This window comes from Trematomus bernacchii, unplaced genomic scaffold (assembly GCF_902827165.1).
Source record: "Trematomus bernacchii unplaced genomic scaffold, fTreBer1.1, whole genome shotgun sequence".
Taxonomy (NCBI): domain Eukaryota; kingdom Metazoa; phylum Chordata; class Actinopteri; order Perciformes; family Nototheniidae; genus Trematomus; species Trematomus bernacchii.
Genome location: NW_022987720.1, coordinates 24,584,897 through 24,728,391, shown reverse-complemented (window position 1 = coordinate 24,728,391; position 143,495 = coordinate 24,584,897). Strand labels below are relative to the sequence as shown.

At 40.2% G+C, this 143,495-nt stretch overlaps 10 protein-coding genes and 1 long non-coding RNA gene across 12 annotated transcripts in view; 7 read left to right on the top strand and 4 right to left on the bottom strand.

Moving 5' to 3' along the window:
* Positions 1-28,915: 28,915 nt before the first annotated feature.
* On the top strand, positions 28,916-39,316 carry pecam1 (platelet/endothelial cell adhesion molecule 1). The gene is made up of 15 exons (XM_034143042.1): positions 28,916-29,036; positions 29,143-29,166; positions 31,517-31,810; positions 32,700-32,996; positions 33,085-33,345; positions 33,464-33,745; positions 34,506-34,802; positions 35,353-35,634; positions 36,347-36,485; positions 36,631-36,698; positions 36,866-36,919; positions 37,423-37,515; positions 37,599-37,655; positions 38,276-38,298; positions 38,973-39,316. Exons 1-15 carry the CDS (start codon positions 28,976-28,978, stop codon positions 39,150-39,152), a joined length of 2,412 nt encoding a protein of 803 aa, XP_033998933.1. The 5' UTR covers positions 28,916-28,975; the 3' UTR covers positions 39,153-39,316.
* A 15,098-nt stretch (positions 39,317-54,414) lies between these two features.
* On the top strand, positions 54,415-56,997 carry LOC117492652 (protein phosphatase 1 regulatory subunit 27). The gene is made up of 3 exons (XM_034143041.1): positions 54,415-55,139; positions 55,305-55,455; positions 56,237-56,997. Exons 1-3 carry the CDS (start codon positions 54,707-54,709, stop codon positions 56,355-56,357), a joined length of 705 nt encoding a protein of 234 aa, XP_033998932.1. The 5' UTR covers positions 54,415-54,706; the 3' UTR covers positions 56,358-56,997.
* Positions 56,998-57,719: 722 nt separating this feature from the next.
* Positions 57,720-61,658, top strand: mcrip1 (MAPK regulated corepressor interacting protein 1). Its single transcript, XM_034143040.1, has 5 exons — positions 57,720-57,815; positions 58,836-58,927; positions 59,139-59,257; positions 60,255-60,359; positions 60,899-61,658. The coding sequence occupies exons 2-5, from the start codon at positions 58,920-58,922 to the stop codon at positions 60,961-60,963; spliced, it is 297 nt and encodes a 98-aa protein (XP_033998931.1). The 5' UTR covers positions 57,720-57,815; positions 58,836-58,919; the 3' UTR covers positions 60,964-61,658.
* A 623-nt stretch (positions 61,659-62,281) lies between these two features.
* On the top strand, positions 62,282-65,226 carry alyref (Aly/REF export factor). The gene is made up of 6 exons (XM_034143039.1): positions 62,282-62,649; positions 63,977-64,135; positions 64,216-64,363; positions 64,510-64,573; positions 64,650-64,836; positions 64,928-65,226. Exons 1-6 carry the CDS (start codon positions 62,386-62,388, stop codon positions 64,940-64,942), a joined length of 837 nt encoding a protein of 278 aa, XP_033998930.1. The 5' UTR covers positions 62,282-62,385; the 3' UTR covers positions 64,943-65,226.
* A 1,615-nt stretch (positions 65,227-66,841) lies between these two features.
* On the top strand, positions 66,842-80,519 carry arhgdia (Rho GDP dissociation inhibitor (GDI) alpha). 2 transcript variants are annotated; one of them, XM_034143037.1, is made up of 6 exons: positions 66,842-66,944; positions 73,867-74,062; positions 76,609-76,692; positions 77,912-77,988; positions 78,117-78,180; positions 78,964-80,519. In XM_034143037.1, exons 2-6 carry the CDS (start codon positions 73,873-73,875, stop codon positions 79,164-79,166), a joined length of 618 nt encoding a protein of 205 aa, XP_033998928.1. In that variant the 5' UTR covers positions 66,842-66,944; positions 73,867-73,872; the 3' UTR covers positions 79,167-80,519. The 2 variants fall into 2 exon arrangements, with proteins under 2 accessions (XP_033998928.1, XP_033998929.1); XM_034143038.1 differs by lacking the exon at positions 66,842-66,944 and adding an exon at positions 72,116-72,215.
* Positions 80,520-81,332: 813 nt separating this feature from the next.
* On the bottom strand, positions 81,333-93,652 carry cdr2l (cerebellar degeneration-related protein 2-like). Its single transcript, XM_034143036.1, has 5 exons — positions 93,284-93,652; positions 87,769-87,881; positions 85,339-85,487; positions 83,897-84,061; positions 81,333-82,943 (listed from the first exon to the last, which is right to left on the bottom strand). Exons 1-5 carry the CDS (start codon positions 93,360-93,362, stop codon positions 82,019-82,021), a joined length of 1,431 nt encoding a protein of 476 aa, XP_033998927.1. The 5' UTR covers positions 93,363-93,652; the 3' UTR covers positions 81,333-82,018.
* Positions 93,653-94,765: 1,113 nt separating this feature from the next.
* Positions 94,766-125,044, bottom strand: recql5 (RecQ helicase-like 5). The gene is made up of 23 exons (XM_034143431.1): positions 124,832-125,044; positions 124,515-124,636; positions 121,629-122,150; positions 120,889-120,985; positions 120,688-120,799; positions 114,565-114,727; positions 114,397-114,479; positions 109,167-109,385; positions 108,990-109,092; positions 107,700-107,736; positions 107,552-107,610; positions 107,179-107,249; positions 107,008-107,098; positions 106,791-106,934; positions 103,306-103,835; positions 102,340-102,385; positions 101,933-101,991; positions 100,116-100,161; positions 99,950-100,020; positions 97,347-97,392; positions 96,889-97,098; positions 96,181-96,253; positions 94,766-96,099 (listed from the first exon to the last, which is right to left on the bottom strand). The coding sequence occupies exons 1-23, from the start codon at positions 124,926-124,928 to the stop codon at positions 96,002-96,004; spliced, it is 3,099 nt and encodes a 1,032-aa protein (XP_033999322.1). The 5' UTR covers positions 124,929-125,044; the 3' UTR covers positions 94,766-96,001.
* On the top strand, positions 110,495-114,370 carry LOC117493049. Its single transcript, XR_004556927.1, has 4 exons — positions 110,495-110,921; positions 111,013-111,054; positions 113,282-113,400; positions 113,491-114,370. It is a non-coding gene; the product is annotated as an uncharacterized LOC117493049 (long non-coding RNA).
* Positions 125,045-125,562: 518 nt separating the features above from the next.
* On the bottom strand, positions 125,563-130,848 carry si:ch211-120g10.1. The gene is made up of 10 exons (XM_034144083.1): positions 130,714-130,848; positions 128,968-129,037; positions 128,458-128,556; positions 127,718-127,819; positions 127,505-127,639; positions 127,284-127,421; positions 127,142-127,193; positions 127,028-127,054; positions 126,558-126,584; positions 125,563-126,467 (listed from the first exon to the last, which is right to left on the bottom strand). The coding sequence occupies exons 2-10, from the start codon at positions 129,025-129,027 to the stop codon at positions 125,908-125,910; spliced, it is 1,200 nt and encodes a 399-aa protein (XP_033999974.1). The 5' UTR covers positions 129,028-129,037; positions 130,714-130,848; the 3' UTR covers positions 125,563-125,907.
* Positions 130,849-133,245: 2,397 nt separating this feature from the next.
* si:ch73-364h19.1 lies at positions 133,246-140,806 on the bottom strand. Its single transcript, XM_034143491.1, has 5 exons — positions 140,502-140,806; positions 139,922-140,031; positions 137,580-137,672; positions 136,048-136,218; positions 133,246-134,416 (listed from the first exon to the last, which is right to left on the bottom strand). Exons 1-5 carry the CDS (start codon positions 140,650-140,652, stop codon positions 134,255-134,257), a joined length of 687 nt encoding a protein of 228 aa, XP_033999382.1. The 5' UTR covers positions 140,653-140,806; the 3' UTR covers positions 133,246-134,254.
* Positions 140,807-143,177: 2,371 nt separating this feature from the next.
* Positions 143,178-143,495, top strand: part of xylt2 (xylosyltransferase II) — a 17,405-nt gene continuing 17,087 nt past the window's right edge. Inside the window, exon 1 of the mRNA XM_034142210.1 lies at positions 143,178-143,326. Coding sequence (XP_033998101.1) covers positions 143,195-143,326 — 132 coding nt within the window. The 5' untranslated portion in view covers positions 143,178-143,194. The remainder of the gene's footprint in view (positions 143,327-143,495) is intronic.

Genomic DNA, 143,495 nt, shown 5'->3' with positions numbered 1-143,495 from the left:
TCAAATGTAAAAGTGCTAGTGAAGGTCACTCCAAGGTTCATGACAGAGGGGAGGATGTTTTAATTGAGAGCCCAGAATATCAACTGGAGAGGCTGGAGGTTGGGGTCCAAAAAAGATGACCTCGGTCTTGCTCTCATTGAGGGTGAGGAAGTTTTTGCTCAGCCAGGAGCATATATATATAAATATATGCTTAAAGTTTGTGCAAAACATTGATATTTTCAGAAATACACTTCTTACATTGCGTGACAACAGTTGGATATGATGATATCCCTCTTATAAATGTCAAGTGAATAAGATAAGATAAGATGGACCTTTATTAATCCCCGTGGGGAAATGTAGCAGTTTAACAGCAACAGGGTTAGATAGAAAAACAGGACAGCACAGATTCACACAGATTAATACAATTAAAGATCAAATCAAATAAGAAATGAATTAAAATGAACATATATACATATTTGGTCATGTGTACATATTATTTACGTGTGTGCGTGCGTGCGTGCGTGCGTGAAAACAGTGTGTATTTTATGTTGAGTAATTGTGTCACATTGTTGCCCCCTTGTTGTGCAGCCTGATGGCTTCAGGCACAAAGGATTGTCCGAGGCGCTTGGTGCTGTGTCGTGGAGGATATAAGAATAGGAGAATATATATATATATATATCTACCATTCCTCAGATAATAGATCTGTTAACTCGATTCGGAACCTTTTCAGGGTACAAGCTAAACTGTTCCAAGAGTGAGTGCTTCCCTGTAAATGACCTGGCCCTTCAGATCCCCGATAGACTCATCACCTTTAAGATATCTAGGAGTAATTTTAAGTACTTAGGTGTGAATATAAGTGGAAAACTCTCAGACCTTTACAAAAACAACGTCCCACCACTAATTGACAAACTCAAATCTGATTTGGAAAGGTGGAATAATTTACATTTAACTATCGCTGGGAGGGTAAACTGTATCAAAATGAACGTTCTCCCTCGCTTCCTGTACCTCTTTCAATGTCTGCCAGTCTTCCTACCCAAATCACTTTTTCGTAAAATAGACACACTAATCTCCTCTTTTTTATGGCAAGGGAAGACTCCTAGAATTAGGAAAGAGCTTTTACAAAGGCACAGATCTACAGGAAGATTGGCGCTTCCAAACATAAGACACTACTATTGGGCAGCCAATATCCACAAAACAATTGTATGGATTAAGGAACCAACATTGAGTTGGTGAGCTTGAAGCCAAATCCTGTCCTAATACCTAACGTTTGGCTTTGCTTACATCTACACTACCCAGCCAGCCGACTCAATATTCGAATAACCCGATTGTTGTTTCCACCCTAAGAATATGGTCCCAATTTAGAAAGGCTTGTGGACTTTGTGGATCCTCTATTCATAGTCCCATTCGCAACAACCATCTCTTTCTCCCCCCTCACACTGATGGGGCCTTCTCTTTGTGGCAGAGATTAGGTCTTATCAGAGTAAGAGACCTTTACATCAACAATGTTTTCGGTAGCTTTAGCCAACTCTCTGACAAATGTTGCCTCCCAGGCACTCATCTATTTCGCTACTTCCAGGTCCGAAACTGGGTTAAACTGAATAAGCCTTCCTTCCCCAATATCCCTCCGGATTCTATAATTGACTCAATTCTGGACACTTTAACAACCAAAAAAGGTTTGATTTCAAGAATTTACAATTCCATCTCCCGTCTCACAGAAACATCTCTTGGTCAAATCAAACAAGATTGGGAAGAGGAACTAGTCCAAGCAATAGATGATGAGGTCTGGGATGGCGCATTAGCGAGAGTGAACAATAGTACGTCCTGTTCCAGGCTCAATCTTATACAACTAAAAGTTGTCCACCGTATCTATTACACCAACTCTAAACTCTCCAAAATATAGCCTAATGTCACGGATACCTGTAACAGATGTCACACGTCACCAGCAAACATGACTCATATGTTTTGGTCTTGTCCTCGCCTACAAGGATACTGGACAAGCATTTTCAAACACCTCACTGAGGCCTTGGACGTGGTACTGACACCATGTGCAGAAACTGCCATTTTTGGAGTACTACCTGGCCACCGAATGATGAGGAGGAAAACTAAGGACAGTATAGCCTTTGCATCTATTTTAGCACGTAGAAGAATAGTCCTAGAATGGAAATCTTCGATACCACCTAAAGCATCTCTATGGCTCAAAGATCTAATGATGTACCTGAACTTGGAGAAGATTAAATATAACCTGAGGGGCTCTTCAGAACTATTTGAATCTGTCTGGGGCTCTGTGATAGCCTACATAGCTGAACTTAAGACACTAAATTAAGAAGAAAGGGGGGAACTATGAATGTATGTTTTTTTTTGTTTTTTTTGTCTTTATATACATGTATGTATGTACGTGTATGTATGTGTATGTGTATATGTGTGTAGGTATGTAGGTATGTACATATATATATGTGTATGTGTATATGTGGGTATACATATGTGAATATATGGGTACATGTATTATTGTTATTATTCTTTATTTCCTTATCTATTAATTTTCTTTTAATATTATCTTTTACATTACTTTATTTTTACCTATATATGTGTCTATTTATTTATTCATTTACTTTACTAGCTAGGACCGGGAGGGGAGGGGGGGAAAGGGAAAAATATTGACTGTATAAATGTAAATTCATTTATAAAAAAATTTAAAAAATTTAAAAAAGAATAGGAGAATAAGAAATTAACAATCCTGCAAACAAGAAATATAACTTCCGGCAGAATTTGATGAGTGGTCTCCAAAACAATGGTGAGCCTTCTCCCTCTCTCTTTCCAGTTGTTTATGCTAAGCTAAGCTAACTCTCCTCTTGCTGCATCTTTACATTTAACGCATATAATAGATCTAAGAGTGTTATTGATCTTCTCATCCAACTCTTTTCCCAGTATTGACAGCTCACAGCTCAGAGGGCTTGACTAAAATGCCATTTTTAATACCCAAGTGTTGAATATTTTGTTAATTTCACACTTCACTGGTGTTGAAACAAATCAAGCTTAAAAATGTGATAATATTCCAACCAACACAGGCGTGCAGACTTAAAATAAAATTGTATTTTCTACATTGATTCTGTTCAGGTTATGTTACATTTTTAAACAGCTGAGTGAGACGTTCTTTTAGGTTTTGGATTAGTTGAAATAGGTATTTTTTGAGGATTTGTTACTTTGATGTGAGTATTAGAGGAAGGTGATGGCGGAGTCAAGTGTTAACTACAGTGCAGAGACCCCATTATTCCCATGCAACCTCTCTTGCTAGCGTTATGAAAATGGGTCTTTACTTGTCATTCTATTTCCCTTGTTATTACATTTAGCTATTGCATTATGCATGCCGGGGAATATTACTGCAGTCTGTATTCGATTGTTAAAGAGCTTGCAGTTGCTCTGGATTGCCCGAAGGTTTTTTCCCTTCAGTCAGTGAGCCAGTTAACCACGTCGTCGCACAATAACTCAGGCCTGTGGCTTTAACATCTCAGGATGTGTTTCCAGTATAACTCCCTGCAGCCCTCTCCTCACAGTTACCATTAATGACTCTTTCAAGCCACCGGGCAATTTCTCAGGAACTCACATCCATAGTTGTAGTAGCAGACCCTGCTTTAGCTGCGAGTAAAGGGTTCTGTATTATACAATTAGTACACACTACACTACGTAGTAGAATAAATGGTTTCATATTTGACACCATTTTCTACAGTTATTAGCATTTCCGGTTTCTAAAGGTGATTGTTTCTGTCGAACACTCCACCATTTTGGTGTTTTCTAGAACTCACAGCCCAGGAACATAAATGGATGAATTAAAGGGAGATTTGAGGAGCCGAGGAGGAGTTGGTGGGGAAGAAAAGGTCTGCAGGGTATAATTGAAGGGGTTGTTGGTAGATGAAGACAAGGCTTTTTTTAGTTGATCTGGTGTGAGTGCTTTAGAGGTTTGGCAGATGGGTTCTGGAATAGTTTGAGACTATTAATGGTGCTGGGTGTTTGAGTGTGTTGCAATTAAAGAAGAAATTAAGGTGCAGATCCGTGCTCTTGCGAAGGTCATAGGAGGATATGTCGATGTGGAAAAATAAGGGGTCACGGATGATGCTTGTGAAATTTCTCAACAGCTAATGGATGGTTTTCCATGACAGAAATGTTCTCCCTTGGGGATAAACCCTACAGACTTTAGTGTTGGTACCTCTACTGTCACCAGCAGGTCAAACTGTTGACGTAGGCTGTGAAATAGCTACATCTTCGTGATGGACAGCAGAACAGTACATTTTGCTCAGATATTCACATTGCTCAGAGGATGATCCCTTGACTTTTCCTCTTTGTGGTTTCGAGTCAAATGTCTCAAGACCCATTGGATTGATAATAAGAAATCTGGTAAAGCTACATATTCTGATTCCCCTCAGGATGAATGTCATTATCCTCTAACTCTATCTGGCCTTAAAATCAGATAACAATTTCAATTTGTCCACTAAGTTTATATATGACCAAATTCTTACAAATCTAATAACACTCCCATTAGCCTCAGTGTTTTTATGTTTAGTGCTTATTAGCAAATCTAGCATGTAACCACCCTTAATCGAGATGGTTAACTGGAAATGTGTGATACTGATTATGTAGAAGCACATTTCAGTTGAACTACTTTCACAAACTATAAGACTGAAACATGCACTTCAACTTTAAAGGTGGGGTAGGTACGTTTGAGAAACCGGCTCGAGATACACTTTTTGTTATATTCCATGGAATGCTCTTAACATCCCGATAGCAATGAATATCTTAAGTGCTTTGACAAAAAATCCATAAAAAAATGTCATCTGTGGAAGCCGTAGTACTGTAAAAAGCACGACCAATCATTTTAGCCGGCCCGGCTAAAATAACTGGATGGCCTACCTGCCTGTCAGCCTTCCATCTGTGCACAAACTTATCTCGTGCCCTCATTGGTTATGTGCGCGTTCGTGTGTGTTGGAGGAGGGGCTCTGTAAGGAAGTGGCAGATTTTCTCCGGTTGTGTATTTTCAAATTCTAGCGATCTCGAGCTGGTTTCTCCGAAGTTACCTACCCCACCTTTAAACCGTGCTATCGTGTTTGGCCTCTGGCTTGCCCATTTACCAGTGATGTTACTCCTGAGTCTCACAAAAATATGAAATAGGGTACATTTGTTGCAGTTTAAAGCACCTTTCTGTAATTGTTTTGAATCTTTTGAACCATTGGGTGTGCCGCTTTGAGCTTCAGGCGCCTCACTTTCATTCACCCAGCATGCATGGCAAACTCTGGAGAAATGCCTGCAGCACCCAGAGTTATAAAACTGTTTAACTCTGAGGACAAAATATGTGTCTTCCTCTGTCCCACATAAGTCTTTCATGGGTTTTAAACAATAAATAAATGGACATTGGTAAGGCAAGCTTTGTGGCATGCAGGCTGCTCCATATAAAACCCAATTATGTCATGCTCGATCAAGTCCAAAATGGTGTAATGATTATGCCTGAAGATAATATTCTACATTTATTATACAGTGAAATTAGTGCTAAAAGCATCTTAGAAATGTTAGACTGCATTATATAACCACAACACTTTTCATCTTAAATACAATATTGTTTCCTCTAACCACAATTTAACTGTAATATATTCATGTTGAATAAGAGATGAATAGTTCTTGTATGCACTTTTTACTTTGCTCTTATGGGATTCAGCCCTAAAGCTTCACACCGAATTCCCTGATTGGTCTTATTGAGCCGTTGCATCTTGTTGTAGAAGAAGAGAGCAGAGGTTTCTGCTGGAGAGACATTATTGGATGTGGAGAGTCATGAAGTCTGACTCGTCTCCTATCCCAAGGACATGTTCATGTTCAAAAACTCCCACAGCCACTGAACCCAGACTGCTTTTATGAGCTTGCCTTGTTGTTTTCAGGTACTGCATCAACTGTTTGTGTAGTTTTGATTGGTTGTTAACTGTAATGAGAGCCATCTATTTGCATCTTTTGGCCTTGATTACAGGAAAGAGAAATCTGAAGAGGTTCATGTGTTATTGATCCTTCATGTATCTGACTCTGCAGGCAACACGACCTTCGATGTTATGTAACCAATACAAATCCTTGAGGAGTCTCAAAGCTGCCGACTTCCACAGTTACAGACACTTGAACCTCAAAGCCCAGGCTTGTTTAACCATGCCTGCAGTGCTGGATGGCATGGAGCCGCAGCGGTGGAGCGAGTCCCTCCCCGGAGTGTGAAGTGTTTAGATATTCAACACATACAGACCGGTAGCCTTTGAGCCATATGTTTCTGTCCTTGTCAGCCAGAGCGGAGCAGAGTTACATGTTGATGATCCGCTGATCATTTCTCTCATTTCTTCATTCTGTTTTATCCCTTGTTACATCAGACTAAGCAATCCATAAACCATTATCACTGATCTTGATATTTCAGGTTTAAGGCATGACTCATTATGTTTTTGGCTAGAGTCACCACATTATGTTAATCAGCCTCAGTTTGGCTGTGAACAGTGTGATACTGCGATTGTGTGTAATCTTTTAATAATGCAGCTGCTTCTGCCTTTTTTAAATGACAGTTAAACTTTTTTGTTAAATTCCCCTTTTTTTGCTTTCCATTTACACAAATACCTTTTTGCAACCAAATGTAGCACAACCTTTCTCACTTAAAGGTCACCTCAGAGATGGAGTACTCGAGTCCTGGACTCTGACTCGAGTCGGACTCGAGTGCCGATTTTCGGGACTCGTGACTAGACTCGGACTCCCGCACTGATTGACGCGACTCGGACTTGGACTCGTGAATTCTCGCACACGATGACTTGGACTCTGACTCGGACTCGTGAATTATCGCGTACGCTGACTTGGACTCGGACTCGGACTCGTGAATTTTTCCCCCCACGATGGCTCGGACTCGACTTGTACATTGACGCTCCGACTTGGACTCGGACTCGGACTGGAGCAAGTTTTCTATGGAGTCTGATGTCCTCTATCCTGGCGTGTGCACCGGCTGCTAGGCGAGTTCACGTACTGGGCCCCGCTATTCCAGTCTAAAGATGTCTAGAGACACACCCCGCATCGTGCTGTATGCTTTCACACATTCTGCTTCCACATTGGAAAAGAGCAGCGCAAAATGCTCTATGTGGAAACAATATTGAAGAGAAGGCTCCGTAACACATTACTCTAAACATCGAGTTCAGACATATAGGCTGTCTTGAACACTATCATCAGAGTAACGTGATCTAATCAATAAATAAAGATTCAGCCGATAACACGAAAGCATATGGCTACTTAACATGCAGAATGACGTCATTTTGCATGCTAAGTAGCCATGTGCTTTCTGGGGCTAAATCTTTATCAGTAAACCGATTTAACCGGTAAAAGTTCCTTCAAAATAAGAGTCCCGATCTTATTACTATCAAAATAAAAGTGCAAAACGAAAACTTTACCATAGGAAAATATTGGCATACAAATATAATCACTTCTCTAAAAGGTAACTCATTTTAAACATAGTTTATTTATATATAATAATAATAATATTAATATTAGTAATAAGCTTTATATTTGTATAGCACCTATTACAAGAATTGTAGCCAAACTCGCTTCACAGCAGTTCAATAGACAGATTAGTATAACATGACAGGATAAAAGCAATGTAGAGGAGCAGCTACATTTCAACACATATATCCACGAAGATTAATACATGAAGACTTGTGACTCGGACTTGACTTGGACTCTTCTTAGGTGACTCGGACTTGGACTCGGACTCGAACACAGGTAATGATGACTCGGACTCGACTCGGACACTCCTTGGGTGACTCGGACTTGGACTCGGACTCGAACACAGGTAATGATGACTCGGACTCGACTCGGACACTCCTTGGGTGACTCGGACTTGGACTCGGACTCGAACACAGGTAATGATGACTCGGACTCGGACTCGACTCGGACACTCCTTGGGTGACTCGGACTTGGACTCGGACTCGACTACGACTCTCCCTTGGTGACTCGGACTTGGACTCGGACTCGAAGAGTGGTGACTCGAGAGTGACTTGGACTCGTGAATTGGTGACTTGACTACAACACTGAGTATACAAAATCCACTTTTTCATGTCCTTTCTACATCAACATGTGTCCGCTCTGTGTAAAGAGATTCTGAAAGTTTCAGTAAAAAAGATTCTCTCACTTTTGGTCCTGATCCATTTTTATAAAAACCTGTCTGAAAATGAGCTGATCAGATTTTGGCCATTTTATGATGTCATAACGATTTTTTGGCTTGTGTAACCATTAGCCAATCACCAACCAAGGTAACCCCCCCCCACCTTATCACCTAAATCTCCTCCTAGAGCACCATTGTGTTCTTTTTAACCAAATATCTCTCAGAGGGGCGTTGGGAGTGGCTCCTTATTTTCATCTAAAGTAACACTTTTGAAACAGGGCTGAAACAGAGGGGGTTATGGGATGCTACAATGCATGATCTGTTTGGTATTTGGAGCCAAACACTTCAGAGACATGTTTTGTATATATCTGAGACCTATAATATATTGATGAAAAAGAGTATAATAGGGGACCTTTAAGACAAAACCAGATGTTAGTTGGTGTTGGTGCAGTGGGGAAGGGGCTTTAGATGAGTCTACTCTTCTATTTGCCCTGTTTCCAATGTTTGTTCTTAGCAAGGCTAGCTTCATATTTACAGAAGCTTGTATTACTGTTATACCGCAATAATTCCCAAACAAACCAAACGATGATATGTCGTATTCGCACATCCTTTGGTTGACAGATCTGAGCTCCCGGCATTTTATTGTTTCACTTTTTTGTTTCCTCTCTCTTTGTATTTCTCACCTGTCCTCAGTTCACACCAAACCCCTGACCTTATGTAACCTCAGATACGTCCTGACTGTTTCCTGAGCTGGCAGCTGAATGTGTTCACATGCACACATACACACAAACACACAAACACACACAAACACACACACATACACACACACAAACACATACACATACACATACACATACACATACACATACACATACACATACACACCTATCCGTAGGCACAGAGCTGCATGGACTTTCAAAATCATGCCTGTTTTCCTGCGTCACACTGAGTAGAACGTGGCACACTTCACAGCTTTCAAAATTGAAGAATGATTGTTTAGAGAAGCACTACTTTCTCCTACGGCGAGAGTTTGTCGTCCCATTGAGCATTCACCAAATTATTATTGAGTGGCTGTACCCACTCAGCTTCTCTTTCATGAATTTTATATTTCAAGTGCCTGCCATTTTACCAAGCACCTTCCTCCTGCTCCTAACCTCCCATATGACTTCAGAGAGGGTGTGAGATGAGCAGCGGGAGGACAGGATTGGATATCTCCCCAGGGTTTGCACTCGAGAGACTCGGCACAAAGGTCCCATATTGTATCGTGATGGGGACGTCTCTGCCACTTTCAAGTTGAAATGGCGCGAAGAGAGCAGTTGATCTGTAGATCTATGGCTGCAATGGCACTTCAATCCATTGTCGTTCTATATGTGACACTAAAGCAAAGTAGTGTGCTTGATGCAACAGGTGGATGTCACCAGTGTTGAGGTCTCTAATCTGACACGCCTTTAGCTGTGCTGGTTGTTCCAGCAGGCTCATTGGCAGGTTGACAGCAGGACCTGTGGGAATTAAGCCGATTGTATCTGCTGATATGTCCTGATGTGCCTCAAAGAGAGCTCTTTTATTTGTATCACCAGTTACTGATCGTTTTGTTCCAACCAAGGGAAGAGGAAACGCTCTCCTTCTTTTCTAAAAGTGTTGTTTCAAATAGGAGACTTGACTTTAGGCAAAAGAGAAGAAAGTAAACACAACGTTGAAAGTCTTGTTTGATGGGAGTCCTGTCAGGGCGTCCCAGAGGAAGGTGCACATCAGGGCGATGGTTGCCACTCTGGCTCCATGCCTGCTTGCACTGGACTGACAAAAGGATGTCCTGTGCCTTTCAAAGAGTTGTCGAGTACGTGCCAGAACAGACTGTTTCCTTTTCAAATCACATCTGAGCCGGGGGCCGGTGGGGGGCTGGCCTGCTGCCGGTGGAGTAACACGCTCCTCATTTCAGTTCCTGGCTGGAGTCATGGCACACAGGTGAGGTGTGATGGGAGTAAGGGAACAAACATTCACCTCTATTCTTGTTTCACATTGACTGACTTCACCATGTGCATTTTAAGTTTGGGATCAGAGAGAGGAAAAACACGAGACTGTTTACAGAATTCTCTCACATACTTAAGTAAATCCTCTTCAAAGTAAAGCGGAATTATCACTGACAGCACATACATCTTGACTCTGTTAGGAGAAGAGAGCAAAGTGAGAGTTAATGTCAGTGCAGCTACCAAAGGGCTTCAGAGTTTGGAAGGCTTTCCAAGGGGATGATAATAATATTAGAGTTATTACACTTTTATGACTTCTCAACATCCCACAACTCCCTGTTGGTATGAAAGTAACAAATTCACACATGTTGAAAAACAATAATTTCCTTGGAAAGGTACAGAAGTCCAAAGATTATATGAATACCTGCAGAAAAAATGCTTGGTTGTACTTCACACAGTATATTACACTTGATACCTAGATATGAGATAAATCAGCAGGGGACCGTAGCAAAGCTGACACAGAAGTGAAAGGGAGATGCTGCTTTGAAGCCTTGCTTTATCTCGGGATTGTGTGCGACTGATGTGAACTTTTTGATGTTGATATCGGCTCTGGCTTAGGTTTCCAGCAAACTATAACTCACATCGGTTTTTCTATCCTGTTTGTCAAAAGGGACCAGTTCAAGGCAGTTTCTATAAAGAAAACAGAAAGCTACTCACAAAAACTATAGAAAATGTTTTGTCTTCTGTAAGAAAACAGTAATCTCAATGCAGACAAATGTTCCTTTAGGAGTTGGATCAGTTTTCAAAATCACTTTTCTCAAGCTTCAATGTTTCCAAAATCACAAGCCCAGTATCCACAGAAATTGGATCCTTATTGGTCGATTCGGCAGCTCATGATGGAGGTCCAATGTTAAAATCAAAGGTGGATTTTGGGCCACCGTATAACTCAGCCCATGTACTGGGGTTTAGTCCCAATGCCGGGGTATCGTATCTGGCCTGGGACCATACCCGCTCTGTCTCCCACTGTCACTTCAATAAAGGCACTGGTGGTTCGAAGAAATCTTTAAAAAATAAAGGAGCAATCTGTAGTACAGAGCCACCTGCTCTAAAGAAATGGGAGTTTTTTTACCTCTATACTTGATCCACACAATCGTCATCAGTTTAAAAGAAAAGCAGGGTGTAATTGAGTAACAGCAGCAGGAGAAAGTTTGCAGCCCCCCCGGGAGCAGACCCTCGGTGCTGTGGCTGAATACAAGCTAGGTAAACAAATGAAGGTCGATCAGTCTCCTGGGGCGGCCGATCCCTCTTCTCTCCATGTGCTATTACAACCCAATATGGGCAGGGGCTAGTCAGTTAGCATGCTAATGTCAGTAGAGATATCTGCAACACAATACAGAGATATCTTTGAAATGTTTTAACTGAATTTATTGCCATATTTTACAGGAACTTAGTCATCTTTATTTAGAGATTTGGAAAATAATGGCAGGATGATGCGTGAAAAAAGTATTTCATATTTGTTGTTTACATTGTTGGAAGGTTAAAGCTTGGTAACCTAACCACCAAACATGGCGTCAACTTGAAAAGCTGTCCGTCGTAGCCATAACCACAATGTTTCCCTAACCGCTCCATAGTTGCCATGCATATTTAGTGTAAAAAACGTTATTGAAAAGGTTGAAAATGCATGTTAGAAATAATCATAAACGTATGATTTTTAAAATGTTCTGATATTGATGTTCTTCCCAATAGGGTTGAAGTGACACACCCAAACTCAGATCCTGTTCCTCCTGAAATAAATCAAATCAATGTCTCTTCTTCGATGCACTTGAATCCGCAGAGCAGCAGCAGGAATAGGGATACTGCCTTTCCTTAAAGTACTACTTTACAGCATCATAATATGTGGAAGAACATTTTTAAGCACAATGAGAGGGGATCCATTTCCCCATTGACTGAGTCTAATGGTGCATTACAAAGCCGGTCTGAGATATGAGAGTTACAGTTGAACAAAGTAGTGCAGTTAGGGTTTTTCAGGGCCCTAGTAACTCAGAGGACCCCCTGCTGGGCACAGATCCCTGTTCTTTGGAAGTAAAGCACTTAATATTAATAATTCAGCACAGGCGGCACTTTATTATCAGAGGCAGTGCTTTGTCCTCTCAGAGAGTGTGAACCACTGCCTGAAACTTCAATCCTTCTTCTCAAATAGCCAATCGGGGACAGAGAACTCTATTAGGGGGTGAGGAAGTGGAGGCAAAGTTTTAGCAGGTGTCAGTCACTTCATTAAAGCCCACTCCTGTGCGCCTCTGTTCAACATAATTTAGTCCTCTGCACTGTATGTGAACCTGAATTACTTTTCCCATCCATCCAATGAATTGAAAAATTGGGGGCCAGATTTAATAAGGCTGAGTGTATGCAATACCCTTTCTCCTATTGCTATGCATTTAAGGTAAGAACACGCGAATAGGAGGGAGGTTGATTATTATTATTCTGGATTTACTGAAAGCACGCGTTTCTGTAAACAGACCTCAGGAAAAGAAGCACATTAAAAATAGGTTTGTATTTAACTAAAACCTGATTATTATAAAGAAAAGTAAATCCCTTTATTAATGAAATATTGGATTATAATGTAGTAAAGGTGTCATGGTTTGGCAAGAGGTTGGACCCAAAAGCAGTATAGAGAGGGAGACAGGTAACAAAAAGTGAACTTTTAATGAACCAAAGCCGATAACAAAAACTGTTTAACACAGAAACATAGGGGCACAGGATGAAAAATTGGCGGTGACGAATGATTTTAAATTGCATTGGCTGCATTTGTTTCAGCATTTACATCCATCTCTCTCTCTTTCTCCCTTCACAAGTGTTGTCTGCTAAAGTTCGTAGGTAGTAATCAACATCCCCCTATTATATGTTTAGTGTTCTCACCTATGAACTCTCTTTCACTGGCAGATTGTGTCAGGTTCAGTAACAGGAGGTGCATACCAGTAGACTGCCTAATGAGCCACAAACAACAATTTACTCTTGAATCTGGTCCTGAGTGAGGTCTGTTTTGTGTCAAACTGTTATAGAACCAACAGATGTCTCCTCATTACATGTTCTTATATTTTAGAAGAGTAAATGCAAGTGTATATATCCCTAAAAGAAAGCCAAATGTGCAAATAATGTGTTGGGCCTATTGTGTTTTCTCTTGTATTTCATGAGTCATTTTTCAATAGCTACAAGCACAATCAGATATCTGCTGTGATTAAAACACACTGAAATTCAGGCTGTGAAATACTTGGAAAGCCTTAAAAAAAAGACCTATGAAATACCCATAAAAGCCTGCCGTAATAATACAACGATAACCTCAAGCAGAGGACACACATCAAAGGACACGGAAATGTGCACATGATAAAAGTACACAGCAATTGTTCCGGCCTCTTTGTTACTTTGCATATATTTTCCCTTGAGTCATTCTATATACATGTATTTGGCTTGATACCCCACTACAGCAGACATGAATACAGTGTGCTTTGCTGCTGCTATAATTAAATCCCATAATTGAAACCTGAGGGATTATATGTTTTGTTCTGTGCTCTAATCACCATGCGCTGCTATACGTCACCCATATGAGTACTGCTGTTGTGCTCTTTTCATTATGCAGAGTGTAAAGCTGTGCTAATGTCATTTACTCTGTGGGTAAATGCCAAAGTCTTGCTTTGTCCTCGGCCCCTCAGCTGCAGCCTGGGTGGGGGGTTTGGTCCATGCACGCCTCGTACTGTAGCTCAAACAGTTATTACCAGCATGCACAGCCAGAGGTTTGTTCTCCTTTAACATTTTAGAAACTCCCATGTCAGCATGTCTTCTCTCAGCTTTCAGTGTTTTTTATGTTTTTTCATCTACTTTTTACTCCATGAAGCAACGCAAATAATCTGGAAACAGCCTATAAAGTTATTACAGTCATGCATCAGTCAGGAGGTCATTTTCTCACCCCAACACCCAAAGAGCCTTTTCAGCCTCCAGTCATCAAAGCTGTTGTCAGCTCTGTCTGTGGCAGGTGTGCTTTCTGATCACACACACACACGCCTACATGCAGCTGTTTATTGTTTTCTCTCAGGTCAGGCAGAGGGCAGGTAAATAAAAGTTGTGTGTTTCTCAGCTCTGCATACTGATTGTTTACCATAACACATTAAGAAACGTCATTTGATGGAAAGCAGCTGCCTTTTAGCCCCGTATGTCTCATCCTCCTCACTTTAATGGCAACCTTCCTTTATTGCGTGTAACTTCGAGCCATTATTCCTTTGCATATGTGCACTACACGTGTACCACACCTACGCTATATTGATAAGAAGCAGTGAGTGTAGTCCTAGCAGCAACTGCCATTTTGGAAAAGGGAAGGCAATGCAGGTGGGGTAGGTAAGTTTGAGAAACCAGCTCGAGATACACTTTTTGTTATATTCCGTGGAATGCTCTTAACATCCCGATAGCAATGAATATCTTAAGTGCTTTGACAAAAAATCCATAAAACAATGTCATCTGTGGAAGCCGTAGTACTGTAAAAAGCACGACCAATCATTTTAGCCGGCTCGGCTAAAATAACTGGATGGCCTACCTGCCTGTCAGCTTTCCATCTGTGCACAAACTTATCTCGTGCCCTCATTGGTCATGTGCGCGTTCGTGTGTGTTGGAGGAGGGGCTCTGTAAGGAAGTGGCAGATTTGTTCCGGCTGTGTATTTTCAAATTCTAGCGATCTCGAGCTGGTTTCTCCAAAATTACCTACCCCACCTTTAAGTGCCTTGAACCTGCATTCTTTCAAATGGACAGCAGGGGGGGAGTCGCAAGAAAAAGTCTGATTGTATAGAAGTCTATGAGTAAAATGACTGATGTAATTTATAACCTCAGTGACAGAAAACATTAAACTAATTAGTTTATAGTCTCAATTGTATTTGTCTCGAGAGCTTGTTTACTGTTGCAGCGCGGGGGGGGGACCACCGTGGTCCAGGATGAGTTGGGTTTGAACTACAAGGACTTCCTGTGTGTCTTCACTTCACTGCAAATACTTAGTCTGTCTCAGTCACTGGTGATGATAAGCATGAGCGACAAGACTGCTGCATTGCATCACTGGAATATAGTTGCTTACATACTAAAAGAAAGTCATGCTTTTTGTCTTTCTTTGAAAGCTAAAATTAGATCAGCTCAGAGAGGATAATCACTTTGGTTTCTTCTCACCTCAGCTACTGCAGTGTTTGTTTACATGCCTTTATAAAAAAAGAGGTGAAACTAGGACACTAGGAGCTCTCCTATTATCTGTGATGGATGTGAGGTATTTTAAAGGTGCCTTTTAAGGTTGAACTTTTACATTTGCATTGCCTGGCCCAGAGCGTCTCTGAACTACAGATGCCTCACGAGTCTGTTTGCAAAACACTGAGATCCAGAGACCTCCTCTTTTCTGTATCACAAAAACACTTTTAGATCTTGTAACCTTGTGTTAATAAGACATGTATCTTTTGTTAGAAACATGTGAATATTTGTCAAAAAATATGTTTCCTTTTTGTTTATTCCACTACATCTTAGACACAAGTTTTGTTTTTACTCTACCATATATATTTGAGAACTTTGGTTACTAGATTATTAATTATAAATCACCTTTGTTGTGTTATTATAAATCAAGCTACCAACATCATTTAAAGTTAAATGAGTTTCACCTTCCAGCAATCAATCATTACAGTCCAATACAATACAATAGACTGTAGATTATTCTGAGATGGGCCATTTTGCATAATTACTTCAGAGTATTTGTACCTTTTAAATGCTAATACTTTTAACTTTTGTATTTTTTTCCAGGAACAACTCATGAGGAAAATGTTTTCTATTCTTGTTCTCTGATACCTATGAGGTAATATTACCTGAAGATTCATTCATATTCCTAGTCTGCTCCCTAGAACCTCATTGTCCGCTATACATTTAAATCAGAGTTACTCGGGAATTTCTGGATTAATTACGATTAATAATCAATAATCGTTCATTTACTGTGTACCGCATTTTGAAGTATTACCAAGGTCAATTTCAGTTGTTCAGCAAAACAATTAGCACCAGAAAGATTATTAAAACCTCATGTAAACCTCACCAAACCTGGATTTAATGGTCATTTCCTAAATGATCTGCAGCTAATGCACTATAGACGACAATTTGTGTGCTCGACCAGAGCGTAGAGAGGGTATTAAAGTATGGCTATCAGAGTGTGACTCAGACACACCCTCAGACATCTGATATAAAAAGACTAAGATGAAACAATAATGTGTGTGTGGGGTGTTTTGGGATGTTATGGGGGGTGGTGTCAGCGATATAAAGCAATGGGATGTTCAGGAGTTAATTGGAACCTGACGCAGCGAGCCTGCCTTGTTCTGCCTCACACACACACTGTGTCCCTCACACACACACACACTGTCACCGGGCCGCTCTGTGCTGCTGCAGTTAAAAGACCCTGAGTGAAGTCTTTTCCCTGGACCCCTGAGGGAGGTTAGCATGAGTTTTCACACAGAGAAGGAAACATTTATTTCACCCAAATTTCTTCTTACATTTCCCTTCCTGCTTTCATTGTGCCCCAGGGCTAAGTACTTCAAAATACACCAAAAGGGCCTTTAAGTTAACATAGCTCATTAGTATATTTACATCTGCAAATTGGGGAATTTCAAAATGTCATATTCTTACACTTGAAGTCTTTGTCTTATTTACACAAAGCAAATATAATATTAATCAAAAACAGCTGGTAAATGCATTTAACAGGAAAGGTGGCAGACATTAAGACATATATCATAATATGACCATACACATCTTGGTCTAAATTTACTCATACAGCTATAACATAACCTCTCTGCTTATTATATAAGTGTTTATAATAGCCCAGGTTAGCTCTAAAGGGAGACTGTTTTAGACCTGCTTTGTTAACAATTGATCCTGTTGCAATGTACAAGTAATGGATGTACTGTTTCGTTGTTGAGTGCAATGCACCAGTCATTTGTTATCTGTGTTGTCTGCAGGTGTGCACGGCTGGTTTTTATTTGATCTGTCAGAGATAATGTTCCTATATCAGCAAGGGCAAACCAAACTTTTTATTTACACATTTCAGCCTAACGAAGTAAGCCCGTTGCAGTCCACTTTATGGTGTTAATATTGCTGTAACGCAGTTTGGCGAGTGGTGTCTCAACATACCAATAGAAATAATATAGAATAAACCATTTTTTGATGATTTTGAATATATATTATCATATCGCCCAGCCATATTTATATTGACCATGAATGCTACTGTAGGGGACCACACTGATGGGACACAGGGAAATAATTACATTCTTATTGACCATGACGCTGCACTTACTGACTGTGAGCAAACTTCCTCAAACTAAAAGTTGTCACTTTAACAGAAACTGAATCTGTGCAGATAGATTCAACCAGAGGGGGCAGAGCCTGTTTCTGTGGAGGCGATGCCCCATAATGCACCTGTAACACAACAAAGCTCCATCCTCTTTCAGCGGTTGGTCCCATTAAACCGGTGAAATCAAAGGATTCCCATCTTTTCATCCCGCTGTTGTTCACACACAAAGGTAGACCTTCTGACGGCTCCCTCGTTATTAGCAGAGCCGTTCGTTGCTATGGTTACAGTTTCACTACATTCCGGTCCAAATGTTTCTCTAATCGTTCTTAAACAAAAAAATCTACAGAATAGAGTCTGTGCTCGAGATACGACATAAAGCACCAAGGTCACTGCGTTGTTTGGGTTTGTTTTTTCTTTACCGTAAATATCCCTGCTGAAAGGACATTAATAGAATAGTCTGGAAAAAAGTTTGAAAAACCAATAGGTGACATTATGAAGGTTGGTATTGTTGATGTTTCTTTTATGTAGTTGTTATGTCAGGAGTCAGGTCTGAAAGAAATGTCCCTGCTTTTCTAATCCAGGGGTGTCCAAACTACGGCCAGGGGGCCATTTTGAATCAGCCCTCAGCAAATAAAAATTAAACTTGTGCTTGTCTTATATTGTACTTTTTAAATATATACACTCAAATATATTACACAGTATTCATGTGTTAGTAAGCACAGTTGTTAAAGTTGAAAACATGTTCTAACAAATTTAAGTTGATAAGAAAAAAGCCCAATAACTTATTTACATATCAAGCTTGAAATAGACCCTTCATATTTCCTCTTATTATAAGCAATCTGAGGCTTCTGTTTTAAGGAATGAGCTGCTAACAAAATAACCCTCTGGAGAGCTGTAATGTAGGCTTTTTTTTCTTAAAGCATTTTCAAGTATCAAGCCCACATTTGATTGATTTTGCTAACTTATAACTTAAAGGGGACCTATCATGCAAAATGCACTTTTGTACGTCTTTTATACATGAATATGTGTCCCCGGTGTTCCAGGGAACTCACCAAGTGTCAGAAAACACAACCCTCTCTATTTTCCTCCATACCCAAATCTCTAAAAAAGGGGCTGCAACGGATCTGATCAAAACTGATCCAGATTTGAACACTGTCCTGACGTCAGGACAGTGGCGCTACGGCTATTGGGCCAACTCCACCAATCAGGAGGAGACAACCACGGCATTGCCGTTCGAAAGCGCTGGAGACGCTGTAGTACATATGCCAGGCCAGTAGATGGTGCTGTTCTCACTGAATCAGCCCTTGCTAAAACAGAGCTAGAAATTGTCAAATTGAGCAAAATGAGGCATGGCTAAAATGCATGATCTGTTTGGTATTTTGAAAAAAAAAAAGTATAAATATGCCTTATATAGGTATGGTCCTACACTATATTATTCAAATATAGCATGATAGGTCCACTTTAACTTAGAGGCGATAAACCTCACCTCACCTAGTTGAAAAAAGTTTGGACACCCCTGGTCTGATCTCATGTCTGCCTCCCTTGTAGTGTCACTTTTCCAAGTTTCTCCCCCTGTTGCAATCATTCTGCTCAGAATCAACATGCAGTCAAGTGAAGTTCATGTGTTGCCTGTCACCTTGACTATGCTTTCTTTTTTACCCCTATACGTGTATTCCTTCCTCCTATCTATTATGTATTTATTTCAACAAGGACCATGCATACAAATACATTAATCTCAGAAAAGAGAAGAGATTAATTATGCCAGATTATAGCTCATAGCTAATTTCCATCTGCAGTCCTTAGGCAGGTACATAACAATCAACAAACACTAAAAACATTGCATAATCTCTATCACACAAACAATTATAAAACATGATTTAAGTGTAGGTCAATACAATAATACAAGGTACAGTTAAAATATAATATTACAATGCAGTTAAAATTGAAAAACTCATCACATTAGTCAGCCTTTTCAGTATTGATGATTAATTTATAGGCTCTGCAGTAGGGCTGCAAAGTAATCAAAATATAATCAATGGATACGGACAAGTACAATATTCAAATCCCAGGAAACCAAATGTTTTTGAATGCTAAATATGTGTTAAAATTACATTTTGAAAGAAAAATGCAGAGATATGCAGCGATATCCCAGTCTTCCGATTTGTAGAGTTAATAAAACGTATTTGTTTGGTATAAATCATCTTAAAGAATCAGACCATAATCAATTTATCATTCCTTCCAATCTCGTCAATTATATCTCAATATCAGTGAAAATATCCGCAATTAGCTATTTTTACCAACAAATGCAGCCCTACTCTGCAGCCACAGAATTGAAATGTTTAACTGTGTATATATTCGTTATCTACTGAATTAAGATAAATGTTTTTTCTGAGTGTGTGTGTGGTGAATGCAGATGAGCTTTAGTTCCTTATCCTGAATGTGGATTTTGAGCACATGCACTTTTATATACAGATGATGAAATAAGAAGTAAAAATGATGAAATTAAACAAATTTCTCAACACAGGTATCCAGAGAAAGAGCCGACTGTTAAATCAAATGTAATATCTGCAGGGCTTCCCTTTGCAAGGTGCTGCTGCAAAGGGCTTTATCAAGTTATCAGAAAATCTACTTAAGAGATAGAGATCAGTAGTGGAAGTAGGAACAACTGCTGTGCACTAGCTTTATGTTCAAGATAATGCTGTACTTCCTATGCACAAAGCAGATTACTGGTAAAAGTTTTGTAAAATATAAAGCAATAACAAACAGTTTATGACCACTTTTAAGGCCTATTTAGGTATTTTACTTCAAGTGGACCTATCATGCTATATTTTTAGGCAATAGCATAGGTCTCAGATATATAAAAATATATAAAAAACATGTCTATGAAGTGTTTTGCTCAAAATACCAAACAGATCACCCATTCTAGCCATGCCTCATATCCCTCTATTTCACTTCCTGTTTCAAAAGTGCTGATTTGGGGTATAAAGCTTAAAAAAAAGGAGGGGGCTGAGCTCATGCGGAAGATTCTACCGTCAGATACTGCCGTGATGAAACGCCATATCATGGATTATCAAGGATTACTTCTGAAACAGTATGGAGCTCAAAGGCTTTCTCTCTTGCCGGTTATACCACAAGGTGAGTTCCTTTTTATTTCCTGCTTCTTCACACACATGCTCTGTGCAGTACAGGTTAGCTCTGAGTGTTAGCGATGCTAATGTAAACATGCACCGACCATGTTACGTCCAAAACAGTCGGGCATTGTTTCTGATAGCAACGTTTCTGATAGCGCCGTGGGTGTAAAGCCAGCCTACATTTCCGATATTACGTCATATCGGACGCAAATCTGGATCAGCTCCGTTGTAGCCCCGTTTTTAGAGATGTGGGTACGGAGGAAAAGAGAGAGGGTTTTATTTTCTGACGCTGCGTGAGTTCCCCGACACACCGGGGACACATATTTATGTATGAAAGATATCAAAAAGTGCATTTTGCATGATAGGTCCCCTTTAATGTTTGTGGGTTTAAGGTGTTGTATCACTTTGAGAATATCCGTTAGCAGCTTTAAATGCTTTTCTAAACCTTGGAAAACGCAAACAACAACGTTTTAATCATTTCCAGGTATAAAAAACAACTCTATCGACTCTAGGATGTTTAAAAAGAACTATATATAGACTTTTCCTTTCCTTTGCACACAGTGACATTACACTTAGAATGTTTACATCTACTCTCAAGACCTTAATTATTCATGGTGCTGCAGATATTGAGCATTTAATTGCCCTCCTGAAGTCGCTCCTGGGTCCATGTGACAGGAAATAAGGAAATAAGGCTTTGTTTTTCGCCTTTTCCTCCATACTTGATTGACTTGTTTTCTGATAAGACTAAAAAACTCAGTGCTCTATAATGCATGCCCCACTGAGATAAATGCATTCACCTAAAAACCCTGATGTAATTGAGTTTGCCAAGAGGTGGCAGAGGGCGAATCCAAGCCTCGAACATCCATTTTAACTTAATTTCATCCCAGTTTCTTTTCTTTTCCAGCTAATTAGTGTTCCCCCCAAATGAGACACATTGTTCTGCTAGGCCAACGCAGGGAGTTATGCAACGCTCGGCGCTAACTCACTGTAATAAATGACTTTCCCTCCAAATTCCCCTCTGCTTTTAAAGCACTTCTCTCCAACTGCTGCTCTCCTGTGTGCTGGTATTTTCCTTTTATTAAATGGGCCGTTATTGACATTTAAGAAAATAAGCAAAAATGTCAAGCCTTATGCTTCCAAAAGTATTCCTATATGTATTTGCATATATGTATATGAGTGTTTTCATAGTTTAACTGGGAAAGAAAAACACGTTTGCATTCTGAGACATTGCAGTATTCCTGGTGCATCGAGTGGCAGGCAGGCAGTAACACTTTAGAAAACCCTCTGTCACTCTGACACATGTTGTGACACACATACACACACACACACACACACACACACACACACACACACACACACACATTTACTGTTTCTATAACTCTAAATGAGTCCTGAGCAGAGCCGCTACATTTACATAATGCTCATATTGATTGTGACTGGGTTCTGCCAGATGTCCTTGCTCTGTGAGGAGACCTCTGGGTTTAAACTGAGCTAAACACTGAGGTTAAATGTATGCATTAATCACAAGCAGCAAGATTAACCGAGGTCTACCTGCGCTCTTTCGGGAGAAGTTCCCTGGCTAATGCTGCATAATGTCCATGTTTTGTAATACTTACAGAAGGAGATACAATCCATATATTTTTGAAAACAGGATGCAAAACTACGATCTTCTGTGAGTATCTGAGGAGGGAGCGTTGATGGAGCTCAGACAATAGGCCTGCATAAAAGATCATGATGCTCTCTCTGCCTCCCCTTATAGATGTGCAGAATCTTCTCCTGACTTTATTGTGTCAGCACTTTACTTTGAAGAAGAACCAGCATCCATCCCATGATGTACGAGAACCCAAAGAAAGACTCTCCTCTCTGGGGAGCCTCTTGTTCTGTGGAGGCTATTTAGAGATGTTTGCCCCACCAACTCTCACAGCAGTGCTACCTGCGGCTCCTCGCCTCTGTTCTCCTGTCTGATTCTACCTATGGATTCCTCACGGATATCCCAATGTTTGAGTCAAACAACACTGTTGAAGTTTTGTTTTTTGTTGTGATACTTTTAGTACAAAAGGGCATGTGGATGTGAGTGAATATTGACTTGTTTTTATAAAACCTATAGCCTTGACTTTAACAAGAAAACTTCTGCGTATTTGTAAAGTACGTTACTTTTTTAAGGATGTTCTACCTCTTTTAGTGTACATGTCTTCAGGCCTCTTATCATCCATGTGACACTTGGAGCATGTTGGGGTTTGTATGGTCAAGTTATCTTAACTTCCTGTTAAGCCACAACAAGGCGTTGGATGGAGAGTAACACTTTTGATCTTTAAATTCTTAAGATGGCACTGGCCAAATCGGATGAAAACTGTGGTAGAAGTTTGTTCAAATGAGCCACGGTAAAAGTGCCAAAAGTGCACAGAAAAATCTGAATGGCCGACTTCCTGTTGGGTTTGTGGTTTGCCTCCAAAAGGCTTTTTTGTGCTATATATGTCTATGTTTTGCTTGCACTGATAACAAGACCCTAAAACACTACATTTATCATCATAAATCAACCGACCAACTCCTTATATTTGTGTAACACAGTGTTACACTAGTGAATGAAAACACACAGTAATTAGCATTTTCTTTTGCAGATTTCCTGGAATGTTGTTAAAATGTGTGCTACATTTGTGCAGCAACTTCAAAGACTTGCTCTTTTTTAGATTTTGAGTCCCAACAAATGTGATCGGCTCTTTGCCTCGCCAGGATCTGCCGCAGAGGAGCCTGGAGTGAATTGCTAAAGGACACTTCAGCAGAGTGGATTTGTAAAGGGCCTGACAGTTTTAAAAAAGGGCTGAGATTGAGAAAGAATTAGGCTCATGTCTGAACCGGCGTGTGAACAGAGTCGTCCTTGAATCCAGGTTTCTGTGGGGAGTGAGCTCACAGCGGGCTTCTCAGAGCAATAGCCCCCTGTGGAGTTATAGATGGAGCTCATTCTGCACGCCATGGATACATGTGCGGCATCGAGGAGGTTTGAATGCCGTGATGCTCACATCCGTGAAAGCTCGCTGTTAATGACCTGCTGTACGGAACAATGAGCATGACTTTTCTTTTGTGTCCCCTCTGCTTCATATTCCTACTGTAAAGCTGTGCCAGAGACCTGGAGCGTGGTCTGATTCTCCTCAGTAACCCTGAGAGAGTCGATGCAGAGAGCCTGTCACAGCCAAGCCTCTCAGATCATGTATTATTGATTCAACAGAAATGAGGTGGTTGGAGCGAGGGGGGACAGGAGGAGACAGAAAGCGGGAGAAAGTCAGACATAAGACCTATTTATACAGAAGAAGAGTTGAGAGAAAACATTTCGGGAAAGGAGCGAGAGTGAGGAAGAGAAAGAGGGGGAATTTAAAGTCCTGTCGGTTGGATTAGTGAAACAGAACAGTGATGAAAGTTGAGCAGACAGACAGCTCGTGGAAGAAAGGAGGAGTTGAGGTTGGCGTGAGGTTTTTTGGGTCTCGTAGCCTCAAAGCATTGACTTGTAGCAACACGCTCCATCCTTCCTGCAGGCGGTTGTGCCAGAGGCAGAAACACCTCCATGTCGTCCTTCATCCACTGTGTTTCTAGTCTTGGGTCAACCGGCCGCGATGTGAGGCCCAGGGACTCTCTGGGGAGGAAGCTGGTTGCACTCTGTCAAAACACACCATGTCAGGGAGGAGAAGATGGAGAGTGGCTTTGTGAAGTAAGCATTAGTAAGTCAAATAGATCTGCAGACTGCAAACACTCTAAAGTCTTACATATATATAGTGCCATTTACTATTTCACATAGTCACATTTTGAAATTGCTGTGGAAAGTCGCAAATAAAGTTTTAGGACACTCTCCTTTCAGCCAGTACCGCAAACAACTATTCGTTTATGTCCAACGTCCTAAGGCGAGGGACCTTAAATATTTGTTTATTATTGTCACCATGATGGCGAACTCACCAAGCTTAAAGCAGCAGTTGTTGATCACTTTTTGTCGTACTGTTTTCAACATTGTTCTCTGAAACCTCCTTTTGCTTACCACCAATAATGACAGTTATTGAGTATTGAGTAAGTATAGGCAGTCATAATGCGTTATAAGCCCCATCAGACAATCTCTATCTAAGACACTAATCATTCAAAATATGTCACATCTTTATGACTTTTGATGTTGTGCATCAGAAAGCACAGTGTGTGTAAATGAGTGTAGTCATGAGGCATATTACAGACATTATAATTCTCTAAGAAAGCCCCTTTTAAACACTTAAGATGTCGTTTTCATAGAAAGTGTTACCATTAATTATATAAAGAGTGATTTGCGCTCCTCTCCCACATACAATTCCTATCTTGTCGTATTAAACAATTTGTTCCAATATATGTCCCCTAAAACTCTAACAGCACAGGCTGCATCTTCTACAAAGCCCGAGCTGAGTGCTTGTAATTAGGCCCTGAAGATTTTTTGCCTTGAAGCAGAATCATATTTCCCATCTCATGTCGTTCAATTAAGTTTTTTATTATCCATCCCCATTTCCCATCGACCTAAATGAAGTCCAAATGTGTTTTATACTTATCTCTTCCGACATGTGTTGGATGTCTTTGTGTAATTCACAGAGACAACAGCACCGTTCATTTAATACGCAACACATTCAGGAAGCTGTTTCTCATGTTGTCTCTGGCTTCATCTGATGTTTTGTGTTGATATGGATCATTGCAGTGGTTGACTCTCAACACGCGGGGATCCATATTACAGTGTGCAGCGGAGCCAGAACCTGTTGGGCTGGCAGGATGGCGCCCAGGGCGAAGACATCAATCACCGCTCTGGACCCTAAGAGAACTGACGGTGTCAATGGAACCAGCGTGGCCACCATCCATCACTCCCTTCACTGCAACACCCTCTTTACAGTCATGAAAACACAAGGGCTGTCCCGACAAAAACTGACAAAGTCGAATCTGATTGTTCAAGTCCTGCCTATCGCTGATTCATGTTTTCTTGGGGTTTTGCTCATTGATCCTTATCTTTTTAAGAATGATGCATCTATAGAGAAATATTAAAACAACAACATCTTTGGCCTTGATACATGTGGCTATTGCTAAGCTGTTGTTTCAGAACAATGGACATCAATGGTGTTGGTGCGGCACTTTCCATAGCCTAGTACTAAAATATGGCAGAGGGGATTGACTCATAGACAGACAGACTGACAGAACAGATTTCTAGCTTACTTGCTTTTTGTGGTTGTAAAACTTAATCTTCCCCTCATTGTAGCATTTTACAAACAATAGATAAACATCTGCAAGCCCTTAACAGGTGTTTCTATGCGACTCCCCTTGCAAATCTTAACAGAAAAACATTCATAAATTCAAAATGAATTATACATTGTGCTTATTTGAGTTTGAAACAGTAGCCAAAGGCTGTTCCGAAAGATGCAGCAAATATGCATATTTTAATGATTTTACATAGTGATTTAATGATGCTTAATAAGGCGTGTGATGGAAAGCATATGAGTTATTTTTGAAATTTGTATAAGTAGTATTATACGATAGCTCATGTCTGAAATTTGACTTACATCATAGCAGCTCCATGTGTAACATCAACATAGACAAATATCAAGACACAATACATGAAAAACAAACATTTAACATAACATCACAATCACTGAGAGAAAACATGCTCAAAGTCCCTTTAGCGTGCATTTGATCTGGGATTTATTGTTAAAAAACAAGTCATTGTATGTATTGTGAGACATTCAGCCACCATATAGCTCGAACAGAATGATCCTTTGTTTCAGAAAACCAATTTCCCACTGCTGCAATGATTAAACTGCGAGGTTGGGAGTCAAATTAGTCTCCTTGAATCAAATTGTCTTAAAAGTCAAATATTCTGGATCGCCCTTAGAAAATGCAGTAAACACATGCAGGTAATATCATCCAGCCTGATGAGTCAGTTGGATGAGTGAGGTGTATTTTGAAGCAGGAGAAATCAAGCTGATGTGTCAGGAAGACAAAATAATTGCAGGTCATAATGTCAAGTTATCACATCATTACCATTATCCAGCCCTAACAGAGACACAACCAGCCGCAAAACTCTGCTCCACCGCTGAGTGTGTATCCCACTGATGTACAATTAAACTCTCACCCTCTCTAGGGATCAGTCAAAAATGCAAATTCAGTGGAAATGAAGAGGTGAGCAGATTAGGGTACAAGCAGAGCTGTATGAGGGGCTGCAATGGGCCATTTGTATCAAAAACAATCACATTTCTAACGACCCCTGTCCTGCTAGTGTAGGACAGCGACCTGTTGGCATGGTCAGCACCCTACTACTGACCAGGTAAACACAACTTTCAAAGTAGACTGTGTATTGGATTTCTGAATAATATTAAGAGGAACACTGAAATGGTGGAAGATGTTTGGCAAAGTACTGTTATGATTACTAATGCAGACCTAGATTTGAAAATGAGCTTTGAGAGGACTCAAGAATATATAATGAATGTCTCAATGAAAACAACTTTACCTAATTGGATAAAGATGGCAAGCTGACACATTATTTGAACGTCCTACTTTATGCTCTTTTAGTGTTTTAAATGTTTATTGGAGGCGGTATTTGCCAATTGCACCATCTGCTTGATTGCTTTGATTACCTAGATCTTCTTGAAACACACGCTTCAGGAAACAGCCTGATTCTTTACTGTGTCAGACTGGTACCATTCATAGTTATTAGCATTAGTCAAATAGTACAGTTTCTGTTGGAAAAACATGGCGGTCTCCCATCAAGGTCACTTCTGCTGCAGCTCTGTAGAAGATAAAAAGCTCTTGCGTACTGCCTGAAGACATTTGTTGTTTATAAAATGTGGCACAAATGAAAGCGACTGGGAGTATTCTCCAGATAAAGCCGCAGAGCAGACCTTCTTCCTGTTAGACTTCAGCAGCTCTTAGTGGTCACAGTTGAGGACTGCAAGATGCTGCTCAGCACTGCATCCTTACATCTGGAGTTTAAAAGCAAATGCAACCACAATCCCAGCATTAAAATATGTATGTGATTGTGACAAAAAAAGTATTAATTCCTACCAGTATGTGATATAATTGGAAATATACTCTGTTGAGAATAGTTTCCTAGAGAAATCCAATAGCATAAGGCTTTTAATTTGACGGGGAAACATCCGTGACAACTACAATATCTGTTAAAAGATTAATCTACACCTGTTTTACAATAATGCCTGCCTATTCACGGCTAATTTTCTCATTGACTGAATAGTAGATTAAGTGCATGACTGATATCTCAAGATGAAGCTATAATTAATCTGACATTCCCTTATGTTGTGTATTTCTCCCCATATTGCCCAAACACTTGATCATGTTTAAATCATCTCTCATCTCTGAGTTTGTATCCTATTAATGATTCATTGGCTCACAGCTTCATCTCACAGCTTTAACAGGAGCACTGGATGAGGAGAGGATTAAGTATGTGGTGGTGTATATATCAAAACGCTGAATGTTTGGATATATTTTCATCAGAGATTTGGATCATGACTCGGTAGTATTAGCTGCTGTTCAGCGGAAAAATCAGCAGACATTAAGAATTTAAGAGGTTTTAAGAGATTGTGGGCATAGCAGAGCCGTTATGGTTTTATATAATTCCTGATGTTTGTTGTTTTAAAGCCTGGAGAGCAACAATCCAGTCTCTGATGTTACCAAATGTTTCCGGCCTAGCTCAAAATGGTTATTATCCTCATTAAAAGAATACTTCAATCCCAAAATGATAATTTGCTTAAAGAAAACACGGACAAGTAATCCAAAAATGGAAAGTCTTGATGAATGGAAGTACATTTGGGGATTGTCATAAACAGTTAAACTAAATGAAAACATCTGTTTATTTACCCTCACACAACTCATGCAGTATTATCAAAGTCTGATTCTTTTGCAGTATGCTCACTTCATCCCAAACACATGTATTGTGGTTAAAAACATAAACAAACATTGCATCTTGATCAAGCTATCGTGCTCTTAAATTCTGTTTATTCGCTTTAAAAAAATAACTTTTAGGCATTAAGCATATCTAAGTTTTCTTCATGCATTCAAAGTAACACAGGAGGAGATATTGAGATTATCAAATGATAACTTGGGGGTAAAGAACACCTTTTAATTATGGATCTATTTAAGAAATACCCTGACTGATCCATGTTGAGGAAAAACTGAGAAAGGCAGCAAATGCTAGATTCCTGAGCAAGTAGCTCATTTCCTGGTCAGTCAAGCAGCAGTGTGTATGATAAGACGAGGAACACCCCCCCCCCACCACCATCACCGCCGGAAACACTACGAGTTGTTCCTCCGCCTCTCCCTTCCTACGGCACTCCCTCGTCCCCCGTCCCTGCCCTCCTGGCCTCTGTCCGGCGGCCCTCTGAGGCTGGGTTTTAATCTCCCAGCACCATCACTCAGGATGGACTCCAGACCCCCCAACCTGATGCTGCTGCTGCTTCTCACCTGCCTCCTGCACTCCTGTAAGGACCCACTTCTGTGCTGCAAAGGATAAAGGATGTTCCCCTCAGTTAAACCTCATCTGGTGATTCTCACTTCTGTATTTTCTGTCTTTTTCTCCTCACACAGGGCAGTGTGCCAGAGGACAGTCGTGTAAGTAGAACTTCATTGGACTGTATATTATTTGTAACTATTGTTTAATAATTGGTCTAGGGGGTTGAAGAGACAGTTTCAGGTTATCCAGTCCTTTCTGTATTAAATGAGAAAGTTATTTTTACCTGGCACAGTTATTTTTTGCAGGAAGTGGGCATTGTAGCATGCACTGCTGGCCTCCTTGATATTTTCAAGTATTTTGTAAGATCTATTGAAGCTATTTTTAGCAGTTAGAGGTGAAGCTGGGTAATCTTTCAAATCAGCATGAGTTTGAATGAACCTCTCGATTTTTAAATAGCTTTCAAACTGCATTTGTCTCAATGCTTCTTGTTTTTTTGTTGTGTCAGTGTTTATCTGGAGCTCCTAGGTGACTATAAAGGCAGTCACTTTTATAAGGAAATAATTGGACATTTTGGGGAAAAACACTTTGTTAGATTAGCATATTGAAACCACTCATGTGCGCCCGCTCAATGTGACACTTCAGCCAGCAATTGGTTAGTTTAGCTTAGCATGAAAACTGGAAAGAGGGGAAAAGCACCTCTAAAGCTCAAATAGCAAATTGTAATTGTTATACTTATAGGTGTATTGCAGAGATTGAACAAAATAGGACTTACATATAGTTGGTGAGCCTTAAATGTGCTGGTAGAATGTTTTTAAGCTAGTTGTTTCACCCTCTTTCCACTCTTTATGCTAAGCTACGCTCACAAGTTACTGGCTGCTGATCTAACTCTGCAAGAGGACAAATAACTATTCCTTTAAAAGAGCAATACCTTTATGTGTCTTTTACATTAAAGGTAGGGTAGGTAATTTTTGGGAAACCGGCTCGAGATCGCTAGAATTTGAAAATACACAGCCGGAACAAATCTGCCACTTCCTTACAGAGCCCCTCCTCCAACACACATGAACGCGCACATGACCAATGAGGGCACGAGATAAGTTTGTGCACAGATGGAAGGCTGACAGGCAGGTAGGCCATCCAGTTATTTTAGCCGGGCCGGCTAAAATGATTGGTCGTACTTTTTACAGTACTACAGCTTCCACAGATGACATTTTTTTATGGATTTTTTGTCAAAGCACTTAATATATTCATTGCTATCGGGATGTTAAGAGCATTCCATGGTATATAACAAAAAGTGTATCTCGAGCCGGTTTCTCAAACTTACCTACCCCACCTTTAATAATCTAACAGTCTAAAGCAGGGGTGTCAAACTCAAGGCCCGGGGGCCAAATCCGGCCCGTGACTTCATTTTCTGTGGCCCCACAAGAGCTTGCAAAGAATTTTATATGTTTATTATACGGTTACATGCCGATTTACAGAAGCACGTTGCCCATAAACTACATGTCCCACAATGCATCTCAAATTAGACTTTTTTCTCAGAATTTGACTTTTTTTCTTCTAAATATGCCTTTTTTCTTAGAATGTGCCATTTTCTCAGAATTTGACTCTTTTTTTTAAATGTCACTTCCTTTTTTTAAATGTCACTTCCTTTTTTTGACTTTTTTTCCAGCTTTTCTTTTTAAATCATTTTGTGACATTCTCACTGAAGAGACATGAAATGATTTGCCCCAGACTTCTGCTTTCAGACGTAGTTAATTATGAAGTTATTACCCTATCCAATAATAATCCAATACAGAGGCAATAATGTAATATAATACATTATTTTATATATATATATTTATATATAAGTTACAACCGGCCCTTTGAGTGCAGCCATAATGCTGATGTGGCCTGCGATTAAATTGAGTTTGACACCCCTGGTCTAAAGCTTTTATTCCACAGCTTTGAAGGAAGGAACTGTCTCTCTACATTTGTACTATTTCTACAGAAAGCATGAAACTGTTTGATTTGAAATAACACTCTTGTCCAGATTTTCCAGACGCAACCCCAGATTTAATCTAACTCATTAAACTGGAAATGATGGAGTAAACAAAGTCGTTCACTGCCTCAGTTGCTCTACTCTACATCAGTTAGCCCAAACTAACAACAGTACTTTCAGGATGTGGACTTTTAAGTGATTGTTTGGTTCCTGTAGAGGCAGGGTACGCTGTTATTGCTAAAGGAGAGCAAAAGCTGGGATAAATCAACACTGCTCTCCCAGGGGTGATGAGAGGGTCAGACGCTGTTTGTTGAAGCTTTTTCCTTCCTTCAGCCGCTCCTGCTTACTGTGCAGTAGACGGGGCCGGGGAGCGCCTTCCTTCACCTTTATTGTGGAGAGAATAATAGACCCAGACTGTTGTATTGTATTATTATCAGCCCCTGATGTTGGTTTAATAAACGAGACATGCAGTCTTTATTATTATTTATTGTGCATGTTTCTGTCTCTATTTACGTGTGTATTTGTACTCGCAGCATACACTATAGACACCGTCGGCCTTACAATCCTACCCAGCAGCACCGTTCAGAGCGGGACACCGGTGACCCTGCACTGCCAGGTCAGAGTCAGCCATGACAACATCCCTCACCTGAGACACACTTTCCAGCTCAGCCGAGACGACATCCCCATCAACTCCTCCACCACCACAGAGGACTCACTCGTGTATGAGCTGAACCCGGCCCGGGCAGCTGACTCTGGGAGTTATGAGTGTCGCGTCACAGTGAAGGACAAGAGCAGAGCCAGCTATAGCCAAAAACTCGACGTCATAGGTAGAGCTCAAACTAGGGTTTATTTATCTTTAATTGGTTGGATTTGTTTTATGTTATTGCTTGCGTCTGGGTAATGTGATAATGTAGCTGAAATTGACCCATATATCAGCACGTTTATGGAGAGTTTAAAAAAAGTTAGGCATACATACCCAATGTTTTCTTTGTTCACAATTGATGAATAATGTATTCTAATGCCAGCCATGACAGAAGTCTTCAGATGTCCTGCCTTCTGCAGGAAGCATATACAAGCATATTGTTTAGTTAATATCTATCACAGTGAACTTTCTTGCGGCGTTATTATTTTGTAAAGTTATTCCTTGAAGAACGCTATGATTCTTTAAATGTGCTCTTAGTTTTGTTCTAGTAAACTCTAATGTTGGACAATTGGTAGGAGCTATAGGAAGAAAATAAGCAACCATTGTACTGTATATGCTGCGGAAATGAAGATGTGAAGTTATTTTTAATGCGTTAAAAATAATTCAAGCTGTTGGTATTCAAATCTTGGACGGTATAATTGATTTGTAAGGGTATCTATTATCAGAAAAGGAATATAATACTCAGAAATATGCTTCATTAATGTATAATCATCTGAAAATAAGACTGGACATTTAACATACAATCATGTTTTTTTAAAAAAGGTATTTTGTCTTAGAAAAACAAACCATGTAAAGGATAATGTTGAACTTAATTATTCACATTATTTCGATATTGGGCTATAACACACAATTATGCGTATGACACTTCAGATCCTCATTGTTGGTGGTAATTTGAGAAAGTTCAGATAATACAGAATATCACACACCTCATTCCCAGGCAGTTCAAACTATTATATCTGAACCAACAGTTTGACTTTACTTTAACTCTGCTATTGACTTTTTCCTCTCCTCAGGCCTGCAGACCCCCATCCTGTATTTGAATAAGACTTCGCCCTATGGGAGTGAGGAGTTCACCGCCTCCTGCAGCGCTCCGGAGGAAAAAGGATCCCTCATCTTCCGTTTTTTCCAGAAATTAAGGAATGGAAACATTCAAAAGATAAAGCAGCCAGCGCCCACCGGGAACTCAGCAGTGACCACGCTGGTCCTGAGGGTGATTGGAGACAGCCATCTGTACTGTGACTATGAGGTCAACTTAGTTTCTGGGGTCAGACTCTCCAACAGCAGCGATGAGATTCCAGTGATAGTCAGAGGTGATTGTCTGCTATGTCTCCACAAAGAAAATCTGATTGATAAAAGAAATGTGTGTGATTGACCTACATGCGTTGTTGTGTCTTGCAGAACTCTATATTTCCCCGATCATGAACGTGCTGCCCTCCCTTGAGGTCTATGAGGGTGAGATCATAGAGGTGGTCTGCCAAGTGGTGAATCCACCCAAGAACGTTGAGGTTTTCCTGACAAGAGACAGGAGGATCCTCAAGCAGGCCCCAGTTAGCCTCAGTCATCGATTCACCGCACAAGAAGGCGACTCTGGGGAGCTTGTGTGCAAGGCGGAGTGGGGCAATGTGCACAAAGAAACCTATAAAACCATCAAAGTCAAAGGCAAGGACTGCATAACAGTTAGTTGTGAGATAACTTATATGACATTAAGTTATTTAAATCTATCAACTCCTAAACACGTTTAAGTATAATGCTTTTTTTTACTCTCCCTCTCCAACAGAGCTGTTTTCAAAGCCACAGCTGAGAGTGGAGCCCGTCGACATTTTTGAGGGAGACCACCTTCAGCTGACCTGCTCTGTCACCATTTATGTTCCCGAGAAGTTCAGCAACGAAAGCATCAAGTTCTCCATCTACAAACATAACAAAAAAATCATCTCTTCAGACACTTACACGACTGTGGCGCGGCCTTCTAAAAACGGCAACTACACCTGCAAAGCCCAAGCCGCTACCCTCACACACAGCTTTATAAAAGAAAGCCAGACAGTTGTTGTTAAAGCAAAAGGTGAGTCATCACGTGCAGGAAGTTGAGCATACTGCTGGTTTGGACTTAGAGCAAGTGGACATTTTAATACAATGTGCAGATAATATTTTTATTTGATTCTTGCCTTTGTTTAAGTTTTGGATGAAGCATCTACAAAAATGTATCATCATTGATATTTAAGTAAGGAGATAGATAGATAGATAGATAGATAGATAGATAGATAGATAGATAGATAGATAGATAGATAGATAGATGTTGCAGTAGTAATATAAGTAGTTGTGGTAGTAGCAGTAGTAGTAGTGGTAGTAGCAGTAGAAGTTGTAGTAGTGGTAGTAGCAGTAGTAATATAAGTAGTAGTAGTAGCTTTAGTAGCTTCAGCAGCTGTAGTAGTAGTAGTAGTAGTAGTAGTAGTAGTAGTAGTAGTAGTAGTAGTAGTAGTAGTAGTAGTAGTAGTAGTAATAATAGTAGTAGTAGTAGTAGTAGTAGTAGTAGTAGTAGTAGTAGAGTAGTAGTAATATAAGTAGTAGTATAGTAGTAGTATTCTTCTAGTGCTTTTGACATTATGTGTCTTTGCATGGAAAAGAAGCAACACTACAATTTGCTGTTAACTTTCGTTGTGTTTTATATGAAGCAATACAACCTTATTTTCTATGCTAACATTAGCGTTTATAGCTCCTAAGTATCTCCTCACAGTGCTGCAGGCCCGGCTCCTAACTCTTGTTTATCTGTGTCGTGTTCCTTTCTGTTGCTCTGACTAACTGGCTAATTATCTTGTCCCCAGTTCCTGTTTCCAAGCCCATGCTGAGTGTGGTGGGGGGGACGCTGGTATTGGGAAAGCGCTTCCAGCTGCTCTGCCACAGCGACAACGGCACCCTGCCCATCACCTACACCCTGCTCACCCCCGAGAGCCTGGCCACGGTCGTCGTGGTGAACAAGCCGGGGGAGCATGCCATCTTTAACTCCTCAGCCATCTACAAGACTTCGGTCCTCAACGACTTCATCTGCCACGCAAAAAACAGCCAAAAAAGACCTCCAGAGGTGGGGTTAGTGCAGCAGCTGCTCCGCTCACACATCATAGGTGAGTGGAGTGACGCCTTATTCAAACAAGTTGATGTTAACATTGGAGACTGTAGAACCAGTAGTGGAAAAGAAAAGTACATTTGTTTAGGTACTTGTACTTCACTTGAATATATATTCATGTTATGCTACTTTATACATTAGCTTTACTACATTTTGGTGGCAATTCTTTACTTTTTTTTACAAATTCAGTTAATAACTACTTTCCAGGTATGGATTGATAATACAGAATATAAATGAAACGATAAAGCATTATGTGTTATTAGATGTTAAACTACCCAGCAGTATATCAAGTCATTTAAATAATCCCAACATTTCAAAGGGCAACATTGACATTAATGCATTAATAATAATGATAACACAAACATTTATTATTTTGAAATCTGATAGGGGTGATACTGGAAAAACATTACTTTTACTGTACTTTTATCTTATTACAATTTAGAATGCAGGACTTTTACATTGTAGTAATTCTACTTTTACTCAAGTAAAAGATCTGAGTAGTTCTTCCACCTCTGTGTAGGACTAACTTTACATTTAATCTCGTGCAGAGCCTGTCTCAAGACCAGTGTTGACCACGCTGCCCGGCGCGGGGGACATCTCCGAGGGACAGGACGTGACTCTCCTCTGCTCCGTCCAGAGAGGCTCGCTCCCCGTCAACTACACCTGGTACCACACTGAGACGGAGGGCGCGCTCGCCTCCCAAACCTCCAACAACCTGGAAGGATCCCACACTATCGGCAATGTCCGAGCAGAGCAGCGGGGGGGATACTACTGTGTGAGCAACAACCCGGCCAACGAAACCAAACAGAGCCTCACTGTCACCATCGCAGGTGTGTTCTAACTTGAGATAGTAGAGATGTTAGCAGACATAATGGTCAAGGGTGTGATTCATGTTTGTCTATGTCTCTGAACCAAAATGGGATTAAGAGTGTCATGGTTTTATCACACCAAACACAAAGCCAGAAATAAAAGCCTTATTTAGGAAATTATGCCATTTTAAAGTTACACAGTATGTCGATATCTATGTCTATAAATAATAATGTTGGTGCTGCTATTTTTATGCCAAATTTAGATTAGGTTATTTTGAGCATTGGCAAAGAAGCTACTATTTGCTAGACCCTGATTGATTTTTATTTCAATTCAGAAAATGCATTTTGTTGGCTTGTTGTCAGACTTTTTACAAATCATCTTCACGGTGTTGGATTTCAGTAACCTTGTTTTTTTATCAGACTTATTTGATTAATAACAGGGATATTTTTGGGTTAATATCACATATTATTTACAAAATACTAAACTAAATAATAACTACTTCGGCAATGTAAAGTAGGTGCTGGAATTTGAATTATTTTACATTGTTGATTGCTTCACTCTCATCTCAGGGATGATCAGGGATTGAAATGATTAAACATACATAGCCAGACTTGAAAAGTAAACTATATTAAGAGGAAATGTTTGAGGTTCTGTGACAAAGATTTATTTGCAGTGTTTAATGATCAAATATAAATCCAATTAATATCCTTGCCATTCAAATGTGTTCTGCAGTGAAGATGGCTGGCTGGAAGAAGGGTCTCGTCGCTGTCGTCATCATCTGCATCCTGCTCATACTGGCGCTGATCCTCATCGTGGTCTTTAAAAGACGTCTGCTTCTGTTCAAGAGGAGAAGAACCGGCGAGCTGTCAGTGTGAGTAACATTGCTCATGTTCTTATCAAAAATCTGTGTTTTTAAGGGCAAGACATTTCCAAAGCAAGGACTAGGTGGTCAGGTGACACCCGTACAGTTTCCTGTTATAAAAATCTGATTGTGTTTTGCGTCCACTTCTTCTCAGGAAGTCAGCCAGCACCAAGGCGGAGCGGCTGAGCCTCACCCAGGCCGAGGCCAATGACGCTGCTAATGGTAAAGTCTGCTGATACAAATACTGAGCTGCAAAACTCAAGATCAAATGATGGACTTGAAAAACAAATTTAAAATGTTTTTTGTAGTTTTTTTATTGTTAAAAGAATGAAAGAAGTTGCTCTAGATTCGTAATAACTATTGAGACTGTTGTGTTTTGTCTCTGTTAGTCACCCCAGGCATGATAGGAAAGAGTGTTTGGAGCGAACCTGCATCAGGCTCAGGTGAGTGTGTTGAAACATGTTTCAACATGTCAACAAATCCCACAAAAAGAGGAAGTGTTTGCTCTGTCTTTCAATCATTTCTGACTTCTCTACACTGCATGTGATACTCAGCATGTGCGTTGTTCCATTTTTTTTTTTATGTTTATTCATTTCATAGCAAATGATACTCAAAAGGGAGTCAATAATGTATTTGTCGGGAATATTTTCAGCTGCACATGTATACAGTGCTCCAGTGAGTATTTACAGATGCAAGACAATGTATTAGTGATTAAATACCCAATGCACGTTTTACCCTGCTACTTCGATCCTGTAATGTCAAACAATATATAAGGTTCTGTTTGCGTTGCTTCACAAAGAAAAAATAAATTGAACACTACACTCAAATAATACAATATTAACAGCATTTTTCTTGCCAAATAACCTAATTTGAATGCAAAAATATTTGATTTGATTTAAAATACTATGATATGTAACTTTTAACTTGATACTGTGTTGTACTGCAGAGTCCGAGGACCAGAGTAGTGTGACCGCTCCAGAAAAGCCACAAGAACCTCGATACACTGAGGTGCAGCCGATACAGGCAGACCCCAACAGAGGTGAGACCCCCTCTGAATTTCAATATTATGTGTGGAATAATTAAAAAACAATGCCAAAATAATAATGTGTTTGTTGTTGCCAGCTCCAGTGAAAAAGGGCACGGAGACGGTGTACAGCGAAGTGAGGAAGTCCAAACAAGGTACGATCAACATCCTGCTCTCCGTTCAAATCCCACTTACGTTACGCTGTGAGAGAAACAAGGCCACTCACCAACATTTGAAGAAAAAAAAAAAACGCCAGGAAACAGGATCAGCCCTAACTGTAAACATCTGCATTGTTAGTGAAAGAATGTCCCATTAAAACAGAAGGCCCAGTCTCCAGGTGTCCACTTCCTGCTTTCGTCAAAGACAACTTCCTGTTCTAACAATCAAAGCCAAACAGTGTGTACATCCGTTCAGACGGAGGGAGCAACACGCTCCATTGTTCCACGCTCATGGGGAAACTCTCGTCCATTGTTTAGTCATTGGCTCCTAATAACTCCTAACGGTTTAAATGTCAGCTGTAGGGACGCAAACAATGATGCAGCACAAGTGAAGGGGAAACAACATAATAGGCTGTTTTCTGCTTAAAGATGGGACTTAATTGTCGATAAAGACTGTGCATGTTAGTGTGAATGTGTGCCACATGATAAGCTTACGGTTTCCTGGGATGTTGGAGCTGTTCAGGGGAGTGATGGGAGTGTTAATGACTATACAAGCCGCCTTTAATCCCCACACTACTTTTGTTTCCTGAACTCGTCCTCTGCCTTTGTTTCTGCAGGTGCTCCAGAGCAGGCTGATGGTGTAAGTACACACACACGTCACACACACCTACAGTGCATGCACACACTACAAAAAAAATCAGATGCACACTCATGAATTAGTTGTGCACAGTTTTTATTGTGTGTAGAGAGGAAACTGAACATTCAAATACAATTAATTATGTATGTTATTGCTTTGTACCTTTTTGATAATTCCTTTATAATGACACAAATGTTCTGGAAATAACTATACAATTTGTGAAATACTTTATTATTATTTATGTATTAATAATTTATTTTGAATATTTTTTGTATTATATTTTCAATTTCAATCATTATTATTTTCAAATGATTTTCTCAGGTAAATCTTATTTCTTATCTTCTTATTTATTTCTTATTGTATTCTTCTTCTTCCTGTTTCTGCTTAACACCTTAATTTCCCTACGGGGATCAATAAGGGTTTATCCTGTCTTATCTTATTTTCTAATTATTTCAAACTTTAAAAAAAAAAAATGTGTTTCTGTCTCACCATCAAATATGAGTGCAAAGCTGATTTTCTTAAAGCCCTGAAATTGGGTTTTTGTTTATCTGTATATTCTCACTTGTTAATCTGTTTAAGACAAACTAGTACGCATACAAACACAAGATTTACCTTAAACACAGACATCTCACAGCCAGCAGCAGTTTGGTGATCCAGCTCTCTGTCACTCCTCTCAGGGGTCGTTGGAGTATGCAGAGCTGAATCACGACACACATCACAGTCACAGTGAGGACCAGGGTAACCATGGTGACCACCACACTGTCCAGGAAGACTACATAGACGAGATTGACGACAACGTTCAAATCCCCATTCCTGACCACGGGGAAGGAAACCCAGACCCAACGCCAGACTGCTAACTGAGCGGCAAGAATATTTATTCCCTTTTTCTTAGGAGTCTTTTATTCTGAAAGACCTCAAACAGTGCTTCATGTACTTATTGTAACGCTTTGCAAGGAACATCCCACGCTGTAAATTCACTTGCTTTGTCTTTCATGAGCAAAATAAATAGTTTTTGTTAAGTGAAGTGTTTGTCTCTCATTCTCCGGTAGTTTTGTCTAACCCGAGACAGAGAACGGAAGTGTGTTGTGTCCACAAAGGAAAAGACCATCAAGTCTGTATCCTTCCACTGGTGGCAGCGCTGACACAATCTGAATACAGAGAGATGTCTTTGAAGTGGCCAAGTGGAGTAGTGAGAAAGTGCATTCATAAACTGTGTGAGATTCACTGTTTTGTGTTTAGATTGCTAGAGGCAGCACTGCGTAGAAACATGGCGCCATCTGGCTGTGATCTGGCTCACTGCAAGTAGGACTCTTCACTATGTTGCCACAGCATCAGCTTCATCACAGATATCAGTTTCATTTACCATAATCAGAGCTTTAATTGAATGACATAACATCAATTAATTCAAGGTCGCAAACACACCAGATATGTTTCCAAGGTGAATCTCTGGCTAAAGTCAAAGCAGCAGAGGACGATGAAGCACATTAATAATGGACATCCAGTCAGACTGAAGAGACACTTTACTTCCAGGAAGCTTTTAGTTCAGAACACTATGTCAATTTGTGTTGAGGCTCGCTGTCTCCTCTCAGACACATCAGTCCCACAACAACAACAACAATAAGAGGAAACTAAATGATAAAGCAATGTGGAGAAACCTACTAGGAACATTGGAAAGAAGAAGTGCATTAGAAAGTTATCTGAGACTATGAATTCGCAGAATACTTCTCTACCGTCAGAGGTGGGAAGCAGGGACAGATTCAAACCAAGTACAGACTCAGTGACACAAAGTGAGACGCACAACAGAAACATGCAATGGATAAACTGTAAAACATACATACAATATATGTTTAATGAATGTATAGCAATACCTTTATTCTGGTAATGTTCATATTACTGTTATTGTGTACACACTTTGAAAAACAATTTGTTGATGCTTTGGCAACACTTTCTTGGAATTGTCACACAGCCCAATTGTATGGGATTAACCTTCCTGTTATCCTTGGGTCAAATTTGTCCCATTTCCAAATGTTTTTATTTCGGAATAAGTTCGTTGTTTTTTGTTAATGCCAGATAAATAACGTGTGGTGTATAACACGTTTGATACACAAGAAAGAAATCCTAGTGAGTTTCATTAAGTTCTGGGTTTTATTTAAAGGTGGGGTAGGTACGTTTGAGAAACCGGCTCGAGATACTTTTTGTTATATTCCATGGAATGCTCTTAACATCCCGATAGCAATGAATATCTTAAGTGCTTTGACAAAAAATCCATAAAAAAAATGTCATCTGTGGAAGCCGTAGTACTGTAAAAAGTACGACCAATCATTTTAGCCGGCCCGGCTAAAATAACTGGATGGCCTACCTGCCTGTCAGCCTTCCATCTGTGCACCAACTTATCTCGTGCCCTCATTGGTCATGTGTGCGTTCGTGTGTGTTGGAGGAGGGGCTCTGTAAGGAAGTGGCAGATTTTTTCCGGTTGTGTATTTTCAAATTATAGCGCACTCGAGCCGGTTTCTCCAAAATTACCTACCCCACCTTTGAATGTATAGCATCTGTGGTCTTCCAGGATCAATTGTAAAATCATTCAACATGTTTGCCTTTTTTAACTCATAGATGAGGTTTCATTTTGTGTAAATGAGCTCTATTGACCGTACATCTCAAAAAGAAGACGGAAGCAAGTCCGAATACGATGGCTTAAAATGTGTTATACAGGTTTGGGTCATTATATATACATGCTTTGTAAAATCGGTATAGGACAAAAGTTGCATTGTTGACGGGAAAACAACACAAAGGTTAAGGTGAGCATATTGCATATTGCAAGGTTTATGGCCTTTCCTACTTCTTGTCCCCTACTTCTGCAACCCTTGCACACACAGCCATTTCCAAAATTGGCCTTCATTTTGACTACACTACACTTTTGTGAAGTCTTGTGACTCCCTCAAGCCTCACAAAGCACATGGCCTGTAGCTGTCACCAGTTAAAAATAAAGTGTGTCACAATTTCCCAGAACTAAGGTTTACTTCTTCAAATAGTTTGATTTGTTAATCCAATATTCCAAATGCTAATTTTACCCAACTCTTCTATCGAATCACTAGCTATTTCTGCTCTAGTGTTAGATTATCATGAACATGACATTTTGTATGAGCCGACCTTTTGAAATCAGTCCCTTTCTTTGCAACGCTGGCAGTTATTTCTAAATGAGTGCAAAGCATTCAAATGTTCTTTCTCCATGTCTTCATTTAAAATTATTTAAATAAGTACTTTTTTTTATTTAAATGGCCGTGACCTTACAAATTGTCTGACCTCTTTCAAATACCTGTAGGTGTGAGGGGTAGCAGTGCAATTTCCTGTAATAAGAAAACCAAAACCAGGAAATGTGAAAAATGGTTGTATTGTCTGTTAAATCTGCACTCCTTAATAAAGAAAAAAATGAATAAAATAAAATAAAAAGACCTGTAGGTGTCTTATTTGCGACCGCCATCAGCAGGTGTGCTCGGGCAGGAGGACGCAATTACAAATGTGGAGCTCTGGATGTGAATTTGAGGGCATCCATACATCGAGTTCACTCAGTTCACGGCAACTGCTGTCGACAGTGCGGATTATGAGGATCTGCGTTTTGACAGGAAGCTCTTAGGAACAGCAGATCGGATCCATGTGGGAATCTGAAACACCTGACACCAGCACCGCTAACTCCGACAGCCTGCCACGGCTCACACGCTTTCATCTCCTTTATTAGCACCAACCACTGTTCATCTTCATTATCTGCCTGCCTGCCCTATACAGTGGTGGAATAGGTACTCAGACTTATTACCTAAGTAAAAGTATGTATGTGTCTATCATAGTTGGTAAAGGTAGAGCTAATTTTAATGACTTTACATAGTTATATTTTATGTATAATTAAATGTAAATATGTATTTATAAGTTGGAGAAGGGTTATAAAGAAGCAAACATGGAAAAGACTCTGTAAAAGTACCTTCAAATGTTGCTCAAGTACAGTTCTTGAATGAATGTACTTCACTACATTTGACCACTGGGTATATTTGCTGGTGTGTGCTTGATGCCAGTTGACATAACAGATTGATGGTTCCTCCTCCACCTCTGAGCTTTGTTCACCGCTGCAGTCGTGCTTCATGAATGTGTGATACAATATTTTCAGGATTTTCCCCTTTCCCTCAGGCCCCCCGAAAGCTCTCACATGCAGAGAGAAAGGTTTGCTTCTCTGCCAGGCATCTACAGTATGAATGAATACTGCTTCAGCCCTGAGGTGCCAAAATGAAAACTCACCCCTGCTCTGAGGGTAGGACCACATCGTACACGACTCATGGCTTATTAATCATGTTACTTAACCGGGAGTCCGGCCTTGACAGGAGGGAACATCGTATTCTGAACCCCAGAGACCAGGCAGGCACTGATAGTGTTACATGAACATCAGCATGAGCAACTCAAACACAAATAGGCTGCTGGAGTGTGATTTCACAGTGGGCAGAGAAAAACAGCCTGATCTTGTTTTGGTTTTTATTTTTTGTGCCTTTGACCAAAAGAAGAAACTACAACTTATTTAACACCAGTTTAAAGGGGGCCTATCATTATATCAGGGTTTTCCCTTTCCTTTAGTGTGTTATATAGGTTTTTTGTGCATGTAAATGGTTTTCAAAGGCTCAAATTCATGCCAGAGGGAGTTTCTCTACACTCCCCCCTTGCCTGAAACCATGGATGTAATAAGAGAACTGGATACAGCGTCTAAACAGCGACACTGTATCCTAAACAACTCTCATAGGAAGCAACGAGGTGGCACAAAAAGCCTGACGCTCTCGAGAGCAAAACGTCACAAATTACCCGTCATGCTAGTTTATCGAGAACAGAAGTACCCGTACGTGGTCTCATAGAGAGAAAAATAACTCTAAGACCCTAAGGATTCAAATAAGGGCTATAAAAGTGTTCATACTGGGTATTCTTTTTTGCTGTAAAAATGATTATCCGCTGATTTACAGATGTCTCTTTTGTGGTTGTATTACCACCGTTTGGCCACTACGAAATGTTGCTTCAGTGTCTGAAACACCTCCATTGGACTCCTTTGTTTTCTTCCATAACATAGTGACATCACTATGTAACACGCACGCTTCCATTGGCTAACACTCAGACACATTGTAGGTGAAATGCCAAGGGGCGGGACATCGCTAAGCGGTTTGACCAAAAGAGGTGCTGCAGCACAGGCAGTGTGAGACAAAAAAGAACTTTTTGAACATTAATGCCTGGAAACATGTAGGGGCACAAAATACAAATATGAACTGAAATGAGCATAGTATGCCTTTTTTAATCAGTGTGTTTGCTACAGCTAAAAGACTAAGTGTGAGATGTGCTGGGGGAGAAGTGCTTTGAGGGCATTCTGGTTGAGAAATTGTACCCTTTGCCCAAGGATGGTGCTTTTCTTCCTTCAGATCATAACTGTGTCAGTCAAGGAAAAAATGGAGGATTTACTACTGTTCCCAGAGCCACACTGAGGTCATGTACCCTGACGGACCTTTAGGGCTCCTGTTACAAGTACACCCACCCCCAGAGTAGTACTGTCACATGGTCATTGCCCATGCCACAACTGTGAGCTCAATATTTTCTATTGAATGTGATTCTTTTCAAATACGTTGGTGCTTACTCACTGGTTTTTGAAGCCAATTTTGTCTTAGTTTGTTAACTTTCATATGTTTTATATTAAATGAAAATAAAAACAAGCTTAAACATTTCTTGGTGAAAAAGGTTTTTCTCTTTAATTTATTATTATTACACTGACTTTTTATATTCAAGGGTTAAAAGTATATCTGTGCTATTCTTATGAGGAACCTCTGAGTATAATCTGCTGCACTGACACAGTAAATTCCAAACTGGTTGAAACCATCCATCATTCAGGCACATAGGGACAGCACCTGGCTAATGCAATATGAGAAGACTTTTTTTTAAACCAACTTTCAAATGTTCACAAAATAGCTTGTGAAGTGCCCAGATGGGGTAATTGTCTACTTTTCCCCTCTCTGAGCCTACTGTTGTGTCACTATTTGTTGGCAAAAACGGCATGAAATCTCAGTTATAGTTGCATTTTTTTTTATCATTAAAAAATATATTTGTAAGGCCCTCAAAAGACCAGGGAGGTCCAAAGAAACTGTTTATATCTTAACGTGCAGGTCCAGCTCTGCTCATGGTACCAGTGGTGTGGTAACTGGTTAAAGTGGCTTGGTTTTGTACATACTGTAAGAGTGATGGATGTGTTTTACAGGCCCAGTAGAGTCCTCGCTCTTTATTATGGCACGTACGCGGTTTGTGTCCCCGCCACGAAACCCGATCCAGCTCCTCCCATATCTGGAGCACAACTCCTCCACTGCTATTGGCTGCTGTGCTAAAATTAGCATATTGACCCCAGTGAAATGCATTCTGGGAATAACCTCGCTTTGACTTGGCCTTATGGGGCCAGTGCTGTTTGTGGTCTTCAGATGCAGCAATGAGGTCATTGTCTATCTGTCTCGCTCCTGCAGATGAGCATGAGGGATCGCAGCCACCCTCTAGTTATCCTAAATGTATCTTGGATTTCACTTCAATCCGTTACAGGACAGTTTGTAAAGGCAGATCATAGATTTAGAGCTAAGTCATTGGAGTGAAATCACTGTTACAAATAACCAGTAAAGTAATTTCATCAAAATATAAATACCTAAGACAATGACCTCATCCTGCAGAATGGTCCATACCAGAATCCCATGTTGATGCATCAATATTATATCTTTGTAATGTTGCAGGTGGTAAAGCGGGGCTATCTACTTGTTGTGAAGCTTTATTACCTACAAAGAAAATCATAATTGATCAGCTTAAGTATATTTCTTATTAAGTTTCAAGGCAGAAAAATAACAAATGTCAAGGACTAATTAGTTGAGAAATGTTCAATTCATGTTTTAGTACAGGCATTTGTATTTTCCATACAAGTTTTAGGGGTATGTGCTGGGACAAAGGGGATGAGTGCCTGCAGATTGTGCACTGATATTATTTGCGAAAGGTAATTATTTATGCAAGTTAAATAACATAGGTGTTAGAATAATCCTGCATCTGTCACAGCAGTTCCCTGGTGGAAGTAAAGATCAAGTGAGTAAAGCTTAAGCTATTATATTTAACAGTATGCTTTTGACTCTTGTCATTGACAGGCATGCCACATGTCACTGAGCTGAATGCCATTGTGTGAAAGTGTGATACTCCATTGTCCTTCATGTGCTGCGTAAAGGTTAGATTATAAGTAAGTCCACCTGCTCCATGTCCTCCGTCCTTAATTGCTTAAGCTCGCACAGATCCGGGACATTAATTCATCGCAACCTTGCACAACCTGCTCCCAGCACACACACCGGGGCAGGGAAGGTTCACGTCCTCTCCTTCATGGCCGAAACACACGGCCTGTGCAATCAACACATTAGGCCCACGTATGCACAACTTTTAACCTCTGAGCTCCTTTTCCATGAGTGTAATCTCCGGCTGAGGTAACCCTATCCTCACACAAACACTCAGACAGCCTTGGTGCAACTCCCTCTCCCCTCAGTGCTAAGTCCGAGCCCCGCTACTCTCGCTGAGTCCTGGACAGCTGCTGCGCCTGTTTACGGCCTTCACCTCTCTGCCGGGCAGCGGCCCTCAGGCATGGTTATATCAGCACAAGTGCCTCTCAATGGGGAATCTTTTTTCCCCCCCTGGTCCAATGGATGGACTGCAAATAACTATTATAAACAGTCTATAAATGATTGTAACCTTCTCCCGAGACGGTTTATTCAAAGCTATACTGGAAGCCTTTTGATTCTGGGTCACTGGGAAATATTAGACTGTAATGTGTTTATGAGGAGATATGTGCGGTCCAGCAGTGCATTGGTTCAAAAGCTCTGACCTTTGTTATGCCAACATTTAGACACGGCCTGAGCAATTATACTCCTCTTGGAACAAAAAGCACATTTACACTCCCAGTGTGAAGCCTGCATAGTTCACTCAGACACACCAGTCTGCACCTGCTATTAAATCATTTAGAAATATGTTGGTAACTACAGTTCATACGACCTGAAAACCAGATGAATGTTTCATTATTCTGCAGAACAGAATACACATCTGATGTTTAAGGTCACTACAGCCTTCTGTGACCATAAGTCCATGGGATCAGAAATACGTCTGTAAAAATGTTTGGTATAAAATAACTTACTTTAAGCTCTAATGGAACTCTTAAGGCTTAACACTTACACTAAATCTAAATCTGGGGGCGGGGGTAATGCAAAATGTGTCCAAAGATGCCTAGAATTTTTATAGAATTGTGTTAAAAAGACATATAAATTCATTTTGAGATATGGTGGTCTGTTTAGATCCTTGTTAGCCTTTGCATCGCAGCAGCTTTTCTTCCTAGGGTCCACACAAGTTACATGGTGACTGTAATGGAAACTTCTGGAGCACAGAGTTGAAACACAATGAGACACGGGAGAGCTGGAACTTGGTGGCTAACACTGAAGATTTATTTGAAGTTACGGCCAGAGAATAGACAAAGACATTTGCTGCAGCCACAAGGGGACACAGCGTTTGCCTAACCCAGGCCAATGTATTAACTGGTTCTAAGAAAATAATCAACATTCTGCATAACAAGATAGAACAATCAAAGCACTATAACACCTCTATCAGCTGACGCCAACAGGCAGGGGTAAGGAGACAAAACACTGAGAGCACAGCAGCCCAAGGTCGAAGGCGAGGGCAGCAAAAACTGATAAACTGGGTCAAAGTTATGGGCCTAAGAAAATATTTCCACCATCAACATTCACCCTTCTGATCAAAATATAATGATATAACACATTGTGATGCAAAATGACTATAAATTAAATATTATCTGCTACATTTATATAACACTGTGACGAAGGTAACTTCGTCCCTGTGGACTGACGGCTTCGGGCCTTGTATTATTGCACTTTATGAAACAACTTCCCTTTGCACAGAAATGTCACCCAGCACTTTAGTAGTGAACAGTTTTGCACTTTATTAGCGTGATTGCACAGTACCGTTTGGCATTGTAGATTTGCACATTTTATATAATTTATACTAATTATTGAGATTTATTAAAGGATTAAACCGTATTAATTGAAATGTCGTCTGGCAGATGCTGGTCGGGTCCTCGGCTCCGCCTTGAAAAGATAGGGGAGTGACCGAGAGTGCCGAAAGTGTTTGCTGGTGTAGAATGACAGCGGTTAAGAATGATCAGGGTGCAAATAATATGTTGGGGGTGTGTATAAATCATAACGTTAAGTGGCATTAATTGTACAAGTGCTGACTGTGTTCAGTTGGGTTTGTATGTGTGTTATTCTGTTCAGTTATATGTTTGTGTTTGGAAAGTGTTCCCCCTCCCGTTTTGTCTGTTGCTCCTGATTATGTTCACCTGGTGCCCTGTGTTGTCTCCTCCCCCCTCACCTGTGTCTTGTTGGCTTGATTGCACATGTGGGTATTTAGGCTCTGTGTGTCCTGTTTTGTGTGTGAGATCCTTGTGGCTGGTGACTGTGCTCACGTGAACAGCAGATTGAGGCTGTGTCACCCGTGAGTAATAAATGCCCACACCGGGTTGTATTTTGGACGTTCTGCCTCTGCCTCCTTGCTTGGTCGGGCCTCTCAACGGTCAGCTTCACAAACACTAAGACAAATGAAGCAGACCGGCTTCAACAGAATCATTTATGATTTATCAGATAAATATCATCTTTCAACAAGGAATGACCATAAATCATTTACACTTTAAGGAATACTTATTAACAAAGTTTCTCAAAGTATTGTTTTGTATTCTGACTGGGAGTGAATACCATTCCAGCATTGCTCTATTACTGTAAGTTAGGGTAATGTGGTTTTTAACTTTGGTGAAGTGAAACAGCCTCCAGCACTGGCGTTGTTAAAAAACCTAAAGGTAATGAATATGAACCGATTCCCATGGAAACTATGCGCTCATGACTGGAGGGTGCAGCAACTTAAGAGTCCAGAGTTGTGGAAGCCACGAGGGCCACGCCGTGTATTTTAGGAGCAGATGGCAGTTGGGCTCTTTTTAAACAGCAAATGGCTCAATTTACTTTTGGACGGCTCGCCCATGTGCTGCCTTGGCTGTGTGTGGGGACTCACCCTTTTGTAAATTCATCATGCACACTAATCTTGTATTCCACATACAAGCAATGACCCAGCTGCTGTTTCATTGAAAGCAAATGTGACAGAAGTTATTTTTATTGATGTGCTTTTCTCAAATCTGGAAGATTTGGAAGTTAGCATGGCACTGGTTCCTTCGGGGGGGGGGAAACAATGGGATTTTTCCATTGAATTTTGGATGGTTGCACAAAATAAACTCTCTGGCATAGATTTATTTTCTGATATTTACATACTCTTTTTTCTGCACAGGTAAAACAGCTGATGATTGGCAATAACCGCTAAGGTAATGCCAGACTAGTCCTTGCTGTGAGGACGTTTTTTAGTCTCATTTAAGAAATGTTAGACAAGTGGGGTATCTACTTGTGTATTTATTCATAGTACAAACCTTAAAAATCTCTAAAGCTTGTTAACCTCAGAAGTAATTTCAAGCATCTAACTAAAGCCAATTTAAAAAATGTTTTACTTTGTGAGGAGTCATCCAGAAGTGCAAAATGCTGACTCATTCCCAGGTTCTAATACAGCTCTGTATTGGTCATAGACAGAAAGGGAAGGCCATTTGGGATGTGATGCACTCCCAACTCTTCTCCTTTAATATAATAACAGTCAATGACTATTCTAGGTTAAATGTTGAAACTAAATAACAGGGTTTCAATTTCATCAGACTGGAACCAGCTTCAGCTGCAGGTCACTCTTTATCGCCAGTCTGGATTTAGATGCTCACTAATTTCCTCATGGCACTGCTCATGCCGTAATCATATTTATTTTAAATCCCAAATGAGTATCTCTCCCTGGGCATTGAGGGCCCAGACGATCAATACTCTGTTTACCACACAGTGATCCAGCTGTGTTCACACACTGCCCAGTAAGACACGTACCCCCGCTCATGTTGTCAGCCATGGGACATGGGCGTGTGCCAGGGACAGCGGGGTGATTTCTGAGAAAAGATGACGGGCGGTGTTTTTGATAAAAATAAACTTCGAGCAACCTGGCATGAGGTTTGCATTTTCTGTCCACCATGCGCCTTACTTCTATTTAAAATGCCTGCTTAGTGTCCCCACAAAGCTGGGAAAATACATTAAAATGTATGCATGGAAAAATTGATTAATCAAACATATGACTTGGGTTACACTGACCTTTTTAGACAACAGTGTTTATGAGGACTGCAGCCTGCATTCATGACGTGCTACACACAGACAGGATGCTTCACGGCTCTTATTTTTAGGAGATGGAGTCACCAACCTGCCTCCTACCTGCATCACGTGAGACGGTTGGGTGTTGAGGAATGCATAGCTGGCTTTTTTGTAACATGTATAGCCCAGTGTTAAGTCTCTGTGACAGGTCGTTATTAAAGTTGTCATTCTTTTATCTTCGGCTATGTCCTGAACTGTGTGTCCCTGAATACCTGGCCCTATGGGGCTGTGTTACCGTCGTAAGTGAAGCAAATGCATCACTGGTGGCACCAATGTACAGCTTAATGACTGGATTTTGTTGATAATAAGGTGAACGTGTCAGCATTTGAGTTCATAGTTATCTTTGAACCTAAAGGATTCAAAGAAGCAAAGCACTTTCTGTGAATCATAGTCATGGCTTGAGCCATTCTGCAGGAAGTCTATGCTCACAAACTACTCATAAGGTGTCGATTCCTTATGAATAGTAAAAGAAAACATGGGTGGCTGCATCCCTCCCAAAATATTTTCTTAAACTATTTTTATATACTTGCTAGCCACATTTAGCTGACCTCTTTCACATGACTGTAGAGACCTATATGTGACATAAGAACTGACTGCTGTCACATATTTCTGCATCAAGCATGTGAGAGAATAACAGAAAGGAAACTTGATATAGCATAGTGTGAAAAAATGCAACAAAGCAGCAACACAATTAAAAAGGTTTATTATTAACCAAAGTATTTCGGTCAAATACCGGCCTATTTTTTACACTTACCACAAACTTTTTAAAACTATTCCTATATTGGTTTTTGGGTAAATGTGTTATTGGTATAGGCTACAGGCTAGAAATTACCAAATCACATACTCGTTCAAAAAGAATTGTTGGTATCCCTATTGGATAAACTGTAACAAAAAAATCTGATTGACAAACGTTGATCCAAAACATCAAGAATCTAGCGCAATGCTACTTAATTAAAATAATATCACGGCCAGAATCACAGATCTTGAGAGTGAAACTTTTTGTTATGAATAGTGGCTACGGGGCGTGTCATGTTTCATCATTTATGAAGTGAATGCATTACATTACTGTAAGGTCATTATTATATGTACAGCACTTTGGCTCGACCAAAAATCGTTTAAAAATGTGCTATATAAATAAAACTTGATTTGATTTGATTTGAGACATAATCTGCCTGTGAATATGCATGTGAATGAAAACCCTGCTATCAGCAGCTAAACTTGCACTGCAGAGACACAAAGACAGGACGATGGTTTTCAATAAAAAAAATTGGGGGGGGGGCATCCATGTGGTGTTTTTAGGTCTGACTTTTTCGAGGTAATATCGCCACAGACACAGTTTGTTATAATGCAAATGCAATGTTAGTTTTTTTTATCAAGGGCTATAGGCCTAATCACTTACATTTGGCAATAGATAGTGACTCAACCGACATTGACTTAAAATAACAATCTTCAAGGTTATTACTTTAATCTTCATGTTAGAGCAGAGCACAAAGATAAATATTTAGTATTTTTTTTTCTTGAAATATGTGTTGTATTGTATTGTTAATCTTTGATTATTAGTTTTAGTCTTAATTGTAATTTTAGGCAAACAGAAATAGCAGAGGATTTTAAGTCCTTGCTGTTTGAAGAAAACTGTGCAACACAATTGAAATACATTGGTAAATTGATAACCTGATTAAATGTGATATACATTTTATAAACTGAGAAATACACACTTGGACTTGTTTGTATATACGGTCTAACCCTCTTGCCACACTCGCTACAGCCCTGAACAGCCAATAGATGGGAAGGGGATTGTTGCCTCCCTGAGCTTGTGACCACAGACACACGGTCCTTTTAAAGCATTACATGCAGCTCATATTCTATATTGTTAATTTGTATTTAGTGACCCCCTTAAAACGTGCATGGATATGCCTCTAGTTTACCCAGGGTCCAAAACATAGAAAGACAATACAGATAAACAATTAAATAAAGATATACAAATAATTGGCAAGCTAAACAGATGCAATAATGAAATGAAATCCTAACAGACTTATGAGTAAATTAAACATTAAAACAGAGAGAAAGACACTTAAAAGATGTGAAATAAGCTTCATTAAACTATCAAATAACTCAAATTAACAAAAATCTGGATACTTAAATAACATAACGACATACACATGTAAATACTTGCCTGTCTCTTTTATTTGGTAATATATGTCTCTGTTTGCTTTAAAAGGTTATGTTGGTATTGATGATAGATGTATATCTTTGTGCAGATATACAGCTGACGTGGGACCATATTGACCAACCAAAGGTCACATTGAAGGAGCTGTTGACACCACGCAGACATGTGACTTTCTCCGTTTACTGTCAAAGATTGTTGTTGCTAACATTGTCTTTGGCCATGTTCCATACACCTGAGTGTTTTCAACTCTGACTTATTGGTAATGTGACAGATCATAACAGCCTGGAACTATGTATAGCAAGAAGCTGTAACCTCTGAGACCCCGCTCTGGTATTTGCCCAAGAGCAGGCCTAACAGCGTGCCGATACAAACAAACATTTTCCACATGCTGAGGTTCTCGTTGCTTCTGGTGAGGAGTCTCCGTGGAGAGACATGAAGGGAGCACCACCAGGGCTCAGGGACGCCCCTGCACCCCCGCAATACCATATAAGAGACTTTGACACCTGATAGCTGCTTCTAAAAGTCTCTTCCTCGAGCTGTGAACCTTCAAATACCCACACTTCAATTTGTCTAGACATTAGCTGTGAGCCTCAGTCCCCTGTACCCCCTGTTTAGAAACCAGTAGTGTGTGGAGGTGATGAATAATTCATTTGTGTTGGTATTTAGAGGCGGGATCCACTCTTGCCATAGCTCCAGCTGGGATCGTCTGAGTCACACGACCTGAAAATATGCTACAAAACTGTCTTAACGGGCATGTGCAGTAAATGACTTGTGTTCTCAACTTAAAAACAACGTACAATTGCTGTACAGCAGCGTTGTCAAAGAGGTGCTATTGTGCTTTCTAGGTTGTCCCTTTCCTGTAGTGTGTTATATAGGTTTTTGTGCATGTAAATTGTCTGCTAAGTCTAAAATCACAAAGATCCATCCAGAGGGAGTTTCTCTGCGGAGGGCTCAGACCGGGTGAAAAGAGGTAGGCATTATACAGTAGGAGGCAATATGAGAACAATAAACCACTTATTGAACATTGAAGCATGGAAAATGAGCATAATGGGGCAACTGTAAAAATATGAAAATGTATTGAATCGAAATACCTGAACACTCATGACATTGAAGTTAAAGGTTATAATGTTGTAAAACTCTTTAAGAGGCAGTATACTTGTGTAAAGTAAGCAAAGAGGATGTGTCTAAAGACAGAGAATGTACTCCCTTTCCGACACAGTTAACATGTCTACAAGATGATCTGGCGCAGGACATTAAGACCATCAATTCTTACTTGCCATCTTTATGAATCCTTCAGCAGGAAACACACTCTTAGCCGAAAGAGAGAAGAGCTTGGAACAGAACTTTTCGAACAAATAATTACATCGACCATAAGGCTTACAATATAAACTTTCCAACTGTTGATCAAATCAACATTAAGGCCTACTTCTACAAATATGGGTGAACAGATGCTTTAACAATACGAATTACAATGGAATAAAACCAAACAGTTCAACAGGGGAGATCAAGTTCTAGAGCACAGTCATATTTTAAGTGGTTGGAGCTACGGTGAGAAACCAAAACCTTGGATTGGCAGCCACGCTATTTCCTCTGTAACATTGGCAGCATCTGTGAAATGCCCACGTCTTCTTCCAAAGGTTTAGTGAACCAGTTATAACCAGCTGTTCCCATCATGGAAGTCTGTGTGGGGGCAGCTGCTGCACACAGTTTTACAGCACCATTCACACATACAATTTGAATAATAAAATGTACCAAATGTAATGAAAGTGGAGATTATAGCATTCTGTTTATAATAAATTAACAATTTTGCAGTATAAGCGTCAGACCCATTTAGGAAAGCGAAAGTTTAGTGTTGTAAATAGCTATGTTTCTTGCAACCATGTGACTTTTCAGCAGCATTTAAAAGGAGAGGTTACATTTAGGGCCTGAGTTGGGTATGACTACACTCTCATAGTGAGTTGTATTGGTGTATCTGGTTATGATGTAAAGGGCAAGCACGAAGTCTCACATGACGAACCTACGGGTCAATGGGACACATGAGGAGAACCGTTTAGAAACACTACCTAATGATCTCTATGTTGTAAGTAGGTGTACGAATGTATATGTTTTCTAATCAATCCTGAATGTCTCGGGGCTAACTGAGGTTATATTGCACCATCAACTATGCAGTAAGCAGATCAACAACATGGCAACATGTAATCATGTGCTGTTGTTTATTTGTACTGTAATACCTCTGTCATTAATAGAAGCAAAAACAACGTGATTCACAGAAAATTGGCGCATAACAATATCTAATAACCCAAAATAAAAAAGCCTGCTGTGCATGTGAGGAATAGTTTTCCTTTACTGTAGATATTTAGCTCTGATATCAATCAAAGTTTTTGGGATGTTTTTGTGGGAAGTTCTCAAGTAGGGAACATTTGGGTTGTCAACATTTTTTATGAGGGGTGGGAGCGCAGTGTCAGAGGGAGGAGCCGGACAAGGGCCACTCATTTGTAAGCTGAAGTCACTGGATATTAGGTCCTAAAATAGCCCTACAGAGGGTATATAGGGACCCTCTCCCACGTTCCCCATCAGACAAAGGTTCTGTGCAAGAGCAAACACACTGTGCAAAACATATTCGTATACAGATGGGAGAAATTCACAGAGGGCAAGAAAACGAGGACCAAACGAGCTAAAAGATTGGATCATAGTGAAGCAAAGGATTTGTGAAGCGTGTATTCTGCAGCAGGAGATACTCCAGCTGGGAACTAAAGGGATAACAGATACAAGTGAGGAAAGGACAAAAAGGACACAGAGCGAAAGGATTTTAATTGGATTGGTACGTTCTCTTTGGATATCTCACTTTCCTCCTCCTGGGCCCACAGCAAAGGGGGAGGCCGCAACCATCGCAGGGATGAAGTACAACTACCATGTACCGTCGTCCACACGGACGTCACAGTACACACCGTCATACACACCTACCTATCACACTCCCACACATTACACATCAACTACACCCAACTACACATCAGCATATACCTCAACGGCAAAGTACACCCCAACACAGTACAGCAGCACCAAATACACCCCGTCACTATACACGTCCACTTACAAGTCGGCAGCGACGTACATCCCCTCCTACAGCAAAGGGGCACGGGACAGTTCAACACAGCGCACACAAGCGCAGGAAAAACCTGCGCCTGTGATACCCGTCGCACCTGCAAAGAGAACTGTACACTTCCCCAATGACATCATCTTCCAGGATATTGTAAGGCGAGGAGATATGGAGCAAATTGGGCGGTTCATGAGAGCCAGGAAGGTCCGTGTGGATACAATCTTCCACTCCGGTAAGTCTCCACAACTTTTAATTTGTATCACATTTTCACACAATTTGGAACTTTGATTTGAGATTGGAATTAGTGCCAGCCAATCAGGATCGAGGTTTTTAAACTGTTAAGATGTTAATAACTGACTTGAACTGCTGCACAGGACTAACTTAGCTCGTTGTACAGGTATGGCAGCAATTCACGAAGCCGTGCTAACTGGAAGCCTGGAGGTGGTAAAGCTGTTGGTGAAATACGGCGCCGATGTTCATCAGAGAGACGAAGACGGCTGGACGCCACTTCACATGGCCTGCAGTGACGGCTACCCGGAAATTGCCAGGTGACCTTTTAACCTTTGAGTCTTGACCGATCATGCTCTCCTTTTTTCAGCACACTGATAATAGCACAGAATAGAAATATAAAATGTTATCATCTGCAGCTGATTTCTCAAATATAGGGATGGTTCATGATTTTTCAATTGTCAGTAAATAGTAGAAAATGAGTTAAAGTAGCTTATGCAACTATTGTCTTATGCGCTAGTCAGAGTGTGTGAGCAAAGCAAAGGGAAGTTTGATTATTGAATACGACTGCAAAACGTTTGTCTTTGAATTGAATATTGAACAAATACCACAGGGGAATATTGCACATTGTCTATGAAATACTCATACATTAAATATAAGATATTAAATATAAGATATTAATATAAGATGAGGTCACCTGGTTGCAATGACCTTTCTGTTGTTATAACCATTAAGCTACTAGTTTCACTCTGAACATTGTCAATAATAACACACAAATGAATTGGTGACATCATTCTTAACAATCCACATAACCCAGGGAGTGGAGAATCATTCAATAGGGAGAATTTAAATGTCAAATATAAGGGAGATGTTTTGTTTTGTATTATATTCAAACGAGTAAATTATGTAACTGATCTTCAATACATACAGCTTCACTTATAAGTGAACACTGAAACTGAAAGTTGACAGTCGAGAGAGTGAAACACTGAAAAATCACACACATTGAGGAACATCTGTTGCAGTAGTACAGTATAATAAACTATTGCATGTCTTTATATAAATATCTGAATGTAACAATGAGCTGCTTCATTCTCCCCTCAGATATCTGCTATCGACGGGAGCCAGCACAGTGGCAGAGAACGAAAACGGAGAGAAGCCAGCGGACCTCATTGACCCAGACTGCAAAGAGCTGGTCAAACTGTTTGAGACGGGCTGTGTGTGATTTGGTACAAAATGATGGACCCAAGAGAGAGCTTCAAAACCAAGTGCAATACCAAACAGACTGACAACAGGGTGGAAGAACATAGCCAGAGTTTCTGATCCTGAAAAGAAAGAAAGTGATCCCGCTTTGTTTTTGTTTGTAATTGCAGCCTTAAAGCAATAATTGATTGGGCTGCACTTCTATTCATGCTGGTTTCTTTTTGTATTTGTTTTGGGTGTATTTGTTATAATGCCAGTGCTGCAAATGTTAATCTGCAATAATTGCCTGTTTTCATTTTCAGCTCAAGCATATATAATATTCTTTCTTGAATTACATTAATCAGTTTTAGTATTCTATCAATTGTGTAGGTGTTACTCTTTAAGTAGCTGGTTGCACTCCAAAGACTGTATGTTTCCAAACTATTATTTTATTGCATATTGACTTGAAAACACAGAAGATGGGCCGATGGAGTTATGTATCCTCACTGCTGGGCAGAGAGAGGATCAGCTAAATTGATAATTGATACTTGATGGTCATAAATAAATACATACACATCACGTTTATGCTGTATAAGCACTTTTACTGCTGCAGTATTTTTCCTGATGCATTGTTATTGTTTTCTGTAGTAGAAATATGAATGTCAGCAATGAAAGTCTTATTATTTTTGTACATTTTCATAAATAAAGAAATATTTTATAAATGTGACTGTTGTGTCATTTATGAGAGCACACACCAGGATTGCAACCACCATGTATTTTCAGCCCTCCTATTTGTGTGTGAAACATTATTAGTCACAGAATTCCTAAAAACAATAGCAACAAGAACATCATACAATAAAAAAAAACTTTAAAAAGCCATTCCTATAATATTTATTTTCCTCAAACGGAAGAGAATAAGGGCCACACTGGATTTTTTTGACCAAAAGTTTAAAAAATAAATGTGAGTTCTGAGATTAAAGTCAGAACTCAACATCATTTTTTATTTTGTTCACATCCCAAATGTTTTTTCTCATGAGGCCCTAATCCTATTCCGTATCCTCACAATCTATACCTATCCTTAAAACATTTCACAAAATCAACAGAGGCAATAAAAGCATTAAAAGTGTTAATACAAATGTTGACAACAAACCAATCAGTGCTGCTGCTGCTGCTGCTGTTGCCTAAACACTTAAATAATAACAAATTCATATCATGATATTCCTGACATCCTGAAATTAATGTAGTAGTTGATTTTTTTTAAAGAAAAATGGCTAGTGTGCACAAGCCTTTTTCGAAGAAATACCTCAACCGAAAGAGAGGGACTGTCAAACATTAATTGTATATTATGCATTACTTTATTGTAATTGTGAGAACGCTTTCACTTCCGTGTTCCTTGGTCTTTTCCCGGAAATGATTGGTTGGCATTGGCAACGTTTTAGCCAGGTCTAACGGCGTACACACTCTCTGAATAAAGAAAACGAAAGCAAGGGTTATAAAAAAGGTTTGTTGAACATATTAACAGTGTGTCCTTTAATCTACATATTGGGGGTTGTTATATCTACGCAACGTGTTTTTCTCATACATATTTCGGTACAGGAAAATATTAGCTGATCGAAGCTAACGTTACGACAAGACAATGTAAATTGTCCGGCTAGCTAGCTAACTAGCTTGCTAATGTTAGCCGACAGTATTGTGTCAGCAATTCTATAGTAAGCTGTTAAGGGCAAAGCTATAAGGGAACACGAATCCCAATTATTATAACCGACGTAAAACATTCTTGATCACAATAATTGGAGCAGTGGTTAATGTGTTGGGTTTTGCTTTTTATCCTGATGCTAACACAACATAAGTGAAAACGTAAACAAAAGCCGCTTGCTTTGCTAACGTCCATATTTGTTCATTTACCGACACACAGCAAACCATGTCTATATAAACATGAGTTCACGTTAAAAACTTTGACACAATTCACATGGTTACTAATATTACTTATCAGATCTCTTTAGATTATATTTATTGGTTGTGACTAGTAGGTAGCTTGAAGATGCATCTGTTGACTAACCAGCAGTGTCACTAATGTACTGTTAATAATACTTTTTAGGTGTTTATTTAAATGCAGACCTGTGTTTATACATTGTGGTAAATGATATGAATCCTTCACACAGACTTTTTAACGATACAACACAATTATAACACAATATATTTTCAGTAATAATCACGAGTCAGCTGTATAATCATGCAAAATATACTTTGTTGGGGAGGTAAATGAAGGATCCCCAGCTACATTCTGAGGAATCATGTTTCACGCTTTACGGCACAAATTGTAAAGATTTTTTTCTGTGTGAGTGGGAATAAAAATAAGGAGTTCAATCATACCTACATGGCCAAAATGCTGTGATATCATATATTCTGTTAACAAGCGTATAGACCGTAATCATGTCATCTTTGTTTCCTATGCAATAAAGCAGGTATTTGTTATTTTCTGACCCTCATGTGGAGATTTAATACTTGACACTGTTTTTAGATCTCAGCTGCAGACTTCTGATCTTTTATTCTTCAAATCCACTCACCATAGAGGAGCGTGGAGCGAGTACAGACTGCAAACAGAATGACCAGGTGTGTTATAGTGCTCAGATACAAATAGACCAGTATTGATAGTGGTCATTTAAATGTATTGAAATGTAAATGTGGGTATATTTTGTGCTTCAGATTTGAGATACGGAAGTAAATTATACTGACGTTTAATTTAATAACACAGAGTTAAACAATTAAAGACTCATTTGATTTATTAATGCTGATATTTTAATTTTTTTGTATGTTTGTGAAGCTCATCTGCTCCCAGGATGGTGAATAGTTACAAGCGGACCTCGAGCCCCCGATCCCCTACTAACACAGGGGAGCTTTTCACCCCAGCACATGAGGAAAATGTGCGCTTTATACATGATAGTAAGTATGCATTGTTACATTGACATATAATAATTTATTTGTATAAGTAACTGAATATTAGATCTATCACAACTAGTATATAAACTAATGCAATGTGTAAAGAGCTCAATAAAGGCCCATTGAAACAATCTAACTATAATGTGTGTTTAGATTCTGTGTATAGTGATGGTCAACTCAGGTTGTCTACACACTCCTTATCATTTTGTTCATCTCAGCATTTTTCAAAACAGGTTATGTGTCCAATGGAACGAGCGGACACAATAAATACCAATGGCATTACAACACCGCTTTCCCTCATCAATGCAGGAGGCCACAACCCTAACCCCCTCTCATCCTCAACACTGATACTGATACTCCTTGATTAATGTATTTAAATTGTTTGCGATGCAGAAAGAACCACACCTTTTTTAATGTGTGGATTTCAAAGGTTCCCTGTGGAGTTTTCTCGTGTTCTCTACCAAATCTCATTACTAATTTGATTGTGTCACGCCAATTACATTTGGTAAGAAACAGTCAAATCTCATTGTATATATCCTTGAAATCCATTGAAAATAAACATGTGGATTAGTTGAATATTATAAAATGATGTTGTATGTATGTGCACGCTTGCATACCAGACCTCATGCACATGCCCAAGATATAAAAAAGTGATGCACTCACAGGAAAACAGGTTGGTCTAAGTACTTGGACAGGGTAGTGTTTATACCCAGAGACCATTCATCAGATTGCTTTTCAATTGCTGGTCACTTCAACAATCATTATAAAAAGTAGAACTAGATCAGCCAATTTTGATTTGCCCACTCTTAGAACTGACATTTAGGCACTCTTAGAATGAGTTTTCAAGTAACAAATCACATACATAAATACATAATTACGTAATCTTTTATTAAGTCCAACATCTTATTAACCTTCAGTCTTTCTTACCATGTCATTACTTACAAGTCTGCAGGGTAGGATAACATTTCCTAAATGTATTGTTGTCTCTACTCCTTCACAGCCTGGCAGTGTGTGCTCCGAGACATCAGATCAACACAAAATAGCGAACGTAATGACCGTGGACCACAGGAGTATGTGGAAAAGAACCCAAATCCTAACCTACATTGTAAGTAACTGTTAGAAACATCTCAGTAGGCACCGGCTTGTGAATCAATAATCAGGTTACACTTTGTTTCTTGCAAGAATGGAAAAAGTAGTTACATACAGACATATGTTCAACTAGTTCCTCGAACAGCTTCTATCACTCACTTATACAAGAGAGGGCATTTTACAGACACAAGGTTGAAGAATACTGATTTAAAGCAGTTTTCTATGCTTTGTTCAAGATAGCTCAGGCCCACGTCAGTGATGATCATGCTTGTCTCATGCTTATCTCCCCAGAGGCTAAACATTGTCACATAGTTATCACATGCCTGTAACAGCGTATCACGCTTATCTCCATTGAGGGTTAACACCCGTTCATATACATTGTCATATGCCTGGACCTCAGTTTACACGCGCACTTCTGTATTTTTGAATGAGCTCATTCAGTATTTTCCCATCAGTAACAGTGTAACTTAGTAGTGACGTGAAATGTATTTTAATAAAGGATAACATTACTCAGGCACAGGCCAGTTAACAATTTGTTTCTGTCTGCTCTTGCAGCTTTCACGCCAGTGGACCTGAGCGACCTTAAGAAACGTAACACACAGGACTCCAAGAAGTCCTAGTCTTTTCCATGGCGGTCCAGTCACTTCTTTCCACCCATTTTCCTCGAGAACTTTTCCTCCATCAGCCAGAAAGTCAGCCCTGTTGGCCAGTCTAGCACAGAATGCCAATCTCATTTCTCAACTCTGGACCACAGCAGCCCCCATCTTTTTCTTTGCCCGCTACACCTGACCACGAAGAAAAGAACCGGTTTCCAGGGAGCACAAATTATTTCGCCTCGGTTCGTGTTTTTTTCAAGTGACAAAATCTTGATATGTACATTCTTTATGTGGATGGGACTGATGCAAACTTTTATCAAAATCTGCTGACATCTGATGCTGAGGTGCAAACTGTCGACATTCTCCACAGGACACAAATGACTGCAGTCTTAAATACAAACCTTGTTTTCTTTAATACTGCTACTTATACGACTTTGGAGGAAAAATACGAAAGGGCTGACTTCTTTTCTTTTTTTTGGTTCGTTTTGGAAGATAGTTCAGTAAATTGTAGAAGTAGTCAAATGGTCACATTGGATATACCATTTATGGGCAAGTTTTGGAAGCCAAATGCAATGTAGAAGGCCAACGTTTTTATTATAAATGTTATTTCCCCCAAATGGACTTTACTAAGTAGAGACCTCCCCAAGTATGCTGCCCTTGGTTGAACCCCCCTCCCCTAAGCCTTGAAACAAAATGTTGAATAAAGGACTTTTACAGTACTCCTGCTTGTGTTACATAAATATTTACAATGAAAAAAGGAAACTAAGTAAAACCTACCCTGAATCTTATACTGGGAGGAATATCATAATGTCAGTAGATTGGGAGAATCAATTGTGCCAAATCCTGGATATAGTGATGTTTACAAAGGCTGCCAATGATTATTTTCATTATCACTTATTTTCTTGTTCAATCATTTAGTAATAGAAAATAGTAAACCATGTCTTAGAACCAAATATGTCTTAGTTGTCTAAGTTATATAAGGCTAATAAAACCATAACATATTCATATTTAAGAGGCCGGAGTCAGAAAAATGTTGGCATTTTTACCTTTAAAAATGTCTTTTTTTTTTAAATTGATGATCAAAGTGGTTGTAAATTGATTAACTGTCTATCAACTAATCAATTACTCGACAAATAGTTTGAGCTCTGATTTGAATCTGTAAAGAAAAACGAAATCTATCTCCAGTCATTCATGTTGATTAATGCTAATTAAACAGTACCTTTTAGAAAGCTGTTATGTGGCTGTCTTGGTCACGTGTTTTACGTGATGACGTTGTCTTTACGTGCAGGACGTACTGCGCCAGCCCCTCTATAAACAGACCAACGCCAGTGCTTTGTTTTCTTATCAGAGACAGTTGAGCTGTGAAGGAACAAGGAGAGTTACCAATCCAGTCTAGGGCGTATTTTTTATATTTCGTTAACAGTTTAGCTTTATTGGGGCAGCATAATGGCTGATAAAATGGATATGTCATTAGACGACATTATCAAGCAGAACAGGCAGCAGAGAGGTGGAGGCCGGGGTGGAAGAGGCCGAGGCCGCGGAGGCTCAGGCGGCGGCCGAGGGGCAGCAGGCCCTGGGCGGCTTGGAGGAGGAGGAGGCGGCGGCGGCGGCGGAGGAGCAGCGTTTGCAGGCCGAGGCGGCGGACCCGGACCCACGAGGAGTCGACAGAACCTGAGTCGTGCTAGAGGCAGACCAACGCCTTACAACAGGGTATGAGAAAATTAGCGGAATGAGCAAAAAAGGAGAAACCTTCGGCAATCCTGAAAATGCCTGGTTAACTTCTGTCCTTCGATAGGCTTGCTAGCTAACCCCATAGCCAGCTTGCTAGCCAAGCGAACACAATGTTCGCCATAACCGCCGAGCTCCCTTCGACGGAGCTCAGTTGTTTGCGGTTAAGCTTAATTGGAAGTTGTATACATAGTGTGTCCCTTCTCCCACAACTTATATGTGTTACGTCATTTTTCAAGAAAAGTCCCATTGGAGAGAGCGGCTATCGGCTAACTAGCTAAAGTTGGATCGTGAAGGCCTCGACAACGCCATTTTGAATCCGGCACCTTAATTAAAGATAGTCAACTGTCAATAACGGCTTTCCACACCAAGTGTCACAATGATGCTAAAAGGAAACTACTTCATCGAGAAAATCCACCCACATGATTTTTCCACCACTTTGGGAGCATAGTTTTTGTCTTTTCCCAGTGCAGCGACAGGCGGCCTTTTGTTCGGGAGCGGCTGCTTTCACAACAAGGCCTGTTTGGTGGCTTTCAACCAGGGTGGCTGCTGTTGTGGATGGATCAGTGGACTTCAACCCCTCCCTGTTAGTGTTCACATTAGGCAAACGTTCACTCCTTAAGTGTGAATGAGTGTTTAGACATGCCTAGCAAAGCCCCAATCAAAATGGCGTGGTCTCAAAATGGACGCTCAGATAATCCACGCTCACATAGCTGGCCCGTATTTAGTTGTTTTTCCTCATCCACTCATCTTATGGACAATTACCCTTCATGAAAGCCCTTTTCGTGGCTTGGTAGAGAACTTTTGGGCGATCCAGGAAACACGGTTCAGCGCTGGAGGCAACACTGCTTCAGATGGCAACCCCCTTTGTACCCGAGGATCTTGTCTGGAGAGCATTTGGTGGAGGCACAGATGGCAAGAACAATGGGCAATGTTGGTAGATAGCCGGGGTGGGCAAGATACTGTTAGTATAGTGTTTGGGATGATAAGTATTGCTCAATTTTGGCGTAGTCATTGAGTAAATTTTGTTTTTTCTCAAACATCACTAAAACTGTTTAAATTGTATACCTGTACTATCATATAAGTTGTTTGTCCTATATATGTCTTCCTGTCAATACTGGATGCACTTGCTTGTTGTGATGGGGTGGGCAGGGAACATTTTGGGGATCCTCTTGGGGGAACTGAGCACCCTGGCCATGTTGGAAGTGGAGCCCATGCTTGCCCCAACACCCAGCCGTGTGGACTCTGTGATTGACAGAGGCAAGGGGATCCTGAAGTCAGCAGGTTCGTTCTCTTTCATCTGTTGCAGCCAAAACAGCTTCCGGATAAGTGGCAGCACGACATGTTTGACAACGGCTTCACTGGCTTCAGCGGCCCCGCTGGAGGTGGCGGAGGAGGCGGCGTTGAAACCGGGGGGAAGCTCCTAGTCTCCAATCTCGACTTTGGAGTGTCGGATGCAGACATTCAGGTACTTTAATGAAAGCATGTTTGGAATTCATTACAAAGTGGGGTAAAGGAATTGCTAATCAATGACTTTATTTGTTTCAGGAACTCTTTGCTGAATTTGGGACCCTAAAAAAGGCGGCAGTTCATTACGACCGATCGGGAAGAAGCCTGGGAACCGCAGATGTCCACTTTGAAAGGAGAGCAGATGCCCTGAAGGCCATGAAACAGTACAACGGCATCCCACTTGACGGTATGCCTCAAATCTTGTTTCACCTTGTATTGAATTATGCCTACAAAATATATTGAAGAACATTATCTGGCTGGCAGATTACGTGAATAATTCAATACTACTTCCCTGCCTACATTTTGACCTTCATGTCTTCTTTGGCTCTCTAGGACGGCCTATGAACATACAGCTCGTCACATCACAGATTGACCAACAGAGACGACCTATGCAGGGGTAAGTGTAGCCAGGTTTTTGCAAGCAACACTCAAACATTGTGGACAGGATGTTTAATGGGCTCTCTCGTTTTCAGTCTGAACAGAGGTGGTGGAGGTGGCATGAACAGAAATCGTGGAGCTGGCTTCAGAGGTGTGCAGAGAGGCCGAGGCGGACGTGGTGCTGGCGGTGGAGGAAGAGGTCGGGGGGGGCGCGGAGGTACTGCCAAGCAGCAGCTGTCAGCAGAGGAGCTTGACGCCCAGTTAGACGCCTACAATGCCAGGGTACGTTCAGCTGTCAAACAATATACCTGCCAACAATTGACAAATTGCGTCTTGCAGCTGTCTAATTATCCTCCTTTTTTTGTTTTCTCAGATGGACACCAGCTAAGCAATATGGCTCCTATGGATTGTTATCCCTTCCCCTCTGCACAGAAGGGTGGTTGTTACAAATGTGCAGATTATTTTACACATGGTTGTTTCTGGTGTGATTGAAATTATTGTTCCAACCTCCTCTTTTAAATGCTCCGTGTTTTTTACCAGTATTTCTTTTCTTTTTTCTGATGAAAAATGGTTCTGTCTGTAGGTTCATGTGGATTGGGTTCTCCCAGTTTTTTTTCTCTACCCTGTAGTTAATGACACTTGTAATAAAACCTACAGTGCATATTAACCAAATACTGTCTCTGTTTCAATGTTCTTGTGGCCATTTGTCCATGTACTCTAGTACCTTGTATTTCAACAGTATGAATCCTGAATTAGTATAAATCAAGTGATTTCCAATTATAATGCATAATTTCAAGCTTTGGATTCTCTTAGCCAGTCTCTCAATTTGATTGGCTTATTCCAATATATATGGAATAAGCCAATTTAGTGTGTATGCTGCAATTCCGTTTTGGACATTTGCATTTGCAGCACACTAATGACTTGACATTTTACTCAAATCAATACACTTGCAGCTTTTTCTTGAAGAAATAGAATGACTGAAATTCGGAAATAACCCACGTAATTCATCCACAAAGCTATGGCAATCATAGAAACCACTTCAGAAAAGCTCTTTGAAGACACATTTTAGTTGCTAGACCAATGGAAAAGATGGAAAAATTCCAGAGGTGACATTCGTACATTGACCAGAAGGGGAACTGTCTTATAGCTGGGCAGCCTAAGCATTTATCACAACAATACTCACTGCTGCAAAATATTTCCACAAAACAGCCACTAGATGTCGCTCTGTATCCAAATGCTGTCTACAGTTGAGTCAAAGTTATGGAGCCTACAGGTTTTTGAAGTTTCCTTAATACGAAATCAATGCGATTACTGCCTCCTGGATGAATAACTGTTTCATTGGCTTGAAGGGAGGCTACGAGGGGATGCCGCTTAAGCAGGGAGGCATAAACTGGGAGTGAACAAAGTGTAACATCTGTGAATGCAGCACAGCGCTGCATGCCCACGCGTGTCGTCGGGACAATATTTCCCGGAAGCGTTTTGAAAAACTGAAGTCTCAATTTAACAAATACTGTTTCCGGTTTGGTTTTCACCATTAAAGCCAGTGGCTAATCTTGTCTTTTTTGTTCCTGGAAAACAAAACATAAGTAGTTTTCATTTTACAAATACATATAATTGTAATTATATTCACAAAAATGTTACAGCAAAATATGCCCAGTGTATTGGCTTGTACATCAAATATGTGTACGGTTCAACATCTTTGTAAGAGTCAAAAGGGGTCTTTGGCTTGATAACTAAAACAATTCTGATAAAACAATCAATTTGTTTATCTTAAATATGCTTGTTGCATAAGCAAAAATCCGAAAAGATTGTACAAACTGTAAATTCCACTGAAATAAATGTAACATTTGTGATATTGGGCTATATAAATAAACATTGATTGATTTATTGAAAAGAACATGTTCATTAAATAATGCAAAAGATGCAAACATTTGGAAACATCTACATTAGTTGGTCACTTACAACATTCTCTGCATTATTTAGCTCATTGTATTTATTAATTGTTCTGATATTTATATAGTTAACTTAATCTGCGTTACTTGCACATTGGTCTCGCAACATAATCATTTTAATCTAATCTATTCTACTTTGTTTCTTCTTGCATAATTTATTTTGTTTTATTATTTTATGTTGCATTGTTGGAGGAGCTCGGGACTTGAGTTTTTCATTCATTGCCACTGTTTGTAGCTACTGTGCATATGACAACAAAGCATTTGAATTATTTTATACTGACACTGCCTTAAAAGAGATTGTGAAATAGCTTTTATTTTGAAGGCAGTAAACCGGTTGTAGTGTCTCCTGTCAGCGGCCTTTGGCGCAGGTTTTCTCCGCGGCTTCACTCCGCTCCCTCTCAGCAGCATTCAGGAGACAGACCTACCGGCGGTATAACGGTAAGAGTGGACCAAACACTTTCTTAACTCTTTACAAAAATCTAATTTTGGGTGACTTAATAACTCTCTGGACGTTAAGCATGTTTTTCCGAGGGGCTTTGGACTACTTTCCAAGTTTTGCGGCACTTACTAAGGAAGTAGCCACTTAACGTTACCCCAATGAAGGAGGAATTTATCAAATAACTTCTTCCTGCAATCGGGGCTTTTTAATCTACATGTATTTTATTTCAGTGGTATTATTAGTGTGTCAAACTCTAGGCATTTAATTATTTGTTAAGGCATGAGTTATTCGGCGGTAGTTGTTCGTTTCCGGGTGTTGAACCTGATCTGAGTTGGCCGTTCGGTAACGACCATCCATCGGATTTAATTGTGCACAATAACTCCGTTAATGAGGGGGTGCAATGAACAGTGAATAAAAAGTCTATTCAGAAGGGGTAATTTAGTCTCCTTTAAAATACGTGAGTGACTCGACTGTCATGTGGCTCATGAGGAACTTTTTCTGCCACTTCCTGCTACTAAACTCTCCTAATTTGAATTGACTTGAAGGGCTAACACACCTTGAACCAGCCACCATTTTGACTTTTTAAAGGCTTTCATAGTTAAGTGCACTTAGATAACATCAGATGAAATCAAATACACTTTAAATGTCTGTCCCCTTTATGTACTGTTGTGTGATAGTAAAGCTGTGTGCTCAGCTGAATGGCTGATAAGTGATTTCTCAAATAGATCACACTCCTTTTCCTTCCTGTGTGGGGTGGGGGATAATGGCCTGGAGGCTATATGTTCTCTCCTTTTATGGAATTTAGGTAACACTTATACCCTGTCCTGCTTGTTCGGTTGCTTTGTCTCAACTTGAGAATTTGAAGCCTTGCAGAGAGGACAGGTTCTAATATTGCAGTTTATATGTTGATGGTTTAGCCTGGTTTAGCCTGGTTCATCCTGAGTGGGCCCAACTTAGGTAGCTTTAAAATAACTTTTACATTACATTACATTGCATTTAGCTGACGCTTTTATCCAAAGCGACTTACAATAAGTGCATTCGACCAAGAAGATACAAACTTAAAGAAAACAGAATCATATAAGTACATCAGGTTTCATAGAGCCAAAACATTTCAAGTGTTACTCAACTGGCTTTAGATAAGCCAGTCCTTTATTAGTATATAAGTGCTTTGTTAGTAATTGTATTGCTCGAAGTGGAGTCGAAAGAGATGAGTGTTTAGTCTGCGCCGGAAGATGTGTAAGCTTTCTGCCGTCCTGATCAATGGGGAGCTCATTCCACCATTTTGGAGCCAGGGTAGCAAACCGACGTGTTTTTGCTGATGGGAACTTCTAAACATTAATCACGTAGCTTTTTCTTTGAAGATACTTCCCTGATTTTTTTATGTAATGGGAAATATGCTTCATACTTGTCCAAGCAGCTCACAGTAATGAGTGCAAGGGTCAAAAACCACAGGCCTGAACTTTAAAATGTTGCATAATAAATCACTATTCGCTCACATTTAGATAGGGAAGCTATGCGCACCCTGTTTTTCGTGCTTAAGTGACAAATACTGACCTGGATATTGGTTCTAAGTATACCATTTATTTGTTGTATTCATTAATGTAGTATTGTGGGGACCAAAACACAGTTAATTATTTTCTAAATGCATTTTTTCCCACGCCTTGTGAAATATAGGGACCTTTCTAAGCCGACCATGGAGATCTGGTCAGTGGCCTCTTCTGTTTTAGCTCAATGTCACAGGGGAATATGTGCAGGGATGCTAGCCGGCCCCCCTCCTCTACACAGACCACTTCTTTCTCGCATTGTGTGGTCCTCCTCAGCCAGGACATGACCTCCCTTACCTAAACAGCGGCCTTCAGTAGCAGATCTTCCCAGAAACAAGGGGCTTCAATTCCGGGAAATGTTGAAGTACATGCATCTTTTATTTTTCACCTGCCTTTCAAGCACTCAAATGGTTGAATTAGGATGCTTTAAAACCACCTGTATCAGGTTGTTGCCATCCTTGAAGGGAGCCATTATACAGCTGTATTTCTTCATTGTGGAGGGTACGTCACCCCCTCTGAGGCGGTTGCCCTGGGAGGCAGACCCGAATCTGGGAATAAGCCCTGACCTTTCCGCTGGCACCTTGGCTATCCCATTCACTGGCAGCTTCCTGCTAGTGCCGGCAGGGATTTCTCACCGGCTATTTTTAAAGCTTCCTATTTGTTCTTGTTCTTCCTGGGATGGAGTAATGTTTTGTTTCTTTCAGCCGCTTCTCTCTGTGGCTAATTCCTTTGTAATCAGATTAGTCCTCTTTACTGAATTTCTGCTATGGACACCCACTTCACTGTTATCTTTTTTTAAATGACTCTTTGGCTAACCTTTTTTTGTATCATAAGCTTGTTACAAGTTGGCTATTCTGTAGCTTATCTAATGTTTAGCTGTTTTACTCTTACCCCACCTATTTATGTTGTTTCTGGCTTCCTCTGCATTGCATCAGCTCTGACAGCTCTTAGTGCAACACTTCCTCAAAGCTTTAGTTCGACTGACTCCACGTCCTCAATTTGGTATGACCCAGCATGATCTATCATTGCACCATTTTAACAACAACTTAAGTTGGGGAAAGCTCAATATAAGAAGATGATCTGTGCTTCAGATTTGCACTGTGTGGTTTAGCGCACAAGAGGATATGAATCATCTCGCCCGGAAAAAGGAAGTTAACAGTCGCTTCTTGAGAGACAAAGAGGCCTAGTGGCAGTCTGACATGCAAGGCAGATAATATGCTACAGATAATAATTGTCACTATATCATTAAGTGTAAAGCCATAACAGTATCCACAATAACAACTTTGGTAATAAGGGTTCATATTGTATTGGTGAAGACATGTATTGAATTATTTCCATTTAAATAGTGCTATTACAGCTCCATTTTATGAACTTTGAAATCTTAATGGACAGGCAATACATTAAAGACATGTCTACAAGCGCGCTCTTTAAATATGTTTAATTACAAGAGAACGCTGATACATTATATTCTATTCAATTGTATGCATGCTAAATGTTTTTGAACAGGAAACGCGTTGCAGAAGGATGTACTCATTTCAACATTTCAATTTGCAGTTGAGCTTAAAACTTGAAAGAAGTGTTTCGTCTGTACTTGTTAGCTTTTTTTTAAAGGGGAATAGTGTGGGTAAGGGGTGAATGCTAAGGTCTCCTGCAGACTGGGTGTTGCATGAAAGAGACAAACAGAGATCAAAGCAGCCATAGATCTGTCGGTGACATCTTCAATAGGGAGGGAAGCCAAGAGCTAAAGGTCACTTTTACAAAGGTTGTTATTCGGAGTTACTTGATATAAAGTGAATATGCATATCTTGTTGTCTCTGAGATAAATTCCTGATGTGTTCTTAGGGACAGTACTTCATAGTATACATTTTCAGCTGTAAGACTTCTACCTTTCACATGATCAGTAAAGGTGGCTCTACCATGCCCACACTTCAAAGCTCCTGCTCATGTTTTTCTAATGTCTGGTTGCTGTATGCCTGCTGCGTTATCACCTTTCCCTCATTGTTCCTCTTCCTCATGTGTTCCTCTGTGAAGAACCATAAGTTAGGCAATATGTAATCAAATGTAATATAAGAGTTGTACTGAATAACTTGTTGTTCACAACCTAAATAATCAAATTCTAAATTAACTTTGGCGTGCAGCTTTTTTTAAATTATAATATTTTAATTATTTTTAGTTATTCCATTTATTAAAGATGATTTTACTTTCCATTCCAAAATCTTAATGAAGGCTCTTTTTAAACCTGTCTTTACATGGCAGTAAAGCCTCTGCACACACACGCACACACACACACACACACACACACACACACACACCGTATGATCCCGGTGGGATTTCCTGGTTTCCACTGAGCTTGTTTATCTACTATCTTCAGTAGCATTGGACACTAATGGCTCTCCTGTCAAAGAGCATCCTCTTGATGTTTCACCAGTGGCACCTCCGAACACTTTCATCTCCTGTCCCTGAATGCCTCGTTAGCTGTAATCCCACTTAATCGCACTGCTCTGCGGTGTTGCTAAGGAACAGACCTAATCTGAAGTCTTCAATTGCTGCCAAACCCAGTGTGTTTGTCAAACGGTGCTGCTTAGCTTTGACGAAGTAACAGATTATCCTCCTTCACGGCATGCAGGCCTGTGTGTGTAGGTTAGGACTCTGAGGTGCACTGAGTGTACGTGATCTCTTGACCTGTGTGTCTCACAGCAGGCTGAAGCATGACAGTGCCTCTCTTAAGTAGCCTGTTAGACACAGGGTCAGCCATGTTTGAACCTAATCCATTTTACTCGGTGCATGGGCAATCATTTTAAGGAAAAATGTCATGCTCTATTAAGATAGCATCTTTGAGCAATGTGTCTGTGGGCAAACATGACTCAATTCACTGATAATGTCTTTGTGGTTTTTTGGTAACTCTGTGTCAACAGTGTAAAAAGGACCATCATGCAGCTTGAATTAACAAAATGATAGTAATCCGAAATAATTTCATAAAATGTAGATCTGCAATGTATAGGGCAGGGTTTCCCACACATAGACTTTACTTGGACGGGCCGCCCAGGTATATTAACGGCCGCCAAAGTATATTTCGCGACCCATTTTAGGTTTCATCTTTATTTATCCGTCCGGGAGCACGACGCCATCTGCGATCGATTAACTAACCCCCCTGTACCTGTTCGCTCTGCTATCGCGCTCCGCAGTAACTCTGCTGCGAGGCTCCACTAGCGCCCTCACTCCCCCCGTTGGTTAGCGTGCTCCACTAGCTTCATTCATATTTTTTGGGATCTTAAAACCGCTTTGTCACTGCAACCCGATCTTGCCTCGATTTTTTTATATAATAGTAACAAGACAATCATTGAAATCTAAAAATGATACTGGAACTGTACTAGTATTTTACATTTTGCTTCAGAAATAACATGTCTTTTTTGAAAAACCTTTTGAAATGTTGTTAACATTAAGAGCTGTTCCACTTTGACATTTTAAAAAGTATAAAAAAGACATAGGACTATGAACCAGCCAAAACTAAAAACTATTTTCATAAATGATTAATTGGTTATTTAATGTATCCTCTGCAGAAGCCTCCTATAGTGCAGCCCTTTTTCTTATACAACTAGAATGACCCATCACTTCCTCCGCTGACAGCTTGGTAGACCTCAGTCTGAGTGCAACATACTGTAGGAGAGTACAGGAAGTGAGACAAACAACCTGCTCGTCGAAGAGGGATCTAACATCATCGCTGTGGTATCTGCTCTTATTTTCCTGTCTTTCTCACTCTGTGCAACAAGGAGCCTCTGAGCAGAAACACTCACACAGCTGAGCAGCTATTGGCAGGGAAGGAATGAGTGGTTTTTTATGGGAGCACTGAGGCCCCATTTGGAAAAAACGGTGCCGCGTTCTCACTTCCTGCTTGGCATATAGCAGAGTGTTGGATAAACAGGCAGAGCGACAAACCAGTTTTTGTGCGGAGTGTCTGCCATTGTGTGATTGTTGTATTTCCTTGGGTTGTAAATGGTGAGCTTTTACTCAGAGGATCCAGCCTGTGACGCTTGTGTTTGACTTGGTTTGATTTGTTAGCTCGCCTGTGTTGATTCATGATGACCTTTTAAACTCGCAGGTTAGCACTGATTTGCTAACAGTAAATGAAACGGAGCCAACACGCATTAAGGGATTATCTACACAAAGAAGGAATTTGATCAGGCTTAAATGGAGAAGCAGTTTGTTTATTGCCTCAGGTCTTCCTGTTAAATGTTCTCGTAGTTGTTTTTTTCTCTACACAGATTTGTTCTGATCCTTGAAATTAAAGCATAATCTCTTTGGGTCTGATTTAGCTCTTTTAACACAGCTTAAGGGCGCAGTTTTACTTTATCAAAGCGATAAATCCTCTTCAACAGTTTGACAGCTTTGGTTCCTGCGCGGTTGAAATCACTCAAATACAGGAAGTGCAGTTCTTTCAACGTGCAAATGCCGAAAACATCTAGAACGAGAAATATGAGGGCGTAGTTTCAGGTTGGCTGAGGGAAATACAAATAATAAACAACACAAAATGGCAGCTTTAAATGATTGAACTATGACTGAACAAACAGTTAGCTGTGCTATGTTTGGTATTACTGAGTAGTATCAGTTCTCCTAAAAACACATTTATTGTGTAAATCAGGAAATCAGCACATACTTTGCATTTAACAAGCTGCTATGAAAACCTCTCAAACAGCATTCGGCTGATGTGTGTATTTGTGTGTGTGTGTGACGTCAGTTGTTTAGGAAGAACAGACCACACGGAACAAGCTCTATGAAAAGCACCAGGTGTTGATCAGCATGTGTGCACCAGATGTAATTCATAAATGACTACTTTGTTCTCCTCGCATTGCATTTTATGAGCAACTACGGCCCTTGTATGTTCTCTGAGGAATGAAGATGATCTCACTGTGTCATCGTGCCGTTCCCTGCTCAGGATCAGCGTCCTCACTTCTAATCAGCAGTGACTGTGTGTCAGTGCAGCTGGGTGTTTAAGGCACTGCTGTTTCTCTCCGATAATCATCAGCTTCTTGTTGACCCCTGACCTCTGCTCTGTGTCGCCGCCGTGGCCCCAGAGAAAACTGCTCCACAGCCAGATGTCCTGACTCTTGTCTCTTCCAGTGTTTGATAGTCTAAGAATACACAAAAAAAAAAAACCTAACCCTAACTTCTAAAATTCCTCGTCTTTTGCCAAGAATTGAATGATCCCCACAGAGAGAGTGTTTTACTGTCCCTGTCCTCAAGTGAGCCCGTTATCTGTGCTCGGAGCTATTCACTGCAAGGTCTGGGGAATGTCATCTTTAAATGCGTCGCACTGTGTCGACAGAGCTGTTTGTTTCTTGTCCTCTAACCTTTTTGTGTCACTTTTTTCTAACTCTAGCACACCATGGCAGAGCAGGAACCCACACCCGAGCAGCTGGAGGCGCTTGCAGCAGCCAATGACGAGCCGGAGAACCCTCTCAACTACAAACCCCCCGCCGCGAAGAGCCTACAGGAGATCCAGGAGCTGGACCAGGATGACGAGAGCCTGCGCAAGTACAAGGAGACCCTGCTGGGCAACGTGGCCTGTGTGGCAGGTTAGTGATTGATGTCCAAATCAAATTCAAACGCTCGATTGTCATATGCACAAAAGCTACCGTGTAGTTTTGGCAATGAACATCTTAAGACCCAGGCTCCTCCTACACGACAATACACTTAATACTCAAGAATAAGAAGAAATGGAAATAAGATTGTGTAAGAGAATGGACAAGTAAGATGCAGAAATAAGTCAACTGTATACATTTTAATTGGAGTAAGATAAAAACAGAAGGTAAAATGTATTACTGTACAGTGAAAAAAAGAACTGCGTATTTTCATAATATATAAATAAATATATGGACTGACAACAGATCTATCCTTCCTAAACATAAGTAGCAGGGTTTTGTCTAAACCAGGTAATGGGTGCTGCGCAGGGGCGGACTGGCCATCTGTAGAATCTGGAGAACCACAGAACGGGTCGTTGACGGCCGGCACGGCCCTTTTTAAAAAAACAAATAGTTTAACGTCATCATTTAAGTTGCGCTGACGGCCGACAGAGGGCGACAGCGGCCGCTAATGCAGTTGTGTGGTTCTTATCTGTCAAATAATCACACACGAAGAAGAAAAAAGACCGGTCAGAGAGCTGAATACATTGGTGTATCATACGAAGAGAAGGGATTAGACGGCAGACAGGTAGAATGAAAAAACATGGATACAAATCAAAGAAAAGGAAAAGAAAAGGGTGGAGCCGATAAGGCTAGAGGAAAAAAAGGTGAAGTCACTAGCAGGTGAAGCATCTAAATGTCGCAAATGGACAGACCTTTTTGCTACTAGCACTATCAGCAGCTTAGAAGTGCAAGATGATGAAGAGAATGATGAGGGCGCGAGTCTGAGTTCAGATATACAGCCAGCCTGCGTTCATCATGAGGGACAGAGAGTTGAGCTGGTGGAAGAACCAGCTCAACTGGCACATACAAGAGCAGGGCAAGAGCAAGAGGTGGTAAGTACTATAGAGAAGACAAGTATATTCTATCTAGTTTTTCCAGTTGGTGTGTGTTGCTCATGCAAGCAATACAATAAATAAAACAATTGTTACATGAGAGTAGGTGTAATATCTAATATAAAAAAAATGATAGATCAAACAAAAGTGTATTACTTGTCAACATTTATTAAGTATTAATTCAGCAGCAGGCATGAAGAAACTATTGTTTTCCCCTTCGCTCTAATGCATTATTTCCGCTGGAAAGTGCCGGGGTCGTAATTTTGACCGTTATTGACCTCATACTAAATGTTTCTAGACAAACCCCTGAGTAGGTCTAAATATTTGATGTTTGCCCTGCTTGTCTTTTCATCACATTTGGCAGTTTTTATTGTATTTGGCGCATCCAAATATAATGTATTTTTTATTCTTATTTGCAAATGTTACTTATCAATATGCACAATTCAGATCTTTCAGTTGTTTCCCCGATACAGCCATCTGAGGCAAACCTGAAAATGTACTTTTATGGTAGCATTTGTCTTCAAAGCACTGTTAAGTGTATCCATACATGACCACAGCAGCTGCTTCTGAGTGTTTGCAGTACCAATAGAGCGGGGAATCCAACCTCCATTATTTGTTGTGACAACAATCCTGCTAACCTGAGGATTGGAAACTGTAGAAGGGATAGTTTAGATAGTTTGAAGTGGGGATTTATGAAGAACTTATCCATAGTCGGTGTATTACTACAACACGTGGGTTGCTGGTTTACCGCTGCCTCCCGTGGTTAGTTTGTTTGTGGTATTGTGTCACTTAAAGAAGGTGGATCAAAACTAATCGTTGACTTAACTTCTGGCTGCTTCTCCAAACCGAAATCTACTGTAGGTAAACACACTGATTTCTAGATAAGCACCATACAACCACACTTTAAACAATCCAGACTATCTCTTTGAAAATGGACCAAATAATGGAACGGATTCATACCTGTGCTATTATATATTAGAGTACTTTTATTCAGACAGACATTTGGTCAAGGTTCATTCATTTGAGTACTGTGGCTGTTGTTAAACCAAAACAAAATCCACTCCAAATTAGTCTTACTTTCTTCATACAACATGATGTTCGGTGTGGTTGTGGATCAGTTACTCAGTATCAGTATGTCGCTAAATTTGATTTTGGGATGAGTAGATTATCCTTTTAATAAGAAAAGAAACACTATAAAATGAGTGAATTTGAAAATCAACGCGGTTTTCTAGATTGTCCGTTTTCAGAATGTTTCGGAGTTGCAAAAAGTGTATTTAGTTACAGGAATGTCTTTTCACCTCCACTGTTCAACTGTTACTATGATTGTAGCAGTGGGAGAGTAAGGACAAGGCCGAGAGGAGGAAAGCACTTAAGTGTTTTGTTGCTAGAAGCGAATGTACAGATTATAATGTGTTCACATATTTAAAAACTATTCTAAATTCTCCCTTGCGCGTTATTTACTATATTTATGAAACTGGCATTACCTATTCAATGTTTGAAAGCAAAACAACTCAAAGAAGGGTGAAGTAAGCAAGATACTTCTATTTGAAAACAATGTGAATGTCTCTGTCTGATCATAATGTTGGATACTTTTCTCTCTCTCAGACCCCACGGCCCCCAACGTGCAGGTGATAGGGATGACTCTGAAGTGTGAAACGGCCCCTCACCCTCTGGTGCTCGACCTGACGGGTGAGTACAGCAGACACGGCAGTTTGAGATCCAGACAAATCCCAACAGCAGAGTGATTATTGTTGTCTGTTTTCTGAATGGACAGCAACTCTCTTTCCTGGGAGAGTAGTATCTCATAGTAACATTAATTATGGAGAGTAATCACTCCCACCTTTGTGTGCAGATATAGACCAAATGACCTGCTGGGTCATTACTCCACTAATTAGTAATGATATGATTCCTTGGGAAGTGGGTTAATGAGCCATGTCCTGGTGCTCCTGCCAGTCCTCACAATGAACCACAGCAGAGCCAGGGTCACTGCGCCCCCTGCTGGTCACTGGTGTTACTGCAGAGGGCTGAAAATCACAATACAACTCCACTTTGCTTTTGAGAATTAAATTCCCTTTTCTATAGGTTAAAAAAAAAAAAATCATAACAATCCAATGTTATTTATGTAGCCCAATATCACAAAACACATTTGTCTCAGTACAGATAAACAAACATGAATGACAGTGCTAAAAAGAGAATATAATAAAAGGACAACATAGAATGTAAAATAAAAATACAATTGGATAAAAAAACAATAGAACAACCAGCTCTAACTATAGGCTTTAGGAAAGTCTTCAGCACACCCTTAAATAGTTATTTTATATCTTTGTGAGTTCAATCCTAATCATAAAACCCCCTCTTTTTGTAACCTTTTTGTATGTTTTAGACTGTGTAAAAGCATGTTGTGCCAAACTGATCCTTAGTTATATATCTCGGCACTGAAATGTATACTTTTTTTAAATAGCGCCTTTCCAGTCTTTGCGACCACTCAAAGCACTTGCATACAAGTCAGCATTCACTGATGCCTGGCTGCTATGTCGCTAAACTGGTACTGTGTATCTTGTAAATTATGTAATTTCTAGTTTTTATCTTAAATACTTTTTCTTATGAATGCTTCTTGAGTAACAATTTCCCCTCTGTGGGACGGATAAAGGTATTCTGATACCAAAACATTCATACAGAGGCAGAGGCTGCCATACCAAGTGCTTGGGGAAAGACACACACACACACACACACACACACACACACACACACACAACCTGGGGTTAAGCATCTTGCCCAAGGACATAACGACATGTTGATTGCAGGCAGGGACTTGCAGAGTCCAAGTGGTGGATGAGCGCTTCACCGCTTTGAGCAACAGCTTCGTTCCACCTTTTGACCTTTCTGTTTGTGTTGTTTTCCCTTTTAGGAGACCTGACTAAATTCAAGAAGAGCCCATTTGTTCTCAAGGAAGGGGTGGAATATAGAATACAGATCAACTTCAAGGTGAGGGGCTCTGGATTCCTCTCTGTTTGTTGAGTCAAACTGTTGCAGTAACGTAGCAGTATTGGTGTTATGAAGCCATCTTTGTTATGAAGCGTTCGAGCAGGATGTGACGATGTCTCCCTTTGCAGGTCAACAAGGATATTGTGTCCGGCATGAAGTACACTCAGCAGTCATTCCGGGGAGGAATTAAGGGTAAGAACACCTCATTTTATTTAACAGCTGCAAATCCTCAAGTATATTGCAAATTAAAATCTTATCTAAAACAGCACCAAGACTTAAAGGATCAATTCAACATTTTAAGGAAATGCTATTTGCTTTCTTTTTAAGACTTTAATGAAGAGATCGGGGTCATTCATCATTGAAGGCAGCAGATTAAATATAAAGCTTAACCCAGCAGTCGGTTAGTTTAGCTTCAAGCGTATTTTACCACAATTACAGATTTCATTTGTACAACCCGAGGTTAAAAATCTTCAAAAGGAACTGGCTTTCTTGTTGGAATAACTGTATGTGTTTAGTTTGTGGAGATGAAGGCTTCAAGTAACATTTCTCTTGTTGATTCATCTGCAGATTATTTTTCTAAATCAAGAAATTAACCTTTTGGTCTAAAAAATGCCCCCCTACAGAAGGTGAAATGTGTGACTTGTCGATTCAAAACCCAGATATGTTTTGAGTTTACTACAGAGAAAATTAGTAAGTCTCCATATTTGAGAGGCAAAAAAAAGTGTTACTTTAAAAATCAATCAATTTCCAGATATTAGCAGAGTTTTTCTGTTTATGGATAAGTCTACTAATCATTACAGCTGTAGTGGTGATTGTTTGCTTTACTTATTCTCTGTAAAGCAAGTTGTGGCACATTTTTTGGCATTCCTTCCGGTGTAAAATCAATATACACGTTCTGTTTAATGGTCTAAAAACTAAGGCTTTGTTTTAAGAAATGTGTTGAAACCCTTTTTTCTCACTCTCTCCAATGTGCAGTTGAGAAGTCTGACTACATGGTGGGCAGCTATGGCCCGAGACCCTCTGAGGAGTACACGTACGTCACCCCCATGGAGGACGCCCCCAAAGGGATGATCGCCCGCGGCACCTACACCATCAAGTCCAAGTTCACCGACGACGACAAGCACGACCACCTCTCCTGGGAGTGGTGCATCGCGATCAAGAAAGACTGGACCGAATGACTCGCCCTCCACGTCTTCCTCCGCTTGGTCCCTCTTTCCTTTCTTGCTGTCATTCCATTTTATCTGTCTGGATTTACGTGTTGATTTGAGATGCTCTCCGTCCATCGACAACCCCCCCCCCCCCCCCCCCCCCCCCCGCTCTTTACAGTTTTTCTAAATTCCAATCAGCTCCTTCCATCCTAGCGCTTTCATTCATTTGCACCTTTCTGCTAAACTATACAAAAGGAGAAAGCAAACGATGTGCACCATCCAGATTTCTCAGTTTGTTTATAAAAGAAAAAAATAAGTAAAAAAATATAGTCTTGTTAACTGCTGAAAGTGATCCCCCCCCCCCTGTACCCTCTCTTTCATTCTTATCTACTGCCGGATTGTTTTTTTTCTATGAATACCGTGATCTGCCTTGAATAGCATCGTACAGGAAGATCAAGCTGTATTTGAGAAATCATAGCTGGAAACCACTCTTGGACCTCCGAAAGCCTCTGAGCAGATTATTCGTATCAGGGTCCCGCAAAATTATTTGGGATTCAGGCCACCTCTTTTTCAAATGATTTAGTCTGAAACTAATTGACCCCTGACCCGCTGTGACCCCTCGCTGTAGGTCTTCCTCTCCTGATCAGGGTATATTGTCAGTTCTTTTTAGCAGCCATGTGGCCTTAACATAACCCATTGGAAGAAATAGACTACCTAAATGAGCCATTTGCCTTCTGATATATACATAATGTGATACATCCTAACACCACATGGACAGGGAATTTAACATCTTTTAATTCAGGTATGACGATTTGTAAAAAGCCATTGTGTTAGCGTCCATCATGTTAGCTTGATTTACAAACATCCTTTTCTTGACAGTGTTGAATTAACTTTTTTTTTTCGATCATTGACAACAGCTGTAAGGATGAGTCCAGGTTGTACTAATGGCTTTTTACCACCCAGTGTCCTTTTCTAGTCCCGTTGGCCATATTCTTCCAACGTGTCCAAGGACTGTAAAACCACTCATCCTGTATTACTCGAGTTTAAAATGACCACCGCTGACTGTGCCTCTCTTACAACCACATGCTGCTCCTGCTGACGACGGCACTCTGTGCTCGACATCAAGGAGGTGAAACGTTGTCTGTAATTGACTTCTGAACCAGTGTAGAGACATCAGTCCCCAACCAGACGTATATAAATTGTTATTCTTTTTTTTATACACTCCAGAAGTATGGAAATGAAGTCTGTATCCACTGCTTCATTAGGCGCTTGTGTCACAGACTGATGTTTGTCTCTGTAGGTTGGGTTTTACTCAATGTGTGATTCTTGTATTACCTACAGTTTACTGATATCCTGTGTTCACATTAAAGTGTTCAGACTGGGCCTGCATGTGTCCTGTTGTTTTATTCAACCTGCACTAGGACTTAAAGGGGCCTTTTTATGCTCATTTCAGGTTCATATTTGTATTGTGTGCATGCTTTAATGTTAAAAAAAGCTCTGTTGTGATTGGTCAACCACTTAGGCCAAGGGGCGGGACATGTCTTATCATATACAGTGGGTGTTTCTCAATCGCGAGTACGCTTGCTTGGTAGCACATGTCTGCCGAGCGTCTTGCTTCAGAAGCGAGTCAAGAATACTTCCTGGCATTCGGAAAACGAAGTGTGGAACACGCTAGCAAGTGTGCAGGTGTGCGTCATATGAGAGGCCCCGCCTTACATCTTCCGCCACAGATTTGGGGAAATTGGTCCGTGCGCAAAGCATTGTGGGGATTTTAAGACCGCGGAGTCTACTCATGTGCAGCCTCGATATTTCTCCAAACGGAGTACGCCGGGCTCGGTAGATTTCCAAGTATGCTGGAGATTGGAACAGTACTTCGGCGGCACTCGATGACGTAGTATGCTTGAAATAGTGGCTCTGAAGCAGCTTTACTCGCGATTGAGAAACACCCAATGTGTTGGAGCGCTAGCCAATAGTGTTACATAGTGATGTCACTATATTACAGAAGTAAACAAGAGTCCAATGGAGGCGTTTCAGGCAGGGGGGGGGGGCGGTGTGGGAGAGAAACTCCCTCTTGAGGGAACTTTGGGATTTTAGCTTTTGCAGAGCATTTACATGCGCACAAACCTATAACACACTACAGGAAAGGCAAAAACACAAACAAAATAGATTCTCTTTTAACAGAAAAAAGACAATGGATTATACGTTTGTTATTTTAATCAACAGAAAACATTTTAAATGGCAATGTAGTAGTATGGCGTAGAACTGATAATGTTGTCATGTCAAACGAATCCCTGCTGCTTGTAATGCATGCTGTAAAAACACCAGAGGCATCTCATCTCATTCACCAGATAAGTTGAACTAAACCATGAAAGTAAACAAATGTAACACGTATGCACAGTACACTTTGGCAGCTGAAGGATTTGAACCAACAAATTCAAACACACTAAAGTATCACACTGTTGCGCCTTTTATGCGACCTGAAGCTGATCAGTAGCGTGTGGTTTGTTTCTTCCTGCTTTAAAAGACTTATTAAGCACTTAGTGTTTATTAGACAGGTGCATGCTTTAAATGCTGTAAGTAGTTTCAAAGCCGGCTTGTTTCTCTTTTTATATTATTTGGCTTAATTGGTTTCCATAAATAAAAAATAGAAGTTAAATAATTCCTGCATCAACACATCTCAATCACAAACTACATCACTCACTAATCTGTCCTAATCTCCTCCTGATTATTCTTCAGTTAAGGTCACTGAGAAAAAGGCATTTTCAGTTAAATCAGCCATTCACCCTAACAATAAGCATTATTAATCACCCAACCAATGACTGCAGGTATTCACCCTTTAAGTCACTGGTGGTCAAACGTAAGACAAAAAGTCCTCTCAAATCTCATTTGTGACCCTTTTTGCACTTGGAGTTCACGTCGCTCTTGGTCTTCTGCAGGCGGTTGAAGATCTCTTTGAACAGCGCCTTGTACTCGGGGGTGTTCTGGCTGAGGCGTTTGTCCACCTGCTCCACCTGCCGGCTGATCCCCTCCAGGGCCTCCGGGGTGGAGGGGGTTTGAGGCGGCGTGAGCATGGCGGCGACAGCCCCTGATGTGGACGGCCCGGCGCTCACCATGCTGTAGTCCTTCATGGAGGGGTCTCTGGACACGGGCCTGGAGGTCTGCACCCCCGCGTGGCACAGGCTCTCCTCATGGCGCCGGCACTTCCCCAGCAGCTCCTCGTACTTCTCCAGCAGCGCGTGGTACTGCTCGTCCACCTCGCGCAGGATGGACATGCCGCGTTTCCGCACGCCGTTAGCATGTGTGGCGTAGCTGCCCTGCCTCCTGCCCGAAGCGTCCCGGGCGGAGATGGCGTTCAGAGCCGTGTCGCTGCAGCTCTTCCTCACCGGGCCCCCCTGCTGCCCCGAGCCCCCTGCCTCTCCCCCGCCCCCCTCCTCCTGCCCCACGCCCTCGTCCGGGGTGTCTGTCTCGGGGCCGTTGCTGAGCAGCGTCTCCAGGCTGTCCTCCATCCCTCCAATCAGACACACCCTGGACTTCCGGAGCTGCTGCATCTCCTGCAGCTCCGCCTCCAGCTCCTGGATCCTCAGCTGGCAGCCCTCCGCTCCCAGGAGCCGCTGCTCCAGACGCTCGAACTCCTGCAGCACGGAGGCACACTCCCGCTCCGTGCCCTCCCGCTGGGACCGCTCTGCAGAGACAGCTGAGCGTAGGGAGGACACGATGTCTCTGAGTCTCTCGTTCTCCTCGTCCAGCGGCCGGCTCTCCGCCAGGTCCACACTGCCCGGGTTGGCCAGCAGGAAACCATCCTCATACCTGAGAAGAAGTGTTGACGTTTTTACAATAATACTCCACAAGTGCACAATCATACATTTGTTCTAGTTGTTAAGAATTATTTAAAGACCACATAAACCCAAATTAAACAATCACATACTAATGGGTGTTCGCATAACTTTTAAAAGAAAATGTGTCCTGTTTCTTCTTCTGAAACAGTATGGAGCTCAAATGCTTTTTCTCTTGCGGGTTTACCACAAGGTGAGTTCCTTTTTTTATTTCCTGCTTTTTTACACATACTCTCTCCAGTACAGGTTAGCTCTGAGTGTTAGCGATGCCTGCTAATGTAAACACAGACCATATTACGTCCAAAACACGTCGGGCATTGTTTCTGATGTGGGTGTAAAGCCAGCCCACATTTCCAATATGACATATCGGTAGCAAATCTGGATCAGCTCCGTTGTGCCCCCGTTTTTAGAGACGTGGGTACGGAGGAAAAGAGAGAGGGTTTTGTTTTCTGACACTTTGTAAGTTCCCTGACACACCGGGGACACATTTATGTATAAAAGACATCAAAAAGTTTAGCATGATAGGAGACCTTTAAGTGCATCAAATCATCTCGATTCCACAAGTCAGAAACTTCAGAGACAACTGTTACTGCCACTCTGCAGTCAGTTACTGAAAATTAATATAATGTTACTTTTTTATTTGATGGAGAGTCACATTTCAAGTAAATATGTTACGATTGTGTCACATGACTGTATAATAAACTGTAATAGTCTTGTGAGTAAATCATCCCATCATCAGTCTGATAATTACTGGAGAATGACTTTGCTCAAACCACCGGGTTTCCTGCAGAATTAACTTTTATATCTGTGTTTCATGCAGCAAGTATTTGCAGCATACTTGTAACATGTATCTGTTTGAATAAAGTGTAGGGCCTTTTCGTTGATGCATACTGTCCAATAGAAAAGAAACCCAGTGCAGTGAGTGACCTTGGCGCAGTGCAGAGCTCCTTGAGGCAGGGGAAGGAGTGCACAGTCTTGCGGCGCTCCTTCTTCTCTCTGCGGACCCTCAGCTCTTCCAGGGTCCGCAGCTCCTCCACCCGAGTGGTCAGGCTCTCCACCTGACCGTGCAGCATCTCCATGGTGCCCGTCAACCTGCAAACACACACATGTTTGTTTAGTGCTTGTTATCATAATCAAGGTGACTTAATAATGTCTCTCTCTCTGAGCATAGCGTTCTCCTAAAGCTGCAGTGACTTGTTACCACATAGAGAATGTGAAGGAGCTTGTTCAGAGAGAACAGAGGCAGCCATTGAAGTCTTTAGCATTGAGACCACTAATGTGATTTGTAAAGAACTTCCATCCCAGATTATGATTATGAAATTGCTAAGGATAGCAAAAATGTAAATCCTCTTTAGTTGCTCTAGTAGAGGAGGCCTGTAAACACACACTTGGTGTTCCTTCAGCAAACATGGAGCAGTGTTTACTACAACGTTTTATGATGTATTTTCAATTAGCAATATATCAATGTTATAATGATATCCTGATATGAGACCAAATATGTTCCTACATTTCCTTTTCCTGGTTTATAGGATGCATTACAGTGAAGTGATGACATATAATTAATTTTTGTAATTCAGTAATTTTCTCCAAACTACTGGTGATTATCAAAAATCTCATTGTGGACATATTTTATGAAAGCACCCATAATGAGCCCTACAATATCTTGGCACTATCGATATTGAGGTATTTGGTAAAACACATTGAGATATTTGTTATAATCCATATTGCCCAGCTTTAATATTAATGTCCAAGCCTTCAGTTGGTTAATGCTTGTTTGGCTTCAAAACGTCCCTTTAAAAGCCCGTTATGTGATGATGACGAGGGTGATATGTGACATGGCTCTTGTTCCGAACATGTTTTTGTAGGGCTGTGCGATTATGGCAAAAATCATAATCACGATTATTTGGGTCAATAATTGATATCACGATTATTAAATACAATTATTCATTGACTTTGAAAAAATCAATTTATTGAACTTTAAAACAAATACAAATAATAATTTGAACAGTATCTTTTTAACTGTTGATTACCCTGAACGTATAATTCAACTGAAAAACCAATACAAAAATAAATAAAATAAATGATACATTTAAATAAATAATATCAAAATAATAAATACCAATAAACAAGATCAACAAATATTTTGGAGCGCACTTCCCCAAGCTACTAAACATATATAAATACAAATAAATGAGACCAAAATTAATGAGATCAAATATGTTGCAGTGCACTGTCACAACCTAGCAAAGTAAAATAATTGTTTTTTTCGATTATGTTGTTTTCGTAATTGTGGCAGGCCAAAATCGTAATTGCAATTAAAATACGATTAATTGCACAGCCCTATGTTTTTGTATACTGTGTGTTCTCACCTGTCTATTTTCTGATGCGAGGTCTTGCTCTCCAGCACCAGCTTCTCGTTGGTGATCTCCAGCTCTCTGGCCGTCACATCCAGCTGTTCGTACACCTTGGCGTGCTGCTCGTTCATCTCCCGTAGCGTTTCCAGCTGCTTCGACAGGTACTGCAAGGAGGCAAGGTCAAAAGTAACAGATTCATTACTAAATTCATCTTTAGTAGTTCAACACACATGTAAATAAAAAATCAACTCAAATTTGAACTATAAAATATGTCTACATCTTGAGTCAGCTGTAACACATGACCAATATGTGACCAAAAATGCATAAAAACTAGTGACCAGTGAAGTTTAAATGTTAAGAATATTTTATGACATTTATTGTGATATTCTATACTACTACTTTTTTATATTTGTTCTGGCATGACTTTTTAATGATATTTATTGTGAAATACTATACTATGACGTTTTATTCAATTTATTATGTCATACTATACTATGGTTTTTTATGATTGCCTCACAATATACAGTGCATCCGGAAAGTATTCATACCCTTTCACTTTTTCCACAGCAACTTATGTTACAGCCATATTTCAAAATTGATTAAATTCATTTGCTTTCTCAACATTCTAGACACAATACCCCATAATGACAAAGTGAAAAAAGTTTTAAAATAACTTTTGCAAATTGATAAAAAATAAAAAACTCAAATATCAAATGTGCAAAAGTATTCACACCCTTAACTCAATACGTTGTTGAAGCACCTTTGGCAGCAATTACAGCCTCAAGTCTTCTTGAGTATGATGCTACAAGCTTGGCACACCTATCTTTGGGTAGTTTCTCCCATTGTTCTTTGCAGATTGTCTCAAGCTCCATCAGGTTGGATGGGGAGCGTCGGTGCACAGCCATTTTCAGATCTCTCCAGAGATATTCAATCGGGTTCGAGTCTGGGCTCTGACTGGGCCACTCAAGGACATCCACAGACTTGTCCCGAAACCACTCCTTTGTTATCGTGGCTGTGTGCTTAGGGTCGTTGTCCTGTTGAAAGGTGAACCTTCTCCCCAGTCTGAGGTCCAGAGCACTCTGGAGCAGGTTTTCATCAAGGATCTCCCTGTACATTGCTGCATTCATCTTTCCCTTGATCCTGACTAGTCTCCCAGTTCCTGCCGCTGAAAAACATCCCCACAGCATGATGCTGCCACCACCATGCTTCACTGTAGGGATGGTATTGGCCAGGTCTGGTTTCCTCCAGACATGATGCTTGGCATTCAGGCCAAAGAGATCCATTTTGGTTTCATCAGACCAGACAATTTGGTTTCTCATGGTCTGAGAGTACTCTAGGTGCTCCATGGGGGCTTTCATGTGCCTTTTACTGAGGAGTGGCTTCCTTCTGGCCATAAAAGCCTGATTGGTGGAGTGCTGCAGAGATGGTTGTCCTTCTGGAAGGTTCTCCCATCTCCACAGAGGAACACTGGAGCTCTGTCAGAGTGACCATCGGGTTCTTGGTCACCTCTCTGACTAAGGTCCTTCTCCCCCGATGTTCAGTTTGGTTTGGGCGGCCAGCTTTAGGAAGAGCCGTGGTGGTTTCAAACATCTTCCATTTGCAAATGATGGAGACCACTGTGCTCGTTGGGACCTTCAATGCTGCAGACATTTTTCTGTACCCTTCCCCAGATCTGTGCCTTGATACAATCCCGTCTCTGAGGTCTACAGACAATTCCTTGGACCTCATGACTTGGTTTGTGCTCTGATGTGCACTGTCAACTGTGGGACCTCATATAGACAGGTGTGTTATTTTCCAAGTCATGTCCAATCTATTTAATTTACCACAGGTGGACTCCAATCAAGTTATAGAAACATTTCAAGGATGATCAGTGGAAACGGGATGCACTTGAGCTCAATTTCCAGTGTCAAAGCAAAGGGTGTGAATATTTACATGTGATATTTCATTTGATTATTTTTAACACGTTTGCAAAAAAATCTTTAAAAACGTTTTCACTTTGTCATTATGGGGTATTATGTGTGGAATATTGAGAAACAAAATGAATTCAATCCATTTTGAAATAAGGCTGTAACATAACAAAATGTGAACAAAGTGAAGGGGTATGAATACTTTCCAGATGCACTGTACTATGACATAATCATGACATTTACTACGACATACTATACATACTATGACATTTTTTATTTTTAGGGACATAAATTACATTCTTCAGCTTCCACAGTTATGTACTGTGTCTACATGAGTACACTCATCCTCAGCCAGGCTTCTGACTAATAATGAGTCGAGTCTTTGATGAGACGACAGAATCAGCCATTAATCTTTCATGTCCACAGAACAAACACTCCTGGTGCTCCTTGATTTATCTTTTTTCTTTCAAGTTATCCCTGCTTCACACTAATTATCTGCAACACACTCCCAGAGTAACAATATGTAGGACACACTCACCTCTATCTCCTGCACTTGATCATCGTTGTTGATGTACATCTGCTGCAGGGCGTCCTCCAGCTCCTTGTTGCGTTCCAGGAGGGTTTTACCGAGCTCGGCTGCCAAGTGCAGGTCTGACAGGGGGCGAGAAGGAAACACAGACACAAACAGGAGGAAGGGGTGAGAGAGGGGCATCTGAGTTCACTGGCAAACACTTTTTCAAGGGATTTCAAGAGAAGCACTCACTGCAGCTGAGGTGCTCATTAAAAAGTGGTGATTGAAGTATTCAGATTGGTTACTTAAAGGTGGGGTAGGTAAGTTTGAGAAACCGGCTCGAGATACACTTTTTGTTATATTCCATGGAATGCTCTTAACATCCCGATAGCAATGAATATCTTAAGTGCTTTGACAAAAAATCCATAAAAAAATGTCATCTGTGGAAGCCGTAATACTGTAAAAAGTACGACCAATCATTTTAGAATAACTGGATGGCCTACCTGCCTGTCAGCCTTCCATCTGTGCACAAACTTATCTCGTGCCCTCATTGGTCATGTGCGCGTTCGTGTGTGTTGGAGGAGGGGCTCTGTAAGGAAGTGGCAGATTTTCTCCGGTTGTGTATTTTCAAATTCTAGCGATCTCGAGCCGGTTTCTCAAACTTACCTACCCTACCTTTAAGTAAAAGTACAACTACATTAATGTGATTAAAGGATTTGCATTCAAAATCTCACTAAAATATTGAAGGTAAAAGAACCCATTCTGCAGGAAAATGACCTCTGTTTGCTTCATCTGATTATATATGGTATGACTATATAAGATTGATAATACTGTTGCACCAAGTAGCATTGTACTGTTATAAACAAACAGTTTATGTGTTTTGATACACAAAGTGTTCAAGGAATTTCTTTCTTATCTTTTTGTTATATATTGGATAGGTTTTGCCTCCTTTAACCTCAAACCATTATTCATCTGTAATGTAACTAAAGCTGTCAGATAATAGTGGAGTCAAAATACATTATTTCTCTGTATGTAGTGAAGTTGAAGAATAAAGTAGCATAACATAGAAGTACACAAGCAAAGAACTACTAGCTAAATAATTTACTTAAAGTGGACCTATCATGCTATATTATAATAATATAGTGTAGGACCATACCTATATAAGGCATATTTATACTTTTCTTTTTTCAAAATACCAAACAGATCATGCATTTTAGCCATGCCTCATTTCGCTCAATTTGCACTTTTTTTAGCCCTGTTTTTGCAAGGGCAGATTCAGTGAGAACAGCACCATCTACAGGCCTGGCATATGTACTACAGCGTCTCCAGCGCTTTCGAACGGCAATGGCCGTGGCTGTCTCCTCCTGATTGGTGGAGTTGGCCCAATAGCCGTAGCGCCACCGTCCTGACGTCAGGACAGTGTTCAAATCTGGATCAGTTTTTATCAGATCCGTTGCAGCCCCTTTTTTAGAGATTTGGGTATGGAGGAAAATAGAGAGGGTTGTGTTTTCTGACACTTGGTGAGTTCCCTGGAACACCGGGGACACATATTCATGTATACAAGACGTACAAAAGTGCATTTTGCATGATAGGTCCCCTTTAAGTACAGTACTTTCATTATTGTCCATTCACCAACATTAAGCATTTCCACCCTACACGAACAGGCTACCTCATTTCGGAAATTACTTTAAAATACCAAACATAACATCCTGTTTTTGATTAAATCCCTTAAGTGTTCTAAACCCGGATGTTCAGTCTTTTTTCTCTCGAGATGCTGACGTGAAAGCTTTTCTACTAACAACACACTTCCATCATTAATTAAAGACACAACCAGCCTTAAGTTATAATCATCCAAGCACCATATTAAAACAAAACGATGAACATGGCACATCCTAATGATCCTGTACTCATCTGCTCACTGAAACACAGCAGACGCCAGCCTAACAGTCGCTGTTATTTTTACAACACAGCTTGCAGCATACATTATTCATCTTGTCTGGTGAGAAGAAGCCTAGCTGGAATGGGGAGGAGGAGGAGAAGGAGGAGGAGGAGGAGAATCCTGCTGGCTCTGCAGAACAACACAGCAGTGGAGGAGTGGAGAGACGGGAGGACACAGAGACAGCCATTGACACCATTACTGGATATGGAGGAAGGGTTTGACCACCAGAGTGCTGGGCGTCAGCTGGCTCGGCGAGTAATGGATTACATGTAACAAGATGAAAAAACCACAAATCTTCCAATCTTCATTATGGCTTTTATATTTAAAATAATGCTTTCACTGGGTGGGAAATAGTGCTGCTTTTATGTTCATTTTCAGGATCATATTTGTATGTTGTGTCTCTACTGTGACATGTTTACATGCTTGAATGTTCAAAAAGCTCTTTACTTTTCTCATACTGCCTGTGCTCTGAAACACCCTGATCCCAGTCTGCTCTGATTGGTTAGCTGGTCGGCTCTGTTGTGATTGGTCCACCTCTAAGAGATGTCCTGACCCTTAGTCTATCATATCAAATGTGTAACCCTAACCAATAAAAGCACACGTGGGATTTAGTCTGTAGTCTTAGCAGACCATTTACATGCACAAAAACCTATCAAATCAAATCAAATCCAGTTTTATTTATATAGCACATTTTAAAAACGATTTTTGGTAAAGCCAAAGTGCTGTACATGCAATAAAAACACTACAGGAAAGGAAAACTCCCAAAAACACTTTAGACAAAAATACTGTGTAGTGCTTTTAATTTGTAAACCTTACTATGACATAGGCCTAGCCGATAAACTTTAGAATCATTAGGCCTGTATATCAGGAAACTAGTAACGTAATACATTTTTTTAAGTAACCTTCAGAAGCCTGGGCGTGAGCAATGACAGGGAGAGATTAGATACTGCTACTGTATGCACGTGTAAATGTTTTATATAACATACTTAACAAGCATCATTAGCTCACAGCCAATGATGATACATTTGTCTCCAGTGCTGTCGAGGGAGACAGGGACAGGCTGTGACTTCCTGTTTCAAAAAACGCAGTCTTTATAACAAAACACTGGTCTGAGCTGCAGAGTGATAATGAGAGGAGAGTGTGTGTGAGGAGAGTGTGTGTGAGGAGAGAGCACAGCATCACCCCCCGGGTTCAGCTCAGTCACTGCACTGTTTCTGCCTCTGAGGGCCGACACGTGCCAAGTCTTAGTTATGTAATGTCAGAATCGTGCGCACAGCTGAGAGGAGGCTGAGCTGAGGAAATAACACCAGACAGCTAAAGAAACAAAAGGCTGTCACATGATAAAGAAAGCTAGAGCTGCACCGATTGGTCGACTAATTGATAAGTTGATTGTCATAAAATAATTAGCTGCCATCTTTGTGATTGTTTGGTCTTTTCATCTAAAATGAGTTTGCTATTAAAACAAAAAAAAGACATTCAATCGATTTTTGCAGAGACATTAGAGGTGATGGGAGATCATTGAATAGTCGATTGACAGAAAAATCGTCTCCTGTTTTTATAATTGATTATTTTGGTGGTTTTTGGTGCAAAAATGGCAGATAATTTGGTTTTCAGCCCCTAAATATGGAGATTTCCTGATTTTCACAATTGTATTTTACAATAAACTAAATATCTTTGGGTTTTTTTTTAATGACAAAACAAGATATTAAAAAGGCCTCCCATTGACTTTGAGAAACTAGTATGGATCTTTCACTCATTTCTGACATTCAGACCAAACGATTAATCACGAGAATAATCCCTAGAATAATCAATAATGAAGATAATCTCTAGCTGCATCCCTACATGGCTTCCATCCCTGACTGTCCTCACGTTGGATCACATGCTCCTCAGCCGACACAAACATGACATCACCCGTCCGCCATCTGCACATACTCTCTTCATATGTTTGTCAAAATGAACGCAGAGGTCAACAAATCTCAGAGCTGGCAGGCGAGCAGTTGCATAACAGCAGCATTTCTGGGGCAAAAATCCTGCCTGATGGTGAGCTCATGCAGGATGACGTTAGGCCGAAGCCTCCAATTTGACCCTGAAGCTGAAATCTCTGATCTAAGGAGGTCTAGTCTGGGGCTCCCTAATCAGATCAGCCGGGCGGGGGGGGGGGGGGCTTAATGGCTTCGAGCTGCGGGGCTGAGATGAGACACACACAGCGGCAAAATCCAACTGCGTCTCTTCTCTCTCGGACTACGATGATGAGACATAAAGCTGCTTTAGTTCTCTGGGTCAGCAGGTAATCAGGGGAGGGGTCGATGCAGCAGGACACACACACTGGAGAGATGCACTGCTGATGAAAGTGCATCCGGTTAAGTCATTACTGAGAGGGATGATAGCACTGCATCAGGCAAACACTCCTGATGGATTGCATTATCTTTCGGTAGCATTTAGGGTCGCAGCATGACTGCAGCAGGACTGTGACAAAGCTCCAAGATAACTGTATCTCCTTATAGTTACAGAAAATAGACCAGGTGTTACATTGCTAAAAATGTGGAATTACTAGCATGTTACACACCATCAGAACATAGTGAAACAAGTCCGGGGTGAACACATAACTAATTATTGTATTATTATGTCCTTTATAGTTCAAATAATGCTTTCACTGGGTAGACATTGAAATAGGTAAGTGTCACAAACAAATCATTGCTGAGTTTTTTCTGTATTTTTCCATAAATAATGCCAGATCATCACATCCCTCTTTGTCAGCCAGTCTTAGAACCCAGCATAGTGGATACAAAATGTTAGATGGATTTTTTTTAAAAAGGCAAAGCTAGGAGGACAGGAGTGGGATTTGAGATGTGACCCTGCAAGAATGGAGATGAAACAGAGACAGCATCACTCAGCCAGACAGCAGGACTATTCTGGGAAACATCGTTGACAAGATCATAGTAATTGGCGGAGGTGGAGAGCAGAGAGACACAGAGACAGACAGAGACACTGCTTTACAGTTTTCATAGTGCGTGCATTGGCGCATGACATTTATTTTACAGTAGATGCAACCCCCCCCCCACACTTTATCATTTTTACATCTCTTTACTACAATCTGTAATATGATATCTGTGCAATATAAACTTGATTGTTCACTACTGTTATCTGGCTGCTATCACTACTTTTAAAATACTGTTACTGTACTTATTATTGTCTACCTGGATAGGTACTTTTTGAAAGTAGTATGTGTAATTTATATCTGTAATATTGTATGCATGCCTATTTATTCATATTTTGCCCCTTTACTTTTTCTGTAACAATGTAAATGTCCCCTCTGTGGGACTCATACAGATTCAATGGCTTTATTGTCATAGCACAGTATACAGTGAAGATATGGCAAATGTATAATTTGTATAATAATAATAAAAACGAAATAAATACTAGTAATCCAAATTAAAAGACCAACTTAAAAGGAATCGTCGCTAGTAAAATTGGAAAATGAATAATAGAAGTAAAAAATAAAAAAAGAGATCCCAAAAGACGGCCGGTGACTGTGCATTGTGACATCCCCCCACTGGAGCCTAATAAAGGGGGAGTGATGGGAGTGATGGGAGAGATGCTCACCTTGCTCCAGGTCCCTCTGGTCGTACCACGGCTCCTCTTCCTCCGTCACAAACTCCTCCATCCTGCCTGCACGGAGCATCGATGTTCATCAACTTCTTCTTCTTCCTCCTCCTCTTCTTCACCGGCGATGTGATGATCTGCTAATTCAGACTCGCCCGGAAGTGACAACAAACAGCGGCGCAGTGAAAGCCTTCAAGACAAATGAAGACTCAAAATCCCGGCAGCGCACCTGCTCCTTGAACCGTTTGCAGATATGAAATAAAAAAACACGTGACGTAGCTGTTCATACATGATATAAAAATGTGTGTGTGCACCAGCTGGTGGATACACACACTTTGTCCTCACAGTGTTTCTTCTGTGTCTCCTCAGTGTGTGTGTGTGATGTGAGACGCAGGTTGGCAGCTCAGTGGCTGAAGCTGCTGCTGCGTTCAAGTGCTGTCGGAAATGCTGCCTCGGATGTGGGCACATTAACACCATCGCTGCCTTTTTGGAAGTTGTTCTGCGTACAAATATTTGACTAAGGTGTGACTACATAGTGACTAATTATAGGTGTGGTTTATTGACTTTATATTTAAATCTTGAGCTCCCAAATTATTGAATCATTGCTTCAAATATAAACTTGTTTTTTTGTTGTTTTTATTCTTTGGTTCGGTTTTGCCACTCCTTCTTTTGACCGGAATTATTTTTAATTGTCTTCCGCTATTTAAAAAAACAAAACAATGTAACCTTATGTTACTATTTTTTTGTTTTATTCTCATGTATTTTATATAAATTAACGCTTTGCCCTCGTTTAAACACGTGCTATACAAATTAAGTAATAACTATGATCATTATTATTGTCATTATTACTATGATATATCCAACATATTTATTTAATATGATAGTATTATAACATCCTATACATTGTAATGCTCTCAAGTTAATTGTACATCAGTAGGCTACAATACAAAGAAAGTCAGTATAAAATTAAAATAAAAGAGTAATATTATTCCTAGGCTCTCAAAAGCTTGTTTCACCTGGTTGTTTCAAATTAAAATAATTTTCTTTACCACAAAGTCAATTATTAAAATTGCCACAGAGACAGTCCCGTCTCTGTGGCAATTTTAATAATTGACTTTGTGGTAAAGAAAATTATTTTAATTTAATTATAACTTCATTATAAACACTTTGAGATGGTTATCTAGGAGCATGTTTATTTCCTAGCTTAACACTGGCCATCCTTTGTCACTCATTACATTTATTCAATCGTTTCACCATTAACAATCCTTCTCTTTCATTGTCTAAAACGCACCAAAAGCAAAGTCCTAAGTAACAAGAGGCACCTGAAGGCAGCACCACAAGGGCTGACGTCATAGTCTATTTAACAGCGTCCCCGGCACGGACCTCTCCTCCTCCCCCCAGCCCTCCAATAAGTTTAATTGTCCAATTGAAGACATTTGTGTTGGAAATAAAGACTCAGTCAGGGTGTCACTCAGAGGTTAGTCCTGTTCAGCATACAGTTTATTGTAAACATGTAGGAGCACAGACTGACTGTTCACTGCACAGCCAGGCCTCTGTCCATCACTGCTTCCTGTCCTCTTCCTGACTGTGGAGACAGAAACTGTGGCCTCTCAAAGCCTGACATACAGACAGGCACTATAACCAAGGAACATTTCCCTTATCGGGTTAACCCTAAACAACATAACTACAACGAAAATGCCCAAATAATCCTCTCACTTTAAGACACAACCACATTTAAAACAACTTCTGGTTTGTCTTTGAATCAAGAAAATAAAAACACAACGGGACACTTTCACCGCATGTCCATTCACAATGCAAGTCCTCGTATGTAGCAGCAGGAATAATAATATTAGGCCCCCCAACACAGAACAATCTGCTCTTTTTCAAATATAAAAACAAAACAGAAATCCAGTGTTTTTGTACGTTTTGTACCAAATGACTTCCAAGTATGCATTTGCAATATCCACAAGGTGTTTCTTTGGATAAATCCACCACTTCCGTCTACACTGAAATATGTCAACATCTATTTTTTGAATTGTCACGTCTTCTTTACTTACATGGTCCCCAGAGGACGAACCGTAATACCTCTGTTGATATCCTGATATTTGTATCCAGCACCAACAGGTCAACATTTGATCTGTTTGTAATGTTTTAAGTGTTAGGTAGCAAACGCTTGTTGCTGTGTAGAGCATCGCAGAGCTGCTAGCATGGCTGTATTCATTTGTATGTCTTGTTTATACCAAGAGCCCTTTGGTTTGAATCCATTTCAGGTAAGTATGAACTTGCAGAGACATAACAAATGTTTTGCGATATAATAATAATAATAATAATAAGACTTGAGTGCAGTAACGTAGAAGTGTCATATTGTGGTTAAACATACAAAGGACAATGGCTGCCTATAGAACATTAATTATGACATTCTTTGCACACAAAACATGTAAAGTTTACACACTTTTCAGGCTGAAACATAAACAAAATTCATCATATCCGTGTGCACACAGTACAACACTGCTCTACAGTCACGTTAGTGCTTTATTATCGACATAAACCCGACTAAGCAGTAGTGTAGCAGTAAATTAAACTTTTTTTCCGCAGGCATTCAGGATGTGGCTGAGTTCGCTGGGACGAGAGAAGCTTAGGCACTGAAAAAGAGGAAGGGCTTGACCCTTAAAAAAAAATGTCATTTCCACTTCCCATCATTCCTGGTTCTCTGTGGTTTTACAGCCGCGCCCTCAGGTGCGTCCAGTCCGCCTCGCTCTTACAGTGGTGCACTTTGATGAAGAACTTATTGATGAGAGTTTTGGCTTCGGCTTTAACTGCAGACACAGAGAGGAGTTTAAGAGGAGGCGACCGCATGCAGCAGAGCACAACTTTTAGATTATTTATCTCCTGCTTACCTTGGTCTTTCTCTTTACTACTCCCCTCTGTGAGGAGGTGAGATAAAAAGCGTGCAAAGGACTTAAACAGCTCCTGCAACCAAAGAAAACAACAGCTGAAAATACGTTTAATCTCACTCTGTTTTTCACTGCAAACGTGAAAATATTAGATAAGATCGACCTCATTGATTCCAAATTGGGACTTTCTTTTGTGACAGCAGCATGTCAACAAAGCCTTGTATAATTATTAAAAATTGAATAAAAAAAATAATATAGACAAGAAATTAAACATGAAATAGAACATTTTATAAAATACATTGAAAATTGAATAATAAAAACAAGGCATTAAACAAAAATAAAAATATAAATAAAATAAAACAAGTTATTAAACAAGAGTTAAATATAGAAGAAATAAAAATGAAAGAAAAACAATAAATACAAAAACATTAACAGTAAATATAGACATATCTACAGTAAATATATAGGGTATATCTAAAGAATTTACATAATACAATACATAGAATAAGTTAGAATACTCTAGACAAAACTCCTCCAAAAATATAACAGGCTACTTTATACATTATGATATGCAAAGCAGTTTTATATAAAATGAAATGAGGATTTTAAATATTTAGGGTTATTGAAAAAGCCAAACAAAGTGCAGTCTGGGTAAATTAAACTATGAGGCTGGTAGTGAGATGAGCTGTTGTGGGTTTATCTCTCCCTCACCTTGGTGGCAAACTTCCCCTTAGAGTAAAACGGGTCGAGGTACCGGACCACGATGTCCGCCGCCTCCTTCAGCGTCACCGCTGGGGGGCGCTCGTTGGCGATCAGAGGGCACTCCTGCACGTTGGGGTTAAAGGTCACTCTATTCTCTGAGGGGCGACTGCGCTTCGCCGGAGGAGAGGGCGCTTTTTGCGCCGTCACCTCATCTGCCTCCTGAAAACACACACACACACACACACACACACACACACACACACTGAGATACGGGAGATACGTCTGAAGAGTATACAACAGTACAATACAGCTTTATTTGTAAAGCACTTCCAAAACATCCAGACCACAGTGCTGTACAGAGAAAGAAAGACATGAAATACAAAAATCACAAGCTCAGCTCACCAACCATAAAATAAGTAAAAATACAAAAAAAAACGCTAAGCAGAAGAGGAAGCACACACACTCACCTCCTCTGTCAGAGCAGGTTCCTCCTTTTCCTGCGTTTCCTTTTGTCTGTGTGAGAGGTAAAAAATGTCACATTTTCCATCAACTTCTTCTAGAAATGGTTCAAGATATGTTCTACATTTATTTAAAGAACTGTACTTAAAGGTGGGGTATGTAATTTATTTCAGAAACACTTTTTGTTATATTCCATGGAATGCTCTGAACATCCCGATAGCAATGAATATATTAAATGCTTTGACAATAAATACATACAAAAATGTCATCTGTGGAAGCCGTAGTACTGTAAAAAGCACGACCAATCATTTTAGCCGGCCCGGCTAAAATAACTGGATGGCCTACCTGCCTGTCAGCCTTCCATCTGTGCACAAACTTATCTCGTGCCCTCATTGGTCATGTGCGCGTTAGTGTGTGTTGGAGGAGGGGCTCTGTAAGGAAGTGGCAGATTTTTTGTTGTGTATTTTCAAATTCTAGCACACTCGAGCTGGTTTCTCCAAAATTACCTACCCCACCTTTAAGTTGTATTTTGAGGTAATTATATTTCTACTTAATTATATTAGTCCAGTACAATTCAGAGGACAATAACTGTGACTCCACTACATTTGTTTTATAACTTTAGTCACTAGTTATTTTGCAGATTCAGATTAATAAAACTAAATGTAATCATCAAATGAAACATGTATGTTTTATTAGACAAGTGCCCCCTCAGCACCCCCCCTTCCCGCGTCCATTCGCGATGGCTCGCTGTCTCGCAGATCCCACGCAGCAAGCAGGAAATGAACCCAGCCCACACTGTCCGCTCCTCACAGCAGCGAGCCGCGCAACGTCCCGCCAACACGGCACCCAGACCCCACGCAGCATTCTCATCTGTTTGTCATTACTGGTGTAATTTTCTGGTTGCTAAGGCCATTGTAACACATAATCACTGATGTTCCGCTGTAACGGTGGTGGACTCATCAGAACAGAGTGGGCGAGCTGACCAATCAGGGCACAGTGGGAGGGGGGGGGAGCAGGAACTCCAACAAGCCGTGTAGGACAGAGAGTGAAGACACATACTATACAGAGATGCTGTATGAGAAATGTGAGTTTGGAAAATTGCACAATGTAAATCTATTCACCTCAACAATGGAAGATGGGAGCAGTTTGTCTAAAGTTTACTTCTCTCTGGTCTGAAGAAAGATCCGGACAAATTTAACATGGGAGTCTATTGGGAGCTAGGTGGACTTTTTGACAAGTTTTTGTCTCTTCATGCCCTCAAGAGGCATTTTTTTTAATATCTTTTCTTAATTTATTTTTATTTTTCAACGTAGGAGAGGTTTTCCTAAGTTTTTCATGAAAAATGATGTCCAGGGAGTGTAGGGTTTGGGAATCATGGCAGGTTTAAAAAAGAAAATGAAGGCGAATTTCAAGCTCTGCTGCACTCTAGCTGTGACATCACGCACTCTAAAGGCGCTTTCACACCAAGTGCTTTGCCGTACTTAGTTCTGATGAACTTAGTTCTGATGAACTAAAGAGCAGATCGCGTTCACACCGGAATAAGTCCCTGAGGGAGGATTAGGCAAATGAAGCTGCTGACGTCACTACTTCTTCTTCTTCTGCTTTGCGTTTACTGGCAGGCCGCAAACAACTTCACGGCGTATACTGCCACCCGAAGTCCCCGGCCGGAAGTCCCCGGAGTTGGGGACTGGCTTCAGTAGAAGCTGTTGGTAGTCTTCCCAGCAGCTTCTGAAGCCTTCCGAGTAAATCGCCAGAAACGCCGACACCTCCTCATCTCCACCGCTCCCATGCTTTATTTTGTGTTGCCATAAGTTAGTCTCTCTCCGTTTGTGCACTGGGCTAATGCTAATAATGCTAATAATGCTAATGCGAGGACAATAAAATGGCGGCTTCACAAAGCGTTTTGGGAGTTTTACGGGGCGTGGTTTGCAATCCGCCCAGCCAATCAGAAATGGGAACCTTTTTCTCCCATGAAAGTACCTGCTCTCTAGCAGGGACTGAAAAGGGGGTGAAAAGGTTCTCATGAACTACTAAGGTCTAGTTCCGGATTTTTTTGGTGTGAACGTACATTTTCGGAACTATATCGGAACTATACTGGGAAAAGTACTCCGGTGTGAAAGCGCCTTAAGGAGCTGCACAATACACACTCATGTTAGAATCTGAAGAAGGCCTCTTTACCAAGCTCCAAACTAAGTTAAATATCTCAAAAAGTGTAAAAGATATCAAGAATCTGAAGAGTACGTTTTATAGCTGAAGGTCTTGTGACCGTTTTAAAGTTGGAATGAAGTCTCTAGCTGAAAGTATGTGGAAGGAGTAGCATTTGGCGCAAGGTGTAGGTAAAAGAGGATTTTAAGGTTCCTCCCATTGAGTAACATGTTAAAAAAAGAGTTTAAAAAGCTGAATATTTCAAAAAGTATACCATATTTTGAAAAAGTTGAACGTTTCCCATCATGTGCTGAAAAGGCTGAATATTTTTGATATTTGAATGGTTTCTGTAGCTGAAAGTAGGCTGAAGTTATTCGACAGCAAAATATTGGTTGAAATAATAAGATTAAAGAACAGAATAACTATAGTATACTAGTATAGCACTAATAAAATGCTCAATCTTTACCCTCTCTCTGAGGGGTCACAGCTCTTCGCCGGAGGAGAGGACGCTTTTTGCGACGTCACCTCACCCGTCACCTGAAAAAACACACACACCATCAGTCACTGAGATACGGGAGACACGTCTTCAGATCGGAGAGGAAACACACACACACACACACACACACACTCACCTCTTCTTTCAGAACAGGTTCATCCTCTTCCTGAGTTTCCTTCTGTCTGTGTGATTCAGATTAATAATACAAAGTGTAATCAACAAATTAAACATGTATGTATTACTAGAAAATGCATTTCCTGCTGAAAATGCGTGCGAATGCTGTAAACTGTGTACATTTGTTGCTGAATTTAGCTGAAAATGCAGAAAAAGCAGAATATTGTATTAACTGAATGGTCTCTGTAGCTGCTTTTAGTTACAAAAATCAAGTAAGTGTGTTGCTGAACTTAGCGGAGAAATGCAGAAAAGTGAAATTATTTTAATCAAAATTGTTACAGCTCAAATGCATTGCAATGACTTTGTTGAAAACTTGAAAGTGAAATGTTAAACTGGAGTAGGAAAAACAGTGAAGAAGCTTAATATTTAAAAGATAATGTTTTAAAAGGTATAAACAACCAAATGTATAGCCTCAATGTCCTGAAATAGCTGAATAAGTTAAATGTTGAATGGTTTCTGTAGCTGAAAGTAGGCTGAAGGAGTTAGATATTAAATGTGAGTAGTAGTGAATGAATATGTATTAAGAGAAAATAAAGTAAAAAGGCTTTGAAAAGCAGCAGAATATTTGAACTGCAAACTTTTTAACTAACTTGATGGCGAGTGATCTGTCGCCATGGCAACGGCATTTGATGAAACCCCATAATATGCTTAGATGTGTTGATGGCTGCATTGTTACCAAACCTGTGAAGTTTTGGGTCGTTTGGAGCATTTTCACTGAAGTTATGAGAAACCATGGTTTCATGGTGAGCATTGTGTTGCCATGGCAACGGCATTTGAAGAAATTTCAAAACTGTCACGTAGATTGACACTTTTCATAGGAGTTATAGCAATATCGTGTTTTATGGCGAGGGATGTGTTGCCATGGCAACAGCTTTTGAGGAAAACTCACTATTGGCACATAGACATGTTGAGGGCTGGACCATTAACCATTATCTGAAGTCTGGTGCTGTTTTGACCCTTTTCATAGGCGTTACGACAACATTGTGTTTTTTGGCGAGGGATGCGTTTCCATGGAAACGGCATATGGTGAGATGTCAGATTTGACGTAGAGCTGTTGAGGCATGGACCGGTGATATACAGGTGAAGATTGGGGGACGATCGGACCGTGTCCATTGGAGTTACAGCGACATCGTGTTTTATGGCGAGGGTGCCATGGTAACACCACATTATGCAACATCAGATTTGACGTAGAGCTGTTCAGGGCCACAGTGTTAACCATCATGTGATGTTTGGTGGCGTTCTGAGCATGTCAGTTGGAGTTATGACATCATCACACAGGTGTTTGTGTTTGAGCTAACGACGTTATGAAACGCCTGTGCTTGAGCCCAGAGATCAAAGGTTTCCATGGTGATGTGCAGTAATCAGTGAGGAGAGCCTTTCCATTGTTCTGAATGAGATAAACCTCTTACATGTGAACGTTTTGTTGAAGAACCGTAGCAGATATCGGTGAAATTTCAACGCGTGAAGCATGTCAAGAACTCTGAGCATCTGAAGTATGCTTTTTGTGTACTATCTAGGAGAGGTTTTCCTACGTTTTTCATGTAAAATTATGTCCTAGGAGTGTAGGGTTTGGGAATTATGGCAAGTTAAAAAAAATATATGAAGGTGAATTTCAAGCTGTCCTCCACTCTAGCTATGACATCACGCACACTATCCTACATACTCATGTTAAAATCTGAAGAAAGCCTCTTTACCAAGCTCCAAACTAAATTAAATATCTCAAAAAGTGAAAAATGTGTTGAAATAATAATAAGATTAGATGAACTGCTCAATCTTTACCCTCTCTCTGAGGGGTCACAGCTCTTCGCCGGAGGAGAGGATGCTTTTTGCGACGTCACCTGTAAACACACACACACACACACACACACACACACACACACACACACACACACACACACACACACACACACACACACACACACACACACACACACACACACACACACACACACACACACACACACACACACACACACACACACACACACACACACACACACACACACACCACACACACACACACACACACACACACACACACACACACACACACACACACACACACACACACACACACACACACACACACACACACACACACACACACACACACACACACACACACACTGAGATACGGGTGATACGTCTTCAGATCGGAGAGGAAACACACACACACACACACTTACCTCTTCTATCAGAACAGGTTCATCCTTTTCCTGAGTTTCCTTCTGTCTGTGTGATTCAGATTAATAATACAAAGTGTAATCAACAAATGAAACATGTATGTATTATTATAAGTTAATGAAGACCTTTTTGAACATTAAAGCATGTCAACATGTCACAGGAGAGGCACAAAACACAAATATGAACCTGAAAATGAGCATGATGGGGCCCCTTTAACGTTCAAAATATGCTCATACTTTACCAGCTGCTACATCAGAGGGATAAACAAAGTAATGCATTAAGGCTTATATTTGTATAATAAATATTATTCTGAAATGGGCCACTCTGCATAATGAGTACTGTTCCTTTTGATGCTGGTGCTTTTGTACTTTTACTTAATTACATTTTTGCAGGACTTTGACATTTGTCTACATAATGGTACTGCTACTTTGACTTAAAGTGGACCTATCATGCTATATTTGAATAATATAGTGTAGGACCATACCTATATAAGGCATATTTATACTTTTTTCTTTTCAAAATACCAAACAGATCATGCATTTTAGCCATGCCTCATTTCGCTCAATTTGCACTTTTTTAGCTCTGTTTTTGCAAGGGCAGATTCAGTGAGAACAGCACCATCTACTGGCCTGGCATATGTACTACAGCGTCTCCAGCGCTTTCGAACGGCAATGGCCGTGGCTGTCTCCTCCTGATTGGTGGAGTTGGCCCAATAGCCGTAGCGCCACCGTCCTGACGTCAGGACAGTGTTCAAATCTGGATCAGTTTTTATCAGATCCGTTGCAGCCCCTTTTTTAGAGATTTGGGTATGGAGGAAAATAGAGAGGGTTGTGTTTTCTGACACTTGGTGAGTTCCCTGGAACACCGGGGACACATATTCATGTATAAAAGACGTACAAAAGTGCATTTTGCATGATAGGTCCCCTTTAAGTAAAATAAGTACTTTTCCACCTTTAAGGGCGTCTTACCCTGCAGGAGTGGTGGTATCCTCTGTGGGTATGTACTGAAACCACTTCACCTCCAGCATCTTTTTTTTAATGGTTTTCTCCTCTTCATCATTATCAGATATTAATATTACTTCTTCTTCTTTCCTCTCCTCTCCAGAACTTATCTCCATTTCTTCCACAATGACAAGTGGTCGATCGATTTCCTGATCGTCCTCCACCGTGTTATGAGATATCGTAGCATCATCAGGTACTTTCTTTGCAAAGTACTGGGAGATGTTGCAGGAGCTCTTTGCTGCCTCTGCTAGCTTCTGCTGCCGCTTCTTGCTCGCAGCTCTTCCTCCCTTGGTGGGGCTGCTCAGCGAGGCTTTGGCTCTGATGGACGACGTTACGGCCAGAGACGGGTCTTTGTTTGTCTTTCTGGATCCTCCTGAGGTGTCGCTGTGAAACCCGCCGCTGTCACTGTTAGACGCCGAGGTCTTCAGGAGTTCCTTAGCAGTCATGAGGGGGTCGGACGATCCCCTCAGGCCCGCTCCTACTCTCTTACGCTTCATCTGGAGGAAACAAAACCACCAGACTCAGGGACAGTTTTATCCCACAGGCCATAAGACTGCTAAACACCTGAGCTCTGCCAAGTGCCCCGATAAACATTCCTGTTTGTCATCTTGCACTAATTGATATACTGTAAATAGTTATCACCGCAATAAACCGTATTTAATTTTGTCTTAATTTCATATTCTGTTTTTGTACATATCCCATATTCTATTGACATGTATATAGACTTTTTGCACTACTTTTTATTTAGTATTTTATTATATATGTTGCATTGTTGGAGGAGCTCAGGTCAGAATAATTTAATTGCCATTTCTACACTGTAGCTTTATGCATATGACAATAAAACCTTTGAATCTTGAATAGGCAAGAATAAAACAATTATATCCGAACACTCTGCTGCCAAGATTATTTTCATCATCAATTCATTTGCTGATCATTTTTCTACATCAGGGTATATGCAGGAATCCTGAAGTCAAATGTAAGACCTTTTAAGACCTTTTTTAAGACCCTTTCCATACATTTTAAGACCTCATCGCCACTTGGAGTTTTGACCGGTTACATTGGCGACACACTTTACCTCAAATGTACTATATACAGTATTGATTGTCCTTCTTCCTTATCTTCCAACCATTTGGACGCAAACTTGCATTTCCCCATAACGATGTTGTTTAACAACCGGCGTAAACGGACCTTCGCGCGCTATCAAGCAGTGAGCGTGCGATGACCTGTTCAGATGATGTCAAATCCAACGGGATGCCATAAATAAACTACACAGAATCACACTACACACCTACGCAATGATTACATTCAGGCAGACTGTAGAATACAACCTCTTTGGACAATTGAAATACTTATTGAAAACAAGCTACAAAATGTAATACCTTGGAAAATGCCATTTAATACTTTTTAATAGCCTTAATTTTCGCTAAATTGACTTTTAATACTTTTAAGACCCGGCGGACACCCTGTAGATGAATCAAGTAATTGTTTGGTCTTTAAAATGTAGAGAACATTGACAAATGTGGGGTTTTATTTGTGTGTATGGGACATATTATATAACAACCCTAATCATTGAAAGCATACATGCTCAGAAACGTTAACTGTTCATCTGTGGAATGTTCTCATTATGGGAATCCTTGCACCTGTTCAGTTAGGAAGGGAGTTAAAGATAGCATGGTCAAAACACCATTAAAAATGACCTAGGCCAGAACGTAAAAAAACACCATTAAAGATGATCTACGCCGAAATATCAAACAAAGTATGATTGAGTAGGGGAATTCAGGATGGTGGAAGAAATAATGGTGTCTACGTGATAGAGAAAGTCAAGAATGAGGGCCTGAGACCCTCCTGGTGTCTGGTGCCTGAGACCCTCCTACACGTGAGAAGGCATAACAACTGGTAAGAAATGAATATAAGAAGAAGCCTGAACATTGTAAAGCCAGTCACTCCATGGACCGACTCGTGTTTGCTGCACTCTGGTCTTCAGTAAACTCTATTCTATTGGAACTCTTTTGACTGTTGATTTTTTGAAAGTTAAATAAGTGTTAACATAGTGTTGTGAAGATCTCGAAGACATCCGGCACAACTTCAGAGGTTCCTCCACAACACAAATGTCAATCCCAGATTGTTAAATTCGAATAATATCATGACCAGATCAGAAAATCGGATCTTACCCAATATCTAAAATGTGTTAAAGTCCTTGGTCCATGTTGAAAAAGTGAGTATAAGTACTCAGATATTTCAAATTGTAGTCCACAAGTGGTTGGTAAATAGATAACCTCTCCATGTTTGATCCTTTCATTTCATACCTGAACATTTTCCATCAAAGTCCTTTCAGATGCTCGCTTAAAGGTAGGGTAGGTAAGAATGGAGAAACCAGCTCGAGTGCGCTAGAATTTGAAAGTACACAGCCGAAAAAAATCTGCCCCTTCCTTCAGACTTCCTTACAGAGCCCCTCCTCCAACAACACACGAACGCGCACATGACCAATGAGGGCACGAGATACGTTTGTGCACAGATGGAAGGCTGACAGGCAGGTAGGCCATCCAGTTATTTTAGCCGGGCCGGCTAAAACGATTGGTCGTGCTTTTTACAGTACTACAGCTTCCACAGATGACATTTTTTTATGGATTTTTTGTCAAAGCACTTCAGATATTCATTGCTATCGGGATGTTAAGAGCATTCCATGGAATATAACAAAAAGTGTATCTCGAGCCGGTTTCTCAAACTTACCTACCCCACCTTTAAGTAAGGAGTTGAACAAAAAACATTGTTGGAGCTATATATTGCTTTATATTATTCAGTAGTTAACATTTATTTTTTAATAAATGTTCAGTTTTACTACTCTTTGATTTTGGTGACTACAATCATCATGGGAGGAAAAACATGATGGATCTAAACAAATGTTTTTATTTGAGAAATTGCTGGTGAATGTGTGCTTTTCACTTACTCTTGACGGTTAGTGTGTGATGTGTGTGCGCCCACAGCCGTATCTCTTTTACATCAAGACTCTGAACATGCGACTCAAACTTCCCCTTCTCGTAATTTTCCGCTACTATTTTTAAATTAGTTACAAATTCACATTTATAAGTCATTATATTAATATAATCAATTATACTCAATTCAAACTGGTTTGTAATTGATACCAAATCAATCCTTTTTTCTACACTTCTGTCTGTAATATCATCATGCCCTCGTGTTTGCATGCAAGCAGGGAGGAGATCTTTAAATCTCTACCATCTTAATCTGATTTGAATTTAAAAAGAAGGAACTGAACCTTTTGATGTCTGAAAACAGCATCTTCTGCCATTTTTTCATGGAAATTACTCAAGCGATTAACCAACTATTTTTCCGTCTATTAACTTAGCAATTGTTCAACAAATTGCTGCTGCTCTAGCCGCACTAACCAGCGTAACTTGGTAACATAAGTGTGAGTGAGTGCAAGTAGATCTTACTGAGTATATTTCAGATGCAGATGTGAACCCCTGCAGCTCCTCTGTTAAGGAAGTAGAAGACGAATTTTCCGTAGAATCACTGTTGCTGTCCGCCTTGACCTCATCTCCTTTTCCTCCAGGTCCTGTCCTCTTCATCTCTGATACCTTCCAAACAATAAAACACATGTTAGAAACATATCTTCCTGATGCTGTGAGAGGAAGAGCAGTCAGTGTTTACCCTCTTCAAGACGGCAGCTTTGTACACGTTGGAGGCCTTGCTGTTCTCAAAGACCTCATGTTCAATTGCCACCGCTAAAGACACAGTGTCACTGCGGAGAAACGGAGAAGATATGAAAGACTGTGGGGTAAAATAACATACTGTATTTAAAGCATGTGTCTGTGTAATTACCTGAATGCGTCATCTGCCCTCTGGTGGCTGTATAATGCTTCCTGCAAGAGGCTCAAACAATGCTCTCTGGCCTGAAATACAAGACAAAAAAAAGGTTCATGAATAAATAAATAAAATGTCCAAAAGATTCCAAACTACTACTGGTTTTTCATCCTGTAGAAAGCCAACATTTTATACCAATGTTTGCAGGACTAAAACGTTATCTGTTTAATGTATAAACCATTTTTTTTAACAATATCACTTTTAGTGTTATGCTGTTGAACCGTTGGCCCTCCCGCCCGTCTTCACATCTCATGACACACGAGTCACTGAATTCCTGGAGACGTGTGAATGAGTGCTGCAGGTATGAGGAATGCGTGCTGCGTTCAGGTACCTTTACAGTGAGTCTGGGGATCTTCTGACTGCTGGCGTCTCTCAGTTGGCAGTCATCATCTACACAACACGATACAGAGGTTATATACGACATAAAGATTGGAATGGATAACATTTTATAATAATAGTATTCTTCTCGTGCCGTTTACCTGGAGGGACAAAGCCTTTCCGCTGAACGGTCATTCCCTGAAGAAACATGAGAACAATCAGCGGGTCATTATAAGATTGTACAGAGAAATGACACACTGGGACACTTCCTTTAACTCTGCTAGAATAACACTTCAGACTTAACCTTAACTCTGCCAAATTAACTGATTTTAATGTTCAGTCTGGGACTTTTGTTGCATTTTTCTCCTTCTTTTCCTGTTATTTTCTCATTGAGCACAAGCCTTGAGAACCAAGTGAGGAAAAAAATAATTAATCTAATTTATTTGTCTTCAATTTAAATAGTTTATTTTGTGTTTTAGACTTAAAACAAGGGGAATTTGTAGCTAATTCTCCTTTTTTTGTAAGGATCAAGTGTTTGTAGTTGTAATGTTGTAAATGGTATTCATTCATTTCTGATGTAGGTTGAGTTTAAATTCCTTTTTGAGCTCTAAACACAAGGAACTACTTATATTGTGAGTGAGCAAGTTATGTAAAATAAACCTCACATGGGAAAAGTAAGAATTATTTGAGTCTTATTTAGAACATGGGGTGGTGGTGCACTTCAACCTCTTGGCCAAAGTGAGTACTACAACAACAAACACCATAAACAAACTAAGGAATATAGAGAATATCTTCATCTGCAGCTTTAAACAGTCACTTCCTTAGTTTCTCATAAAAAAAGATCAACAACTGTGGAAATCCTGAGTTGGATCAGTTCATTCTGATACCAAAATGTTTCACAGCATGATAAAAAGGTATCTTCTGCAGAATATTGATTTTCTTCCCCGTTACAGGATGATCCATATGTTTCCAAAAAGACATATACTTCAGGCATGGCCATCTTGGAAGCTCACATGAGATTAACATTTAAACCAAAACTTGAATAGTACTACAACCAGAGAGATCAAACACATGAAGAGCTTTAAAGGGAGGTCTGAATAGTGTGTGATTTGCGAGAAGATGGCATGAAAAAACTTCTTATGTGATTGTTTAGGCCAGTTTTTTTTCTACTATTTTAAGACTGTGCCATTCCTATTTTTATCGATGATGTGTTTTGAAGTAGAAAATCTCTTCACGGACCTGCGGATAAATAGTTTAACATCAATGTTTGAACATGTGGGAGCGATTTAACACAGTCTTCTCTAACAGAGGGCCTCAACAGACCTTCCTGCTGCCAACAGCTGGCATACAGAAGCACAAAAACCAAACACAAACACTGCATGGAGTGGCTTTTCAAGGAATAGAAAATATATTTTTTAAAGACAATATTTCTGTTGATGATTTAGATTTACCTTCCGCATGGTCATCTGCGTCTTGTAGAGGTTAGAAAATGCCTTTTTCCTCGTTGAGCCATCGTCTTCACCGCTCTCCGCGTCCTCTTCCCCTTCATCAAACCTGCAAGGTGTGACGTCAGTGTCAGTCTAAGGTTCACATATGCTTTGTTACAAACGTCACTAACTTCCTCCTGCCTTTCAAAGCCGTAGCCCTTCTTCCCTCCTTCGTAGAAGCCCTGCAGGTAGCCGAAGGGTCCTGAGGGCTGGCTGCTAAGGGCCATGGTCTTGGTGCTGAGGGAGCTCCCTTTCTCCAGCTGGGCTCGCACCAGCTTGGGGTTACGGCAGAAGTCGCAGGCACCGGCACATTTGGGCGCCTTGTTCCCAAAGAACTTGGAGATGGTGGTATGGCGACAACTGGTGAGAAAATAGGAGATACAGCTTGTTAAAATCTTAAAGAGGCCCTATAACTTGATAACTAACCTATAACTTTGAGCACCTGTAAAAGCGCTAACAAAATAAATAAAATCTATTATAACGCTCATTTCAGGTTCATATTTGCATATTTGTGCCTCTACTGAAACATGTCTCCATGCTTTAATGTTCAAAAAGGTCTTTATTTTTCTCATACTGCCTGTGCTGCAGAACCTCTTTTCACCCTCTGTCTGAAACCAGAGCCCAGTCTGCTCTGATTGGTTAACTGGCTGGCTCTGTTGTGATTGGTCAACAGCTTAGAGATTTCACGTCCCTTAGCCTATCACGTACAATGTGTTGGAGCACTAGTCAAAATAAGTACGAGTGTTACATAGTGATGTTCCTATGTTACAAAAGGAAACAAAGGAGACGGGGGGGGGGGAGAAACTATCTTGGATTGTAGCCTTTGCAGACCATTCACATGCTCAACAACCTATACAACACTCTACAGGAAAGGGAAATTCCTAGGAAGCTTAATAGGGCCCTTTTTATACAAGTCAGGATATTAAAACAGCTCCTGCGAGTTAAAAAACATTCACAGTCTGAATTTGGTTACAGAGTCTGCATTTACAAGGTCGAGCCTGATGATGTTTTTGAGCACACAGCAAACATCTCTCTATCATACGGGGACCATCTGGTGCATCATTGATCTGTTAGCTGTTGTGTAACCACACAATACTGTGATCAATGTTTCTGTTCTTTTTCAAGTCAAACAGGATCAGTCCAATAAGAAAAAATACGAATTACTGAAAATAAACAAGCTACAGTAATACACACAAAGTTATTAGCTATAGTATTGACTTCTTTGTGTACTGATAACAAGAACAGATAGTGCAAACTTAATCTATTTTGGGAGGTAATTTGTCTTACTTTCCTGTATCTTCAGGGTTTTTTAGGACACAATGCAATTATTTTTACCATCACAGCTTTAGATGCAAAAACATTTTTAGAACAAGGCCTCACACTTCTACATCAGATCCAGTGTTACGTAACAGCCAATATTCACACGACCACACACTCTCACATAGCGTCTGTTTGGGAAACAGCCCATTAGAGAAGCCACTTCAATAACATACTAACTACCTCGCTGGAAATGGAAACGTCGTCTCCACAGTTGTGAAAAAAAAGGGAAAAGCATTTCCAACAAAAGGAGGTGGGGAAAGGAAGGAGGCACACAAAGACTGAGAGGCAACAGTCACTCCCAGCGCACAGAGAAAACAGCCTCAGAGGAAGTAAAGTTAGGAGCAACCAACAAGCGTGAATAAGAAGAGACGAGCAAGAAACCAGAGGAGCAAGAAGAGATTAAGAGGACAGGAGATTTAATGTTATGTGTCCTCTCACTTTTGCTCGACTCCACATGCAGAGTATCATCAGTACCTGAGGAATTATCCCTCCTAGCCTTAATCTCTATCTGCTTATCTCCGGCTGCTCTGGGTTTCAACAACAAACTAACACGCTGACAAATTCAACACTCAGCAGGTAACTCCTTCGGGAGGACATGTCATGTTCATCACTGCCTCCTCCTCATCAACTCGTCTGTTTACTACTCTTTTGTATTTTTTTCTGCTAGTCAGTCTGGGCTGGGCTGAGCGTGTGAAAACAACTCTCTCGGGTAAGTGCATTTTGTTTTGAGTATGTCTGTAAAACATGAAGTTTGAGAAGCGAAGCACCTGAGGAGGACTCAAGGTTAGGAAGAATGTGAAGAATGTGTTCAGCAATACAGAGTTGTTGCTAGCTGCCAACACTCGGAAGTTAAACCAGCTACTAAAATATAACTCTGTAGTTTACCAATTGCATTTAAGTAGGATGTTTAAGGAGCTGTACACTAATTGAAAATAAAGAGTGGGTCAAATGATGGTTGAAGAGGCAACGTTTCAAGTATTTTTTCGGACAATTCAAATTATTTAAAGTATGAATTTAACATAAAAGGATGAAAACAGGAACTAAAATGAACACGCAACCATAACTGACTGTGCAGAAATTGTCTTTAGCAGTCATTGTCAGCTGCCACTTCCGCTTTCCAACTTTTTTGTAAATGATAAGAGCTTGTGGTTTGATATCGGCATTTTCAAAATGACATATAATGCCATTTAACAGTAATGCAGTAAATCTTCATGTAGGTATACAGTTTTTTTTTTAACAGTTATACAGAGGTGCTGACTTAGCTTTATGTCATGTTGTTTAACAACATTTTGCTGGGAGGCAAAAAAGTAAACTGACAGGTGCTAGCTATTCATTACAATAAATTAAATTGACTTACCGAGCAATGCAACACAGGACAAAATCACTTAAAAGTGTTTTGATTGGTTTAAAGTATTTTAATCTTTAAACATACAGACAAACAAAAATCTCTTTTTATCAATAGAAAAACAATCAGGATTATTGAAAATTGAGTAGCATGTGTGCATGTCTTTATTATAAGACTTGTCATAAGATCACAGATACCTAACTGTGCTCCATGTAGTTTCTGAGATATAGCTAGCTAGTTTCTTTTCATACTAAATTAAGTGTTTCTCTGTCAATATAAAAAAAGAAATCAGTCGTCCCATGTGATATAGTACGATAAAAAAAATCTGATTTGGATTTTGTGCTTAAAAAGTCCAGAGCACTTAAAAGTTCCTATCCAAGAAATAGTCAGACCCATAACCCATTACAAAATAATGTTTAAGCTTTGTTTTTAAACAAGTTGAACATTAAAACATATAATGTGTTAAAAGTGAGCTCTTGAGTAGTTGACTTCTTTAATTTTTGACAGAGATGGGCTCAAATGTTCCCCTTTTTACAGTCTATGTGCTAAGCTAAACTAAAAATAAGCTAAGCTAAGCTAGCTTGACGGTGTCTTCAGCCAGCTAACTACACATTGCACCGAGATGATAGTAGTATTAAACTTCCCCAATTGTTAAACAAGTCCTTTAACAATGAACTATAATCTATCATGAAGTGTTTGTATCGAGTAGGTATTATATTTTATTATACATTTAATACAGCTAAACCAGCAAATAGCTGAGCCGCAGGCTGTCACACCCAGAGCCAGTGATTTACCTCAGAGCACAATAACACATTCAACAGTTCATCACGTATAACTTGACACTTGGAACCCCACCCTTTAAATGAAATAACACAAAACAGATTTTACACGTTAAATTAAATGAGACAGGTGCCTTTCTGTTGAGTTGAACACAAAGGACACTGTTTTTCTTCCTTTGTTACATTTTTTTTTACAGAAAGTCTGAAAAGGGTTAACCTATAGGCCTATTAGTTATGCTCAACACCCTGAACTACCCGCTGTATAATTATGCTACTAAACAGACTCACTCTTCTTGGTAATAACAACCACATGGTTTAATCCTGCGCAATCCAAGGCGATAAAACTCCCATCCTACTTTCTCAATCTCATCCTCCTACTTTCCCTTGAAAAGGGAACCTACTGATTTTGAAAAAGCACAAAATTGCAGACGAATAGCTTAAAGTGATGTGCTTGTGACCACTCCCTAACAGGCCACATAAGTCACATCCTGATGCCACTGAACACAGGCAAAAAAAAGACACACTGCTATAACCAAATCCAGGCATGAACTTCTCACTGTAAATGAGGGCTGCATGATTTGAAAGAAACTACTAATTCCCATTGATTTGACTGGTATTGTAATCGCGATATAATTAGTATTATCATGAAGTCTGGAGCTCCACGATACTTCATTCATAATGTTGTCTCAACACACATTTAGACTTTAACATCTTCCTGTGATCTGATTATTGCACTTGTCCATTTTACGATTTCAATACAATTTCAATTAATTCTGCAGCCCTACCTACTCTAAATGCTTTCACTTCACTAGGATGGATGCCAGAGAGGAGACGCTGAGCATCCTGAATAATATATGGGTAAAGCTGCAAGGTCTGCCCAACGCCACCCCGATAGAGCTGGGAGCTTTCTTTGTCATCTTAACCTTCATCTGTGAGTCTCCACTCTGTAATATTAATCTTTTCTCTATTTCATTTAAGAGTGACCCGGTGCTGATGTTGTTTTTTATTTGCTCTACCGCAGTGGTGTTCATCTTAATGGCAGCGCTAACCTGCGTGACGTGCTGCTGCTGCTGCTGTCGCAAAAACAAGACGAGGGGATCTATTCTTTGAGCAACCGTGCTCCACACAAAGAACTGAGGATGGTGCAAAATGGGCTCAAAACACAACAACAGGTTTTCTCTACGGCCTGCGAAAGCCTTAAGAATCCCTAAGAGTTAAATATAACTCTGACTGAGAGTCATGTTCAAATAATTAATAGGCATTCAACACATTTCAGAGAGCAATCACTTATACAGGGTGTGTTTAGTGGCCTTAGAGAAGCCCAACCCTACAACACAGCTGTCAAACACAGAGGAGGACCGACTGGCTGCCAAACACACCTGCTAAGGCTGCCAGGATTTCAGGAGAATCTACATTCCTGGGAGCATCCCTGGGCTTTAAAGGGGAACAACAATGCTTCTGAAGCCAAGAACACCAAAATATCTTAAACAATGCAGGCAAATACGAGAACAAGAGCTACAGAAAATGTGTGAAACGATTAAAAATCACAGTAAGTGGCACATGTATATATGAAAGGGAAAGCCAAATGTGTTCGTTAATGTTTCTCTAAAGGTAAATATGTGTCATTGTTAAGAAATGAGAATTGGCAGGCAGAAATAAGTAACATGTTCCTAAGGGAGGCTTCACAACAAAGCCTAAAAAGAGAGATCAAGTCTGCCCTCTGCTGTGCACAAACAGAAATGTCTCTGATTTTATTTTGAAAAGCACAGCATGCATGTAATGGAAGTTGTGTCGTATGTATAAAGTGTCATGTTATATTATGTGCAAAGGGTCAAGATGTTATGTAATGTTGTACTTCTTACTACACTTTTTTTAGCAATAAACAAAGAGTGACTAGCATGCACGCGTCTCTGAATGCTTTACTCACGCTTCCTGAACACAGTACGCCACCATGGCATCAAAGTCTGTGATGGTTGCTTTGTCAGTCTCCTTCGCAGTGCCGCGTTTCCCCTGTAGAAACAAGTTCAACCAATGTTCACAAACTTGATTTTCATAGGAGCTCTTCACATTTTGAGTTCTCTCTTGTTGTTCTCACCCGTTTTCTGGAAATCTCTTTGCGGATGAGGAAGTTCAGTTGCTCCTTATCTTTGGGGGAGTAGTATATGCGACAGGAGGAGGGCAGGCCGTCTCTCCCAGCTCTTCCTGACTCTTGGTAGTAGCTGGCCAGGGACTTTGCAAGGTTCCAGTGAGCCACAAACCTGCAGGATAAACAAAACATCAGCACATGCAAATGTAAACAAAATTGAACATCAAAACCTAGTTGCCTCAACATCATCTGTCAATCACAAACTGGAACTATTTGTGTCACGAAGGAGAAAGTGGATTGATTTCGTAAAACCTTATAGGCCAGATTTTATGTTTACAAACGTATGATTTTACTGTGAACTCCAGGGGCCTCATTTATAAACGATGCGTACGCTCAAAAGGTGGCGTACGCCAATTTCTAACAATGTTTGCGGGAAAATGTGCAGTCCTCCATGCAAACTCTGACCCATGCGTACGCACTAAGCATAAAAACGGGAGAGACGAGAAACTGCGACACCGTTGGCAGAAGGAAGAATGGAGAGAAATATGTGGAAATAATACCATAAATAAAATGTTACCTCTCATGTATCATATATGAAGAATTCATTTGCAAACATTGATTAAAGCCAATCTTAAAATGATTAAACAAACGCCTGTTTGAGACTCCTCAGTGCACACAAAAACATAACTTGGTGAAATGAATATATACGGATATGTTATTGAAAACCACCTCGAATATGTTGTCTTAATGTTATGACATGTATTCTCATAAATGATGCGGTATGCAGGAGGACAGAATTACGTCTAAACTGAGGCCGTTTTGTATTTCTATAGGTTGTATAGATACGAGCATGGTTTTATATACTATCACGTTTAATCATGTTTTATGCCGTTTGCTAAGACTTGATAAGTCGCTCATAAAACACAGGAGGTATGGAAACTAAGAACACCATATATTTGGTAGATTTGGCAGCTGATACAGGGTTCTTACACCTTTTCCAAAGTCAAATTCAAGCACTTTTCAAGCATTTTCAAGGTGCATTTTCAAGCTTTTCAAGCATCTTACAGCTGTTGTAAATTACATATTTATATACACATACTTATACTCAAATGATTATTTCCCTACCTCACATTAAATCAGACCAACCAAATGTGTGTTTCATAATAGCATTCTATATGAGGATGACAAATTAAAGAAAAGAAAATGAAGTTTAAGATTTCAAAATGTGTGACCTATCTGTACGTAGACTGGGCATCCCATATAACCTGGCTGAGCCGATATAAAACAATCAGCCAAATAACTTTTCAATACATTATTGATTACTATTTTTGAGGTACTTTTAGGTTGGCAGTAAACATAAGTCAGAGGTAAATGGTGTACTTTTCCTCCACTACATGTATTTAATCCCTTTAGTTACTTTACAGATCTGGATGAATGATGTGAAATATAATCAAGTGTTAATCAGACTTTAGTTCCACCTGGAGTAAATTCACAAGCTACCCTGCAGTATACAAAGTCATTCAAACTAGCTGCACCTTTACCAGCTTTGAGAACACTTTCATGATCAATCATTATAAAACATATCATATATATTATTCTGAAATGGACCAATCTGCACAATGACTACTTTTACTGTCGCTACTTTAACTATATTTTGATGATAATACTTTTCTACTTTTACTTGAGGAACATTTTGAATGCAGGACTTTTACTGTAACAGAGTATTCCTACACTCTGGTACTTCTACTTTTACTCAAGTACAAGATCTGAGTACTTCTACTTTTACTCAAGTACAACATCTGAGTACTTCTACTTTCACTACAAGATCTGAGTACTTCTACTTTTACTCAAGTACAATATCTGAGTACTTATTCCACCTCTGGTAGCGTATTAGCCTGAATTGTAGCCACAAAATCACGCAGAGCTGCATAAAAATAGACTCACAATGGTAACAAGTGGAAAATAATATTTACAAATGTGTACAATGATTTGTAGGTAATTTTGACTACTCAAAACACCTGACGTATACATCTTCAAAGGAAGACTGTGTTCATTCTACAATTACATGGGATTAAAGCAAAATGTAGTTTTACTTGTATAATACTTCAAGATTTTATATAAAAGCATCAACCATGACCGCGGTCAAATCCTCAGTTTATAATTTATAACAAAATACTAACAAGCTAAAGTCTGATTACGCAACCAAGTGTCACGGCATTTCGTGTTATGGTCACAAAATAAATGTAATCTATTGATTCGTGTTCACCAACACGATTTTCCCCTTTTTTTCGTGTCACACGGAACGATTTTAAAAGCAATGTATTTCTATTGGTAGTATGTTTCGTGCCTGTGTCCTTTTGTCCGGTCGGGTCTTGGAAGACCGGAAGCTGTGTGGTTCATAAAAACATTTTCTTACTCAATATCAAGCCACGACTATTGTTTTTATTTTAAATTGTATAATGTCGGGCTTTTTTTGCCGTCTGTGAGGAAAAGAAATGGGGCTCAGAGCCTCAGAATACTGAAATCTGTATATTTGTTATTATTTGTGACCCGCTCTATCGAAATCAGTCAAAAGTCGGCTCATTTAAAAAATAAACGTGGATTTGTGTAAAAAAAAATAGTTTTTCAGGGTTCGGGTGTTTTGTTTGATTTTAAATAAACAAAGTCTTGGCTTTCAAAATATGAAACTGTTATTGCCAAATCTCATGATAAATACATTTTTTAAGCTTGTAAAGGGAAGAAGAGGCACCTCTCAATTCGCACCCTGCTCTTCCGCAGCGCCGCTCCCCCTCCCTCCGCTGAAATTATGAAGTAAAGGCGTATAGTGATCATAGATAACACGGCAGGGTCCGTGACAGTTTGTTTTCATCTGTTTTCAAATAAACAAAGTTGGCTTTCAGAATGTGGAGTCTATTTTTATATAACATTAGAAAGACTGAGTCTTATTACATTATTTGCTTATTGTGCTCATTCATGTGGCTGTGACTTTGGAATAAATGGACCCAATCACCCCCCCCAAGTTTTGATGGGGTGGACAGGAACGGAGGGAAAAGTTACATGAGAAAGTGTTTAGCTTGCAATATTGCAAGTAGCAAGGTCAAGTGCAGAGACTGAGAGAACACAAAGAGGTAGTCAGAACAGCAAATCACACCGGCCTTGACTTTGTATGGGAGCCGCGCTCCCCCGCAAAGCTAGGAAGCAACATTATGGTTTCCCGCTATATCTGAAGAAACGTTAGAGAAAACAAATTAGTATGATGGTGCCAGAGTAGGGAGGGACTTCCACAGGGCGGCCGAATGCTGATTGAAGGATCGTGTTGCCAAGAGACTCTATCTGAGTCTGCGCACCAACCAAAGAGAACCAAGTCTAAACCGCGGTATCTCTTCAGCTAGTCTTGACCAATCAAAAATGTACGGGCAACGCCCTGTGTAATAAAATGTATTGTCGCACGAGGATCGAGGCTCTTGACGGATTTGGTGGTTACAGATTACAGTTTTGCTGCCTGTGATTCCCAAAGACGTGATGAGTCCTTGGCCAAGTAATATATGTCTTTTGCTCTCTTTACAATAAATAGTTAAACTTAGAAGTTGTCTGTCTTTTCTGGAATTCTGAACCCAACAAGAATATTAAACTTGTTTCGGCAAATTCAGATGATAAATACAACTTTGAAGCTTGTAACGGCATAATTACAAGCGGAGAACGGAGTAACTTAACGTCACAGCAGGCATAACAACAGCCGGTGTTTCTCGTGAGTGTTTCCCCGGTACACAAACACAATACACACAAATGCAAAAATACACAAACACACACACACTCGCAAGCTTCCCCCAGACCAGTAATACAAACGAAAATGTGTCTTCGGGTCAATGTGACTGATTTCGATAGAGCAAGTCACATTTGGTTTAGGCACGAAACATACTACCAGTAGAAATACATTGCTTTTTAAAATCGCTCTGTGTCGAATCAATAGATTATATTTCGTGACTATAACACGAAATGCCGTGAGACTGGGTTGAATTACAACAGTGAGTACTTCATCCTCTGAACACCACAGGATGGCGACTGTAACGCACATAACATAGGTACGCTCCTCTGAAATGATTGTCCCCTGCAATTATTATTATCCCTCATCGAGTTCGCTATTCAGCTTGCTAACGTTAGCTTAAACAAACGTAACATGCAACGTTAGCCTAATCTAAAATGCTCTACTACGGCGTACCTTTCATGTGGCTCGTCAGCGCAGACTCTCCCATCGTTATTGCAGGAGGCTACTCGTGGGCTTGACCCTCGTCTTAGCCATGGCTTGTATTTGATGGCATACTGTCATCTATCACTCATCAGAATGCCCAGGTCACACGCGTAACAAAAACACTTGCAGGTCACGCGCATAACGCGGGAAGGCCGGAGCGGAGCTGTTTTATGTAAAAGCGAAGCAATTAAGCGCGCTCCGACTTCTTTATTTTCTTTTAATCTAAAAAGCGAAGTAAAGCATTTACAATTTCAAGCACTTTATCCCAAATTCAAGCACCATTCCCAAAATTCAAGCACTTTTCAAACCTTGAAAACACCTTGTACAATTTCAAGCATTTTCAAGGATTTCCAGCACCCGTACGAACCCTGTGATATTACACACATTTGTTTTATTTCATTTAACTGGTGGATATAGAGTTGCTGCGGGGGTTTGAGGCGCACAGGCTGCAGTGGAGACGCTGGCGCACAGCTGATCGACAGCTGGAACACAAACCACCAAATAAAAAAATAAACATTAATTGACTCCACTCCGCAGGGATCCCCCGATACTTTCTTACAGTTTCTCATCATGGGGGGGGGTCTCCTGTCCCCGGCACAAACACACTGACACACTGCCTGAGGAAGGTTATGTGTATTTTGTCATTCACTTTTTTCGGACCACTTATTTATTTATTTTGGTGACGATCCGACCTCCATGCTGCTACTCTGGTTCAAACCGCATCCACCAAACAATGTGATTTGTCTCCACCTTCCCAAAAGAACCAAAATCTGACACGGTGTGAAATGTCGTTTTTTTAGCTGTCATTTCCTGCGATCTTCTTCATGCAGTCAGTCAAAATGAATATTAATACGGGGCGTTTCTTTGACTATTTATAGGCAAATATGGGCGTTACGTGAAGCCCGCAAAAGCTGCGCCGCATTTCGAGTTGATTGTGATTTATAAAAGGGAAACCGGCGTAGGACGTGCCGCACGCAAGTCCTACGCCGGTACGCAGTGTTTTATGAATCGGAAAATGTCTGTGCGTATTTATTTGCTTTGTCCTACGTAAGCAACCTTCCCACGTGAATCCTACACAAGGCTTTATAAATGAGGCCCCTGATCACTCCCTATTGTTCGTACTTTTTACTGTTTTTATTTTATCTTTGTGTAAAAAAAGAAAAAAGCATTTCGGTAAGACAAACTTAAGATGTACAATTACTATGTCTTGAAAAAACAATGTGTAACGGCCCGTCCACACAGCAGCGTTAAAAAAATCTTGGAGGTGGGCGTATCTGAAGCTTGGGGATTTTTTGCGAGCAAGGCACCAACAACCAATCACATGAATCTCCCGCCCCCGACATACGAAGCAAAAAAGTTTGAAGTAAACTGGATATAAACTCCCCAAACAGGCGAAAACATACCACTGTCTCTGCCACCTCCCTCCATGCCTGGCTCCTCCGGTTTATATCCCGGTAGGTAAATAGGGACTGGTCATAAAGCACCGGGTGATTCCCTACTGCTAATTTCTCCTCCATTTTTTGGAATATGAGGAAATGACCTGCGGTATGTCTCTCCCAGCTTACACAGGATTTGATTGGCTGACGCTTGAACTGTCAGATTTGCGTACACGGGATTTGATTGGCTGACGCTTCCACCTCAGCTTCAAAAGTTGAACATTGCTCAACTTTGAATCCTGAAAATCCTGAAAATCTCCGCTCTGCTGCCCACAATGCCGTTCGGCGAAAAGTGAGGGAAAGTGACGTCACCCCATTCAAAGTGAATGGGCAGAAGCGTTTCAAGATTTTTTTAACGCTGCTGTGTGGACGGTCCGTAATTGTTTGCTGCCAAATGTCAATACAAAATATATTTTTTTAAAACAAAAAAAAACCTTGTTGCCTCACCTGACATTGGCCTTGTCCACGCCCATACCAAAGCTGATGGTGGCTACGATAACCAGCACCTTCCCTTGCATCCACTCATTCTGGGACTCTGTGCGATCTCCTGTCTTCAGACCTGCAGTATAAAAGCAGAACACGAGCGTTTTAGAACAAATCTTTGTGTTTTCTGACTCTACAACTACAAGTGAGGAAAATCAGTCTGACCTGCATGATAAGGTTTGGCCGAGACTCCGAGCTTGGTCAGCTGGTGAGCCACCGATTCACAGCTATCCCTGGTCCGACAGTACACAATCCCACAGCCCTGTTCATAAGCATTACAGAGGTTAAACAAACCAGGGCTCTCACTCTCATGTTAGAGGGAAAATCTTGCCTACAAGACAGGTGACGTGCAACAGGAATTGTAAGCTTTAATAAAGAAAACATTAAGAGAAGAGTACCAACATTTATAGTTGACAGTTTAAAATAATATGATCACCACATTTTACATAAACGAAAAATGTATTCTTTAAACTTGGTTGATATATCTGGTATATATCTAGCTTATTTATCAATCAGGCTCTCGATACAGTTAAATGATCTGGAGCATGCATTTAAGTTCAGATATTTATGTTTCCATCCTTTTAATAAGCTGTTCTTTGTCTACCTCTCCAACATGATTGCAATATACACTTCCTTTCAAAAGTTTGAAACCTGTAAAATTAATTTGTTTCTTCTTTCCAGCTTGTTATTTGAATTATAGTGTATTTGACACTGAAACAAAAACAGGTTTCCTAAATCTGAATGCATTTTAATGCTAAGCTTCCGATGTATTTAACCAACAACTAGAAATTCCAAAGCCAAACCTTTGCAGCATTGTACATGTCAAAAAAGTAAGATGAATGAGGGCTTGTACTTATTGATATCCCATAAAGAAAAGGATAAATAAAAAAATAAACAATCCCAACCTGTCCTTTAGAGCCGCTGTCCAGGGCCAGAGATTGCTGAATGAAGGCGTGGAGGTGGACCAAGGGGTTTGGCAGCAGCTCACTGAAGATCACATCGTAGTGCAAGTTACTGCGGAAGACAGGTGTAACGAAAGACAGCGGCGTGCGCAGAGTCAGGGACAAAACAATATCCTCTTGTACATTCTTGGGTGCTGTAGCTGTCAGGGCCAAACAGGGAACCCCCGGCATTCGAGCACGCAGTTTCCCCAGTTTGAGGTAGTCCGGCCTGAAGTCGTGTCCCCACTGGGAGACGCAGTGAGCCTCGTCCACAGCCAGGTAAGACAGCAGGCCACGGGTGCACAGGTCCGTCAGGCAGGGCTTGAACGAAGGAGAAGCAACCATCTCCGGAGTGATGTAAAGCAGCTTGAGCTTAGGACTGCTGCTCCCTAAATCAGCATAGATCAGCTGGCGCTCGCCTGCTGGGAGCTTGGAGTTGATGGAGCAGGCGGGGATGTTCAGACTCTGCAGGTGGTCCACTTGGTCCTGTGGAGAAACAAATGAAGGAATTAAACAATGGCGGAAAAAAGATTTAGATCCTTTACTGCACACTGTGAAAATACTCCTCTACAAGTAAAAGTCCTGAATTCAAAGCCCTACATGAGTAAAAGTATGTACTTAAAGTAGGGCTGTCCCGAATACCATTTTTCGGGCTCCGGATATTCGGTAAAAATAAGCAGCGAATATTCGGATATTCGGCGTGCGCGGGGGGGGGGGGGGGGGGGGGGGGGGGGGGGGAGTAATCAGCTGGTGCCCTCCACTCCCAGCAGTGAATATTCGGCGCGCAGGAGAGTTAGCGCTGTTGACAGGAAGTTGTTGTTTCTATGGAAACAACGTGACGGAGAAAAGTAATATCTACATATAAAGACGGAGAAAGTAAACAATAAAGTTTATGGTTAAGTGTTAGCACCCCCCGAAGAGGCACAAGCTCTTACGTTGATATTGGAGATTTCAATAAATTCAATTGAACGAAAAAAAAAATAACGAATATCCGAATAACGAAATTGAAAACCGAATAGTACCCGAATATTCGGATATTCGGGTACAGCCCTAACTTAAAGTATGAAAAAATATTCCCAATACTAATATATACGCAAATAAATAACAAGAACCTCTCATTTGTATTTAAGTCGAGTCCTTGAGTAAATGTACTTTTCCACTCACTACTGTGAGTTTGTCTCTGCCTGCCACAGAATGAGACAATCCAACATCTCACATCTATTTTTTTTTTTTTATTATTATTATTAAAGGTGGGGTAGGTAATTTTGGAGAAACCAGCTCGAGATCGCTAGAATTTGAAAATACACAGCCGGAAAAAATCTGCCACTTCCTTACAGAGCCCCTCCTCCAACACACACGAACGCGCACATGACCAATGAGGGCACGAGATAAGTTTGTGCACAGATGGAAGGCTGACAGGCAGGTAGGCCATCCAGTTATTTCAGCCGGGCCGGCTAAAATGATTGGTCGTGCTTTTTACAGTACTACGGCTTCCACAGATGGGATATTTTTATGGATTTTTTGTCAAAGCACTTAAGATATTCATTGCTATCGGGATGTTAAGAGCATTCCATGGAATATAACAAAAAGTGTATCTCGAGTCGGTTTCTCAAACTTACCTACCCCACCTTTAATGTATGATATAAATTGAATGCATTTTCATTTCTTGTGTTCCTTGTAAAAAATACAAATAAAAAACATGTTCTTGCTTTTGTTCGAAATGTAACAGTCTCTTTATATGTATGTATTTGTGTATAGATGTTGCAACTATACAGAGCTTTAGCAATACTGTGAGTAACTATGGTCATGCTAATAAAGCTATTGAATTAAAGGTACAGTTTGTCATCAATATATTATAGGTCTCAGATATATACACAACATGGGTGTTTCTCAATGTCGAGTAAAGCTGCTCCAGAGCCACTATTTCAAGCATACGTCGTCATCAAGTGCCGCCTAAGTACTGTTCCAATGTCCAGCATACTTGGAATTCTACCGAGCGCGGCGTACTTTGTTTGGAGAGATTTCGAGGCTGCACATGAGTAGACTCCGCGGTCTTAAAATCCCCAATATGCTTTGCGCACGGACCAATTTCCCCAAATCTGTGGCGGAAAATGTAAGGCGGGGCCTCTCATATGACGCACACCTGCACACCTGTTCCACTCTTCGTTTTCCGAATGCTAGGAAGTATTCTTGCCTCGCTTCTGAAGCAAGACGCTCGGAAGACATGTGCTACCAAGCAAGCGTACTCGAGATTGAGAAACACCCCATGGCCGTTTCTCAATGTCGAGTATACCTGCTGCAGAGCCACTATTTCAAGTATACTACGTAATCGAGTGGCGCCGGATGCTGGGCATTTAACATGCACTTAAACAGTCCTTCGGTGCCACTCGATGATCCCATAAACCCCTCTGTTTCAGCCCCGTTTCAAAAGTGCTGATTCTCTGTCTGTTACTTTAGATGAAAATAAGGAGCCACTCCCAACGCCCCTCTGAGAGTTATTTGGTTAAAAAGAACACAATGGTGCTCTAGGAGGAGATTCAGGTGATAAGGTGGGGGGGGGGGGTTACCTTGGTTGGTGATTGGCTAATGGTTACACAAGACAAAACATCGTTATGATATCATAAAGTGGCCAAAATCTGATCAGCTCATTTTCAGACAGGTTTTTATATAAATGGATCAGGACAAAAAGTGAGCAAATCTTTTTTCGTGAAACTTTCAGAATGTCTTTACACAGAGGGGACACATGTTGATGTAGAAAAGACATGAAAAAGTGGATTTGGCATAATAGGTGACCTTTAAGACATCATTGAGAGTGCACACTGCGCTGGAGCAGCCCAGTCAGACACTGACCTGAATGAGAGCGATTAGCGGGGATATAACCAGAGTGATACCCGGAGCCAGGATCGCGGGTAGCTGGTAGCAGAGCGACTTCCCTGCTCCCGTGGGCATGCACACAAACACATCCTTATCACCTGCAGGAAAAACACAAAAGACCCAACAATGCAACACATTAATCTCTCTTTTTGAAAACACTGCATGTAAGATATCATTCAAACCGAGTCTCACATTTAAACAATAACACGACGTGAGTTAAGTTTGCATGCTGCTAAAAGCCAGCTAACGTTTGCTAACTATCGAAGAGAAACACAACAGATAAACTGTCTTACCTTTGACGACTGCTTTAACAACATCCTCCTGTATTTTAGACCGAAAGTTGTTAAACCCAAAGTGAGTTTTTAAGGCTTGTTTTATAGTTGTTGTCATCGTTTATCTCTCTGTGGAGAACTCATATAAACTCTGTGGTGACGTCGCACACTGATGACATCATTACGGCCCGTACACACGGCGGCGTGCGTTGAAGCTTCAACCATGGATGTATAATAAACTCATAACCTAATCTGTACACAACTGAAGTGAGGAATTCTTAAAACTGTTAAACAAGAAGTAAAAATAAAGGAACCCAGCTCAATGTCCTTTTCATGTAGGTGTTTGTTTTTGATGGTACATTGTTCTAAACATGTACAAATGATTTGAGCACAAACACTGTAAGACTGGAGTTATGGTAATTGAGCCACAACCACAATTACATATAAACCTTTCATGTAGTCAGAATCGTTCTCCGTCAATGTCTCATCGTGTTAAATGTGTTTCCTCCCTATTTTACAGTGACATGCATCCCCCAATTTCAACTAGGATTTAAAATGAACAAGATAATATGGTGAGGCTGATAACTGACACCTCACTTTTTTATTTACTTAAAATACTATAACCTGTCATGGAGATTGTGTGATTATGTACAACATACTTTAGCTCTCAGGTGAGATTACTCTTTCTAAAGGTGGACCTATTCATGTTATGGAAGTAGTTATCTACTTTACTTAAAAACAAGACAGACCCAAAAGTAAGACATGTATTTGGTTTATTTATCATTCACAGAAATGCATCAGAAATGCAGGGTTAATATTGCACATAACATTACAGTAATACTACAGGGTTGTTCTTTTAAATATATGAAAATACATTATGTGAAGGCAAAGAATAGCACTGTAACTCTATAGTGAGGAAGTGTTTGCGACGATTACGTTAAAGCATCAGCAGCAGCATAGAGAGTGGTCACTTAGTGGAGCTATCAATAATGGTCTTTAACATCAAGCTCTCTGATTCCTCCCAGTGATAATTATATAACCATTTATCATACTTTAATATGATATCTACTGGATTTTAAAGGAAGAGTTGGGGGAGCTCAACCCCAGATGCAGGGCGAGGGGCAGAAACGTTGGGTTTTAACTGCTGGAGACTTGATCACCAGATCATTGATGATCTCCACAGTACCGAACAGCGGGTACAACTTCTCTTTGAAGCACTCGTTGTAGGTGTAAATGTGGATGTGTTTGTCCACGTCATAGAAGGACAGCTGGCCGCGGTCGTAGTCGAGGTAGATGCCCACCTTTTCGGGGATGAGGTAGGGCGGCAGGGAGGTGAAGGGCACCGTCAGCGCCTTCAGCTCAGAGCCCCTCTCCAGCCTCAGGCTCAGGTAACCTGTATCTGTGTTCAGGGACTTGAAGCCTTTCCTCAGGGCCGACTCTTTGGCCACGCCCAGCCTCCAGTCCCGCTCTCCAACCTCCGCCTCCCAGTAGTGGCGGCCGGAGCCCAAGCCCTCCATCCCGACGGCACACCACCAGCCGTCGAAGCGCTGGTGGAAGTTGGGAATATCCTTCCTCTCGTAGCCACAGCGCATCCGCTTCTCGTCGGAGGAGATGAGCAGGTCAGGGTTGGCAGTGTCCAGATCCAGAGTCACCTCCACTAGAGAGAAAAGTAACATGGTTAAAATTACATACAGGTACAGTGCAGATTAAAGTTTATACTTGTAATTTGATCAAATAAATGCTCTACCTGCAGCATTTGAGATCCAATCCCACACTGCAAAAAAAACAGAGGGGCTTTAGCAATAATAAAACACCTTATTTGTGGAGCATCATTCATACAACAAATGCAGTACAGAGTGCTTAACAATGGAGAAACTAGACATTAAAAATAACTGAGTATCAAACGAATGGAACACAAGATGGAGATAAAAAATAAGATAAAGTAGAATACATATAATGGAGAATAAAACCAAATAATGTGTATCTTCTATTCTCTTCTTCTCTGTTCTTAACATCAGTGGTGGAGATTTGGTGCACTCTCTAACATCTCTTTTTGATGGTTAAAAACTACAATTAAACATAAGCTTGCCAAACCAATAATGTTCCCTACGAAGAGCAGTGAAATGTTGATCTCTACATCAAGTGTTTTGTTTTGTTTCATCAACCTGTCAGTGGTTGTATGTAATGTTTTGTATGCTAATATACAATGTCACTCACCTGGTTGAGGAATGTAGGATATGCTACCTGGATGGAGAGAATAACACAGTCATAAGGTACGAAATATTTGAGATTTATAACAAAAATAAACTTGATTCATTTGAAATGTATTACCAATCTTCTGAGTCTTCTGCTTCCACATGAGCCACTGGTGCGGTATGGTATCCTGCAAGAACACCAAAAGATGTTTGTTCTACAACTGCACAATAAACACAAGACGTTAAGCTGACTCTGTGAACTGTTACATGGATTCTACCTTATCTGGGCGCTGCACGATTAGAGTCCAAAACACCAGCTCCATAGCGGCCAGCAGATTTGGCGCGCGGCCCCAACGCCAGGCCGAATCCAGGTCCTCCAGAGACTTAGCCACCGGCTCCCCGGGCCACACACTTTGCTGCAAGATGGTCGATATTAATAAAATATGTCTACTGAGTCAACAAAGCCAGGGTAGCAGTGAATGTTATTTATACTTCTCACCTCAGGCTGAGCTCTCAGGTCCTTGATCCAGTTTAGAATCACAGCTTTGGCCTGCAGCAGGTCCTGCTCATTGATCATATCAGGGTGCTTTACATCATCCATCTCTGGCCAGCCGTCAGTCTGCATCGGCCTCTTCTGCACAAAGAAACATGCCTTTAGTGGTCAAATCCTCTCTATTCAGTAAGTCAATGCATGCTTTTTTCAGATAAACACCTTGCTCTCTAGCATGGAGGCCCACTGCAGGACGAAGACCTTGCAGAGGGGGGTCGGCCAGGTGTCATCCAGGTTCCAGATGTGCTCCAGGACTTCTGACCTCTGCAGAGGCAAGGGAGGGAAACGTGGGTTTGGTGGCAGACAGGAAATTAAGACAATAGCTAATCTTCTTTTGGAGCTGACTTGTGGTAATTGTCCCAATTAGCTCAATACCAGGGCTAAACAATATAAGGAAAATATGTGACGATGTTGTTGAAGATCCCTATAATGATATTACTTCCTATGAAAAGCTATTGAAGAATCAGTTCTGCCTCTCTGCTGCTTTCAATGTATTGCTAAAATACAACACATTAAAGTGCACTTTTCAACTAGAGTGCAAAATCCCAGACTTTTGTGATGTGTTTATGGTGCAAGTTGACATTGTATACATCCATATTTTTAAAGTTATAATAGTTTATTTTAAACGTTTTTATAATTGTTATATTTCGGTATCTTCTCTCTTCTCTGTGTTTACATGTATGTAGGCTTATGCTTCACACACACCAAAGCAAATTCCTTGTATAAGTAAACTTATGCAATTAACATGTTTCTGATTCTGATTGTGCTGACGATTAAATAACTATATATTGTAAAGCCCTCCTCAATACTCACAAGTGGGAGTCAGTGACTGTATATACGTATAGGGCAGAGTTTGGGTTTTTTATATGAATAATTTCAGTTTTGAATGAGGGTGTATTCACCTGGCACACTCGGCTTAGATCTCTTGCCAGATCCACAATAAACAGCTGATCTTCATCCAGAGGCTCCCTCTTCTCGTTCAGCGCTTTTTTGCGTGATTCCTGTGAGAACATAAAAAATGTAAGGATTTTCTCTGGGAATGTGTTTGGAAAAGGGGAGAATTCTCAGACGTTTGAAAGACATCAGTGCTGCTTTTCAAGTGCCTTTGAGAGTAATAAGGTCAAATTAGAAAAGCAGGGGGTCACACAGCCTGATTAAAATGCACACCGAGGCTCTGTTCCTGTCAACAAGACAAAGAGAGAAAGACACCCCTTCTCTTCCAGAGTCTTTCAGAAGCTCTCTGTTGTTCAATTAAACCAGGAATGGAGAAATGTGTGTCGTCATGTGGTACACAAAACTGTTGTCGTGTCAACTGTCTACTTAATCAACCCAAAAAACAGGTTTGCACATTAAACACATGATGTTTTGGCTCTTTTATTTTTATTTTGAATGGACTTAAATAAAGGTCTTACCCTTATCTTAGCTGTAAAGTTTTTGGCCGGCTCCAACATGAAGTGAAAACATTGCATCATCTTGGCGGGTCTGTATTGAGAGTCCGACAGAGAATTAACACAAACATGTTAGTTCAGAAAATGATTTACTAGCAAAAACACTACTATTTGTTCCTGTTAGCAGCCTGGGCACTCTGACACAGGACATAACAGGTCACATTGTCATCCAAGCCATACTCAAATACAATGTTGACATATTAATACATTACTTGGCTAGAGTATGTCAATTTTATGATACCTAATATTTCCATTTATATACATTTCAGTGGGAAATGTAGTTTTTAATACAATTTTTAATTCAGGGCATTTACTTGAAATGGAGGATATTTAGACTGTGGTATTTCTACTTTTACTTAAGGATCTAAGTACGTCTTCCACTAAAGATTAGTCGGATACTTTCTTGTCGTCATGTGTTCAAGTACAATTTCACAGCTTGTACTGTAAATTCTGATAGTTTACATGCTATTTAATAATTTTAAGATGTTATGATCAAATCTTGACTGTGAACCCCAAACACATTAAAAGTTGTGGTCTGTGAGATTTGAATCTGTAGTCAGACACTGAACTGGAATGCTGCTAATGTTTATATCCAAAACAACAGCATTATGTGAATCATTAAACATGTGATGGAAAGTGTACATGGCAATTTAAAAAACATAACATCAGTATTCAAAGTCAAGGGGGTCACAGCCTCGCCTTTGGCAGGCATTAAACATATACAGCTACTAAAGTCAAATAATCTTTAGTAAAACAAAGGAATTGGTCAAACAGGAAGTATTCTAGGAGGTTGTATCATAGGCCAAAACACATACAGAAAGAGATCATATAAAGCAAATAAAGCAGGCAGGCTAAAACATGACAGGCACTGCAGACTTCCATCTCCTGAGATATCTCTCTCTACTGTCCTCCTCACTCACTTCCTGTCTATCATCATCATCTGCAGAAAGGTGCAGTAGCTCAGGGTCTGGCTGGCACTGACCATGTTGGGATGACCAGTCAGGTTTTCATGCTGACCCAGACTGAGTGGGTGAACATAAATAAATAAATCCTATCTGTACTCGCACTTTACCCCATTTAATTATAAAGCACTGGAGTTTATCCACAATGTTATCTAACACAGTCATAAATAGAGGCCTGTTTGGCTATGAATAGAGTTATGAAGGTACTTCTTTTTTTTAATAGCACATCAGAGCAGTCAAGCTCCAAAAAGCTGCAACTCCCTTGAATCTGGATACAGCAGTGCAAGTGAGTTCATATGCTGTGTTTCAACATAATGCAGTAATGATGATTCATGCAAGTTTAAATCCATAATATTTCAGTAAATAACATAGTTGGATCATTAAGTAAATACTATTGGGATTGAAGAGACTGAAACAACGCTGTAAAATTATTACAAAATGAATGATCCGTTAGGCTGGTTCATCAATGTCGTGAGAAAACATGACCCTGCAGTTTTTGCAGCGACCCAGTTAGAGCCAGCTGATGACTGCGCATGAAGTAAACACACACCTGACGGGTGACTTTGCGGCAAATCTGGATTATAGCTGCAGTAAGAGCCATTTTGCAATTTGAATAATACTGTTTATGCAGCTCTGAACGCAAAATAATAAACTATTTTATACATTTGTGCTAGTAGTTATGTCATATAACTGCAGAGCGTCCAGCACAACAACACAAATGATATGTGCACATCACGCACGAGCCTACCTTTCTCTTCGGGGGGTTTGCAAATAAGTGTTCTTCTTCTCTTGAGTTGAAAAGCGAGCAGATGTCTGTGTCTGCAGGAAGTGTTGGTACTGTATGCTGCAGTGTCTGACCTTGTTTACATGCCAGACTGACGGTTGGCTGCTCGGGCAGGTTCGGGTTTCTCCGTCAGTGACGAAAGACGTCATCCGGTGGACAAAGCAGGCAGCCATGTTTGGAAGGTAATTATGACTCAGGTCTACAGTTTGGTATATCTAAACTAGTTTTGACTGTAAACAACATAAGTTTAAAGCTTTTACTCCAGTGCTGTACTTGAGTATTTTGACTTAATGTTATTTACTTAAGTGCTACCTTCTTCTGCTACTTACTAAACTATTTGTTTACAGTGTTAAAATATATTGTTACTTTGCATAGGTACAAAACATTTCATAAAATAAAATGCATGGTGACAGATTTACCTGCCTAACAATATAAAGTCGTTTAAGTGAGCTCCACCTCAGATATAACAGTAACCAGAGGTGGGAAGTAACTAATTACATTTACTCTCTACTTAAGTACAATTTTGAGATACTTGTACTTTACTTGAGTATTTCCGTTTTCTGTTACTTTTTACTTCTTCTCCACTACAATTCAGAGGTAAATCATGTACTTTTACTCCACTACATGTATTTCATACCTTTAGTTACTTTACAGATTTTGATTAATGATGTGAAATATACTCAACACTTCAATAAGACTTTAGTTACACCTGGAGTAAATCCACAAGCTACCCTGCAGTATACAAAGGGATTGAAACAGCTGCAACTTTACCAGCTTTGATAACACTTTAAAGCGTCAATAATTATAATAAAAAAATATGTATTACTCTGAAAAGGACCAATCTGCATAATGAGTACTTTTGGTACTTTAAGTATATTTTGATGATATTACTTTTGTACTTTTACTTAGTAACATTTTGAATGCAGGACTTTGACTTGTAACAGAGTATTCGTACACTCTGGTACTTCTACTTGTACTCAAGTGCAAGATCTGAGTACTTCTCCCACCTCTGACAGTAAGAAGCTTCTTGCATGTTTCTACATCAGTAATAATTATCTTTTAATATAATAATCTAACTAAGGGGCAATTCTACTGTATAAAAAATACTTGAGCTTTGAAACCATAATGATTCCTTGATAAAATTGTAATGCATGTAATGTAATTTTACAACGCTGTATTTCAGACAAAAAAAAGTGTTTTATTTCAGATTTTTTACTTCTACAGGACCGGTATAGTACCAATAATCTAAGCGAGGCTTGAATCGATTATTTTATTTTAGATCTAAGCCTACATGTTCATAGTTATATCAACTCAGATTTCTGCCCCCTTCTGGCCAGATACTTGATATGTGAAATATCAATATTAGAGGGGAAATTATAGAGCTGCTGCTTATTTCTAATTAAAAAGTTAGGCCCATCACTTTTTTTTGGCTCCAGATAAAGAAACATTTGACTAGAGTTGAAAACGACAACCCAGTGTGTGGGATAATATGAGACGTGTGTTATCAGGGCTACTTTAGAATTTCACAGACAGTTATATCTTTGTGTTTTTCAGTCAAAGACGACTGTGTTCAGTTTTCTGCCTGCAGGCTCTGCGGCCTATTGACATTGATTTGGCTTTTCCACTTTAAATAGCCTTAACACTAAACATGGTCATAAGATTTGTTGTAAATATCAAAATAGTAACAAAATGACGTACTGCTCACAACGGGCTTTCATTGATACTGAGAACTAAATGCACTAAAGCAGGGGTGTCAAACTCAATTTCATCGCGGGCCACATTCGCATATAGGTTGCACTCAAAGGGCCGGTTGTAGCTATATAAATATATAATATATACATCAAATAATGTATTATATTACATTATTGCCTCTGAATTGGATTATTATCGGAGAGGATAATAACTTAGTAATTAACTACGTCTGAAAGCAGAAGTCCAGGACAAATAATTGCAAGTCTCTTCAGTGTGCATGTCACAAAACGAGATGCATTGTGGGACATGTAGTTTATGGGCAACCTGCTTCTGTAAAGTGGCATGTAACCGTATAATAAACGTATTATATTTTTTGCAAGCTCTTGCGGGGCCACATAAAATGAAGTCGCGGGCCGGATTTGGCCCCCGGGCCTTGAGTTTGAGACCCCTGCACTAAAGTATTCAATATTTTGCAATGAGAAGAAACAGCAAAGTAAATGTAATGTAGGCTCATTAGATATTTGGAACATATCTTGGACAAGGTGTTAGAAGTCAATAAAGCATTACTTATTAGGAATCAGTATGAATAATTACTATTGTTTATCTTTTTCTGATAATTTCTACTATTTTTGTATATTTAGTGGTATAAGAGCTGCCACAAAAAAATATTAAAAAAAAAATATATATATATATATATATATATATATATATATATATATATATAGAGCTCAAATAGATAAGTGTGATGAGGAGCATAAATGTCTCCACAATTAAATGTGAGAACATAGGAAAAAAAGCCAAGAAGAAAGTTGGAAACAAGTCTTAATTTGAATTTTCCTTCCTGTCTCTCACACACCCACACATACAAATTCATGAAAATATCAAAGACCAGCCTCTCTATGAGTGGCACTGCAGCTGTTTGCACTGACGCTGTGTTACTGCTGTAAATTCCAGTCCATCAACAAACAATATATAATTATTACATTTGTTTTAAGAAATAATGAGGAGACATCGTTCTTCAAATAAATACAGTACATGACAATGTGCAGGACAGACATTTGGCGTGTGTACATGGAAGAATGACAACGTGTGATGAAGGAACAAAGCAGGTCTGACATGGGTGTTTGTTTTCATTTCACATTCAAGCTGCTTCACTCCACTTGTTGATGTTGCCTTTGGGAGACAGAACAAACAAATCAATGCTTCTGAAAGTAAGAAATCATCAAGACTCCAATCTGCCTTAATGAATAAAAACGACAAAGTGGTCATAAAAACAACATATGTGTCTTGTTATAAGTCCATGGAAGGCACTCTCATGCGTACCTTTTTTAATTATTTCCCTCTCACATGCTCTATGGCAGTATGTTACGGCCTCGGCAGGGTAAAACAACAACAAGCCTCGGATAACCTCATAAACAACACTATGAGGTCTCTGGTTTAGGACAATAAAAGAGTAAACAAGTGTTCAGTGATAGTATAATCAACAAGGTAAATAGCGGTTCCCTTTTTTGGTATTTTGTACTCCACCTTTTTCGTCTTCAAGGTGAACCAGCCACCTCAGTAAATGTCAATATCCCGTGATTGTCCTTTGAAATTCATCAGCATGTACAGTAGCGGTCACAAAGTGTTTTTGACATTCGATAGTCTTTTCACAAAACTCCTCTTTGGTTGCTCCTTCATCAGCTGTCTCTCAATATAAGCTCAGTCTTGAGGTATCAGCTTGTGTAAAGTGAAGAAAATCCGGTTTTAATCCACTCTTCTTCTGTGTATGTAAAGCTATCACACGTCTTTCACATTCACGAGATCAGTAAAATCACACAGGTAGAACAGTGCTGTTGGAGTCAGAGTTGATCAGATGAGGTGTGTCCGTGTTGGTGAAGATACTCTGAGGAAAGGAGAGGTCCAGATTGGATGACAGGATGTTGTACGGCAGCTCTATAGAATGGCAGACACTCTCTTCATATGTTGGAGGAGGCTGTGGGAAAGACAGAAAGACAGGATAATATTTAGACAAGTTTGAAAATGCAATCCAAAACAGCTGCTCAGCAACAAACAGCAGCCAATCAAAACATGCAATTAGTTGGTGAAAATATTGTAGCAAATAGCTTTTCTTTTAGGAGCTGGTAGAGACCAAAACGATCACTAAAAGAGAGGAAATATTGGACTTTCATTGGGCTATAAGGGATATAACCACGCCACAAATGAATGACAATATCGTACTTTGTATGATGGGCTTTGTAGGTTAAAATAAGTCATTTATGGATTCCTTGTGATGTAATTTTCAAAGAATACTTTTTTTTTCCCGAGATTAAAGTCATACATTTACAGGAAAAATAGTAACATATTCTCTAAGATTAAACTGGTACATTTACAGGAAGAATGATCTGTAGAAAGATAAAAGTCACAAATGTAATCAACACAGCTTGTTGCAAGTGGTGAAAAAAAAGGGGAGGGTTTACATTACGATCCTGAACAAGACTTTTTATTTCATTTGAACCAAATTTCAAAGCCACTTTTGCCTATTTGCTAAAAGACAAAGTCCTTGCTCTCCATCCATTTAGGACCATTGCTGTGCTTTAAGGTCATATAAAAACTATGCAGTCCCAGGATGAAAGTTTTGCTTGTATAACACCCTGAGTTCTGATATATATCCCTCAAAATAAGTGGAACATGTTTGTATTTACACTTCCAATTAATCTCCACTTCAGCCGCCTGGAACATATTTCACTCCAATGCATTATCTTTCTGATCACATCCGACAGATTCACACTGGGCCTTCTTATCTTTTAATTGCTTGGGGACCCTCAGGCGACAAGAGCAACCCTAGTGCCCTGCCCTCTGCGTGATCCACACACACCACACACACACCATGCCACAAAGTTTGACTACTATCCTGCCTCTGGTCGCAGGACAGGCGGACAGACGTAAATTAAGGGACCATCAGTCGAACTCTAGTTGGGGGGTAGGGAGACTTTTCAGTGGTGATGGGTTAACTGTGAGTGAATGTACTTTCTTTGTGTGTGTATGTGTGTGTGTGTGTGTGTAAGGGATGGTCAGCCATGCTAAGGACTGTTTAATTGCAGAAAAAAGAGGGAGGTCAAAGAAGAAAAAACAGTAGAAGACAGGAGCACAAAGCTGCATTCCCGGGCTGTGTTTGCTCTCAGGATGCAGGCTTTAATTATGTTTGATGTGCCTTTTTCTCATTACCTTGTTTGCCCAAGCGTTGTGCGAGTCAAAAGCTCAGCAAAAGATCAACATGGTAAAACCTTGAAACGCGTCTGCCAGCACAATTCAGCAGCGAGCGCGAGATGAGCAGATAGTGCTAAATGTTTACCGCACTCTGAATGCGGTCTAATCTTTGAACAAGCTCTTGTTACAATATTGCATGACAGCGTGGTCATAATAGAAAGAGCCTGTTTGTTATTATCTCTATTCACTGTGAAACTACCCAGGGGCCTTGATAATGACGGTTTATATGAGCTTGAGCTAAACCTGTAATAGGAGTACAATATATTCCCCGTTCCCAGGCTCAACGACAGCACCTGGAATAATTCATTGTCAAAGCATTTGAGACTGTATCAAGTGTTAATCCCTTATTATGCCGACCTCAGTCACAATGGGTCCATTGAGGCCGAAGCGGTCTGCGATCATCATGTGGATCTGCCTCTGGCGGTCCTTCTTTCGGACGCTCTCGTAGGAGGGGAGCCTCGGCATGGGGGAGTCCAGAGTGGGGAGGCTGTAGCTGGAGGGCAGGCCGATGTAGAACAGCTGACCCGCCTGCTGAGACACACAGAGGGACACTTATGAGGGACAGGAAACAGAGGCTTTTATGTGCTGAGGATGTGTGGATTATTGAAACCTGCTTGAAGGGATACTTCACTTCCAAAATGACCATATGAGTGTAAATTACAACCCCTTTGATACCTTTAATACTTGAAGGAAAACACAGTGAGCAGGAGTAAAGACTTGAAAAGGTGTACTAAATTGAATGGCAACCCCATTTAACATCAACAAATCTATATCATAACATCTGTTTGCAAACTCTCACACAAAGCGTGCCAAGTCTCATTGATCCTGAGGTGTGCTAACTACTTCCAAAACACATGTATTTTCACAGAAACTTTACAATTTTGAACACTTAAACAAAGCTTTAACAATCTCACACTTGCACATTATTGACACTTGTCCCTGACAAGTACCAAGGGTAATAAGTTATAAGGTTTAAGCGTATACACATGGGTTTGTTAAGTAGTGAGCATACGACTGGATAAATCAGACTTGGGTTTTGTAGCAAAGCTAAGACAATCTGTCCTCATTTATAGCAGATGTTTTGTAAGTGTTTTTTTAACAGAAACCAGATGTTTTGTAAGTGTTTTTTTAACAGAAACCGTTTTAAAAACACAAACAATGAGTGCAAACTTAATGCTGTACAATTCATGTAAAGGCTCCTGTCCAAAACTGAATTTCACCTCTTAAAATGATGATTTCCATTTATTGGATTTAATTGATTGTACAATTAAACTGTGATGTTGGTTGTTATTGACGCAATGGTGTTGCTGTAAGGAATTGTGTGATGACATTATCACCTTTCCTTTCATAAAGACTGCTGCAGTGTTCCCTAACTAAATGGGATAAGAAAGAAAGCATTTAAACACATTTCCTCAGCATTTAGAGAAATCGCCCAGCCATTACGATGGTGGCCACTTAAATACTTCTGGGTCATTTCACTCAATTAGGAACCTTCCTAAGTAAAAAAGATGTTGGGAGTCCTGCATGAGTTCCTTGAGAGTTTGTAAACAGATGTTTTGATGTATTTATTGGGCTTCAATTCATTAGGACTTTCCTCGCTGTGGAGGCATGCGAGACAAATAAAGCTTTCTTCAAGAACTCAAGGTAACTCAGGCTGAGGAATTAATTAACACATGGACCTTTTTGGTGTAAAGTATTCCTAAAGCTATACCGTCATGGAAACATTCACTTTAGAGGCGAGTGCCTATTGATCTACTGAGTAAAAAGTACAGTTTGTGTAGTAGAGGAACAGAGAGTGTGCCTGTATCTGCTGCACAGAGTACACAGAAGTCTAAAGTGCTTTTCAAGGCTAATAGCAGATGTTGCTAATGCACTATAGGCTCTCTCACCTGAGTGTTGTTGTCATCCATGATCTCACTCTGCTCCAGACAAGGAGATCCCACCAGTGTTTGTCTGCTGCTGTAGTACTGAGGAGGAGCACCCTGTAAAACAAGCAGTAATGGAACAAGTGTGTCTCAGCAAGCAGAGCCTTAGTTATTCATGACAAGCGTTTATTCGTTTATATTTTTATGGATCCTGCTGCAATTAGTCAAAAACAATCCACTCATTTCAGCTCAATTGACCAATCTTCATGCCTTGTTTAATCACTGTAGACACTGGCTGGTTTAGCAATACCATAAATTATCCAATCAATAAGGCGACCACCCTCCAATTTCCGTGCCTCCTCCCTGTCCCTCCCACTCTGAAACAAGACCTGTCAAAGTCTCACTGTATGTATGCGGTGAAAAAAGACTGCCAGGAAAAGTAGGTAATTGCCTTGAGTCTAAATGAGTCTCTTTTGTGTGAAGAACAATGTGATGTCCCGCTGTGTTTTGAGGGTCCCTAGGCAACAAACCCCACCGTGTGGTCTTTTTTCTGTCTCTGTCTTCCTCTTGTAACTGCAGCAGGTACCTCTTAACGAGCACACTCCAATACACATTATAGCCTCGTATGTCATTTGGGTCGGCATTACGACAAAGTCAATTTGTTGCTTGACCGGGATTCAAATCCAGCGTGAGGTTAAGAGTTGTTAGGAAACAAACTTTTACTGTTTTACCGAGGCGATTTCCTTTGACCAAGAGGCCGTAAAAGTTGAAGTTTGGTATGTAAAGTAGTATGAAATTCTGTGATTTATCATTTTCCCATGCAGACTAGTTAAACAATGACATCACTCACACTTAGAGTGACGCACTCAAACGACCTTTGCCACAACCCTGACATCATTTCAGAGAGATGGAGACGACTCAGAAAAGGTGATGTCAGAGGTCACTTTCCCTCACTGGTTTGTACTTTTAAGAAGCAAAAAAGAAAAAGTCCTTTAAAAAAAAAAAAGGGAAAAAAGGGAGACTTGTCCTTTGTCTCCTGCCATTGATTCATCCAGTGTGAAAAAGCACAACCGTGTTAAATCAGTGTTGAAGTCGGGGGAGGACCCCAGCGGCAGTGTGTCTTTTTCCCCGCTGCAAACCTAAAGGAGAGCCATTGTCCCCGTTGTGTCCCCAACACCCACAGTGGGGTCGGCCCACTATTCATGGTGCATACTGGAGCAGGGAAAGGTATGTGACGATGAAGTTGAAGACATGCAATGTCCCATAGGAGCACAATGAAAGAGCGTTTGTGTGTTTGTCGACTAACCTTCACTTTCTGTCTCCTGATAATAAAAAAATGCATCTCCCTTTTCAATCACATTATGTCAATTGTGGGTTTCAGGAACAATTCAAACAACCCCTAAGTGTATTCACTAACCAATAATGAATGAAAATGAAATCTGAATACACAATATGGGTGTAGACTTTGGCACTGATTACAGTTTGTCTCTGTCATGTGTTTTACTGTAGCTACTGACCTGACTGTCTTATCAGCCACATGGTGTACAGACTCAGTTGAAACTAGATGCTTCTTTGTACCGGTGAGACGCTCTGTTAGTTCCTCAAAAGGAACAACAGGACTTCTCCATTAAAACCGCAACTGAACAGAGCTTCCTGTCCATTGAAGGGGGGAGGGGGGGGGGGGGGGGGTATAAGTCTCTGCAATCCAAAGATAACACTCAAACTTGACCCCTGGGACTCGAGGTGAGAAACAAGTCAGGAAGAGAATGCAGAGAGAATAAACAACCTAGGAAAAGTTACTTCTGTGTTTACATTTTCATTTCACCTCATCCTGCACCTCTCACTTACAGCTTGATTTAGGCAGAGATGTTGTGGTGTTTATCTAATTTATAATGATTTGAAATGCCACGGGCTCCCTTAAAAACCCTCAACGATTAGGTTGTTTTGCTTCACCTGCTTTGCCGGTGTAAGCAAGAAAATCTGATTTGCAGTGATTTCATTATAAGGTGCTGGAGTAGCATCAATATGCGTGTTGAGTGCTAATTCTGTCCTTTTCCATCAGAGTGGCTGTGGCGGATATTTCTGCAGGGCAGCTAATTCAACTGAGGCAAATCCATCGCCTGACAATGATCATATCAACTTTATTGTAGTCTTTTTTTTCCCACAGCATGCAAATTGAATCTGACACTTCCTAATGGCGCGACACTAAGGGAGTGCACATGGTGTCTTTGAGTCTGTGCCCACCCCCCCCATCTCTCTGTGGTCTCATCAACTGTGCTGGATCAGGATCACATCTGAACGTACGAGTCACTTTAAAAAAAAGAAACCTCAGCACAAAAGGCACTTGTTTTTAGTTGAAATCTTACCATATCTGCATGTGGCCCCTGATAGGAGCGTAGCTTGCAGCACAGGAGATCCTTGCGGTAAATAATGGACAGCAGCACCACAATCACCACAAAGAACACCAGAGAAGAAACTGTGAGAAAATCAAGAGAGAAGGACATGTTTGTTAATCAGTGTCGAACAGACGGACATTGTGTTTGTGTGTTTTTCTGGCTGTGAAACTTGTAAAAGAACAGTTTTGTCCTTTGAACAGTTCAAATCAGTGAAGTTGATTCATATGAAGAGTCTGATTGACAGTCTGTCTCTATAATGTGAACACTTACAGGTGTCATTGATGTCCTTTGTGCTACCTGTCCATCAAAAACAATCATAGCTGGGAAATAATATTCTGCCACTTACTGTAATTATGTGTTAGAGATGATTGCAATATGTGACAGTCAAAGTAGCTGATATCTATAAAAAGAAACGATCTAGTACAACCCTTATCATACTGCTGCAGTAAGTGCAAATACAAAGGAAGTAGAACAATTATCCTGACAGATGTTTTTCTAGCAAAATCTGATTTATTTTGAATATTTTTGACAGTTTAAAGGTTTTACTTACATGATGCAGCGACCACTGTGAGTTGATCCGATGTCAGCTGTGAGGAGGGCATGGTGGGACTTTCAGTTGTGGACATTTCTTCTGTGTAAACTGTGAGTGTTGCCTTCACAAATCCTCCTGAACTCATAAGGTTCAACACAAAGCCTCTCATCTTATTTATCAGAGAAAGAAACGGAGACCAGCTCTGTCGCTCCTCTTCATTGTCTGCTCGCTCCCGGACAGGGTCACAGTCCACATGCTCTCTCTGCAAGTCCGATCAAACTCTCCACTCGGTAAACATGCCACAGTGTGTGTGAGTGTGTGTGTGTGTGTGTGTGTGTGTAGTGTGAGTGTGTCAAGGCGAAATGACGCCCTCTTTGCAACGCGTGACGTCGCTCTGGCTGCGCGCTCGGCACTTTGGTTTATGGACAGCAGGCTGCAGCACACACAAATGCCAACAGATTTATTATCAAGGCTCCTTAAAACAGCAATATGACATGCAGTTATCCAAGAAGTACTCACATACTTTACTTAAGTTGAAGTAGAAATACCAACTGTAAAAAAAAAAAAGTCTAAACAAGTTCAAAATCATGCAAAAGTAGTCAAAAATATGCTTAAAGTACCAAAAGTAAAAGTATTAGTTATAAGTAATGGCCCTTTACAGAAACATGTTTATTTATACACTGGATTATGCATTATGCATGTGTCCCTCCCAGCTGGTGAGTGGAGCTCATTTGAATTCATTTGTAAAAGGAAAATCCCTGTTTCAATTGTTGTATTATGAGTGTGTCTGTCATTCAATAAAAACATTAGTCAAAAACGTAAATACATTGTATACCAATGCTAGTTATCTTTAACAATAACAACATATAGTTTATTCATTTGTTTTGTATTATTTTATAATCTGAATCGTTAAAGTCACTAGTAATTAAATCTGTCAAATCAAATCAAACCAACATTTTAATGTATTTACATAGCACTTTTCATCCACAAAAATGACTCATTGTGCTTCGCAAACCAAACACCTAGACAATTTAGGAAAAATAAAAACAACGGACAAACAAGCAGCTTTGTGATGAAAAAGAACGCTTAATACCAGGACTGAATAAACAGAAACAAAAATTATAATAAAAAGGAATAGAATAAGAATAACATGTCAGATAAATGCAAAGAAGATTATTGGCTTCCAAAAGTGGAGTAGAATGAAATAGCATAACATTTAAATATGTATTTAAAGTACAAGTATCAGAACATTGTACTTAAGTATACAGTACTTTAGCACTGAACACATGTTTTACAGCCAGGTTACACACATTTCAAATAATGTTCATAAAATATGCCTACTTGCTGTTTCCTCCCTGTCTCGTCTGCTCAGTGGCTTCCAGACCAGATTAACTCCCTGCATGCCAGAGCTGGAGACCCGTTACCCTGGAGACCGTGGGGATCCCGTCCTGAGATGATTTATAAACAGACAAAGAGACAAAAATGTAGCATTAGTATTCATGGTTGGGAACTATGGGAGACTAATTTTTCAACTTAAAATGCCAGCTGACAACTTTTAAATGTTTGCTGCAATATTATAGGCCTTATAATATTAATCATATTGCTGTTAAAACCATGTTTGTAATGTAAAGCATTGCAGATCTACCCTAACATTTGAGGACACGACATGGGATTATTTTAATTTTCATTAGAAGTGGCCATGACCTTGGTTTTTAACACAATACAATTGTAAAGCATTAATTAAGATGCTGATCATGTAAGAAGGGGGTTACTCATACATGATGAAAAAATATAGCCTTTTTAAGAAAATAATACAAGTTATGTCTGGAACAATATAGGATATTAGCACAGATCAAGATACAAAGAAAACCTCACAATATGTTGATGGTGGGGAATTTCCATTATCCTGATTATACTCACAAGAGTTACATGAAAAAGTTGTCAAGCTCACTATCATGTTAGAGGTAAAAAAATAAACATTAACTTTTGGAATCAACTTCAAGTGTTTTTAAAACTATTTATTTATGGTTCTCCAAAACTATCCTGTTACAAAAAATAACATATCAAAGTGCTATTTATTAATTAATTTAGTTAATTATAGTACGTTATAGTTAGTTTAGTCCTCATGGGTCCTCATGGACCCTTCGTTTTATGGAATTTTATTTATTCTACTCTAACTGTATTTGTGTCATTGTGTTATGTTCCTTTTTAAATTGGTATTTTCACATTGATCTTGTAAGATACGTTTGTTGTTTTTACATTGTTTTACATTGCAAATTGTGTTTGTTGACTTGTGAAGCAATCTGAGACAAATAGGATTTGTGATTTTGGGCTATATAAATAAACTTGAATTGAATTGAGTTTCTAGGTAGATTTTTATATAGGGACAATAAGACAATTACGTTTTGTCTCTATTTAGCAAATCCACTGGCAGGAATAAGGTATTTTGCTCACATGACACGGTATATACATGTATTATTATACATGAATATAACATTCATTTTTCTTTGCAGGCGTCCCTTCATCCAAAGAACAACACAGACATGATGACTTTCTAATTTCGTATGAGAAATACACGATATAAATCCAGCTAATTACAATTATTTTGAAGTGAAACTTTGCAGCAACCTGAGGATGGCGAGCGACACCGCGTGCACGCGCAGTTCAGAATGTGCCGTGCACGCGCTCCCCGTCAAACGGGAGTCGAAAAAATGGTGGCCAGCGCTCGAGTTCAGAAGCTGCTCCGACGATACAAACTAGCGATAGCCGCCGCGTTAACTATCCTCCTGGTCCAGGGGCTTGTGGTATGGAGTCTGAGAAGTCTGGAAGAGGGCGAGGCAGAGGTGAGTCCCAGTCTGTTCGGGGATTTCTGACACGACACTGATATGGTTGGATTTGTAATTGTAGCCGTTAGCGCTTAGCCTAGCTTCCCTATGTGTTATGATACAGTAACGGTTAGCATGTTCTAGCTAATTTAGCAGTTAGGGAACAGCGCCGCTCCGAAACATTTCA

Coding starts and splice junctions, on each gene's coding strand:
- pecam1 (XM_034143042.1), top strand. CDS start 28,976: ATGGACTCCAGACCCCCCAACCTGATGCTGCTGCTGCTTCTCACCTGC. Junction 37,516..37,598: donor ACAGGCAGACCCCAACAGAG/GTGAGACCCCCT, acceptor TGTTGTTGCCAG/CTCCAGTGAAAAAGGGCACG. Junction 38,299..38,972: donor CTCCAGAGCAGGCTGATGGT/GTAAGTACACAC, acceptor CACTCCTCTCAG/GGGTCGTTGGAGTATGCAGA.
- LOC117492652 (XM_034143041.1), top strand. CDS start 54,707: ATGAAGTACAACTACCATGTACCGTCGTCCACACGGACGTCACAGTAC. Junction 55,140..55,304: donor GGATACAATCTTCCACTCCG/GTAAGTCTCCAC, acceptor CTCGTTGTACAG/GTATGGCAGCAATTCACGAA. Junction 55,456..56,236: donor GGCTACCCGGAAATTGCCAG/GTGACCTTTTAA, acceptor TTCTCCCCTCAG/ATATCTGCTATCGACGGGAG.
- mcrip1 (XM_034143040.1), top strand. Junction 59,258..60,254: donor TGTGCGCTTTATACATGATA/GTAAGTATGCAT, acceptor ACTCCTTCACAG/CCTGGCAGTGTGTGCTCCGA. Junction 60,360..60,898: donor CCCAAATCCTAACCTACATT/GTAAGTAACTGT, acceptor CTGCTCTTGCAG/CTTTCACGCCAGTGGACCTG.
- alyref (XM_034143039.1), top strand. CDS start 62,386: ATGGCTGATAAAATGGATATGTCATTAGACGACATTATCAAGCAGAAC. Junction 62,650..63,976: donor GACCAACGCCTTACAACAGG/GTATGAGAAAAT, acceptor CATCTGTTGCAG/CCAAAACAGCTTCCGGATAA. Junction 64,136..64,215: donor TGTCGGATGCAGACATTCAG/GTACTTTAATGA, acceptor TATTTGTTTCAG/GAACTCTTTGCTGAATTTGG.
- arhgdia (XM_034143037.1), top strand. CDS start 73,873: ATGGCAGAGCAGGAACCCACACCCGAGCAGCTGGAGGCGCTTGCAGCA. Junction 76,693..77,911: donor TCTGGTGCTCGACCTGACGG/GTGAGTACAGCA, acceptor TTTCCCTTTTAG/GAGACCTGACTAAATTCAAG. Junction 77,989..78,116: donor GAATACAGATCAACTTCAAG/GTGAGGGGCTCT, acceptor CTCCCTTTGCAG/GTCAACAAGGATATTGTGTC.
- cdr2l (XM_034143036.1), bottom strand. CDS start 93,362: ATGCTCCGTGCAGGCAGGATGGAGGAGTTTGTGACGGAGGAAGAGGAG. Junction 85,488..87,768: donor ATCAAGTGCAGGAGATAGAG/GTGAGTGTGTCC, acceptor GCCTCCTTGCAG/TACCTGTCGAAGCAGCTGGA. Junction 84,062..85,338: donor TCGCATCAGAAAATAGACAG/GTGAGAACACAC, acceptor GTGTGTTTGCAG/GTTGACGGGCACCATGGAGA.
- recql5 (XM_034143431.1), bottom strand. CDS start 124,928: ATGACAACAACTATAAAACAAGCCTTAAAAACTCACTTTGGGTTTAAC. Junction 109,093..109,166: donor AAGGGCTACGGCTTTGAAAG/GCAGGAGGAAGT, acceptor CACACCTTGCAG/GTTTGATGAAGGGGAAGAGG. Junction 106,935..107,007: donor AAGCTGCCGTCTTGAAGAGG/GTAAACACTGAC, acceptor ATTGTTTGGAAG/GTATCAGAGATGAAGAGGAC.
- si:ch211-120g10.1 (XM_034144083.1), bottom strand. CDS start 129,027: ATGATGCAATGTTTTCACTTCATGTTGGAGCCGGCCAAAAACTTTACA. Junction 127,194..127,283: donor TCGTGCAGCGCCCAGATAAG/GTAGAATCCATG, acceptor GTGTTCTTGCAG/GATACCATACCGCACCAGTG. Junction 126,585..127,027: donor ATCCTACATTCCTCAACCAG/GTGAGTGACATT, acceptor TTTTTTTTGCAG/TGTGGGATTGGATCTCAAAT.
- si:ch73-364h19.1 (XM_034143491.1), bottom strand. CDS start 140,652: ATGAGAGGCTTTGTGTTGAACCTTATGAGTTCAGGAGGATTTGTGAAG. Junction 136,219..137,579: donor TGGATGACAACAACACTCAG/GTGAGAGAGCCT, acceptor GTGTCTCAGCAG/GCGGGTCAGCTGTTCTACAT. Junction 134,417..136,047: donor ATGGACCCATTGTGACTGAG/GTCGGCATAATA, acceptor TCTTTCCCACAG/CCTCCTCCAACATATGAAGA.